We start from the raw sequence: 125038 nt of genomic DNA, 5'->3' as shown, positions 1-125038 counted from the left end.
CAACAACTGTATAGTTTCCAGAAAATCATACCACGTATCAATGTGAAACCAAAAGTATATCAACAGTAAACCATAAATATACCACAACACAGCATCTCATCAGCAATATCAATAATCATGTGATTAATAACTCATACTAGCACGCAAGTTGGAGTCACCTATAGTGACCTGTACGACTTATCCATATCTCATCACATATGCTAGCTCATAAGTCGGGAGTCACCTCTATTGACCTGTACGATTTATCCATATCTCATCACATATGCTAGCTCATTAGTCGGGAATCATCTCTAGTGACATGTATGACTTATCCATATCTCATCACATATGCTAGCTCATTAGTCGAGAGTCACCTCTAGTGACCTGTACGACTTATCCATATCTCATCACATATGACATGTACGACTTATCCATATCTCATCACATATGCTAACTCATAAGTCAGAAGTCACCTATAGTGACATGTACGACTTATCCATATCTCATAACATATGCTAGCTCATAAGTCGGGAGTCGCCTATAGTGACCTGTACGACTTATCCATATCTCATTAAGTATACCTGCACACGAGTCGAAACCACCTAAGGTGGTCTGTACAACAGGACTGGGTGTAAATAAATATGCTCAAGTGCTACGATCACGTGAAGACTGTGCGAATAATCGCGGGTCACCTATGAGTCGGAACCACCTATAATGGTCTATACAACAGGCATGTGCACCTACCTTAAATCCAAGGTGAGCATAAGGTGTTGGAGGTGAACATCACGTGAAGGACTATGCCTTGGCCACGGGCGGGAGCACTAACACCAGGGTGCAGGTTTATGAGCTCCACTCACGTCCATTCATCAATAATTATTGTTCAATCATATCGACATTATATACCCACCTTGACCTCCATATTGTGTGCAACACTATGCGGATTTGTACCGACTTACATACTAAAATATAAACTAATTATGGCATGGCATTTATAAAACGTAAAACCACAATTTCTCGTTTCTTCACACGTTGATTTATAATCAACATTTAATCACCAAGACGTAAGGTTAAATCTCACATTTTTCACCAGATTCCTTCATATTGCTCAATTTCTCAAACAAGGCTATTGTCTTAATTATTTAGTCTCATTTATGATATGGCTGCATCTAACGTTTCATTAGACTGCCTACGTACACTAATCAGTGATCAAGCCATTCGTAGTTCGCATTAGCACTTCAAAGCATTAACAGTAATTATATGCAATAATCAATTTCTGACCATTTGTGGAATTGTCAATCATATATATATATATATATATATAAAATATACGATAGAAAGGAAAAGACCCACTCATCTAAGGTCCATGCCACGACTCCCTAGCACCCATGTCGAGACATCACGAACCATCGTCGCCTATGACCAATTATTAAATCACATCTTAGAGTTCTGACCGATAACATACATAATTTACATAAAACGCATCCCTACGTAATTCAATTCGGAAGATTTGCATCACGGATTTCCGATCCGTTGCTTCCAAAGACTCACATTAAACTTCTAGAACAACATCCTAAGGTTTCATTATGATCCAACGGTCGGATCTTCGCCAATTGCCCAAAATCAAGTGGCAGTCAACATTTTATTTTATGAATTACAAATCCAATTTAGGAAGATCCATACGTCGGATTCCCAATCTGTAAGTTTCTATGGTTCTCAAATATTACTTGCTATAACATATTAAAGTTTGGTGACAATCCAATGGTCGGATCGTCGATTCATATAATGACCTATTAACGTAACGTAGAGAATTTAGATTCTAACAATCAACCTACGTCATACAATTACCAAAACTGAACTCAAAGCATCTAGTTATCCTAAGAATAACATCGACGGCCCCCTGGCCATGCGCTGCCGCACCAGCTACCGCGGGTGGCAGTCGGCCCCCTTAGCTCGCCGGAAAACTCAACTATTTCTAAAAATTGCCAAAAATTACAAGAATGAAGATCTCAATTAGTAGAGTAACTTTCATACCTGTGACCAAGGCCAATTTGGCCCGAAAAGACTCCAATTTGCCTCGAATCCATTGGGAACCCTAGAAATAGGTGTTCTTGATTTGTCCCCAATTCGACTCTGACACTCCAACCAATGATTGGGCATTGTTCTAGGCCTCAAGGGAAGTCTATTGGTGGTGACAATTGGAAGAGATTGCTTCAGAAATGGAAGAATCGACACAAGACCTGTCAGTGTCACCATCGCCAAATGTCACAGATTTGACCCAATTTCCATCGAATCTTGATAGAAGAATGAAAGGGAAGAGGTATGGTGATGATTGCAAGTGGAAATAGGATGAAATTCGCCTGAAAAACGGCTCGAAACTGTCGAAATTCCACCAGTTTCAAAACCGAGTTGGCTGCGTGTAACACCCCGCCCCTGAAAATATTTATTTTGTTTATGGGGAATAATGTTGATGATAGGCCCAAAATAAACTCCCGCTTTATTTAGCAAAGTTTAAATCACGATTCTCTATTTAAATTTCTTAATTCCTCCTCATTAACTGTAACATATCTTAATCACTATGGCATGTGCCTAGATTTTTTATGCGAAATATATAAGCACACAAATTAAACCCTATTTTTATCAATTGTAGCAAAGTATGTAAGTAGGGATCATTCTAGGCTGGGAATTAGGAGGGATTGCTAAATCACTTGAAAACTGACTCAAAACGTAAAAACAAAGTTTAAAACACTAAACTAGATTCAAAGAATGCAAAACTAAACTCTAAAACACTAAAACAAACCAAAAGACTCAAAACAGCCCAGAAACACTCAAAACTGCCTTAAAAACACTTTTTGGGCAGTTTTGAACACAAAACACAATTTGGACGAAAATAGGTTGTAACTTGACTCAAGACACTTAAAACCACAAACTAAATTGATTTCTAACTAATCTAATACTTCAAAATAAATGGGGATTTGGTTTTGACGAAAATTGAAAACAAAAACAAAACTTTGTAAATTGAATAGATTCTAAAACGAATTTGATAAAAGTGAATGGATGGAAAGCTAGCTAAGGGGTTCTTCTCCACACATGTCACACTTGCATACAAACTGATTTCCAATTGCTTCTCAATAAACCATGAATTCCCAACGCCCCAGATTAACCGTGAATTGCACTAATTAACCCTCAGATTTTCCTAAAGTTATCGAATTGGATGAATTACATACGACAACCCAAAGCATTCCTCACAAGTTCCCTGCATGAATTGCATAACAAAGATACAAGCAAAGATCATTAAATTCTATGAAAACCATAAGCATTGGTGAGACACTTGTTACTATGAATTGCATGAAACTTATGCCAAGAATTTACTTAACACGATTGTGATCAACAACCTTTACTACTTTCGAATATAAGTTCATAACGATTAGGTGAAATTCCCTTATATCCTAGCATCAAACTTATGCATGAAAATTAAGCGTGCACTCTCAACCAACACACACAAATCAGTTTTAATTCATATAGATAAGTAAATTGAATTCACAACTTATGAAACGCAATTAGAAGTAATCAAATCATATAGCAAGCATAAACATGGTTTCGAATCCCCCCTAGCCAAGGGGGGGTTTAGTTCCTCATACGCACAAAGTAAAGATAAATAAGTTTAAACATTGAAATCCAAAGAAAGAGAACACCTAAAACGCTCCAACTTCGCAGCAGGTGCATCCACGATTCCTCCTTCCTCCTTGCTGCGGCACAAAGATTTTGGACAGGTTTTGGGTGGTATTTGTATGGGGGAATGGATATGGAATGGTATGGTAGTGGTTAGGATTGATGGGTGGTGCGGCAAGAGGTGTTTAGGGGCAGGAATTATGGAGAATGGTGGTGGAAAGCTGCGGCAGAGAAGGGAATGAATTTCTGCCGTGAATTGTGAATTATGAGAGGTGGTGTGTGCGGCAAAGGGTCAAACAATTATATATATAGGCACCTAAAACCCTAGCAAATCAGATTAGGGCTTCTAGAAAGCCAAATCCATCAGGAAATAGGTTTAAACAATCAGAATTTTCAAGGGAAAAGGCCTAAAGGTGCGGCAGATAAGGGATAGGGAGGATAAGGCTTCTAGAATGCCTTGCAAGGCAAGGAACAAGGGGTTTCTAGAAGGCTAGGTACGGCATGGATTAAGGGGAAAAGGATAGGGCTTCTAGAAGCCCAAAACCAAGAGAAAATAGACCCTAACCCACGGCAAGGATAAGGAAATGCTCTCCAACCTTTCTTTGTGTCTTCCAACGCTTAGGAACCTTCTAATGTTGCTGAAACTTAAGGCCATTTAGGTTTAGGAAAGATCAACCCAAAATAGCAACTTCTAGGCTTAACTTTCCTACTTCAAGTAGGAAACCTTGTTTGGGTAGGAATCTTCATTCTTCTAGGAATCCATCTTCAACTAGGAATCCCTCGTGGATTAGGAATCCTTTTTCAATTATGACTCCTTCTTGGACTAGGAATCCTTCTTGGACTAGGAATCCTCAAATCTTCAAATCTTCAATTTCATCCAAACCTTTTGTTCCAAGCATGTGATATTCACTCCAAGCTCACTTTTGCTCCAAAAAGCTCCAATTTGCATCTTTTTGTATAATATGCCCTTAAAACCTGAAAACACATGAAAATAGCTTAAAAGACTACTTTAACTAAGAAAACATAACAAAAATGCATAAGAACTAGCTACCTAAGGCGCATAAATATGCTCCTATCAAATTCCACCACACTTAGCTTTTGCTAGTCCTCGAGCAAACAAAGAACAAAAGACAAACGAAACAAAACAAACAAACAAAACATAACCTAAACCTTCCAACGTTTGCCTTAGGGATTTCCAATGCACATGACATATTAAAAAGCATCATTCCCACAGATTTTAATCATCTTCACACTTAAGCACATACTTAATCATAGTCACTACATACTAGCTCACATTTAACCAATTAAAACGATGTTTTGAATGTAGTAACATGCCTTAGAGAATTTGCTCAATTCCTTACAAGATATGCACTCAATTTTCACTCAGATTTTCTAACTACACACCCTATACTAGTTATACGTGAGAAGATTGATGTAGACATAAAAACAAACACTCACATATATATATAACAAAGAAAGCATTTTCTGGAGTTAATAAGCATTTAGATATGATCTCATGAATGGAATGCTACTACTTAGATGCTAGAACCAGTGACACCATATGCTCATACCAATTCTAAACTCCACAAATTGAAACACACAACACTCAAGATTAAAGTCAAGGGTTGTAACGGGGCTTGGGGTATTGACTAACAAAGAACGGATAGGGATAACAAAGGTTCTTTAAGCAATAGCAAGCAAAGCAATGAAAGCGAAACTTAGAATTCACTTTAGAACGCAGAAATCAACTTCTAAACACAAGGGAAGATTCATGCAAAACTTAGGGTCGAATTCAATGTTTTGGACCCTTTCTTCAACAATCAACACTTAAGAGTTCATTTTCACATCTTTTTCAACTTTTTTTCATATTTTTCACAACTTTTCTTTGTTTCCTTCTTTTCTTCACGAATTTTCTTTTTCTTTTTCTTTTTTTTTCTACCCGTGCCTCATTAAAGACTTTGGCACTCACATACATCCCTTCCCCCACACTTGTTTTCTGCAAAACATTAATCAAAAGGAATTCATCTTGAGTCATGCTTTACTATGCTTCAAGAACAAGGGTATGGATGGTCCTAATCTAGGCTAGGTGAGGATAATGTGGGTTAACAAACAATATAGGCTAAACAAGGCTCAATGAGGTTAAAACCTACAAAACAAATGAACATGGGGGACACGGCAATTTGGCTTAAATGGTGGTCGCTACACAACTTCATCTTGAATATGTGTTATACAAATCAATAGCATGCTTTGAATGAAATGGGCATGAGTTCTAGTATTTGGAACTAAATGATGAAACGCCTTCTAAGTAGTAACCAAGCAAAGAATAATGAGGTCATGCAACGACTTTAGAAAACAACAATGCATAGATTATTAACTCTCCAAATAAACGTTTAGGCTCAAGTCTCACAAGGTTGTAGCGTTAGTTTGAGTTCCTTCCTTCAAGCATGTTACAAAAACTAATTTTTTCCTTTGTGATTACATGTGAATTCATAAGTTATAACCACAACCAAGCATAAACCAAAGAGTAAAAACAGCAAGGAAAAACATTGGAAATTATGGGTGATAAAACCCTACGAATTTGCATCAAAACACTTTGGTTACCCCCCCACACTTAAATCAAACATTGTCCTCAATGTTTCAAGCATAAACTAACACAAATAACAAACCAACAAACAAACAGCAACTAACATAATAAACATGGCAAAAACGAAATAAACAACAAAGAGAAAGGTTTAGGAACGCAAATCTGGAATTGGAGTGAGTCCTTGGTCTCTCTTTGTTGCATGCATGGGTTGCCTCCCAAGTAGCGCTTGCTTTAACGTCGTGCAGCTGGACGATACTCCTTTGAGGCTTCATTGGACCCCACGACATGGAAGGGTGCTTCCTCTCCAACCTGTCCTACAAACCACTTCATGCTTTAGATCTTTGAATGGAAGAGGATAATGATCCTTCCTGATTTTTGTGCTTTACTTCCCTAAATCAACATGAACTCTCCCACCACTTTGAATGCACCTAGGTACCTGCACCAAACAAGGTAACAACCTATTATTCGAAATGGGAATTGAAAGTGGAGAAGATGGCTCACCCATGTGCTGCAATGAAGTGGTAGCACATTGGGTGAATGCACAAGGGATACTCTCGGCCAGATTTGGTGATTTGGAGGTTGGGACGTGCTCCTTGTGCTTTAATCCAAGTCCCTCCTTGATTGTGGTGCGAGAAACATCTTTCATGATTAGCATTGAACATTCATGCCCTATATTTTCAATTACATCAATGGCACAACAAGAACGAACATCATTAGTCTTCTCAACAGATTCAGAAATCTTAAAGTTAATCATATCACCACCAAATGCCATGGTTACTGCTCCCTTGGCCACGTCAATCTTGGTTTGAGCCGTTTTCATGAAAGGTTGTCCAAGTAAGAGTGGTGATGGTGAAGAGTGGCCTGAATCCTCCATATCGAGCACATAGAAATCTGCAGGAAAAATCAAGTGGTCTACCTGCACCAAAACATCTTCCAACACTCCTTTTGGATATGCATTAGAGCGATCAGCTAATTGAATAATCACACCATCATTTTTAAGTTCTCCTAGATTCATAGATGCATAAACAGAATATGGCATGACATTAATTGATGCACCTAAATCTAGCATAGCATGCTCAAATCTAGTATTGCCAATAACACAAGGAATTGTAAAGCTACCGGGGTCTTTGCATTTAGGTGGCAGCTTCCTTTGCAACATTGCAGAGACATTTTCGCTTACATGTACCACTTCTTTCTCTTGAATACACTTCCTTGTTGTACAAAGCTTCTTCAAACACTTGGCATACTTCGGAATTTGCTTAATAGCATCAAGGAGTGGGATATTGACATGCACATTTCTAAACGTCTCCAGAACATCTTTTTCCTCCTCTTCGTTCTTGGCTTGCAAAAATTTACTAGGGAAGGGTACATTTGGAGGAATAACGTTATAAATAATTGGAATTGGAACTTTCTTACCTGATTTGGACGGATTGGATTGATTATGGGATGTAGGAGGCTGTGGCAAGGGTGCTTCCTTCCTTGTCGTGGCCTTGGCTTGGTTTTCCTCTTCGAATGTCAACTTCTCGTCCTCTTTTTGGGCTGATTTAGATGGTTGTGGATCAGTGCCAACTTCTTTTCCACTCCTTAGCATGATTGCCTTGGCAGATTCAAAGCCTCCTTTCGGATTTACAACGGTTGAACTAGGAAGTTTTCCTTGTTCTCGGAATTGGCCCACAAACTTCGCAATCTGCCCTACTTGCTTCTCCAACTTGTCTACCTTCTTGTCCTTAATTTGCATACTCTGCGCCATAGAAGTTAGTAATTGAAAAATCTGATCATTATCAATAGAAGAACCTGATTTGTTTTAGGCAAGTTGTGCTTGGGGTTGAGTTAGTGCAAACGGCCTTTGATAGAAACCCGAGGGTTGTTGCTTAAATGTACTTTGGCCTTGTTGGGGTTCTCGCCATTTGAAATTTGGATGATCCCTCTATCCCGGATTGTATGTATTAGAAAAGGGATCATTTCTGGGTTGATTTTGATCTTGAAAACCAATAGCGTTTGCACTTTCCCAACCTCCATTCTCAATTAGTTGAGGGCATTGCTCCGAGAGGTGTCCTTACATAGAGCACACGCCACAAACCTTTGGTCCTTGCATCTTGTTTCCTTCAACAACCTGTGACACAAGAAGAGTAAGATTAGCCAATTGAGATTGTATTTCGGAAATTGCACTTACCTCATGCATTTATTGTTGCCGTGGGGTGCTTCTTTGTCCAACACCTTCGTATTGTTGAGCGTTCAACGCTCGATTAGCTATCAAGGTCTTTGCTGCCGTGGGAGTCTTGTCCACCAAAGCTCCTCCCGCTGAGGCATCTAGCATTTGACATTCGATTGGTAGAAGCCCCTCGTAGAAGTATTGTAGAATAAGCTCCTCCTTCATTTGATGTTGTGGACAAAAAGCAACAAGAGATTTAAAACGTTCATAATACTTAGGAAAAGACTCACCTTCATCTTGTTGAATTCCACTTATCCTTTTTCGTAGGAGAATGACTCGAGAAGTTGGGAAAAACTTCTCCAAGAAAGCCCGTTTCATGCTCTCCCAAGATGTGACAGTTCCGGGAGCTAATTCATACAACCAATCTTTCGCCTTTTCCAAGAGAGAAAAGGGAAAGGCCTTCATCTTCAATATGCTCCCATCGACGTTGATTGAAGTCATGCTTGAACACACCACCTCGAATTCTTTCAAGTGCTTGTTAGGATCCTCCATGGACAACCCATGGTACTTCGGAATGTGGTGTAGCAAGCTTGACTTCAACTCGAATTCCTCGGTCTTTCCTTGGGCAGCCGCGGGATATTGAATACATAGGGGTGCGGCATTGTCCAATCCCGAAGCCGAAAGCTCCTTGATTGTACGATTGTCTTGTGCCATGACTTCCTCTACTTCACCCACTCTTGCCGTGGGTTCCTCTTCTTCAATCTCAACTTCGGCTTCTGAATTTGAACTTGATTCACTAGGTTCTGGATTCTTCCTTTTTCGTCTCAATTCTCGCTCGAAATCGTTGTCAAAGTCCAAGATGTGTTCACGAATCAGATGAGAACTCCGAGTCATAAACTAGAACCTAAAACGAGAAAAAACAAAGTCAGAATCTGGAATTAATTAAAACAAACTGAAATAAAACAATCCAAGGGATTAGTTGCTAATCCCTGGCAACGGCGCCAAAAATTTGATGCGAAATATATAAGCACACAAATTAAACCCTCATTTTATCAATTGTAGCAAAGGATGTAAGTAGGGATCGTTCTAGGCTGGGGATTAGGAGGGATTGCTAAATCACTTGAAAACTGACTCAAAACGTAAAAACAAAGTTTAAAACACTAAACTAGACTCAAAGAATGCAAAACTAAACTCTAAAACACTAAAACAAACCAAAAGACTCAAAACAGCCCAGAAACACTCAAAACTACCTTAAAAACACTTTTTGGGCAGTTTTGAACACAAAACACAATTTGGATGAAAATAGGTTGTAACTTCACTCAAGACACTTAAAAACACAAACTAAATTGATTTCTAACTAATCTAATACTTCAAAATAAATGGGGATTTGGTTTTGACGAAAATTGAAAACAAAAACAAAACTTTGTAAATTGAACAGATTCTAAAACGAATTTGATAAAAGTGAATGGATGGAAAGCTAGCTAAGGGGTTCTTCTCCACACATGTCACACTTGCATACAAACCGATTTCCAATTGCTTCTCAATAAACCATGAATTCCCAACGCCCCAGATTAACCGTGAATTGCACTAATTAACCCTCAGATTTTCCTAAAGTTATCGAATTGGATGAATTGCATACGACAACCTAAAGCATTCCTCACAAGTTCCCTGCATGAATTGCATAACAAAGATACAAGCAAAGATCATTAAGTTCTATGAAAACCATAAGCATTGGCGAGGCACTTGTTACTATGAATTGCATGAAACTTATGCCAAGAATTTACTTAACACGATTGTGATCAACAACCTTTACTACTTTCGAATATAAGTTCATAACGATTAGGTGAAATTCTCTTATATCCTAGCATCAAACTTATGCATGAAAATTAAGCGTGCACTCTCAACCAACACACACAAATCAGTTTTAATTCATATAGATAAGTAAATTGAATTCACAACTTATGAAACGCAATTAGAAGTAATCAAATCATATAGCAAGCATAAACATGATTTCGAATCCCCCCTAGCCAAGGGGGGGTTTAGTTCCTCATACGCACAAAGCAAAGATAAATAAGTTTAAACATTGAAATCCAAAGAAAGAGAACACCTAAAACGCTCCAACTTCGCAGCAGGTGCATCCATGATTCCTCCTTCCTCCTTGCTGCAACACAGAGATTTTGGACAGGTTTTGGGTGGTATTTGTATAGGGGAATGGATATGGAATGGTATGGTAGTGGTTAGGATTGATGGGTGGTGCGGCAAGAGGCGTTTAGGGGCCGGAATTATGGAGAATGGTGGTGGAAAGCTGCGGCAGAGAAGGGAATGAATTTCTGCCGTGAATTGTGAATTATGAGAGGTGGTGTGTGCGGCAAAGGGTCAAACAATTATATATATAGGCACCTAAAACCCTAGCAAATCAGATTAGGGCTTCTAGAAAGCCAAATCCATCAGGAAATAGGTTTAAACAATCAGAATTTTCAAGGGAAAAGGCCTAAAGGTACGGCAGATAAGGGATAGGGAGGATAAGGCTTCTAGAATGCCTTGCAAGGCAAGGAACAAGGGGTTTCTAGAAGGCTAGGTGCGGTATGGATTAAGGGGAAAAGGATAGGGCTTCTAAAAGCCCAAAACCAAGAGAAAATAGACCCTAACCCACGGCAAGGATAAGGAAATGCTCTCCAACCTTTCTTTGTGTCTTCCAATGCTTAGGAACCTTCTAATGTTGCTGAAACTTAAGGCCATTTAGGTTTAGGAAAGATCAACCCAAAATAGCAACTTCTAGGCTTAACTTTCCTACTTCAAGTAGGAAACCTTGTTTGAGTAGGAATCTTCATTCTTCTAGGAATCCATCTTCAACTAGGAATCCCTCGTTGATTAGGAATCCTTCTTCAATTAGGATTCCTTGGACTAGGAATCCTCAAATCTTCAAATCTTCAATTTCGTCCAAACCTTTAGTTCCAAGCATGTGCTATTCACTCCAAGCTCACTTTTTCTCCAAAAAGCTCCAATTTGCATCTTTTTGTATAATATGCCCTTAAAACCTGAAAACACATGAAAATACCTTAAAAGACTACTTTAACTAAGAAAACATAACAAAAATGCATAAGAATTAGCTAACTAAGGCGCATAAATATGCTCCTATCAATTTTCTATCAAATCTAATTTTCTTCTAATAACTCAACTTTTCAACATAAAATAATTCTTGATTGACAAATTATGAGTTACCCACAAAATCCATAACCCAACTCATTCATCAAGAGCATAAGATAAATGTAGTAAATTAATCTACCAATTTCTCTTCTTAGACAAATTCCAAAGTATGATTCATCTCGGTTATTTAAGGCTGCATCTAACATTGTTAGACTACCTACGTACCCGTTAGCGGGATCAAGTCTTTCGTAGTTCACAAATTCCAAAATTTAAACCAAATCTGAATATATTCATTTAATCCAACATATACCAAAATCATATTAATATTCAAACCACAGCAATTTGATCTCAAAACATAATTAGAATAACGAAGTTCGCATAAAACACAATTGTCGGCTCCCTGGCCGTGCACCACCACACCTGTCGCCGTGGGTGGTGGTCGGCTTGAAGGATTTATTTTGAAAAACATGTTCATTTGAGCAACATCATATGGCATGCAATTAACAATTAAAGGCGGAATCATGCTTGCATGTACTCAAAAACAAAACATTACCATGAAATTCAAAGCCTAGTAGATTGGTGAACCATTAATCAACTCAAAACAAAGTGAGTTGAAATTATTACCTTTGTAGATTCCTCTTTGCATAAGCAAAGGCTAATCACCCAAAGAGATAGGGCCTTCATTCCTTGCTTCTTAGATCCATGGATTTGGATGGAAAATTAGGTTTCTCCAAGTTCCCAAAATAGGGAACCTCTAAGTCTCTTCACCAAGGTTTGATTGTAGAAGAAAATGAGTGACCTTGGAGTAGTAGGATTGCTAGATGTACCCTCCAAGGTGTTGGCCTCTTTAGAGAGAAAATGGAGAGACAATTCTCACCAATTTTCCCCCAAAATAAACCCTTAATCACTTAATGAATATTTAGTTATAAAGTCATTTATATAGTCACTTCTTTAAGTGACCTAAATAACCAAAACCCTAATTCATCACACTATGGCCGGCCATTTAGGGGATTTTGGGCTTTTGGGCTTTAATGAATCTTCATTCATTAAATTGTCATACAACTTAAGTTAATGGGCTTGACGTTCGAAGCCCATTGGGCCTTAAGGTCCAAAACTATCCCGAAGTCTTTAACGAACTTATTCGTTTGATTAATTAACATATTAATTAATCCTTGCCATAAATAAATGATTAAACCATTTAATCATTCTTACTCATTTCCGTTTAATCTTCAATCTCCACCTTTTATGGTGTGCGATCCATTAGGTTCCTTTTAGCGAGGTAATGGGCGATTAAAACCATTTTACATCGATTGTGAATTGAAACTATTTTCAATTCTCCCTTTAGTGATTACACACGTTTAGGGCTTCCACAAACCATGAGTGACACCTAGCAGCATATCATGGTTACCCAAGCTAATCAGAAGAGGATAGAGAACCTATTCAGTTTGGGATTACAAATGCAATACGGTCCTTCTCTAATCTAATACTCTTGACCACATTGTTTGGTATGATAGTTTATTTATTCATGTCTACTATCCAATGTGATTCGTGTGCTTATATGATTTCCTTGAATGTGATTTGGAACGCATTCCCTAATCTCATTCATACTCTGGCCAGAGATTCCAAATCATATCATAGAGTATTCTCCCTCAACTGTTTGAAGGTTAGAAATCTCTTGTTGCGCATTCACTTGTCTCCATAGCTAAGTGGCTTAACCCCAACGATGCCGTGGACACCCCGAGGGGGTGACTTTGACATAATCAAAGATCAAGGACTTAACCACAAGACAACTGTGATGCCTCAGGTCAAAGGACTACTTTGCATTATCCCAACCATGAGTTCTCATGTGACATGGAATATAAGAACTCTTCGTTGATCACGTTCAGTGAACTCATTCTCTATTGAGCACCTACGTACTTGTCTTGATGTCACACACACCAATGACTCGAGACTAATCACTCTCCCTGAGAGAAGACATAGTACGTACTGATCTTAACGGACTGTCAACGCCCAATTGACAATCCTATGATCAGGAACGTTTAGGATGTGTCTACGAAAGAATGGTCTCATGAATCTAACTTCATTAGATTACATTCTCCCAATCACATATTCCTTGGACTTTATCGTTTAAGCATATAACATTTATATGAGACGGCTCAAACAATAATGTATGCCCTTTATATGTAAAACTAGATTAGTTTAACATGTGAAATGTCCGTAAAGTATCATCACATGATTGGCTTTAGGGCACATTTCCAACAATCTCCCACTTGCACTAGAGCCAATCAGCTTGATCATCAGTGATGATACCTCTTCTGTAGTCATTTCATAAATGGCTGAGTAGTAGGCCTAGACAATGGATATCTATATGTTATCCATAGAAGCAACCTTGAGAATAACGACGTCACCATTATACATGATTCTCAATCATGTGGTTCAGTCTCTCATTTGTGTTTGGACCTTGATGAGACCTTGATTCCCAGGCTTGAGCTATTGCCCCATTAGTGTCATACACTTTCTGGTTGGAATCGAATAAAGAGTTCATAAATGAACTTTCCCACCCAAACAACATTGTTGTAAACTTCTATATGGCAATATATCTTGCATTCATAATGGAACACACTAAAGTCATTACTTTAATGTTTCCATCCAAATATCTCTTTAGTCATAATAAAGAGATATCTGTTTATCTCTTCATTCACAATGAAGAAACATCTAATGATGGATTAGATTCATAATCTAATACATTTACGCTTCCATTACGTTACTTTGATTCTTCCTCGATCTTTGAGGAATTTATCCTTTAGTATTTCTTAAATACTTAAAGACTCACTTGACAGTTGCCATGGTTCTGATCCTGGGCTTGCACTGATATCATCTTGTACCGTTCTAGGTACAACTCATATCAATGTTTTTCATACAATATGAAATACATAAATCACCTTTCTGCGTATGCATAAAGGATTCTATTTACGCATTATTTCAATGGGAGTCAAAGGGTACATTCCCTTTGAGAAGGGCAACTTGCTAGTCTTACTAGAATCGTCCTTCTTATTGAAGTTTATCATCATATGAGAAACTTCCTAGCATCCATTGTCTATTATTAGGGATTGATATAATCCAATTATATCATGAAATATATCATTATAGATTTCCATCCCATGTATTTAGACTATATCTCCCATATACATTCTATCGTTTATAGAATGCTTAAAGTCATAACTTTAACGAAGAAGTATTCTTTTCATTTCCAAAATTAATATATCATATATATTTAAATTTTTAGGAACATGATTAACTCCCACTAATCTTTTGTAAAACTAGTAAACAAAAGATTCATTTACATCTTTATGAGAAATCAAACGATTTGATCCTTTTCTCATAAAATGCAAATAGCTCCCACTAACTTGCTAAGATCCATGATGGATGGATCTCTACAACTTACATGTCTTGTGATTTATAGTTTTGGACATATATTATCAAGACTATCTTAATAATGGTTTCGGAAACCCATATTATGTCAAAACATTGAATCACCATTTTAGTTGTAGCTAGCAATTTTCGAATTAATTGAAACCAAGCCTATCTCAAAGATGGTTTCTTCAAAGTCAACCATTCTCTTTGATTGTAGTTACCTTAAGCTACCAATTAGCTATGAAGGTTTCATTATTTCGAGTCAAATGGTACTTTACCATTTCCTTGAGTATATATCATATATGCACTCAATGTAGTCATAAGGATTTTCATTCTTATCGACTACCTTGGAGCTTGTGGTATAGGAACTAGGTTGTTATATTTGTTGATTACTATCTTGTCTCTCAAAGAACCCATTCTTTGAGTTCTATCTCTCGTTCATTTGCTTTTAGGCAAATCACATTGTAGAATTACAATGAACTACCCAACAAAACAACATTTGTTAGTTGGTTTATAGAAGCGATATCCAAAAGTTATTTTAAGGATATCCTACAAGATTGTTATCAAACAAATATTGCTTATTAGCACACAACCCCAATCTTTAACATGCTTAAGATTTGTCTTTCTTTTCCAACTACATCTTATGGAGTCATGAAAATATTGGAAGATCTTCTCATTGACAATCATATTGTTTTAGAAGTATATATCCTATATATGGGTAATAGATAACATTTAACGAACTAAATCTTATTCGAGTTCGTTCTTCTCCTAATGGAGAAATACATTATCTTATGATGCTATTTTCCTTGATATCTTTCAAGGAAACTCATCTAAAGTGTTACCTTTCCTTGGATCAAATCTAAGGAGGTAAATACTTTAGATATCTTACTCATCTATTTACATTTCTTGAATTCTTTGAAACCTTTTGCAAAGTATTCGGACTTGTGTTTATTCAAAATAAACTATAGTCCAACCGAGAGTGATCTTCGGTGAATGTCATATAACATGAGTAGTATTATGTTGTGGACAAGTGCCACTAACATCTAAGTGAATTAACCTCAACAACTTTGTGATTCTTTCTTCTTTCAAAAAGAATAAAGATTCGAACATTTCGCCTCTATACAATTTTAACAAGAAGGTATTGGATCCGGATCTAACGATCCAAAGCATCCTTGTTTCACCAACTTGTAACTTATGTTTTAGAGGTATCACAATTTAGTTGGGATTAGTCACTACCTTGCAACCTTTTGGGTTTTAAGCATCATTATATTCTAAACAGTTAACACTACCATATCATCTCTACTATAGAGACAATCAATTAGATTACTATAATCCAATTTCCTTGGTAGTTCATATGAGGAAGTAAGTACTATCTGCTTTCGCAGAGATCTATATCTTATTCACGTTCCGTATGTGAAGCACCTTTTCTTCTCTCATATATCTTCTACTTCTTATTAGTCACACTTTTACAACGATTTGTAAAACATAGTTACTAATACGGAATCATACATTCAAGTAGAAGAACCAACTGTTTTGAACTATTCAAGAACAATTTACAACACCTTCGAAAGGTGTGTTCTTGACACTTGCAAGACATTTCTTGCAAATACCCCTTCCAATGTCCATCCTTTCATAAAGAAAGTTTGTTCCCTTGGAGTTATTTATCTTCTTTATTTGACTTTCACCTTTGACTACATTAGTCATGGTCCCTAAACTCCCACTATCTCTCTTGAAACCTTTTTCAATTGTGTTATACACATCAAACAATTTGGAGAGTATGTGGTTATTGTTCACTACATAGTTTACCATAAACTTAGTGAACCATTAGGATAGGGAAATAAAGGTGAAGTCCTTGCCTAGTTTCCGTCTCGTTAAGTGGTTTAACACTTCAACACTCAATGATTCAAAATCATCATAAGTCCATGTTAATGGACTATTTTTGTCAACCAACCATTATGTTCTAAACATAATTACAAACTTTCAAGAGTTGTACAAGGCAACTCTCATTTCTTCATACAACAATTTGTAAGTGAAGAATCATGGCACATAAAGTGTCCATGCCCTTGTGCTTACTTCTCAAGTTCTTTGTTCAATTAACAAAGAAATAAGCACTAAGTGTTTGTATTGACTAAGGGTTGTTCAAAGCAACTCTTATTTCTTCATACAACAATTTGTAATTGAAGAATTATGACATTAAAAGTGTTGTCCTCTCTATGATAGACCTTTTCTAACATATTCTTCTAATGATACATTATCAATAGGAAGATTGTGAGGATGAGACTACTTTGGTACTTTTACAAGCCATTAAAGACAATCTATGGTTTTGTAGTACCAAGTCCGGAAACTAAAACATTCGGTTTTGTCAAGTGTTGGATAGCGTTTGCAAATATATTGGTAAACAAATACATAACGAATATAGATTGATTGATTTTAAGCCATTTGATTCGGGTCTTTAAATCAAAATAGCACCACCCACTATTTTTGGCAAATTCCATATCCCTCATTGGAATTCGAGAGTTTTGGATGAAACTCTTAGTAGGTTATGGGAGACTCACTATTACCAAGCCCACCTCAGAAGAACTCCATATTGGCTAGCAACGATAATAATGAGAGAGTACGCTTACTCATTTGCAACTAATGCAAGTACCCATCTTGTTTGGCCTCTAGAGAATGATGCCTCAGAAGAACTCCATATTGGCACCATTGCACTTAGTTAAGTCATTCCCACCATGCTAGTTCAAGTAGGGGTTCAAGAATGGCCTCAGAAGAACTCCATATTGACCACACTCGTTGCCTACCTTTCACTTCATCATATGTTTATAGGCTTCTCCTGAATGTAAGCACATACTTTGCAACCCCAGAACTGGACGAATACGGTGTATGAGTCACAAACGATTGAAGCCTACCACGGTGGAAGGCCACGAAAGAGTGTTCAAAGCACTCTCCGCTTATCAACTTAATAATGGTTTGGTTGAGGGTTTTAGGTCTCATCACATATCAATATACATTTTAATCTCTATTAAAACAATTTTGGTCCTATTACAACTATTGGTCCATATGATTGTTTTAGTTGTACATAATACTCCCACTATGCTTTTAAAACGGTTTTTAAAGCAAGAGTATATGTTACTACTAACATAAGGTTTGCATTCATTTGATGGACTATATAGTTGCCTTAGGGCCTTAGGATGACTATGAACCTTTGTTTAGATTCAACACGAGCCTTGTGTTGAATCTCGGTCTAGGGATGGAGATTGATTTTAGTTACGCGTTTAATCACATTAAGGCGTGTTGTCTTAGGGGCGTTGGACCCAATTACTTCATTTTCATGCATATCATATAAAGCAAGAAAGAAATACTTCAAAGTAAAGGATGAGCTTATGCTCATTACAACATTTGCATAAAACAAATTACCTTAAAGTAAAGAAGGACTTATGCCCTTTTACAACATTTGATCAAATCAAATTACAACCAAAATCTAATCTACACATTCCCATGGTTCAAACAAATTTGAAACGCCTTTCACATAGCTCAATTATATTAGGCTTAGTTTCATAATCTTCCTTTAATTAATTAACGCTTTAACTAATTAATTGAATGCAACATTTTCATTTGGTTTTTGTATCCATAAAATTGATTTAAGTGGAGCTAAACAAAATGAAAATCCAATTCTCATTTAAAGAGACAAAACAATTTTGTTCTCATCCTATTTGGGCCATCATGCAATAACCACAACTTTTTGGGCCATATTGCGAAAACATAAACTTTTGGGGTCACTTTGTAAAAACACAAAAGTCACTACTTCATGTAAATACAACTAGAACCCAAAATTTAAATAAATTCAAAACTTCATTAAAGGAGCAAAACAATTTGTCCTTTAGCGTTTTTACGCCTTAACGTCAAAACGTAAACTTTCGGGTCAAAGTACAAATACACAAAAGTATCAAAACTTTATGTAATTGCATAAAAGCCCCAAAAATACCCTATTTTATTAGGGTGGCCGGTTTTTAGGGATAAAAAGGAGTGGTGGGTGTTTTGATTTATTAGTTTTGTCAAAAAACAATCAAGTAGTGCTTTCACCTTTCATAAAAATAATATATGTTTTGATGATTGATATTTCTTTCATCATTTATACAAATATTTAACACTTTAAATGCTTTCATAAAAAATAATATATGTTTTGATGATTGATGTTTCCATCATCATTTATACAAATATTTAACACTTTAAATACATGATAAATCATTTGAAAAACATATATCATAAACTTTATGAAATAAATCAAAACTTTGAATCAAAACACAAACCTTTGTGTTCTTGGCAAGAACATCAAGAACATATGAAGAACATCCATGAAAACCCATAAGAGCTCCATGAATGTTTTCATGCAATAAAACTCAAATTTTTATCATTCAAAATGAGGCTAACATCCTAGGGTACTTAGGGGTTCCAAAAGTCACCTTAAAACATTTTTAACAAGACAAACATGAACCCAAAAAATCACCCTTTGGATTTGGCCGAAAATCCCTAAAATCATGGCACCAAATTTTAGCTCCAATATTCATCCTCATATGAACTACATCTACAACATTTGAGATGGCAAATTTTCAAACAAAATTTACATTCAAAGAAGCAAGAATAAAGCTTGTAACAATTACAACTTTTAAATCATAAACTTATGAACTACAAAACCCAAAAGGATTCACCAACTACTAGACCTAGGCTCTGATACCACTTGAAGGAATTATTTTGAGAAAACATGTTCATTTGAGCAACATCATATAGCATGCAATTAACAATTAAAGGCGGAATCATGCTTGTATGCACTCAAAAACAAAACATGACCATGAAATTCAAAGCCTAGTAGATTGGTGAACCAATAATCAACTCAAAACAAAGTGAGTTGAAATTATTACCTTTGTAGATTCCTCTTTGCATAAGCAAAGGCTAATCACCCAAAGAGATAGGGCCTTCATTCCTTGCTTCTTAGATCCATGGATTTGGATGGAAAATTAGGTTTCTCCAAGTTCCCAAAATAGGGAACCTCTAAGTCTCTTCACCAAGGTTTGATTGTAGAAGAAAATGAGTGACCTTGGAGTAGTAGGATTGCTAGATGTACCCTCCAAGGTGTTGGCCTCTTTAGAGAGAAAATGGAGAGACAATTCTCACCAATTTTCCCCCAAAATAAACCCTTAATCACTTAATGAATATTTAGTTATAAAGTCATTTATATAGTCACTTCTTTAAGTGACCTAAATAACCAAAACCCTAATTCATCACACTATGGCCGGCCATTTAGGGGATTTTGGGCTTTTGGGCTTTAATGAATCTTCATTCATTAAATTGTCATACAACTTAAGTTAATGGGCTTGACGTTCGAAGCCCATTGGGCCTTAAGGTCCAAAACTATCCCGAAGTCTTTAACGAACTTATTCGTTTGATTAATTAACATATTAATTAATCCTTGCCATAAATAAATGATTAAACCATTTAATCATTCTTACTCATTTCCGTTTAATCTTCAATCTCCACCTTTTATGGTGTGCGATCCATTAGGTTCCTTTTAGCGAGATAGTGGGCGATTAAAACCATTTTACATCGATTGTGAATTGAAACTATTTTCAATTCTCCCTTTAGTGATTACACACGTTTAGGGCTTCCACAAACCATGAGTGACACCTAGCAGCATATCATGGTTACCCAAGCTAATCAGAAGAGGATAGAGAACCTATTCAGTTTGGGATTACAAATGCAATACGGTCCTTCTCTAATCTAATACTCTTGACCACATTGTTTGGTATGATAGTTTATTTATTCATGTCTACTATCCAATGTGATTCGTGTGCTTATATGATTTCCTTGAATGTGATTTGGAACGCATTCCCTAATCTCATTCATACTCTGGCCAGAGATTCCAAATCATATCATAGAGTATTCTCCCTCAACTGTTTGAAGGTTAGAAATCTCTTGTTGCGCATTCACTTGTCTCCATAGCTAAGTGGCTTAACCCCAACGATGCCGTGGACACCCCGAGGGGGTGACTTTGACATAATCAAAGATCAAGGACTTAACCACAAGACAACTGTGATGCCTCAGGTCAAAGGACTACTTTGCATTATCCCAACCATGAGTTCTCATATGACATGGAATATAAGAACTCTTCGTTGATCACGTTCAGTGAACTCATTCTCTATTGAGCACCTACGTACTTGTCTTGATGTCACACACACCAATGACTCGAGACTAATCACTCTCCCTGAGAGAAGACATAGTACGTACTGATCTTAACGGACTGTCAACGCCCAATTGACAATCCTATGATCAGGAACGTTTAGGATGTGTCTACGAAAGAATGGTCTCATGAATCTAACTTCATTAGATTACATTCTCCCAATCACATATTCCTTGGACTTTATCGTTTAAGCATATAACATTTATATGAGACGGCTCAAACAATAATGTATGCCCTTTATATGTAAAACTAGATTAGTTTAACATGTGAAATGTCCGTAAAGTATCATCACATGATTGGCTTTAGGGCACATTTCCAACACGGCTGTCTCGACTCGCTGGAAAAATCAATTATTTCTAAAAATTCTCAAAAATTACAAAAATAAAGATCTCAAAGAGCAGAGCAAACTTTATGCATGTGGCCAAGTCCAATTTGGCCTAGAAAGGCTCCAATTTGCCTTGAACCCGTCGAAAACCCTATAAATGGGTGTCCTTGATTCGTCACCTCCGGTGCTCTGCCGTCCCTACCATTGTTTGGGCTTTGTTCTAGACCTCAAGGGGAGTCTAATGGTGGTGGAGATGGATGTAGTCTGTTTCAAATTTAGTGGATTCGAAAACCCACTAGCCGCACCCCACTGTGCGGTTTCTCCTGATTTAAAGTCCAAATCCCTATATTTTTTGGATGTAATAGGAAAGGGGAGGTCGTGGAGGGGTTTCCAAGTGATTGCTTGGTGTAATTCACCGGAAAAATGGGTGAAAACCCATCCGAAATTGCTAAGGATGCCGATCGGGTCGGGTCACTAAAGGCCAGGTCCCAATCCCCCATTTCTCTTTTTCCTCCTTTCTCTCCCTGATTCCCTCCTTTTTCCCCCCTGATTAGTCCGAGACTCTCCCTTATCTCTCCTTTCCTTTCCATCAGTGCCACACACGTGGCACTCCCCTTTTGTTTCAAGATTTTCTAGAATCTTCCCACTTAATGACAATATAATTATTTTACCCTCAACTTCTATCGTTCATAACTTTTTCATTATAACTCCGTTTCACGAACGGTTTGCACCTACGCGTTCATGAGATCGAGCTCTATTCAAAAATATAAATTGTGACCTCAAAAGGTCTATGAATGTTAAATAATTAATTTCCAAACTTTAAACCTCGTAATTAGTTTAATTTAAAAACTTATCTCAAATAAACTAATATAATTTCTTGAAAAATAACATAAAATCTCAATAATACAATTACGTAAATTATAATAATTTCTCAATTGTATCTTCATTACCGTAAATCTATTTATTTTCGATTTTCTCCACATATTCATAATTATGAATATATTTCATATATTTAAGTTTTCAGGATATTACAATGCAGGTTCAAGGGATTCGGCCAATCCTCTCCCTTTCTCCTCTCTCCTTTCCCATCCTTTCCTCTCTTCTCATTGGGAAAACTTTCCTCCCTCCTCTTCTAACTCGTTCCTCCTGTCCCTCTCCTTCCGATTGGGCATCCTTGCCCAATCCCTTTTTTTTTTCCTCTGTTATCCTTCCTCCCCATTTCCTTCTTCTTTTTCCCCAAATTCCTAACAACAAACTATTAAAATAATATAGTGGTATTTATGAGAAATAAATAAAATAATGAATAACAGTCCTTACCACGTACTTTCCGAATTTATAGTCCTGTAAACCTCTGTCGTAGTTTCGAATTCAATTTTTGCGGGGGTCTACGCGTTCACACCACCAAATACTTTTGGAATACAGTAAGGTAATAGTTCATACGCGTTATGAACTAGTGGTCAACGAAAATCAATACCCTCGCCTTTAGGGTATTTTCGTAAATTCACATTTTAAATTTTATAAACTCGTAAAATTTGGGACGGGTTGTCACAGTTCGAACTCACACCGTGGTGCAAGAGCAATACTCCTCTCCACTACTATGTCAAAGGGTCACTTGCTACAATATGACATTTTTAGAGTGCTAATAACATATCCAATTAGAAATATGTTAAGTATAATGATCAATGTGTGGACCATTGATGTCAAAATTTAAGCATTGCCCCATTTTTTAACTTAGAAAGACAAACATATAAAGAAATAACTTATTGATAAAATAAATAAATAAAAATGATTTACATCATAAATTGTGATTTGCATGTAAGAAAAAAAAAAACTCATTCCTAAGAAGAAATATGTATTTTTCTAGAAAGGGAACTGGATTTCTCCTAATTCACCAGGTCTGAAGATCCGGGCAATTGAAATTTGATCCAATATCTACAAATAGAGGCCCACTTTAAAAGTTATAATAAATTTAGCCGTTTTTCCCTTTTTTAGTTAGATACATCATTTTTCCCTTTCTTTTCCTGTCCAGGGCTACATAAGGACAGTGAAGAGGACCCAGGGTCCTTTTGCTGTCAGACTGAACTGTATCATATGTTGTGTTCAATATATGCGCCGAATCCTTTTCCTCAGGATCCCGAAGATGGTGTAATCATGTTTGTTTATCGTACATTGTGCAATCAGAAATCATTTAAAATTTAAAATTTAAAATTAAATATAATTAGTACCTAACGAAAATTGTACAATGTATGATGAACGGATATGATTACACGATCCACGGAGTCCCCAAGAAAAAGATCCGACGTTTATGCATCTTTCTTTTTATGAAAATAATCAAACTATAATCCTTTTAATCAAAATTACTTAAAAATCTTCATCACATATCTCTGCAACCAGCTTATCTTAATTAATACAAATTTATGTACTTAGGAATCTACATTAGTTTATTTGATTAAACCAAAGATATCACATTAAACAGGCTTTCACAATAATGTCTGTATATCTAAGCATTCATCCAAATAAAAAATGTGTGTATAAAGATCTATACATGCACCTGCCAGATTAGTAGTTCACACATTTGTGGCCCTAAAAGGATATTAAAATGTTTTTTTATTTTCTTAAGTTAATCAACTTGTCTGTCACTGTAATATTTATTTATTCAACGTCTGTCGTGCATGCATGAGATCTAAATTTAAGATTTTCTCTATTAAAAAATAAAGACGAAGTACCGCAAGAACAAATCCTCTTTTGCTTTAATTACTGTAAATTGGGGTTTGATCTAGTAAGTAATCTCCAAAGGCCTAGAGGGGTCGAAACACTTTCACAAGATTGGCTTCAACCTAGTTAATTTGCAATAAGTTGTAAAGAGAAAGTTTTGGTAGGTATCGGAAACTCTAAGTCACAGACTCTATTATTTATATGTTATAAATTATAATAAGATGAATACAAGGCTGATTCATTGAGGTACTATTTGGTACGTAAGATAGGACGGAACTCACTTGTTCCACGTTTGGTGCGCGAAAAGAGTAGAACGCATTGTCACGTAGAATAGATTTTAATTAAATTTTTGTTCTACCCTCACCCTCTGGAACGGACTCATTTCAACCCATGAAATACAAAATTATAAATTTTTTAACAACAATACCCCTTATCTTTTTCATTAATTCAATTGTCTTCCCTCTCTCTCTTCTCCTCCTCCTCCACTACAAATCCAGCAACCCAACCATGGCTTCTCCACCATCTTCCCCACAGGACGACTTCATCCTCCATCTCCAATCGGCCCCAACGCTAACCCAATCCCAGCAAACTCACCCGCCTAACCCCGTCTTCCTTCTGCCTCTTCTCTCTCCCTGCTGGTCCCACAACGAGACTGTCTCCCTGCTGGTCACACATTGGCAAGACGTGACCGACGTTGTCGCTCGACGATGCCTCGCTGCTTCTCAGGTGTCGTCACAAGATCAGAGCTTCTACCCTCTCTCTTTCTCCGGTAACCCCCTTCTCTTATACCTTTTCTCTCACGTAGCCTCCATCACTCCCAAATCCTCCACTGCCTCCCTTTCCTTAATCTCCAGATCCTCCGCCTCCTCGACTTCTTCTTCGCGGCTCAAGATGCTTCGACGTCGTCGCTGTTGTGAGCGGTGACGCTACTAAATTTGCATCCAGAGGTCCAGGGAAGGTCTAGTGGCATGCAAGGTACAGAGCTCCAGCAATGATGGTCCTGCCCGATGGTCCCCCATGTTGCCTAACCTTCCTTCCCATAGCCATGACGGCTGCAGAAAATCCAATTTCTACAGAAAGTCCATGGGGTTGAGTCGATGGAATCGACGGAGATCCATGGGTACGTTTGACATTTAATCATTCATTTCATTCCCCCTTGCACGTACCAAACGCGAAATAGAACAACTGTCTCATTTCGTCCTGTGCGTACCAAACGTAGAATGAAACCTCTGCTGTGTTCCATTCCATTATGTCCCATTATGTCATGTTTTGTCCCATTTCGTCCCGTCCACGTACCAAACTCTACCTGATTTCGAAGGCCCTGTATGGGCAAATAATTTGAGGCATTTTTCTGTAGGAAATAAAATTAACACCTAATTTTGAAGAACACGGCTGCCTTCCAATGCTCAAAGCAAGCACAGATAATTTTTTTGTTTTTTTAACCTAAACCACAAAGAAAGGAAAGATCTTTTTTATTAGGAAGTTTTAACAAAACACTCCCGGTACTGTTCACTTTTAACGAAAAACCACATTTATACATTTCCCTGGTACTATTCATTATACCTTTAAAAATGACTTTTCATTAAAATAGAAATTTTTTTAGACTTTTCTTTAGTTTTCCTTTTTTATTAAGGGTAGGGGCTGGAGCATGAAAAAAGAGAAATGTTTTCATTTCCAGGGTTTTTTTTTTATAGAGGCCCATTTTTTTACTAGTTATAGAGGCTTTTTTTACTCTCATTTATCTTTTTGTACAAAAAGTGTGGCCAATTTTTTTTCTATTTTTATTTTTTACAATATAGTGGAATTTTTCTTCACTAGTAAGTGAGAGGTCTTAGGTTCAATTCTAGCCAAAAATGAATTTGAACAACATTATGGCTAGCTCATTGTGAGGTTTAGCCACTCCCCACCCCCTTATTGTAAATAATATCGTTTATTCAAAAAAATAAAAATAAAAATAACTGACTTGCACAACCTCCCGCAGCCCCTGCAATTTTCCGCAACCAAAGCCCTTAGTTCGTTGGGTCCTGTGCGGTCGCACATTTCACATAACTTATAAGCCGGCCATGTGTGAATGACATGGTTAATATATGTTTCTCTTTTAGGTTTATATTACTAAAAAAATAAAATCACGTGTTATAATTTAAGTAAAATAATTACACCATGTTACAATTTACTTTGTTGAGAATGAATGTGACATTAATAGGAGTAGAGACATTGCATGGAGTTATAAATAAGTTGGACTATTCTTTATATTGTCAATTAATTTATAGTGAAACTTCCACTTTCTTCATGCTTAGTTATAACGTACAAGTTACAATACTATGAATTTTTTTTTTCTTTTTAATTATGTTTACACCAATATATATGTTGTTCTTGCCAAAAAAAAAAAAATATATATATATATATATATATATCAGGCCCTCTAAGGGAAGGGATCCCCATTTTAAAAAAAAAAATGGGGAGACCCTCTTGACCGTTAGATTTGGCTTTAATGAAATTCTGTAATTGAGATTAAATTACAAGCCACAGAATCTCAACCACAGAATTTCATTAAAGCTAAATCTAACGATCAAGTGGATGTTCTCATTTTTATTTGAAAAATAGGGATCCATTCCCTTAAAGGCTTCCTTCCTATATATATAAATCTAACGGTCAAGTGGATGTTCTCATTTTTTTTTTTTTGAAAAATAGGGATCACTTCCCTTAAAGGTTTCCTTCCTCTCTACACACACACACACAGAGGAAGCCTCCTTCCAAAAAATATCAATGGGAGTCTCCTTCCAAAAAATTAAAAAAAAAAAATCCAATGGGAGTGATTAGGGGGCAAGAAAACTTGAAAATGGAGCAAATTAAATAAGTAAACAAAAGGACAAATATTGTTGGGGCAGAGCAAGAGCAACTCCTGACCTGACCGGTGGTTGTTCACCTGGTCTGAGTATGATGGAGTCCAGTAGTCATCCTAAAGTCAGCCTAAGATTTTCTTTTATTTTGTCTACAAAAATGTAGTTTCCATTTTCATATTTCCGTCTTTTTCAATCACAACCAAGAAAAAGAAAAGTTTTCTTGAACGTGAATGAATGATGATGAATGATAATTTTTATTTTTGTAGCATGTATGGAGCGGATTTGTGACACTACAAAAAAAAATAGTATAAATTTTAAACAATTAGATTAGTCCACTTTTATTCTTAATTACACGAAATCTCTTTATTTCGTGGGTGTTAAATAGATTGCAAATGTATTTAAATGTACTTAAAAAGTTCAAAAGTGCTAAGAGCCATGAAGGTGCTTGTACTTCAAACTGCCGACTTCTCCTCATTAGAAAGGCTAATGAGGCTAAAAGGCTTGGCAAGTGAAGATAGAGAACCTATCGTTCACATATTCTTACATCAGAAGGTACATATGAAAGTGATTTATTGATAGTGTTAGAAGCAACCACAATGAAAGGAGATTGTTGAAGTAACATAGTTATCTTTATCAAATGATATGTATTTAAAAAGTATGAAAAAGTAATTTGCTTCTTGAAAGAGATAATAAAAATATAGTTAATTAGTTCAGCTTGACTACTTAAAAATTATCTCTTGTAATGAGTAAATTTTAGGCATTGAAAGGTTGGAGACATTCTTACAAATCCTTAAATGTGGAAGAATGTACCTCGAGTATTAGCAAATTACTTTGTAAGTCCTAGCATATGTTTTGGAGGACTTAACGTTGGAAACAAGCACTTTCGAATGGTTTTATCTCTATGCATGGATGTGAAATTTATGAGGGCCATATATTAGAGATATCAACCTAAGTGGTACCAATTTGTAAAGGTTTGACTAGAGAGCGAGTTGTATCATCGAGCGGAATGGGTTAATAGCCCATAACAAGAGTAGTCATAGTGGAAACCCAACCTAGTTGACTGGATATCCTAAGATCTAGGTTCAGAAGGGAATGCTAAATTATGACAACTTGAAGTAGCACTGTGGAGATATACTCTATACTACCTATGTCCCATGATGATAACAGTGCTACTTGCCATTGAGATTAGGTTAACCTTTGCTTTTAATGATTCCTTTAGCTTGGAATACTTAGAAGTTCAATTGGGGTATAGCAGAATACTTTTAGTGGGAAGTCACCTATCTTGAGTAAAGAATGAGGTCGTTCCTATGCGAATTTTTTGAAGGGTTTAATTCTCTAGAGTGCTTATGAGAAACTAGGAATTGTTCAAGGCCGAAACGAATACAACCAAGCAACCACGAGGTGTTTAGAAAGGTATTTTGTGATTAATATTATCTTGGTTTACAAAACTAGTTGAGCACTTCAAGATATTGTGTTCATTGATTAGCCAAGAAATTTGATAGTAATTCATTACAGAATGTTCAAAACCAAAAGGTACCTATCCAAAGGCAGTACTTTCCCTACTGAATCTCTCTCTAATGTTTGGGTTGTCGTGTGCATAGTGTTGAGTCAAATTCCATTCATGTGAGGATTGGTGAAAATTTAATATTATTATTATATTTATTAATTGAATGGAAATTATTAGTGGTGCCTTTTGGTAAAAAAATGTCTCTCCAAATATAAAATTCAAATGAAGAGTTGCAACTTTTAACTCTTCATGATTAGTTACGTACTTTTAAAGATACACCTCTACTTCTATGACTATGCAAGTTCTCTTGAAGTCATTTAATCACTTCTATATTCACATATTCATACACATGTTGCACTATTGTTAGAGGTTTTATAGTGTTTCATTGAGTCTAAATGAGAAAGAATTCAGCACAATCGTGATAATATATCAATTTAAACTCTATTTTTTCCAACATAGATAACATCACTCATATCACAGTTAGAGGTTTTATAGTGTTACATTGAGTCATAATGAGAGAATATTCAACACAATCGTAATAATATATCAATTTAAACTATTTTTTTCCAACATAGATAACACCACCCATATGTGATATATGTAATTAGAGGAGAAGAGTCATGGTGCGTGACATATCTAATATCTTTGCGCAACCAATAAGAAATTTGTGGGACACAGAGCACACGTGCAAATGATATAGAATGTCGTGGATGTCGTGGAGGCTAATAAGTAGGAGGGGGCATGCATTGGCAGCTCCCATGCTCCTCTGCTTCCTTGTGTCTCTCCTCTGTGATAGTACACTCTTATATAACTCATATAATAGTTTCGATTCTTGCTAAAAACGAATTTAAACTACACTATTATTAGCTCATTGTAAGGCTAAGCACACCTCCTTCTCTTAGTATAAATTATAACGTTTGTTAAAAAAAAATTCATATACCATGCCAATTTAATTTATCTGCAATTTTTCATTCCCACTTAATTTCTAAAACATATGAACGTACATACACATAGGAATTTAAGTTTAAAATGAATAGAAAACTTCATTTTAATCCTTGGTAAAGATGACTTTTAGATTAAAACCATGAGTAAGATCAAAATCTAATTTTAGTCCCTTGATGCATTAATAACCTCATTTATTAATTATATTTTGATTTTTTAATTATTTCTCTTTTTCTTCCTAATTTTTAATTTATTAATATTGTTTCATTATAATTTTCATTTTCATTTCATTTATCGTAATACATTTTGTTGTAAACATTTAGATAAATTAATTTTTGTTATACAATATATTTTGATGTACTTTGTCTTCTTCATTTAGGTACATTAAATTCATTATAATACATTTTGGTGCATACATTTAGGTACACACATTTCGGTACATACATTTTGACACACCCCGAGATGTCTACTAGGACTCTGAATCGAGTTGTGTTGGCCAACACCTGAAAGGTGACGAAGCCATAAAGTATGATGATGTGGAAAAAAAGTGAATAAATTTAAACCTAAGAGAGCCTAAAAACCAGAGTGAGTTGGTGAGCGGGAGTTAACCCACTTCACACGTAACGCTAGAGCATAAGTAAGTACAGTAGAGAGAATTAAGAATCATACCCTCGAAAGAAATCTCCAATACTAAGATTTGCCACAAATCCTTGACGATAAGAAAGCTCAGCTAATAAAACCTGGAGGGTGAAAACAAAACAAGGGTGAATGGCCCTAGAAATAAAATTTTAATAGAAACCTTCTAGAATGTTATAACCCCTTACTGCAATACCTGTATAGTTTCTAGAAAATCATACCATGTATCCATGTGAAATCAAAAGTATATCAACAATAATTCCATAAATATACCACGACACATCATCTCATCAGCAATATGAATAATCATGTAGTCAATAATCTATATTAGCACGCAAGTTGGAGTCACCTAATGTAACTTGTATGACTGCACCCATAACTCATCAATCAATACTAGCACATAAGTCGGAGTCACCTATAGTGACATGTAAGTACGACTTACCCATATCTCACCAATCAATGCTAGCACATAAGTCGGAGTCACCTATAATGACCTGTACGACTTACCTATATCTCATCAATCAATGCTAGCACATAAGTTGGAGTCACCTATAGTGACCTGTGCAACTTATCCATATCTCATCAATCAATATCCCGGTAATATGTCAACCGGATCCACCTCTTGTGGCCTGTACAGCTGAACTCATAGCTCATCATATATCCCTGCACACAAGTCGAAACCACCTCTTGTGGTCTGTACGATAGGCTAGGTGTAAATAATTACGCTTAAGTGCTACGATCACGTGAAGGCTGTGCGAAGTATCGCAAGTCACCTACGAGTCGGAACCACCTAATGTGGTATGTACGATAGGTTGGCACCTACCTTGAATCCAAGGTGAGTGTGTGGTGCGGGAGATGAACGATCACGTGAAGGCTATGCCCTGTCCTCGGGCGAGAACACTAACACCAGGGTGCAGGTTTATGAGCTTTAAATGCATTTAATATGGCATGTACGACTTATAGACAACCTGTAGGACAATGTCGGAGTTGCCTTTATTGCAACATGTACGACAATGTCATATTACTTAAAACATAAAGATAGTCATGCCATCACTCAACGTTCCAAATAAAATGTAATCATAACCATGCATCCCACATTTCACAACATATACTCACCTAAACTTATCTGTGCATCCTGCGTTCACCTTCGTACTTTAAAACATTCACAATAATTATACGCAATAATATGCTTATGGACATGCCCTGATGCAATCCAAAACTTAACCATATCATACTGCTTCCAAATATATATATATATATATATATATATATATATATATATATATATATTTATACCATATTTAAGGCCTCGTATTTAGATCTCGTATAAATACTCGAGGGACTTAAATGTAATTATGTGGTAAAGGAAAGGGCAAATATGTAATAAGTGGGGAGTCCTTATTCTATAAAAGGACCCTTCACCCTCACAATTAGGGGAGGCCAATTCCTAAGGCTCCTCACCCTCTCAACGCTCTCACTCTCGGAGCTCTCTCTCTCCCTCACTTCTCAGAGAAATACAATACAATCAGTGTGGACGTAGCCCAAACCTTGGGGTGAACCACGATACTGTAGGGAAAATTATGAGATTCTAGAATGGGATTTCATAATGACTATCATGCATATACAAATCAAATTTAATATACGAAAGCAGCGGAAGCATTTATAACATATTATCAAAGCTATAGTCATGCAAATCCCCTTCAAGTTTCATAGGTTTATATATAATGCATCAAAACAATTTTAGAATCAAGAACAAAGTGAAGGTTAGTCTTATACCTCTTGATCTAGACTTAAGACCAAGGATGGACCACCTCCAAGGCCTTTGCTCCTTGAAATCCTTGAGCCTAGCTTCCCTCCTTGCCTCCTCCACTTTGTTACAATGAGTGCTCCTAGGTTCTCTTCAAGTTCCCAAAGTAGGAAACCTCTAAAGATCCTCACCCACTAGTATAGTGAGAAGGATGAAGGAATAACCAAAAGGGTGTAAGAGAGGATAGTAAAAACCCCCTTTGGTGGCCGGCTTTTGTGGTTCAAGAGAGCTATTTTCTTTTGCCTCTTTTGTTGTTCAAAACTCACAAAAAACCCTAATGAACAATATCTTATAAAGTTCCTTATATAGACAAAAGAAACCTAGTCAACACTTGACTAAATATCTCTCCTTTCTTCACCTAAAGTGGCCGGCCCCTTTGTGTTGTTTTTGGGCTTTGGGCTTTTATTATTTCAAGTCATCCAATGCTTGAATAAAAGCCCAATGGGTTTAGGTCCAATGGGCCTAATTAAACCCGAACGTTTCTTTAAGCCCAAAACGATCTTTATCGCTTTTATGATTTCTTTAGACTTTTCTAAATTAATCACAACACATAATTAATCCAATTAATTGTTTCCATCATCCATTAATTACTCACTACAATAGTGTTGTGGTGAACAATCTTTTAGGTTCTAATTAGCAAGGCAGTGAGGTGATTGGCATTAATCCAATTGCTTATATTTAATTCAATCACTTAGTGAATTAAAACCTCATTTTAATTCACCTTTCTTCTTTGACGACTACATCTAATCATCTAGAAGAACTCACAAGCTATGAGTGACATCTAACCATATGTCATAGCTACCCAAGCTAATGTAGAAGTTTATTCAAAGAACCTAGTCAGTTGGAATTACAATGTAATTCAATCCTTCTCTAATACAATATCCTCAATCACATCATTAGGGTATGGATATATCATGTCAAACCCCTAATGTGATTATTCCTTCTTATATGATCCAATTGAGTCGTTTAGGAACGCTTTCCTTTATTACGCTCGATACTTCGGCCGAAGATTCCCGAATCATATCTTAGAGTATTCTTCCTCTCTTACCGAGGATTAGAGATTCCTTGTTGCGCATACACTTGCCTTCATGACTAAATGGCTTAACCCCAATTATGCCGTGGACACCCTCGAATGGGGAGACTTTGACATAATCAAAGATTAAGTACTTAACCACAAGACAACGACGATGCCTCAGGTCTAAGGATTACTTACATCTTTCCAACCATTAGAGTTACTTGCTTGACATGTGAGTAGACCTCCATGCAAGTACTCTCGTTCGATTGTGTTCAGTGAACTCATTCCCTTAATGAGCACCTACATACTTGTCTTAGTGTCACAACACGAATGGGATGAGACTTTCCATCCTTCCAATTGAAGCAGACATAGTATGTACCGGTCTACGCATTGTCAGTATCCCTCCGACAATCCAATGACCAGGAACCTTTTTGGACATCTGTTTATGTGAAGAAGGTCTCTGTAGTCTAACATCATTAGATTACTTCTTCAATCGATCCATTGTCCATGGATTCACTATTCAGGACATATTTCGTTTATTGAGATAGTCCTAATTAGTATCTTTGCCATTTGATGTATAAGAATCATCCATACATCGATTCATTTGTCCTGAAAGATTTCTTCCAAAGATTGACTTTCAGGGCATATTTCCAACAGATACATCTTGTGTTATTTACATTTCATGCAGATTCACGGTCGGATTTACGTTGTTCCAAGACCTCCGGTTTTGTGCATCAACATTTGGCGCCGTCTGTGGGAATCGACACAAAAAACTATGTCGGTTCTCTTTCATTTTTTTTACCTCCACCGTGAATCCGCAGAATCTGCAAAATTTGCAAAACCCAAAATGATGCAAACCTGAGAAAAAAGGTTTGGAAATCGAGGCAAAAAGAACAGGCCAGAGATGCAATTTTATCAAACACGAGGGCTTTTCAGAAAATTCAACTGTCGGAAAAGGCAACAAGTGTAACATCATCCAACAAATGAAGATCCAATTTTCTACTCAGACCCGCCATCGATACAAAGCTTGCTTCCGGTCTCTTCAGTTATGGAGAGGCACATCGAGATATTCCTGAATAGGCTCTCCTACGTCACCATCCTTATCGGCACCGTCACCTTTGTCTTCCTCCTCAAAACCCCCGACACCTGCGTCTCACCAAGTTCTTCCCCCAAGCCCCACCTCCGCTTCCCTAAATCCTCCTGCGACGTCTCGTCGCACCAGGTCCTCACGACGGCTCTGATCTCCATTTCTACGATTTCTGGAGCTCTCTTTGACTCTGACCCACCACCAAATCCATCCATTCTTCCCTCATCCACCTTACTTCGCCGCTACATCTCCTAAAAGCCACTAAATCCCCCGATTTCAAGACTACCTAGAAGCCGGGTTTCTCAGATTTTGCAACTCTAGTTCACGATCTGAGGTGGGTTTGGCTGCAACGTTCGGGTTTAAGAGTTTCGAAGGGCATACGATAACGCCTGGTGCCCACTCGTCCTTAATCACGACACAATCGGAATCGTTGTCCTCCAGTTCGGGTTTAATCTCGATGCAATCAGAGTATTCATCTTCGTTATAGAATTATTGGGGTTTGGGGGATGATCGGAAGTCAAAGGACTCGATTGGGCGCGGCGTCAGGGTGCGAGGCTTCTTGAGGACGCAAGAAGGCTTAAAGGCTGATGAGTGCTCCTCCCATTCCTCGTCGGAGATTTTGAAATCGTCAAACCCGCGCTTCATGTAAGCGGTGTAAAAAATGACGGAAATGAGGGACAATGGAAAACCCTAATTGCAAATTAGGAGGGAGTGAGGGAGCGAGTTATAGTGTTACTAATTAAGTAGCAGTACAAGAGAAGATCGAGCGGTTCAAAGACTCCGTGCAGAAGTCGCTCATGGCTTTGACGAATGGATTGAAGTAGAGATCAGAGAAGGTCGAGGCCAGAGAAGTCTTGGAGCTTCTGCTTGATACGTTTCATGTCGATTCAATCCGAATGCTTATGGGTTTTATGGTTGCTTTTACTAGGTGAAAATATGCTGCAAGGTCCCTTCCTACTTTTGTTGCTAATGGTACTTACACTGTCACCACCTTTACCCTTGTGCTTGAATTCAACAAGGGCAGGCTACAGAACTTGTGCTCGAGTCCCATGTCACCGGCTCCCCTGACTCCAAGCTCACCATCATTCTCATCTCTGACCTGGTTCCTTGCACTCACGGTCGGGAATAAACCCATGCCGACTTAGCTCCTTTTGGAGCTACCCACGCATACCAGATAGCATGTGAATCTCTTCACCCTTTTCTTTTGCAACCTTCTAGCAACCAAAGTTATATTGAAGAGACTGAAAGCAATTTGTTCTCCACCTTTAGGGAGCAATTATCATCTAGTGCAACAGCTGTTGAATCAAGAATGCATGTGGATAACAAGTTGTGGACTCATTGACCACGGAGCGTTAGGAAAAGAAAATGGAGGCTTTCCTCACATGCCATCCCACTACAAAGTCCCAGCAGCAACCAAACAGAGAGCAGAAAACGAAAGCAAAAGCAAAAGTAACGCACCAACAAGTTGCAACTGTCAAAGCTTTTGTGTTGAAACCTTTGTTTTTGTATGATGTAATTTATTTTTACTTTCGAAGACATCTGTATAAACCTCATCAGAGGGTAATATGTATAAACCCCATTAGAGGGTAATTAAAAAATAAAATTTATAAAAAAATGGAAATGCCCAAAATAAATGGGCTGGCATGTTGTGGAGGGCGAATACCCATAAGCCCAAAATAGCTCCAACCAGGTGATCAAAAGTACACCCAGTACTCCAAAATTATTCGGCAACCTGCCACTATTATCACCAACCAGGTGATCAATAGTACGCCCAGTACTCCACAATTATCCGGCAACCTGCCGCTATTACCACCAACCAGGTGACGAAAAGTACGCCCAGTACTCCACAATTATTTGGCAACCTGCCGCTATTACCACTAACCAGGTGATGAAATGTACAACCCGTACTCTAATATCATTTGGCAACTAGCCATTCATGCCACCAACCAGGTGATGAGTTGTAGGTGATGAGATGTACAACCCGTACTCTAATTTGGCAACTAGCCATTCATGCCACCAACCAGGTGATGAAATGTACAACCTGTACTCCCATTCATGCCACCAACCAGGTAATCAAAAGTACACCTAGTACTCCAAATTATACATGAACATTACTCATGTCATTTATACATAAGCATCCATGAGCATCACTCATGACAATCATACATACACATTCATGACCATCATTCATGTCAATATTCATGAACATCACTCATGTTAACATTCATGAGCATCACTCATGACAACATCCATGAGCATCACTCATGTCAATCAACATAAACATTCAAGAGCATCACTCATGTCAATCAGCTTCAAAAGCTTCATTTACAGAGCTCTAGCTTCAAAGCTTCACTTGCAAAGCTTCACCTACAAAGCTTCAGTGCAGGGTATACAAATACCGCCTCCGAACAACCGCCACTTTGGCCCCTAAATGGATTCAATTTGAAGTCTCCAGCCAACAGACTCTATTGACCGAAGACTTGGGGGACTACATTATGTACCATATATTGGGCCTCAACTAGGCCTCATGAAAAATACTTGGGGGACTTAGCCCATTACTTATGTATTGATGAGCGAGCCCTTATTCAATAAAAGGGACTCCCTCACTTTCATTATAGAGCACCCATTATTCAAGTACTGAGGAGCGAGCCCTTATTTTATAAAAGGGACTCCCTCACCATCATTAGAAAGCAACGCCGCCAGTTGAGCAACCGCCTCGCTGCGAACATCACTCCTAACCCATCACTTATGTATTGAGGAACGAGCCCTTATTCTATAAAAGGGACTCATTCACCACCATTAGAGAGCATCGCCGCCTACTGAGCAACTGCCTCGCCGCGAGCATCAACTCTAGCCCATCATTTATGTATTGAGGAACGAGCCCTTATTCTATAAAAGGGACTCCCTCACCATCATTAGAGAGCATCAACTCTAGCCCATCATTCATGTATTGAGAAGTGAGCCATTATTTTATAAAAATGACTCCCTCACCTTCAAACGCTGTAAGCCGAGCCAACCAAGGCAACATAAGCCACAAGCCGAGCAGCCTCGCAGCGTGTACTACTTCTAGTTGAGCGTCATTTCAGATTGAGCACTGCCTCATATCGAGCATCAGTTCAAAACATCATCTAGTTACTTCGGCCCACACATGGACTGAATTTCAAGTCTTCAGCCAAAAGACTCTCTTGACTGAAGACTTGGGGGACTACTGTTTATACCATATTTAGGGCCTCGTATTTAGATCTCGTATAAATACTTGAGGGACTTAAATGTAATTATGTGGTAAAGAAAAGGGCAAATATGTAATAAGTGAGGAGTCCTTATTCTATAAAATGACCCCTTACCCTCACAATTAGGGGAAGCCAATTCCTAAGGCTCCTCACCCTCTCAACGCTCTCACTCTCAGAGCTCTCTCTCTCCCTCACTTCTCAGATAAATACAATACAATCAGTGTGGACGTAGCCCAAACCTTGGAGTGAACCATGATACATCTTGTGTTATTTACATTTCATGCAGATTCACGGTCGGATTTACGTTGTTCGAAGACCTCCGGTTTTGTGCATCAACAATATATATCAATAGTGTGGCGTAAAATGCATAATCTATAACGCCCTACTCCCAAACTATAAATTTTCTGGAATAATTATCAATGACAATCTCAACTAAACACTAATTTAACTATCAATACTTACAATTCTTTACTTCCATTTCTCGATCCTTCACACAATGATTTATGACCAACATCCAATCACTAAATCATAAAGTTAAATCTCACATTTTCCACCAATGTCCCTCACATTGCACAATTTCCCAAACAAGGCTATTGTCTCAATTATTTAGTCTCATTTATGGTATGGTTGCATCTAACATCTCGTTAGACTGCCTACGTCTCCTAAATAGGGATCAAACCATTCATAGTTTGCATTAGTACTTCAAAGCATTCACAGTAATAGGGATCAAGCCAAATATATATAAAAGAAATGAAAAGACCGACTTACCTAAGGTCCGCGCTATGCCTCCAAAGCAAAAATATCGAGACGTCATGAACCATCGTCACCTAGAACAATTATCAAATCATGTCTCAAAGTCCTTACCGATAGAATACATAATTTATATAAAACACATCACTACGTAATTCAATCCGGAAGATCTGTATCACGGATTTCCGATCCGTTATTTCCAAAGATCCACATTATGTTCCTAGAACAACATCCAAATGTTTCATTACAATCCAACAGTCAGATCTCTGCCAATTGCCAAAATCAAGTGGCGGTCAACATTTTATTTTATGAACTTACAATTCCAATTCGGGAAGATCCGTAACTTGGAGTCCCGATCTGTAAGTTTCTATGGTTCTTAAATATTATGTACTATAATATATTAAAGTTTGGTGACGATCCAACGGTCGGATCGTTGATTCATGCAATGACCTATTAACGTATCGTAGGGAATTTAGGTTCCAACCACCAACCTATGTCATACAATTACCAAGACTGAACTCTAGGCATCTAATTTAGCCTAAAAATGAAGATCTCAATGAGTAGAGTAACTTTCTTTAGTGCGGCTAAGGCCAATTTAGCCTGGAAAAGCCTTAATTTCATGAAAATCCGCTGGAACCCTAGGTTTAGGGGGTGCTTTGATTTGTCCTCAAATCAACTCCGTTGCTCCAACCAATGATTGGGCATTGTTTTTAGGCTCAAGGGAAGTATATTGGTGGTGGCAATTGAGATAAATCATTGTAGAAATGGGGGATTGCCACCAAGAACACCATGGTGCTGCTGGTGCTCTTGCCACGAAACCAAGACAAAATCTTGTCCAATTTGTGCAAAAAATCGAAGAGGAATGATCGAGGAGAAGTTCCCAAGTAGTGGGCCGGTGCAATTTGCAGGAATTTGACCGGAGAAAGCACCGGATTTCATGCATTTCCGCTGGGTTGGGTACGGGTCATGGTGAACTCAGCGGTTCTTCTCCTCCTCTTCTTCTCTCCTTTCTCTCCTTTCTCTCTTCTTTGATTGGTCACCCTCACATCTCTCCTCTTCTAATTCGCCTCACCTCTCCCTCCTTTTGCTTTCTCCGGGTCCCTCTTGTGCACTTTTCCTCCTTTCTTTTCCGCTGCCATCAGACAGTCTCTCCTTCTCCTTTTTTTTTTTTTTCTTTTCTTTCATTACTCTCAAATAACCTTATATAATCATATATTTTGAATGCAAAGATATAAAAAAGTAATATACCCACCTTGGGTCGCTATAGAAATATTTCGTACGTCTCACCATACGTTGGTCACAAAAGCCAAAAACCTTCACCTCTAGGGCATTTCCGTAAATTCACACTTTTAAAATTAATAAAAATGTAAATTTTGGGATGGGTTGTCACACATTTCGATACTAACATTTAGGTTCATTAATTCAATATAATACATTTTGGTGCATACATTTCGGTACACACATTTAGGTACATTAATTTAATATAATACATTTTGATGCATATATTTTGGTACATACATTTCATTACTAACATTTAAATACATTAGTTCAATATAATACATTTTGGTACTAATATTAGATACATTAATTGAGTCTTTCAAGTTTGAAGAATGTTAAATAAAATTAATAAATTAAAAAACTCTTTTTTGGTCAAAAAATAAATAAAATTTGTATATTAATAAATTTAAATATTTAATGGGAGATTAAATAAAATGCACATTAATTATTTCGAATTAAGGACATATCAAGGAATTATAATCAATATGTAATATAACACCAGATTTATTTTAAATTTCAATCTTATTAAAGGATTAAAGTTAAAAAACCTTTAAATGAATTAGCATTTTGAAGGTAATAAATTATTACCACTACATAATTAAACTCGAAATCGGCGTCCTTTCAACATAAGTACAAGCCAGTGGAAAAAAAAAATGAACAAGCAAATGTATATATCTATTTGTGTGTGTATAAGGTATAGATACTTTTGGAGGTTTTTAGGTTTTAAGTATTGATTTTGAGTGGTGTAGGTTTGGCAAGAGATGATGTTGAATTTTTGTGATGTGGGTTTTCTAGATTATAAAACGGTTATTGTTCGTGTTAAATTTGCTCGTTGTAGCTTGTGTCTTTTGTTCATGTTTTATGGTGGCGTTTTGGTAAAATTTATAATGATGTCATCGGTAGCTTTGTTGGTGGTTTTAAGCATAGAGTCCTTATTGTAGCATTTACTATATGTTCTTTTGAGTGGTCGCTTACCGGTTTTGTTGGTAATTTTGTGCGCAAAGCCTCTCATGTGACGGATTATGAAGTGATTGAATTTCTAGTGTCAAGATGGAAGTTCGCTTTGGATTGCTATTCGTGTTCTTGTGTTTGCCACACTAAAAGATCCGCCGATATGGTGGCTATTAGATTGGCCAAATTGGCCTTTTTGGAAGTCATTTTGGTGGGATGATGCTACAGATTTAATTTAAGATACTCTCTTTAAAAATTGTACATTTTCTTAAGATGACTATAAAATCGCTATAGTTCCGCTTAAAGAAAATATTAATTTTGAGCTCAAAACCTAAATTTTAAGCGATTAATAATTCGAGATAGAAAACCTAGAGTCTAATTCCTAATAGTAATTCCCATTCTAGAGAAATAAAAAAAAATGACTGAATAAAACTGAAAATAAGTGCAAAGTTTTCTTCTTGGTGCTGTTAGAAATTGATTGATTTAATTTTCCTGAGGGGACATAACAATGGAAAACACCACCATATGCCATTTGGAACAAATCTGATCTTTCCAGCCAACTTGGCTTAAAAGCCAATACAGCGGATTAAGCAAAAGCAAAAGCAAATTGCACAGTTTGAAATAATAACAACTGTCTAATCCAGTCTGTTCCTTAAGCTATGATAAAAAAAGTATATTAAAATCACAGCAAGTTATTACATGAACAAAAGCTTCCATCACTCGTCACAATGCTTTTGCTAAATCAAGTGGTTAATTTGAATTGTAGGCCCTACTTTGTTTGCCTAATTCTCCTTCTTTTTTTCTTTGTTAATTAACCCATTATAAACTTAATTAAGTCATTATTTCCTTTTTGTTTGGTTAAACAAAGGAGCTAATAGCCCAACAAAAGAGAAACTACAAAATAATATCACAACGTCGAGAGATTCTAGAAATATCATGACACAATACTAACTACTTACAAGAAGATGAAGTTTGCTCAAAATGAATCATAACCAAAGGATGAAAAAGGCTCAGGTTGGCTAATTCATCATTAACAAAATTTATTTCACATTAGATATAGCGAATATTACATTTTCAGTCACACAGTAACATACCATCATTCGTAGAGCTAGCGGCAGATTCTTTAGCACTCGTGCTTTCATTATGAACGGTCATATATATTTTTGGTCGGTCTGATTTGTTATATATGTCGCTTGTTCTTGACACATGCTAACAAGAGAAAGGTACAGAGCTACGTATATTTATCCCACTTCTTTTTTCCCTTCTTACTTAACAATTGGAATATATAGCTATGTTTCTAGTGTTGTTTGATGGAATCGGAATTCCATCATAAAGAGAAAGATCCTTTGACCCAGGACTCAAACATACCTATTTCTTTTTTTATTTATTCAAATAGGTTATATATATATTTAACAAACAATAGTAAGGGGCAAAGAGGTTGGCTAAATCTCATACTGAGCAAACTATAATAATGTGATTCAACTTCATCTTTAGCGATAATCAAACACCTCTCACTTATAAATAAATAAAAATATTATTAGATTGTATATATATATATATATTTAACAAACAATAGTAAGGGGCAAAGAGGTGGGCTAAGTCTCGTACTGAGCAAACTATAATAATATGATTCAACTTCGCCTTTAGCGATAATCAAACACCTCTCACTTATAAATAAATAAAAATATTATTACATTGTACTACTAAGTGGAAAATTAGAAAATAGGTTTTGATGTAGCAAAAATGGTAGAGATCGCCATATCCATATGCATGCGCATGGCTTTATATTCAAGTGTGAGAACAGAGAAGAACATGTGAGAGAGAGAGAGAGAGAGAAAGTAGTTCAGTTACGATCGGATGGTGACCGAGAAAGATTGGTGTCGGTTGCATGCAGCTCTTTACGTACCCGACAACTTAGCTGAAATTGGTCGGTTTGTCACGAGGTCATCACCTCTCTCGCCCTTTCCTCATCTCCGTCTTGCTATATATTCGCCCATGAAAATTCAAGAAAAATTAGGTTTCAGACACCCGCGGATATACCTAAATTTAAGAAGAATCCGGGCTTAGACAACGGCGGATTTAGATACTAGATAGCTTTTGGGTTTTCTACCCTTAATCTTTGAAGAAGATTGAAATTTAAAATAAACTTGATTTTAGATTACATATTGATTATAATATCTTGATATGTCCTTAATTCAAAATAATTAATGAGTATTTTATTCAAAGTCTCCCATTAAATATTTAAATTATTAATATACACATTTTAATATATTTTTTGACCAAACAAAAGTTTTTTTAATTTATTAATTTTATTTAACATTCTTCAAACTTGAAAACTCAATTAATGTACTTAAATGTTAGTACCGAAATGTATGTACCAAAATATTAGTACCGAAATGTATTATATTGAATTAATGAATTTAAATGTTAGTACATAAATGTATGTACCCAAATGTATGCACCGAAATGTATTATATTAAACTACTGTACCTGAATGTGTATACCGAAATGTATTATATTGAATTAATGTACCTAAATGTTTGTATCGAAATGTATGTACTAAAATGTGTGTACCTAAATGTATGCACCAAAATGTATTATAATGAATTTAATGTACTTAAATGAAGAAGACAAAATATATCGAAATATATTGTAAAATAAAAATTAATTTATCTAAATGTTTACAACAAAATATATTATGATGAATGAAATGAAAATTATAATTATAATGAATAAAATTAATACATTAAATGTCACATCCCGTCCCGAATGAGGGTATGCTGGCCGTCACGTGAGAGTGACGTAACCATTTACACGGTTCGGAAGCTTTAAAGACATAAATACTAAGGTATCATACCCGAAAGTGAAACCTACGTTTGTGAAATTCTGTCAGAACACCGTTGAATTCCTCGTGGCCACCAAAGCTCTGCTCTATCTCGAACCTGGAGGGGCGAAAAACAAAGTTGAGTGGGTCAGTAAAACCAATCTTTTCAAGACAAAACATTTCTCAAAACGTTGTAACCCCTCTCCGTAAAACCTGTACTTTCCCAGAAAAATAGCATATGTACAAATATACTTTCATAAATCTCAAAACTCATTTCTTTAACACTTTTCGGAAAAATATGCCATGCCATGCCAAACTATAATATGAATGCATCAATATAAATCAGGTGAAAAATAAATCAACCGGAGACCCTACAATGGTCCTGTACGGCTGAAACTATAGCTCAAAATCTCATCTAGCCGGAGTCACCAACTGTGACCTGTACGGCCCTGCCAGAGTCACCAACTGTGACCTGTACGGCGCTACACTGCACATAAGTTGGAACTACCTAAAGTAGTCTGTACGACTAAGATGGTGAAATAATACGCTCTAGTGCTTCTCTCATCAATCATCTGTGCACATAATCTAAAGTCACCCACCAGTCGGAACCCCTCTAATGGTCTGTATGACTGGCATGTCGGAACCACCTTTAGTGGTCTGTACGACATCCACCTACTTGGATCCAAGGCGAGCGTGCGGTGTGGTGAATACTATAAGCGCTAATACCAAAGGTGCAGTTTATGAGCTCACAACGCAATCACATCATCATTCATTCATATAAACCATATAAACTCACTTGTGCGTCCACGGCACCAATTCACACATATATATGCATCAATTATCAATTCGTAACTCATAATATGCATGCATGGCATTTTAGAAATATAATTTCATTTAATTTCGATTTCTGGGAAAAATAGATAGCATATAGGTAAATACAGAAAAATACTGCCCACTCACAGATATGTCGAAGGGTCGTAGCCCCCGAGCCTCCCTTAACTTTGCTCATCGTCCGCATAAGCCTCGCCTATATGAGAAGTAACCGAAATAACGTTATTTAAGCACATAATCAAAACCTTGGAAATAACTTCTCATACGTTGCTCAATTTGGGTATATGAATATACCACAGTGATCTACTCAACCTCACAAACAACCCCATAATTTTAGAAAAATTTTCCGACCACCCACGCGCCGCCACGCACCGGCGAGTGCACGGCAAGACGCGCGGCCACGCGCAAGGAACCCTAACGGTAACAGTAACGGCAGTTAGGGAATATTCCGTTAAAAATCAGCATATACCGTTTAATATAACTGACGCTGTTAGCATATTCTGTCAGACTTGACGGAATATACTCCTCCTTCTTCCTTGGTTCGCCGGAGACCGTCGCCGGTGCCGCTGCAACTCGCCGGTTTCTGGAAATTTTTCCAGGCTTCGTATTTCAGTCAATTCTTAACCATTTTTCATGAAATCTTCACCAAAATGAAGCTTACAACATAAGAAACAAAACTTTACCAAGATTTGGACCTAAAACCTTCGAGAATTTGCCAGAGATCCTTCGATAATTCCGGCCAAACTGTGATGCTTCGATCTCGGTCTCCAGACGTCTAAATCACCTCATTCTTCCTCTCCGAGCTTCATGGAGAGGTCCTTAAGCTCCCTATGAGCTCCAAATACCTTGAAACCTTCAATTCCACAAGAACATGAACAGTACCAAATATTGGGTTCTCTGGTTCTACACAATCCCGACGTCCAAACTTCGTGAAAATGGTACTCCGAGCATCATGAGGGTGATCTAAAGCTTCCCATAAGCTCAGAATCAAATGAAACCCCCACGATCGCAAGAGTATAAACAGTGCCTTCTTCGGGGTGCCTGGGTTCTCGGGTTTTCCAAGGTTTCACGTCCAACAATTGGTATGGTTGAGTTCACGATGACGAGAGGAAGGAGATGGTACTAATCACAAGCTCGATCTGTGCATAAATGGGTTGGTTTGAGGTTCGTCCGTACGTTTGTACAGACGTTGCAGAAAATCGAAAGGGAGAGGAGAGAGAAAAGGTCAACGGGTGGGTGAATGTGTGGTCAGTGTGTGATCCAGTCAACCAAGGCAAAACAACAACAAAAATAATTCAAGTCTAAGTCCCTAATTGGTTCCAAAATATTAGGGACTTAACCTATTTGTCCACATTCACAACTTAAGCCATACAACGCCACAACAAAATTCATTAACCCAAGGGCAAAATCGTCTTTTCACACCATCAGAAAATAAAATATTCCAATATTTTGGGACGGGCTGTTACATTAAATTAGGAAGAAAAAGAGAAATAATTAAAACATCAAAAATATAATTAATAAATGAGGTGCTTAATGTATTTAGAGGATAAAATTAGATTTTGATCTTACTCATGATTTTAATTTAAAAGTCAACTTTGCCAATTATTAAAATGAAGTTTCCTAATAACTTTTTTGGCAACCGGGAGATAGGGTTGTCAAATCTATTATGGATTTGACTACTTCATAAATAAAAAAAACATATGAATTTGACTGTAATGTTTTTATATATTTGTTATAATTATTATCTCGACGGTCTTATCGTAATTGTATTAAATATATATATATATATTCATGAAAATTATATTTGACTTTTAAATAGTAACTGTATTAAATATGTGCTTTAACTTTGTATCATCCAATTTGAGGAGAAACAAGTTTTACATTTAAGGAATTTTAACGAAAAGCTCTCGATATTATTCATTTTAACAAAAAATCACATTTTTATACTAAAAAGTCAATTATGGTACTATTCACTTTACCCTTTATTTTGTTCTTATCATTAAAACTCAAAGTTTTCAAGTTATTTCCAATAGTTTTCCTTTATATTTATCGTAAAAATGTACTCTTTAACTTCGTATATAAATAGGATATGTTACTAATAAGGGTAAATTATATTTTACCCTAAGTATGAGTGCAATTGCAATTGCAATCTCATACAACATCTTTAAAATATTTCAAATTTATACAACTTTTATTATTTCATTTCAATTTCATAGAATTGTTAGAAAATCTGTTATGATAGCCGTTAAATGATGACGTGGACACATTAAGTTTCACATTTGTGCTAACGTGACTACCAACTTATGCCATATGGCCAATGACTAATAAAAATATTTAATTAATGATTTTTTTATATAATTAAAACCTTAAAAATTAGAAAAGAAAATGAAATCCCCAATCCCTCCCGATTCCAACATCATCTCATAATGGCATCGTCCCAGCCCAATTCCCACATTCTGCAACACACACAGACCAAGCCTGTCAACGAGGATCAGGCCTTCAATGTGCTCGACACGATAGGTCCGGCTTACGTGGTGTTCATCACCGATCTGGAAGGTTCGTTGATGGGCGCGGAAATCTGAATCGGACCCCAGTTCGTCGAGAACGGCGCGAGCGAGATGAGATTGGTCAGCGTCCTCTGGGAGGTTCTCGCCGGCGACAACCTCGGATTCAATTCACCCCCTTTGTGGTTGCTGCTCGGCCATTCACTCGTACTCTGGTGAAGAAACTCCTTCACACCCATCTGGTATCTCAATTCGAACCCAAAAATTCAAAATTTTTTGAAATCCCAGATCTGCCGAGCGGAAAGGACGAAATGGGAGGCTCGCTGCATGAAGACGATTTGCTTGGGCCTGGAGAGCTTGCCTCCACGGGTGAGGCCTAACGGAATTGGGTCGTCGGGAATGGGTCTAACCAGTTCTTTGAGGATCCTCGGCGTCGGCATTAATATCATAGAAACTGCCTCTTTCCCTTTCCAGAACCTCATGCAATTCTTTAAACCCATATGATTTTCATTTAAATTTATTTTTTAATCTATGTGGACAAATTTCACTGCCGCGTCAGCAAAAATATAGTTTATACATTTCTCACCTCATCATTTAACGGTTTGACTTAAGGGTGTATGAAATTACAACTAAATACAAGTTTGTGTATGAGATTGAAACATTTTAAAAGCGATGTATAAGATTGCAATTGCACTCAAACCTGAGAGGGTAAAATGAAATTTACTCAACTAATAATCTTCAACAGTACTGTGGAGTATAAACTCAACCTACTACATAGCGTAAGAACATTTTCATGAGAAGCTCTAATTTTATTAAATTAGCAACAACACTCTCAATTTAACTTTTTATCTCAACAACACTCTCAATTTCCACTTCAAACCCAACAAATTTTAAATATTTTATTATTAACAATTCAAACCCAGTTCAGGGCCAGTCTTAACCTAGTGTGAGCTGGACGAGCGTCTGGGTTTTCGTTAAATATATTCTTATGTGTTTTCATACAAGTTTATATTTATAAAATTTGGTTAAATTAGAATTAGTGGTTTATGTTATTTAAAATTAATGAGAAGGTCTTGAGTTCAAAACATTATGTGTGTTTTTACTTTCCAATTTTTATGAATTTTTTTCGTAAGAGTAAATATTTATAAAATTTGGTCAAATAATCAAAAAGGTTAATCGGAAGTGGTATTTCATCTTGGTTACCTTCTTTCCATAAAAATAAAATTCTTTTATTAAGTATAATTTTGTTGAAGTTTTACGTGTGAAAATAAATAATTTTTCTTATATGATGTTAGGGCATATTTTTTAGCGTCACCCTAGGCCTCAAAAGACCAGCCTTGACCTAGCTTAGATTATAGCCTTTTCTCTCTCCCTTTTCTCTTTGCTCAAGGGTCCACCCCTCGAGTTTTATTATTTATTTTAATAGCTAGCAAGTGAACAATTGCTCTCTAAATTCAAAAAATGATTGTTCGTTTGGTATAATAGAGACTCTTTTACAGTTTTTGTAACAACACGTTCCCAATTTTACGATTTTTTTTATAATTTTAATAAGTGAATTTACAAAAATGCCCTTCGAGGCAAATGCGTTGGCATTTGTTGACTGCTGTGTTGTGTCACGTAAGTGATAGGAGCATATTTATGCGACTTAGTTAGCTTGTTTCTTGCATTTTCATAATTAGTTTGTGCTTATTATAGTGATTTAAGTTATTTTCGTGCGTTTATAGGTTCAAATGACAAAGTTGGCAAGAAAGTGCAATTTGGAGCATTTTGAAGCAGTTTTGGGCATCAAATGGATAGCTTATGAGTGAAGCAAGATGGATGGATGAATTTGAAGTTCAAGAGGCTAGGAATGTGCTGAAAAGATGAAGAAAATAAATCCAAGATAAAGAAGATAAGGAATCAGCTCAAAAGAATGAGTCATTATCCAAAACCTTATCCAACCTTATCTTATCCAAACTAACCTTATCTTATCTTATTTTATCATTTCCGAATCTAGCATTATCCTATCTTATCTTATCCAAATCAGTTTGTGCCTTAATTACATTCATTTATAAGGGATAATTATGCATTTAAAATACATATTTCAGATTCTAGAAGCCTTATCTTCTCTCCTTACAAATCTGGCGCCTCCCCTTATTCTAGAAGCTCTAGAACCTACAATCCTTTTCCTTTTGGATGTATGCCAAACCCTAGTCCTTTTCCTCAAGGATTGTGCAATCCATTTCCTTTCATAAATTGTGCATAACCCCAGCTATAAATATACATCTTTGCCGCACAAATAAAACACCACCCTCTACCATATTTTTCTACACACATCCATATATATAGATTCAAATCAGAGATAAGGAGCCCTTGTTGTGCATTGTCATTCAACATAGGATTGCTAGAGCTTTCTTAGGTGTTTTCTATCTTTTATTTTCAATGTTTAATTTAAGGGTAAATTACATAGTTGCCCCTCAGGTTTGAGGTCTATTGCAATCTTATACAACATCTTTAAAACATTTCACTTTCATACCTCAAGTACTATTTTATTTCAATTTCATACAACCGTTACAGTTTCCATCCATAGATCTGTTAAATGCTGACGTGGCTGCCACATATATGTCATGTGGCTACCAAATGTCTGCCACGTGGCATATAAAATAATTTTTTAATTTTTTTAAAAAAAAAACCTGAAATTGGAAGAAGAAGAAGAAGAAGAAGAAGAAAAAGGGATTGAACCCCTACAACCCAGAAGAAGAATGAGGAAGAAGAAGAAGAGAAAAAGAAAGAGGAGGAGGAGGAAGAAGAAGAAGAAGAAGAAAAAAAAAAAAGGACCGAACCCCCTGCAACCCAGAAGAAGAAGGAAAGAATAAGGAGGAAGAAGAAGAAGAGAAGAAGAAAGAGGAGGAGGAAGAAGAAGAAGAAAAAAAAAAGGACCAAACCCAGAAGAAGAAGGAGGAAGAAGAAGAAGAAGAAGAAGAAGAAGAAAAGAAAAAAGAAAGGGACCGAACCCAGAAGAAGAAGAAGGAGGAAGAAGAAGAAGAGAAGAAGAAAGAGGAGGAAGAGAAGAAGAAAGAGGAGGAGGAGGAAGAAGAAGAAGAGAAGAAGAAAGAGGAGGAGGAGGAAGAAGAAGAAGAGAAGAAGAAAGAGGAGGAAGAGAAGAAGAAAGAGGAGGAGGAAGAAGAAGAAGAAGAAGAAGAAAAAAAAAAGGGACCAAACCAGAAGGAGGAAGAAGAAGAAGAAAAAAATAAGAATGATCGAACCCCTACAACCCAGAAGAAGAATGAGGAAGAAGAAGAAGAAGAAGAGGAAAAAAAAAAAAGGGACGGAACCCAGAAGAAAAAGAAGAAAGAGAAAAAAAAATATATGTGGCAGACATGTTTTTCAAAAAAAAATTAAAAAATTATTTTATTTGTCACGTGACAGACATTTGACAGCCACGTCAGCATTTAACAGATCCATGGATGGAAAATGTAACGGTTGTATGAAATTGAAATAAAATAGTACTTGAGGTATGAAAGTGAAATGTTTTAAAGATGTTGTATAAGATTGCAATAGACCTCAAACCTAAGGGGCTACTATGTAATTTACCCTTAATTTAATGTTGTCTTCAATTTTTAAAGACATGTGGAACTAATTTATTTATAGTTGGAGGTGAATTCGAAGCCATGATTATATGCATTATATGAATTGATTACATCCAGTTATTGTTTCTTGAGTCTTGAATGTGATTTGCTTATCTGAGCTATTAAAACTTGTCTATGTATGTTGATTGAGGATGCATACTTAGTTTGCATGCATAAACTTGATGCTAGAGTATAAGGGAGTTTCACCTAATCGTTATGAACTTATATTCACAAGTAGTGGAGGTTGCTTGTCACAATCGTGTTAAGTAAATCCTTGGCAGGAGTATCATGTTTTTCATAGTTACGAATACCTCGTCAATGCTTATGATTTTCAAAGAACTTAATGACCCTGATATGTTTTCTATCATGCTTTTCATAGTTAGGGGACTTGATAAGGATAATTTGGTTGTGATGCGTATCCCGTCCAATTCAATAAATTAAGGAAAATCTGATGGTTAATTTGTGCTATCACGGTTAACTTGGGGTGTTATCATTCATGGTTTAAAGGAATAATAACTGGAAATTGGTTTGTTTGCATATATCATGTGTGGAGAATGACCTTCTAACTAGCCTTTTACCCTTTAAATCACAAAATTCGTCCAAAGTATTTAGAGTCTTTAAATTTATTTAGTTAAGTCTTAAATTCGTCCAAAAACCAATCCCCCTTTATAATTCGTGTTTTCTAGGTTAGAATATGTCAAATTGGTGTCTTTTCATTGTTTTGAGTCTTGTTAGTTTAGAATTCGTCCGAAGTCATCCTTAGTGTTAGTTTGGAGTCAGTTTGCTTGTTTTGTGTTGTTTTAAGAGTTCGAGTCAGTTTTGAGTCTATCAAGTCTAGTTTAGTGTTTTTAAGTCTTGTTTTGTGTTTTTAAGTCATATTTGTGTAGATTAGCAGCCCTAGTTAATCCCCGGCCTAGAACGATCCCTACTTATCCATACTACAACTATCCTAATAGGGTTTAATTTGTGTGTTAGAATATTTCACATCAGTAAGACTTGTTTTCTTGGCGCATCCTCGTAGTACTCGTTGCTACGGACGCGTGGACGCAAGCAGAATCAAATTCGGAGTTATAACGAAGAAGTTATTAAAGATCGAAGTTGAGGGCAAAATATACATTTTCTCATTTATTTGGGAAGACTCCAAAAAATCTGGAGTGGCACACGTGTGGCTGAGATAAAAAGGGAGGTATGATGAGCGGTGGAGATGGATAGACAAAGAGAAAATAGGGAGTGTGTGTGTGTGTATGTGTGGCTAATTAGGAAAGGAAAGAGAAATGGCATGACTAATTAGAGAAGAGATAAAGGAGGGAAAGAAGGGAGGAGAGAATGAGGGAATCGGTCAGATTCCATTTGACCCATTTAGACCCGCGACCCAAACCGTTCCTTGGCGACAGTTTCGACGATTTTTCTACCATCTTTCCAACGATCCAAGACATACCATCACCAGCACACGACTCCACGACCCTTCCTCTTCATGTTCCACCCCAAACCTGATGGTTTTTATTCTTCTTTTCGTGGGAAAGGGCCGGCAGCACCGTGGAGGGATATCGGCATAAATCCTCCATTTCTGAAGGTAAACCCTTCGACCACTACCATCATTAATCTTCCCTGGAGCTCTAGAACAATGCCCAATCATTGGTTGGAGCGTCGGAGTTGAATTGAGGACGAATCAAGAAACACCCTATATAGGGTTTCGGATGGACTTTGGTAAAATTGGGGCCCTTCCCAACCAAATTGGCCTTAGTCACAAGTATGAAAGTTTCTCTATTCATTGACATCTTTATTTATGTGAAATTTGGTAATTTTTGGAAATAGTTGAATTTTTCGGCGAGTCGGGGAGACTGACCGCCACCCACGGTGGCGCGTGCGGTGGTGCATGGCTAGAGAGCTGTTAGTGCTATTTTTAGGATAAATTAGATGCCTGGAGTTCAGTCCTGATGATCGTATGATGTAGATTGGTTGTTGAAACCTAAATTCTCTACGATACGTTAATAGGTCATTACATGAATCGATGATCCACCCGTTGGATCGTCACCAAATTTTAACACATTATAGTACGTAATATTTGAGGACCTTACAAACTTACAGATCGAGAATCTGACGTACGGATCTTCCGGAATTAGATTTGTAAGTTTGTAAAATAAAATGTTAACCGTCACTTGGTTTTGGCAATTGATGGAAATCTAACTGTTGGATCGTAATGAAACTTTAGGATGTTGTTCTAGAAGCATAATGTTGATCTTTGGAAGTAAGGGATCGGAAATCCATGATGCGGATCTTCCGGATCGAATTATCTAGGGATGTGTTTTATGTAAGTTACATATTTTATCGATAAGATTTTTGAGACATGGTTTGATAATTGTTCTAGGCGCCGATCGTTAGTGACGCCTCGACGTTTGTGCTAGGGAGTTGTAGCGCATACTCCAGGTGAGTGGGCTTTTATTTTATATATATATATATACACACATGTATATATGCTTTACGTTTTTCCTAGAAGAATTGATTTAAATGATTTTGTGTTTTATATGCCATATCAAATGCTTTACATTTTGGTATATGCTTTTAGTAGTTGTGTATGTTATTGCTTGACGCTACGGACGCTAAGGTAAGTTCCAGGTGAGTATATGTATTGATGATTGTGAGTTTCATTATGATGGTTATGCATAAAGGCATTTAGAGCTCATAAACCTGCACCTCGGTGTTAGTGCTCCCGCACATAGCCAAGGCACAGTCCTTCACGTGATGTTCACCTCTCACACCGCACACTCACCTTGGATCCAAGTTTGGTTCACGGTCCTGTCGTACAAACCACTATAGGTGGTTCCAACTCGTAGGTGACCTGCAATTATTCGCAAAGTCTTCAAGTGATTATAACACTTGAGCGTACTTACTACACCTAGTCTTGTTGTACAGACCACATTAGGTGGTTCTGACTCGTATGCAGACATACTTGATGAGCTATAGGTTCAGCCATACAAGCCACAAATGGTGGATCCGGCTGACATATCACTTTTCATTGATTTACTTCACCTGGTTTACTTATCCTTTGTGTTGAGATATTTGACATGGCATACATATGGATTTTAGTATTTCGTGTATGGTTTCGATATACCTATGTATTACTAATTTCTGAGAAAATTATATGGGTTTTATGGCAAGGAGTTATTACTTTTAGAAAGAAAAATGGTTTTAAAAAGCTTTGTTTTTGCCCACTCACGTTTTCTGTTTTGCGCCCCTCCAGGTTCTAGTAACAAAGTTTATGTGTCGACAAGGATTCTTGGCATATCCCAGTACGGGTGGCTTCCTATGATGGTATAATCCTTGTTTTACCTTATTGTACTTTACTTATATTCTGTAATCACGGGTGAAATAGGTCACCGCGCACTCATGTACTTAGGCACTTTTAGACTTAAATTTATTCACATTTTACACATCATCACACTTTATGGTTTCATCACCTTCCAGGTGTCAGCCAGCACAGCTCGATTCAAAGTCCTAGTAGACATTCCGGGTCGGGGTGTGTCAGTTTTACAGCATATCTTAAAGATGATTGTTTTAATTTGACTTTTTAAAATAGAGTTTTAGTTGTTTATTACATCTCTTAGAAACACTCTAAGCTTACCAATTTTGGATTTAAGTTTAGATCTATTTTAAAAATCATTTATTGAGTTTGAACCACATTATTGCTAGCCGATTGTGAGGCTAAGCCCACCTCATTTCTCTTAGTGTAGATAATATCATTTGTTCCAAAACAAATCTCATTTATTTTTAACACGTAAAGTTTGTGACAACTCATCCCTACTTTTATGATTTTATTAAAATTTTAAGAGTGATTTGACAAAAATGCCCCTAGAGGCGAGGGCGTTGACCTTTGTTGACTAGCGTATAGTAAGACGTACAAAATATTCTTTTAGCGTAATTGTGTAGTACATGATGATACAAACGTGTAGGCGCAAGCGGACGCAAATTCGAAATTACGATTAAAATTTTACGGAACTACAAATCCGAAAAATACATTTGTAAGGATTACTATTTATTATTTTATATATTTCTCATAATTATTACATTATTATTTTAACAATATTTTGTTATTATATTATTATTATAATATTAGTTGAGAAAATAGAGAGACAAATGAGAGAAGGAAGAAGAAAAGAGATGGGGGTAGACGGTTTGCCCAATCAAGAAAAAATAAGAAGGGAAATGGGCGGCCAATGGGGCGGAGAGAGGGAATGAGGAGAAAATTAGAGAAGAGAACATGAGGGAAATGAGAGAAGAAGAATAGGAGAGAACCCAAACCAGGTTGACTCGTTCCTTCCTCATCGGACATGCGTGACCCGACGACTTTCCCATCGCTTTTCATGCGATCCAAGGTTCGCCACCACCTGGAAATCAATCACCATCATCCCCCTTCCACTTACACCCAAGATTGTTGGGGTTTTGGCCCCATATCGCAAAGAACGGAACCGTCGGTTCCGGGGGTGCCACAATGGAAATCCGTTGATCGTGAAAGCTACGTTGACCACCACCACCACCAAAACACTATTCTTGAGGCCTGGAACAAATCCCAAAATATTTTAGGAGCGGCAGGGCACCAGAGGTGACGGATCAAAGCCACCTATTTCTAGGGTTTCTGGCGGATCGAGGCAAAATTCAGGTGTTTCCCACTCGAATTGGACCTCGGCCCAGGTATGAAAAATTTTCCCCTTGATTTGTTCTACATGACTGTAAAATTTGGTAATTTTTAGAAATAGTTGAATTTTCCGACGAGTCAGGGCGGACGGCCGCCTTGTGCTGCGGCACGTGGGCCGAAGCACCCCCTAAACTTCCTAGGCTAAATTTGATACCCCAATTCCATGGGTGAAGTCCGATTGATGAAATCTCATCGTTTGAACATAGTTTTGATAGAGACTGCCACTTGATCCTTATATGAATTGATGATCCGACATTGGTGTCACCAAACCTTAATATGTTATAGTATGTAATATTTGAGAACCATAGGAACTGACGGATCGGGAATCTGAAGTACGGATCTTCCCGAATTGGATTTCTAAGTTTGTAAATCTAAACGTCGGTCGTCACTTTAATTTTAGCAATTGACGGAAATCTGACCGTTGGATCATTCCAAAGCTTTAGGATGTTGTTCTAGAAGCTTATTGAAACCCTTGGGAAGTTACGGATTGGAAATCTAAGGTGCAGTTCTTTCGGATCGAATTATGCAGGGTTGTGGACTCTACAGTTGACCTTCGACTGACTGTTGACTTTTGGTCAATGAGTTTCAAGTCATTCTAGAATGTCCTTGGGGATGTGTTTTATGTAAGTTACGTGTTCTATTGATATGAATTCTGAGATGTGATTTGATATTTGTTCTAGGCGACTATCGCTCGTGACGGCTCGATATTCGTGCTAGGGAGTTGTAGCGTGGACTTCAGGTGAGTAGGTCTTTTCTTTTTTATAGTGTATATATATATATATATATATATATATATATATATATATATATATGTGATTGATAGTTTCCATTTATGCATTTGAAAAAGAATTTCTTACATACGCCTGGATTAGACTAAAGTTGAAAAGAATTAGCGAAATGACGGAATTTATGAAATATGCTACATCTTACGGGATGCACATGTATGCTTATAATTAGACCTGACATTTTCAACCCGACCTGTTAAAATTAGTATTTGGTTGAGTGCTAAACGGGTCGGGTCATTAACGGGTCATTTTGGGCCAACCTGCGAAACCCGTTAACACCCGTTATTGAGGACTTTTGTGTAATTTCAAATTTTCACTTTTTCATTCGTTTGCAGTTTGATAGAGTGTCTAGTATTGCTGCAAAATACATTGGGAGGCCAATTTCCCAGCTCCCACTTGTTCAGCCTAGTCATATTTCGTCTTTGGACTTATCAATGGCAAGTTTTGTGGGTCATGGGATGGCCGGACCTTCGCTTGATCTTGATATTTTATCTGGGAGTGCTTCATCTTCCATGCCCAATTTACCTTACCAGCCTAATGGGTTTTCAGACATGGATAAGTCTCTCATGACTAACATTGCTGCAAATGCCATAGAATAGTTGCTTAGTCTTTTGCAGACCAATGAACCCTTGTGGATGAAGTCTTCTACTGATGGGAGGGATGTTCTCAATTTCGAAACCTATGAGAGGATTTTCCGAGGGCTAATAGTCATTTGATTATTTTGGCTGCCTATCTTATTAGGGCTGCTGCTTCTCCAAACCTTGGTCCTAGAGATGTTGATGATTGGCAAAACAGTTCTTTGCCTGAAAACGCCAACCCCTCAGATTATGAACGGGTATAATTGATAGGAAGTTGAATTCTACTATACAAAATGGGGCTGTATTTGATTTGGATGAAAAAAAAATTGTTAACGAGTGTTAACGATGGAAATGGGTGAAACAGGTAACTTATTAGATTAACGGGGTTGGATTTGGGTGACCCGTTAGCTTAACGGCTTGGGTTTGGGTGACCTGTTGGTGACCCGTTAAATTAACGGGTCAGGTCAAACTCGACCCAAACCCGGTAAACCCGACCCATTTACAGGTTTACTTATAATCTTTTATGCCATAATTATATCTACGGCTATGAATGTTAGTATGTTGGTTACAACTATCAAATCACCCCAGTGTTAATGCTCGCTCAAGGCTAGGGCCAGTCTTTCACATGTATGTTCACCTCCGCACCGCACGCTTGCCTTGGATCCAAGTAGGTGCTAGTCCTGTCGTACATGTTGCATTAGGCAACTCCGACTCGTAGGTGACCGCGAATAGCACCAGTCTTCGTGTGATTGTAGCACTAAAGCGTATATTATGATTACACCCAATCCAATCGTACATGATGCATTAGTCAACTTCGACTCGTGTGCTAGCATAGATTGATGAGCATCAGTTTAGTCGTATAGGTCGCATTAGGCTTTGTGTGCTAGTATAAATTGATTGAACACCTGATTTTTTGAGATTTTGTGATTTTGGATGTCTTGCCTTTAGTTACGAGATATTGTGTCGTAATGAATTCTTGAGATTTTGCAGGCTACGGTAAGCATTTTTATACTATATGTAGTAAGTATATTTTGGAAACTATGCTTGTTTTACGATGAGGGGTTGCAATGTTTTCAGAATGGTTTTTATAAAACTTTATTTTCAGGCCCACTCACCCTTATTTTTCGCCTCTCCAGGTTTTAATAGTTGAGCTTTCTTATCGACGAGGATTCATGGGAAATCTTGGTATTGGAGATTACCTTTGATGGTATGATTCTCAATTCATTCTACTGTACTTTACTTATGCTCTAACATTACGTGTGAAATGGGTTTATTCCCGCTCACAGTGCACTCTTATATTTAGGCACTTTCAGGTTTAAATTTATTCACCTTTTCCACTACACTACATTTTATGGCTTTGTCACCTTTCAGGTGTTCGCCATCACAGCTCGATTCGGAGTCCAAGTGGGCATTCTGGATCGGGGTGTGTCAAAGTTGGCAAATTTGATGACTCCAATACTATTGTTTGTATGGTTGTATTGCCAAATTAAAATAAGAGATGCGTTATAAAATAAATCGTTTAACTATTTCCCCCCTCAGATATCCTACCTAGAAAACGGATAGTATCGTTTGTTAAAAAAAGAAAAAGGGAAAGTAAGACAAAGATGCAAATAAATAATAACAGTGTATTTTGTTCCATATGGTGAAAATATTGATTTCCAAATAGAAACCCTCAATTTGCAAACAATTGAATCAAAAAAGAAGGAAATTAACCCTAACAGAAAGCTAATTTAAATAATTGAAAGAGAAAAAAAAGTGAGAGTTACAGATTTGACATTTCCACCAGAGAAAGCAAAGTAAAAAATTATTGACCAAAATCAAAGTAAGAAATCAGAATTAATGCATTACTGCCTTCAAATTTCTAACTTATTGTATTTTATTTACCAAAAAAAAAAACATGACTTGTATTTGAACAAATTAATTAACTATATTAAAAAAAACAAAATCACCTCAAATATAATTTTTTAATTACTAACGATATTACTTAAGCTAATGTAACATTCCAATTTTGTGAAAATTAAATTAAATTAATTAATCATAATCTAATTACTCCAAATTTCAAGCGTTTGCAATCAATAAAAACATCTAATAGTAATGAACTTGTAGTTCAGTTGGTTACGAAAATTTGTGGTCTCAGTTTTCATATTCCTCTCCCTAAATTACCACTTGTAAATATATCTATATCTATATAAACTAAAGTAAGAAAGAATTCCAAAGGTACCACAATCCTATAGATATGCGTAAGTTGTCTTAAACCTCAAATGATGATAAAAAAAAAATGATAATACTAGAATAGGCAATAGGGCAATGTATGAGTCGTAGGATTTCAAATCATGTGTCGGTTAGAAAACATAATTTGCCATCAAAATACAATATCCACATTTTATCGATATTGACAATTCGTCTTTGAAAAACAACAAACATCTCGTTTCTAAAAGAAATGTCCAACCAGTTAAGTGCATTCATTTTTGCACTTTAGATTCATCGTGTATGGGTTACGGAACATAGATTGCTTATTAACATTGTCGATACGATATTCGCACCTTATCGATAACGACAATTTATTCTGTAATAAACAACAAAAATCTTGTCTTCAGAAGAAATATCCAAGTGGTTAAGTGCGTTGCTCTTTGCATCCGATATCTTATATTCGAATCCTCCTTCCCATTATGTCGCTCAAATAAAACTAGAATGAAGATATCATTCCACATTCTAGAAGTAAAACTGAAATAAGTAACAGTAAAAAAGTTGGTGTGGAGGGTTTGTTACTTTGTTAGCGGGCAGTTAATACTTGCCCGAAAACCGTAAAACCGTATATCTTGAAAGTACGGTGACAGTATATACAGTGTATTTGGTTGGCGTAGAGAGAGAGAGAGAGAGAGAGAGAGAGAGAGAGAGAGAGAGAGAGAGAGAAACCTGACCTGGATTTGGTGTTTTTAAATCCGAAATCGTATAAGCAAAAACGCCTCTTCCTCCGAGTCGTAACTGAGTCGGCCCCGCGTCTCCACTCACTCACTCCGACTCGCTTTCATTATTTACTCACATTTCATACGCTTCATTCTTCACTCACTCACTCCTTCAAATTTCAAATCCACAAAATTTATTATTTATATCGTTTATTATTATTTCCGATTTCATTTTCTTTAAACCCCCCAAAAATGAAAAGGAATTATCAAAACTCCGACTTTTGAATCCGAAAAAGATCTTCCCTTTTGGGTCCGGATCCTCCGATCCGCTTCCGCCGTCGTCGCTGCCGTACTCTCTTCACTCTCCGGCGCTCAGATCCTTGAAGCCGTCTCTGCGGTTGGGCCGGAGCTAATGGAGTTTTAGTTGTTGTTGTGCGCTTGTCGAGGTGAGTGGATACTCTTTAAGCTTGTTTTACAGTGGTAGTCCGTTTGGCTGCCGAGAAAATGTGATGAAATGGCAGGAAAATGTTGAATCTTGTGGTTTTTGTATTGATTTCGGCTTGAAGACTGAGTTCTGAGCTCTAGGGATAGCCAAATGTTGAATCTTGTGCCTTTTGCATTGATCGTTGATTTCCTTACTGGTTATTTGTTGCATGTTTGTGTTAGATCAGTGTAAAATTTAAAGATTTTTGTTCTGGAAATGTGGCTTGTGTTTTGTGCTTGATGTGGATTTTATTATATAATTTATTTATTTATTTTTCAGTTTTAAATCTTGGTGTATTTTTTATTAAATGAAGATTTTGATTTAACTAATTTCGGAATTTACTCCGAGGCAAGTATATCTGCACTCTGTTTGTTTGCTGAGAAACTGGAGGAAAATTAATTTAATTACAGTTCTTATTGGGCAATACCTTAAATTCGAGCCCGTATTCTATAGATAATAGTTTTGATGGGAATAATAATAAGATTGTTCTTAATTTTGTAGTTAGTGTGTCATGGATTCAGATAATTTGGCAGCCACCTACGGGCTTGAGGTGGCTCATCAAAACGGTGTTCATGGGCAGGCTGGTGTTGTTTCAGACGACATGAATGGGACCTTCAGCGAGAATGCTATGACGGAGACTGCAGCATCAAGTGGGAAAATTGGAAATGCTGATAAGGTGGATGACGGTGGGACTAATAGCTCGTCTGTTTGGGAAGCTATAGAGGCCAATGTCAACCCTGAAAGTAATGGTTTGACTGTTGCTTTGACTATTGCTAAGGTAGGAAGTGCTAGATTTCGGCTGGCTGGTTTGAGTTAATTATACGCGTCGACCTGATTTACATTTCCATCTGCATGTCTGTGTTGCAGGAAGATGAAGTGAAAGGTTCTACTCGTTCAAAGCCCGCCAAAGTGCATAAAGGTCCAGGTAAGAGCAAGAATGAGAAGGCCCCTGGTCCCAAGAGCGTCTCCCCAACTTTGATGAAGAAAAGCAAAGATGGAAATGGCACTGAGGCAAAAGCTTCTGTTTCAAATGGTTCAGCTGCTCCAAATTCATGCCCAAAACAGCCTAACAAGAATAGATTATTTAATGGGAGACAGGTTCAGTCATCCAATGTAAACGTCAATTTCACCTTCGGTTTCCTTTTTTGCAGCTTTTCCAATCTTTGGATACAACGTTTGTGTTGTTTTATTTTGATATCTTTGTTCTTGTTGATTATTCTGTCTAATCTTTATTTGATTCCAGCAGCAACCTGAAAAACTTGATGCAGAATTGTCTGAAGGCAGCGTGTGAGTAATGCTTGTGTTTATGTTCTATTTCCTTGTCTCTTCTTTATGCCTTAGGGGTTTATGTCTCATATTGCTTACGTTTAATTTTTTCTCCCTAATTCTTGGAGACCATCTTGAGTTGAGATGTTTAATTTGGAAACTATCTTTATTGAATTGTTCGCTTGGCTATTTGTTAATTGTGATTTTTCTTTTACAGGGAGAAGGCAAAGCTGAAGCCTTTGAAAAAAGGCTCCCAGAATCAGGCTGAAGGAGAATCACAATCCTCTTTGTATCCTTAACCTTTTGAACATTTGTTGCCTACTAAATCTGCTGGTCTTCTTACATTATTTGTCTATTGCCTTTTATTCGTTTTTCATTTATCCTTAACTGCATCTTAGAAGTCCAACAGAAGGAGATAAACAGCCTAGGGTTGGGACACTTCCGAAATATGGTTTCAGTTTTAGGTGCGATGAACGAGCTGAGAAAAGGAGGGAGGTTAGTTTTCTGCATTGCATCTTTCTGATGTTTTTTTCATATGCTGAGTCTTCCAACACTATCTCTGTTATCGAAGTAACGTTGACCATTACCTTGGGCAGTTCTATACTAAACTGGAGGAAAAGATACATGCAAAGGAGATGGAGAAGAATAATTTGCAAGCCAAGTCCGAGGTGGTATTCAATCAATGGTGGTCAACCGAAACCTGTGTGCGAATCCTGTTCTTATTATGAATGTTGTCTGTTCTTATACAGGAAACTCTGGAAGCTGAGATTAGGATGCTCAGGAAAAAACTGACTTTTAAAGCAACTCCAATGCCAAGCTTCTATCAGGAGCCTCCACCTCCTAAAGTGGAGCTGAAGAAGGTATATCTTTTTCTTTCAAAATCACAAATGGCATGATGCATATTCTTTTGTTCATGCGTAATTTCCAGTTTTCTGGTGAATCTGATTTTGTGCTCGAGTTTGGAAAACTCTTTATTTTTTTGTCATATATAGTAAAGTGGTGGGGTGTGCAAGTACATTATTGACGGACTTCTAAATGGTGATTAGTTTATAACTTTGGCCATGACCCTGTTGGACGCATTCTGGTTGCATTTCCAGTTTTCTTATATTACAGTTGTCGTATAGGATGCCTTTGGTAGATCTTCCTATATAGTTCTGCTTATATCTCTTAGTTTAGTAGCATGTGCAACTGTTAACAACTGTTTATTTGGTAAAGTACTGGTCCTAAATTATTTGGTGCAAGGAATTGCTCAGACGGAGAAGTTATTTATAGGAGGAGATTTAAATGGACACGTGGGCAGGGAGACAGGCAACTATGGAGGTTTTCATGGTGGACATGGTTTTGGGGAGAGAAACGAGGATGGGGAAGCTATCTTGGATTTTGCAATGGCATATGATCTCTTCTTAGCCAACACCTTCTTTAAGAAGAGAGAAGAACATGTGATCACCTACAAGAGTGGGTCGTCAAAAACACAAATAGATTTTCTTCTAATGAGGAAAGGGGATCGTATAACTTGTAAGGATTGCAAAGTTATACCAGGAGAGAGCGTGACTAATCAACATCGCTTGTTGGTGATGGATGTACATATCAAAAGAGTGAGAAAAAAGAACAAGACTTGGAAGTGCCCAAGGACTAGATGGTGGAATCTAAAAGAAGAAAAACAAGCCATTTTCAAAGAGAAAGTAATCACCCAGTGTGTGTGGGATAGAGAGGGGGAAGCTAACCAAATGTGGGATTCCATGGCTAGTTGTATCCGAAAAGTAGCAAAAGAGGTATTAGGAGAGTCCAAGGGCTTTGCCCCACACCAAAAGGAATCTTGGTGGTGGAATGAGGAGGTACAAGCAAAGGTGAAGGCTAAGAAGGAATGTTGTAAAGCCTTATATAAGGATAGGACCGATGAAAATGGTGAAAGGTATAGAAAAGCGAAGCAAGAGGCGAAGAAAGCTGTGAGAGAAGCTAAGTTAGCGGCTTATGACGATATGTATAAGCGACTAGATACCAAAGAAGGATAGTTGGATATCTATAAACTAGCTAGAGCAAGGGAAAAGAAGACAAAGGACCTAAACCAAGTGAGGTGCATCAAGGATGAGGATGGAAAGGTTCTTGCTACAGAGAACGCGGTTAAAGACAGATGGAAATGTTATTTTCATAATCTTTTCAATGAAGGACATGAAATGAGTGCTTCTTTAGGGGAGTTGAGTAACTCAGAAGAGTGTAGAAACTACTCTTTTTATCGTAGAATCCGGAAGGAAGAAGTGGGTGTAGCTTTGAAGAAGATGAAGCATAGAAAAGCAGTAGGCCCAGACGATATACCAATCGAAGTGTGGAAAGTTTTGGGAGAGACAGGTATAACATGGCTCACTGACCTTTTCAATAGGATTTTGAAAACGAAGAAGATGCCGAATGAGTGGCGAATGAGCACTTTGGTGCCTATCTACAAGAATAAGGGCGATGTACAAAATTGCATGAACTATAGGTGAATTAAGCTAATGAGTCATACAATGAAGCTCTGGGAGAGAGTCATTGAGCATAGATTGAGGCAAGAGACACGGGTTTCGGACAACCAATTCGGGTTCATGCCAGGGCGCTCAACCATGGAGGCAATCTATCTCTTACGAAGATTGATGGAAAGATATAGAGATGGGAAAAAGGATTTACACATGGTCTTTATAGATTTGGAAAAAGCGTATGATAGGGTCCCAAGAGACATTCTTTGGAGGATTTTAGAGAAGAAAGGAGTACGAGTAGCATATATCCAAGCTATACAGGATATGTATGAAGGAGCAAAGACTGCCGTAAGAACTCATGAAGGACAAACCGAAAGCTTTCCCATAACTGTAGGATTACATCAAGGCTCATCCTTAAGTCCTTACCTTTTTGCGTTGGTAATGGATGAGTTAACAGGACATATTCAAGGTGATATTCCTTGGTGTATGCTTTTCGCAGACGATATAGTGTTGATAGATGAAACTCAGGAAGGGGTAAATGCAAAGCTTAACCTTTGGAGAGAAGTGTTGGAATCTAAAGGTCTTCGCCTAAGCCGATCAAAGACAGAATATATGGAGTGCAAGTTCAGTGCAAATGGAGGCCAAAACGAGTTAGGGGTGAGGATCGGAGATCAAGAAATACCAAAGAGCGACCGTTTTCGTTACCTAGGATCTATCTTGCAAAAGAACGGAGAATTAGATGGAGATCTCAACCATAGAATACAAGCTGGATGGATGAAGTGGAAGAGTGCATCCGGCGTGTTGTGTGACCGCCGTATGCCACTGAAGCTCAAGGGAAAATTTTATAGGACGGCAATAAGGCCGGCGATGCTGTATGGCACAGAATGTTGGGCGGTGAAGCATCAACACGTACACAAAATGGGTGTAGCGGAGATGAGGATGCTTCGTTGGATGTGTGGGCACACGAGAAAGGATAAGATTAGGAATGAGGATATTCGGGGTAAAGTAGGAGTAGCCGAAATTGAAGGAAAGATGAGAGAAAATCGGTTACGGTGGTTTGGACATGTGCAAAGAAGGCCTACTGACGCTCCGATTAGAAGATGCGACTATGGGACAGAGGTTCAGGGCCGAAGGGGCAGAGGAAGACCTAGGAAAACTTTGGAAGAGACCCTAAGAAAAGACTTAGAGTACTTGGATCTAACGGAGGACATGACACAGGACAGAACACAATGGCGTTCTAAGATTCATATAGCCGATCCCACTCAGTGACTTGGATTTTCCAAGTCTCCAACCGAGAAGTTTTCCTCACTCGGGAAATTAAGGGAACACTACCTCAACCTATATGCTCCACTCACAAAGCTTCAACATACAAGCTTCAACAAAAGAAAATTCAAAGAACTTAGCGAAGAAAGCTTTGGTGTATTTAACACAATACGTTGAAATGAAGGAAAGCTTATTTATTGATATCCCCGATAAGTTACAAATATGTACATATACTTGAGTCAAAATAAACAAACAAGAGGGAGCTTTCACAAAAGTTGCTTAGGAGAAGTCTCAGCAGTCGGTAGAGCCCCAGAAAGAGAAGGCACCGGAGGGGGATCATTCGGAGCCTCAGTACTGGACAAAACCCTAGAAGGAGGAGGCATCAGAGATTGATCATTTGGAGCTTCATTACGCGGTACAGCCCCAGAAGACGAAGGCAATAAATGCCTTTGGAACAAACCCACAAATCTCTGATGATCAAGTAAAACCTGACCATCAGATTCCTTCATCTGGTCAAGCTTCCTCTTCATGTTTGTAGCATAGTCATGTGCGAGCCGGTGCAACTGTTTATTCTCATGCTTGAGCCCTCTAATCTCCTGTTTGAGACTCATCACTTCAGCCGCTAATGATTCAACTTGGCGGGTTCGAGCAAATAGGCGTTGGGCCATATTAGACACAGAACCTGCACACTGAACACTGAGAGCCAGAGAATCCTTAACAGACAACTCATCAGACCGTTTGGAAAGTAGTCTGTTATCTTTGGGAGTGAGAAGGTTCCTGGCCACTACCGCAGCGGTCATATCATTCTTCATCACGGAATCCCCAACGGTAAGAGGACCAGTAGGGAGACGAAGGATGGGCGCCATATGTTGTCTGGAGAAGGCGGGGCTGCCTCTTCAACAAGGTTCAAGTCAAAACGACGGTCGGAGGGGCCAGACATTTTCAAAGGTGTTGAAGAGAGAAGAGGTCGGACAAATCAAGATCTTAGAAGTGCAAGAATGGAGCTTCTACTGGTGGATATTCAAGTGTGCTTTGGAACTTAATGTCAGCCCCTATAAAAATCTGCACTCGACGAAGCTTCAGAAATCGAAGAGGCGCCTGCTCAGAAATCGAAGAGGCGTTTGCTTTCTCAAAAGCTGGGCTGCTCAGAGACCACGAGGGTCGATCTCAGAAATCGAAGAGGTGTTTGCTTTCTCAAAAGCTGGGCTGCTCAAAGACCACAAAGGCCGATCTCAGAAATCGAAGAGGCTTGCTTTCTCAAAAGCTGGGCTGCTCAGAGACCACGAGGGCCGATTTCAGAAATCGAAGAGGCACCTACTTTTCCAGCCTTGTCAGCACCTGTCACACGCACACTCAGCTTTGCGGAAATTATGTGCATTCTGTCGAAGATTTCTGGCGAAGTAGAAAGCACATGAATCGTACTGTTCAATCACCCACTTCCCACACGCAACAGTAGCTCATGGGTACCACAGATAACTTTGCCAAAGTTCTCTGACAAAGTTGAGACACGTGAAGCTTGCAGCTCCCACTACATCGCTCTGACCAAGAAGGGTAAAAGAATTGCAAAGAAACAACACTAACAAAGTTTAGACACATAAATTTTGAAGGTCTAGCTACCATATTATTACCCACAAGGGTAAAGGAACAGTACCACTGCTGGATAATTGGAAAGTCCCGGTGTGTCAACCTCTGTGCTTCGTGGCAAGGTAGACTAGCAAACATGCCCAACCTTTACTCACATTCGAGAAAACACTCCTAACAAGATTGCTTGCTCCAAAATCGAAGAGGCACCGCCCTCTGAATCTCGAGAGCCAGACTCGCAACATGATTACTTTCTAAAAAATCGAAGAGAGGGTAAAGGAACAGTACCACTGCTGGATAATTGGAAAGTCCCTGTGTGTCAACCTTTGTGCTTCGTGGCAAGGTAGACTAGCAAACATGCCCAACCTTTACTCACATTCGAGAAAACACTCCCAACAAGATTGCTTGCTCCAAAATCGAAGAGGCACCGCCCTCCGAATCTCAAGAGCCAGACTCCCAACATGATTACTTTCTCAAAATCGAAGAGAGGGTAAAGGAACAGTACCACTGCTGGATAATTGGAAAGTCCCTGTGTGTCAACCTCTGTGCTTCGTGGCAAGGTAGACTAGCAAACATGCCCAACCTTTACTCACATTCGAGAAAACACTCCCAACAAGATTGCTTGCTCCAAAATCGAAGAGGCACGGCCCTCCGAATCTCGAGAGCCAGACTCCCAACATGATTACTTTCTCAAAAATCGAAGAGACACCGCTCTCCGAATCTCGAGAGCCAGACCCCCAGCAGGATTGCTTTCTCAAAAATCGAAGAGGCATCGTTCTCCGAATCTCGAGAGCCAGACCCCCGACAGGTCTGTAATCTTCACACGCAACATCAGCTTTCCAGATACCACAAACCACTTTTTCAAAGTGCTCTGACAGAGTTAAAACATGTGAAGCTGGCAGCTCCCACTACCGTGCTATAACCAAGCAGGGTAAAGGAATAGCATTATTACTTGATGTTAGGGAGACTCCTATATATGTCGACTTCCATCCCTAACGGACAGGCAGACCTGCAAAAATGCTCAACCCTTTCTCTTATCTGAGAGGGCACTCCCAACAAAGCCTTTCGAAATATTCAGCTTTCTTTCCCCCCGATAATACCTCTGTAAACAAGCTATACTAGAGCAAGATTATCTCATATCATCAGGGTTAAAAGCAAGAGTATCCCATATCATGCTTTTTCCCTGTCTTTTCCTTTGGCCTTGTTCTTACCTGCAAGACAAGGAGAAAGAGAGCAATCAGTCAGCACTTGGAATCAAGCTTCCAGCCAAGAATTGACTGCCTGGAACCCCTTACCTGATTACTTACCTGGCATTGCTCTCGAGTACTCATCTTCAACATCTTATGCTTCCAGGGAAGATACCGCATCTGCCTGAGGAACAGATAGGGCAAGTGAGAAGGATACAAGGAAGCATGTGGAGACAAGCGTAACAGCACACGTGCCGATACATCCACTACTCTATCAAAAGCAAAAGTATCCCATATCAGCAGGGTCGAACGTACTCTAGATTTGATGGGCTTGTTTTGACCCTCAAATTCTTCAGTCGGCCTTATACTCTGGAGGAAACCAGATAACCCTCCAGCCCAGTTCAAGAATAAGCCTGTGGAAAGTTACTTCTTCAAAAGCAAAAGTATCCCATATCATCTCTCCTCATTTTTCTTCTCTTTATCCTTCATGCTGCCTGCAAGATAGGAAGAATGTGAACAATCAGCCGGAGCTCTGATTGCTTACCTTGTCTGTCACCTCTTTCAGCAGATCCCCCAGCTCGGCGACTTGGGGGACTCCTAGTACATGGTTTGTATCTCGCTTGACCAAGCATGAAACTACAAGTAAGCTTCAAGTGAAATTGATACATTACCTTGTGCATCTCCACCAGTTACAGATACCACCCCTGGATGGAGGAAGAGTACCTCCAGAGAAGATGCCACATCTACCTATGAGACAGATAAGGCAAGTCAAGACGATACCACACTCCGGTACTTAGAAGTTTCGTGGCTACGAGATCATTCTCCCACAATATTTCCTAATGTCATTTGTACTAAATCATTCACTTGTACCCACTAAAGGAGAGCTTGAACCTATGTACTTGTGTAAACCCTTCACAATTAATGAGAACTCCTCTATTCCGTGGACGTAGCCAATCTGGGTGAACCACGTACATCTTGTGTTTGCTTTCCTATCTCTATCCATATATATACTTATCCACACTAATGACCGGAGCAATCTAGCGAAGATCACAAAAAGTGACCGTTTTCGCTACCTAGGATCTATCTTGCAAGAGAACGGAGAATTAGATGGAGATCTCAACCATAGAATACAAGCTGGATGGATGAAGTGTAAGAGTGCATCCGGCGTGTTGTGTGACCGTCATAGGCCACTGAAGCTCAAGGGAAAATTTTATAGGACGGCAATAAGGCCAGCGATGTTGTATGGCACAGAATGTTGGGCGGTGAAGCATCAACGTACACAAAATGGGTGTAGCGGAGATGAGGATGCTTCGTGGGATGTATGGGCACACGAGAAAGGATAAGATTGGGAATTAGGATATCCGAGGTAAAGTAGGAGTAGCCAAAATTGAAGGAAATATAAGAGAAAATCGGTTCCGGTGGTTTGGACATGTGCAAAGAAGGCCTACTGACGCTCCGGTTCGAAAATGTGACTACGGGACAGGTTCGGGGCCGAAGGAGTAGAGGAAGACCTAGGAAAACTTTGGAAGAGACCCTAAGAAAACTTTGGACATGACACAAATGAGCGCAATGGCGTTCTAGGATTCATATAGCCGACCCCACTTAGTGGGAAAAGGCTTTGTTGTTGTTGTTGTTGTTGAACATGTTAATCATGCCAATCCTTAAAGTTATCAATCACTTAATAAGACTCTCACGATCTGACCCCATTCAGTCAGTTGGAACAGTGGTAGTATCTGAGTTATTATTGACAAGTCTAGTACAGCTACCATACTTCGTTTGATTGGAAAGGAGGCACCACAGACGTAATATTTTGATGCTGCCAACAACTGTTTTACCCAAAATTGCACTGAGCATTACAGTTCATACTTTGTTAGTCTACCGAAAGCTTATAAAAATCGGTTTCAAGTTTCTTGACTAATACGTAGTCTGAACATGTATTCCTACTATGATTAGTTAAGTTGGAACTGCATAGTGATAATCGTGCTTCACTGTACTTAGCTGTTATTTGACAGCAGTGCACTGCTATATTTTGGCCTTGACGTCTAGTGCAATTTATGCAGATACCAACTACAAGAGCCAAGTCTCCCAAGCTCGGACGTAGGAAGAGCTTACCTCCTGCAGTTTCTGAAGCACACGGTAATACCAATGGTCGATCTAGCAGGCTTAGTCTGGATGAGAAAGTACCTCAGAACACTGCTAAAGGGCCCTCTCCTGTGCATCCAAAGAAGCCACAACGGAAGTCTCTTCCTAGACTCCCGTCTGAGAAGACCACTTTACCAAATGTGGTGAATGAGCCAAAAATGACTTCTAAGGCAGTAAATGAGGAAAAGACCAACTTAATTGCTGCAACGATTGAGGAGAATGCCACCGTGCCCACTGCAGAAAGTGAAGCTGGATCTCACACCCAAGAGGAGGCAGCAGTTCCCAAGGCCGAGGTAAGCAAAGAGCAGTCCCATACAGATGATGAGACAGCGGATGAAGACCAACACCAACCCGTCTATGTTCAAGAACCTATAACCTCGGAGCATTGAGCAGAAAGCATAGACAAAACTGAACGTGCAGAGAGAGCTCCATCAAAAGACACCGTTTATGAAAATAAGAAAGGTAATAGACCTGAATCAATTTGACGACGAAGGCATGAAGAATTTTGCATTATGGTTTGTGATGTCTGTCCTGTCCGTAGTCAGCAGCATGGTTGTTCTGTGTGCTTGCTTTCAAGGTTGCTGGTCATTGTCATCGGAATTCTGAATTCCAGTTTTCCGCACCGTATGTAACCATTTGCAAGGTTGTTTTTCTAATTTATATGTTTAAGCATATGCATTAGTTGCCGGATAATTGGGAAGACTTGGGGAAAATTTTGGAAAAACTTTTGTTAGATATAGTTGGTGCTTGGAAAATATATATGTTAAGCTGGTTCTGTTGAACAATTGGGAATTGTGAATCAATCAAGGCTGATTTTGTGTTGTAGATTTTCCCGGTCACTTCGATGTCTTGAACTTTACTGCTTTCTGTATTTTACTTCAACTCCACAGGGTAAAACCAATGTGTCTTGCTGGTTCAACATTTTTGGTGGTTGAGATGTGTATCGAAAGGTGGAGAGGAGGTTCTGGGAAAACTACTTTTAACTCCTTAACGACGTAGTTTTGGGCGAGATAAACCCAGGCCGCTTGGTTCTGCATCTTCAGCCACAAATGATTATATTGTAGGGACAAAAAGTAAAAACTACTTTCTGTTTTCAAAATTTGGCCTTAATTTTTTTTTTTTTGATTTTCAGTTTTCAGTTTTTCATTTTTGGGTTTTCAATTTTTTTTCAAAATTGAAAGTAGTTACCAAACAAGATTGTAGTTCTTGAAAAAGTGAAAACAAAACTAAAAACTAAAAAAGAATGATTATCAAACGACCTTAATTATACAAAACCTACATAAAACTTAATTTTGTAATTACCAATGGATGCGTTAACTCCGCCTGTGTAAGTTTATCTTACATTGCCGGTCCCAAGCCCGGATAAAGGAGGAGGGGGAGGGCGTCAGGTAGTCGACAGCCGGCACTCCATGATTACGTCGAATCCTTATGAAAATGAATCCAGAACGAAATTGCGCTAAAGCTAGGGCGTCACCCGTAAGTGGCGCGCTGTATGGCCCGAGCACAGTGATAAGTGAGCAAGGGTCGCTGTATCTCCATCGGCACCCGGATGCAGTGTTAAATGAGCAAGGGGGCCATAGAAACTTCTTTTCGAACGACTCCACTCAAAGTTGTTTGGGAGCATATGCTCCTATCAACTTTACACGGGACACACAAAAGAAGTACTTTGATCCTATTAGACGGGGGAGGGTGAAGAAGTTAGGACAGAAGGGTAGAGTTCAAGAGAGCAAAATGCGTTTAGGAACGTGGAATATAGGAACCTTAACGGGAAAATCTATGGAAGTAGTGGAAGTTATGGTGAGGAGAAGGATAAATATTATGTGCCTACAAGAAACTAAGTGGGTTGGTTGTAAGGCAAAGGATCTAGAAAACTCAGGGTTTAAACTTTAGTATTCGGGCACAAATAGAACGAGAAACGGTGTTGGCATCATCGTGGACAAGACCTTGACACAAGATGTTGTAGATGTCAAGAGGGTAGGAGATAGAATCATAACAATCAAGATTGTAATAGGACAAGAACTTATCAATGTGATTAGTGCGTACGCACCTCAAGTAAGGTTGGATATGAGTTCGAAGGAGAAATTTTGGGAAGACCTTGGAGACTTGGTGCAAGGAATTGCTCAGACGGAGAAGTTATTTATAGGAGGAGATTTAAATGGACACGTGGGCAGGGAGACAGGCAACTATGGAGGTTTTCATGGTGGCCATGGTTTTGGGGAGAGAAACGAGGATGGGGAAGCTATCTTGGATTTTGCAATGGCATATGATCTCTTCTTAGCCAACACCTTCTTTAAGAAGAGAGAAGAACATGTGATCACCTACAAGAGTGGGTCGTCAAAAACACAAATAGATTTTCTTCTAATGAGGAAAGGGGATCGTATAACTTGTAAGGATTGCAAAGTTATACCAGGAGAGAGCGTGGCTAATCAACATCGCTTGTTGGTGATGGATGTACATATCAAAAGAGTGAGAAAAAAGAACAAGACTTGGAAGTGCCCAAGGACTAGATGGTGGAATCTAAAAGAAGAAAAACAAGTCATTTTCAAAGAGAAAGTAATCACCCAGTGTGTGGGATAGAGAGGGGGAAGCTAGCCAAATGTGGGATTCCATGGCTAGTTGTATCCGAAAAGTAGCAAAAGAGGTATTAGGAGAGTCCAAGGGCTTTGCCCCACACCAAAAGGAATCTTGGTGGTGGAATGAGGAGGTACAAACAAAGGTGAAGGCTAAGAAGGAATGTTGTAAAGCCTTATACAAGGATATGACCGATGAAAATGGTGAAAGGTATAGAAAAGCGAAGCAAGAGGCGAAGAAAGCTGTGAGAGAAGCTAAGTTAGCGGCTTATGACGATATGTATAAGCGACAAGATACCAAAGAAGGAGAGTTGTATATCTATAAACTAGCTAGAGCAAGGGAAAAGAAGACAAGGGACCTAAACCAAGTGAGGTGCATCAAGGATGAGGATGGAAAGGTTCTTGCTACAGAGAACGCGGTTAAAGACAGATGGAAAGGTTATTTTCATAATCTTTTCAATGAAATACATGAAAAGAGTGCTTCTTTAGGGGAGTTGAGTAACTCAGAAGAGTGTAGAAACTACTCTTTTTATCGTCGAATCCGGAAGGAAGAAGTGGTTGTAGCTTTGAAGAAGATGAAGCATAGAAAAGCAGTAGGCCCAGACGATATACCAATCGAAGTGTGGAAAGTTTTGGGAGAGACAGGTATAACATGGCTCATTGACCTTTTCAATAGGATTTTGAAAACGAAGAAGATGCCAAATGAGTGGCGAACGAGCACTTTGGTGCCTATCTACAAGAATAAGGGCGACGTACAAAATTGCATGAACTATAGGGGTATTAAGTTAATGAGTCATACAATGAAGCTCTGGGAGAGAGTCATTGAGCATAGATTGAGGCAAGAGACACGGGTTTCGGACAACCAATTTGGGTTCATGCCAGGGCGCTCAACCATGAAGGCAATCTATCTCTTACGAAGATTGATAGAAAGATATAGAGATGGGAAAAAAGATTTACACATGGTCTTTATAGATTTGGAAAAAGCGTATGATAGGGTCCCAAGAGACATTCTTTGGAGGATTTTAGAGAAGAAAGGAGTACGAGTAGCATATATCCAAGCTATAAAGGATATGTATGAAGGAGCAAAGACTGCCGTAAGAACTCATGAAGGACAAACCGAAAGCTTTCCCATAACTGTAGGACTACATCAAGGCTCATCCTTAAGTCCTTACCTTTTTGCGTTGGTAATGGATGAGTTAACAGGACATATTCAAGATGATATTCCTTGGTGTATGCTTTTCGCAGACGATATAGTGTTGATAGATGAAACTCAGGAAGGGGTAAATGCAAAGCTTAACCTTTGGAGAGAAGTGTTGGAATCTAAAGGTCTTCGCCTAAGCCGATCAAAGACATAATATATGGAGTGCAAGTTCAGTGCAAATGGAGGCCAAAACGAGTTAGGGGTGAGGATCGGAGATAAAGAAATACCAAAGAGCGACCGTTTTCGTTACCTAGGATCTATCTTGCAAAAGAACGGAGAATTAGATGGAGATCTCAACCATAGAATACAAGCTGGATGGATGAAGTGGAAGAGTGCATCCGGCGTGTTGTGTGACCGCCGTATGCCACTGAAGCTCAAGGGAAAATTTTATACGACGGCAATAAGGCCGGCGATGCTGTATGGCACTGAATGTTGGGCGGTGAAGCATCAACACGTACACAAAATGGGTGTAGCGGAGATGACGATGCTTCGTTGGATGTGTGGGCACACAAGAAAGGATAAGATTAGGAATGAGGATATCCGGGGTAAAGTAGGAGTAGCCGAAATTGAAGGAAAGATGAGAGAAAATCGGTTACGGTGGTTTAGACATGTGCAAAGAAGGCCTATTGACGCTCCGATTAGAAGATGCGACTATGGGATAGAGGTTCAGGGCCGAAGGGGTAGAGGAAGACCTAGGAAAAATTTGGAAGAGACTCTAAGAAAAGACTTAGAGTACTTGGATCTAACGGAGGACATGACATAGGACCGAGCACAATGGCGTTCAAAGATTCATATAGCCGATCCCACTCAGTGACTTGGATTTTCCAAGTCTCAAACTGAGAAGTTTTCCTCACTCGGGAAATTAAGGGAATACTACCTCAACCTACATGCTCCACTCACAAAGCTTCAACATACAAGCTTCAACAAAAGAAAATTCAAAGAACTTAGCGAAGAAGGCTTTGGTGTATTTAACACAATACGTTGAAATGAAGGAAAGCTATTTATTGATATCCCCGATAAGTTACAAATATGTACATATACATGAGTCAAAATAAACAAACAAGAGGGAGCCTTCACAAAGGTTGCTTAGGAGAAGTCTCAGCAGTCGGTAGAGCCCCAGAAAGAGCAAGCACTGGAGGGGGATCATTTGGAGCCTCAGTATTGGACAGAACCCTAGAAGGAGGAGGCAGCAGAGGTTGATCATTTGGAGCTTCATTACGCGGTACAGCCCCAGAAGACGAAGGCAATAAATGCCTTTGGAATAAACCCACAAATCTCTGATGATCAAATAAAACCTGACCATCAGATTCCTTTATCTGGTCAAGCTTCCTCTTCATGTTTGTAGCATAGTCATGTGCTAGCCGGTGCAACTGTTTATTCTCATGCTTGAGCCCTCTAATCTCCTGTTTGAGACTCATCACTTTAGCCGCCAATGATTCAACTTGGCGGGTTCGAGCAAATAGGCGTTGGGCCATGTTAGACACAGAACCTGCACACTGAACACTGAGAGCCAGAGAATCCTTAACAGCCAACTCATCAGACCGTTCGGAAAGTAGTCTGTTATCTTTGGAAGTGAGAAGGTTCCTGGCCACTACCGCAGCGGTTATATCATTCTTCATCACAGAATCCCCAACGGTAAGAGGACCAGTAGGGGAGACGAAGGATGGGCGCCATATGTTGTCTGGAGAAGGCGTGGCTGCCTCTTCAACAAGGTTCAAGTCAAAACGACGGTCGGAGGGGCCAGACATTTTCAAAGGTGTTGAAGAGAGAAGAGGTCGGACAAATCAAGATCTTAGAAGTGCAAGAATGAAGCTTCTACTGGTGGAGATTCAAGTGTGCTTTGGAACTTAATGCCAACCTCTATAAAAATCTGCACTCGACGGAGTTTCAGAAATCGAAGAGGCGTTTGCTTTCTCAAAAGCTGGGTTGCTCAGAGACCACGAGACGTTTGCTTTCTCAAAAGTTGGGCTGCTCAAAGACCACGAAGGCCGATCTCAGAAATCGAAGAGGCGCTTGCTTTCTCAAAAGCTGGGCTGCTCAGAGACCGCTAGGGCCGATCTCAGAAATCGAAGAGGCACCTACTTTTCCAGCCTTGTCAGCACCTGTCACACGCACACTCAGCTTTGCGGAAATTATGGGCATTATGTCGAAGATTTTTGGTGAAGTAAAAAGCACATGAATCTTACTGTTCAATCACCCACTTCCTACACGCAACATTAGCTCATGGGTACCACAGACAACTTTGCCAAAGTTCTCTGACAAAGTTGAGACACGTGAAGCTTGCAGCTCCCACTACATCGCTCTGACCAAGAAGGGTAAAAGAATAGCAAAGAAACAGCACTAACAAAGTTTAGACACATAAATTTTGAAGGTCTAGCTACCATATTATTACCCACAAGGGTAAAGGAACAGTACCACTGCTGGATAATTGGAAAGTCCCTGTGTGTCAACCTCTGTGCTTCGTGGCAAGGTAGACTAGCAAACATGCCCAATCTTTTCTCACATTCGAGAAAACACTCCCAACAAGATTGCTTGCTCCAAAATCGAAGAGGCACCGCCCTCCGAATCTCGAGAGCCAGACTCCCAACATGATTACTTTCTCAAAAATCGAAGAGACACCGCTCTCCGAATCTCGAGAGCCAGACCCCTAGCAGGATTGCTTTCTCAAAAATTGAAAAGGCATCGTTCTCCGAATCTCGAGAGCCATATCTCCGACATGATTGCTTGTTCGAAAACCGAAGAGGCACCACTTTCCCAACTTCAAGAGCCGGATCTCCTTGGATAAAGCTTGTCTGTAATCTTCACATGCAACATCAGCTTCCAGATACCACAGACCAGTTTTTCAAAGTGCTCTGACAGAGTTAAAACATGTGAAGCTGGCAGCTTCCACTACCGTGCTATGACCAAGCAGGGTAAAGGAATAGCATTACTACTTGTTGTTAGGGAGACTCCTATATATGTCGACCTCCATCCCCAACGGACAGGCAGACCTGCAAAAATGCTCAACCCTTCCTCATATTTGAAAGGGCACTCCCAAAGAAGCCTTTCGAAATATTCAGCTTTCTTTCCCCCCGATAATACCTCTGCAAACAAGCTATACTAGAGCAAGAATATCTCATATCATCAAGGTTAAAAGCAAGAGTATCCCATATCATGCTTTTTCCTGTCTTTTCCTTTGGCCTTGTTCTTACCTGCAAGACAAGCAGAAAGAGAGCAATCAGTCAGCACTTGGAATCAAGCTTCCAGTCAGGAACTGACTGCCTGGAACCCCTTACTTGATTACTTGGCATTGCTCTCGAGTACTCATCTTCAACATCTTATGCTTCCAGGGAAGATACCGCATCTGCCTGAGGAACAGATAGGACAAGTGACAAGGATACAAGGAAGCATGTGGAGACAAGCGTAACAGCACACGTGTCGATACATCCACTACTCTGTCAAAAGCAAAAGTGTCCCATATCAGCAGGGTCGAATGTACTATAGATTTGATGGACTTGTTTTAACCCTCAAATTCTTCAGTCGGCCTTATACTCTGGAGGAAACCAGAAAACCCTCCAGCCCAGTTCAAGAATAAGCCTGTGGAAAGTTACTTCTTCAAAAGCAAAAGTATCCCATATCATCTCTTCTCATTTTTCTTCTCTTTATCCTTCATGCTGCCTGCAAGATAGGGAGAATGTGAACAATCAGCTGGAACTCGAAATCAAAGTTCTGATCTGGGACTGATTGCTTGGAGCTCTGATTGCTTACCTTGTCTGTCACCTCTTTCAGCAGATCCCCTAGCTCGGCGACTTGGGGGACTCCTACTACATGGTTTGTATCACGCTTGACCAAGCCTGAAACTACAAGTAAGCTTCAAGTGAAATTGATACATTACCTTGTGCATCTCCACCAATTAAAGATACCACCCTTGGATGGAGGAAGAGTACTTCTAGAGAAGATGCCACATCTACCTACGAGACAGATAAGGCAAGTCAAGACGATACCACACTTCGGTACTTAGAAGTTTCGTGATTATGAGATCATTCTCCCACAATATTTCCTAATGTCATTTGTACTAAATCATTCACTTGTACTCACTAAAGGAGAGCTTGAACCTATGTACTTGTGTAAACCCTTCACAATTAATGAGAACTCATCTATTCCGTGGACGTAGCCAATATGGGTGAACCTCGTACATCTGGTGTTTACTTTTCTATCTCTATCCATTTATATACTTATCCACACTAATGACCGGAGCAATCTAGCGAAAATCACAAAAAGCGACCGTTTTAGCTACCTAGGATCTATCTTGCAAGAGAACGGAGAATTAGATGGAGATCTCAACCATAGAATACAAGCTGGATGGATGAAGTGTAAGAGTGCATCCGGCGTGTTGTGTGACCGTCGTAGGCCACTGAAGCTCAAGGGAAAATTTTATAGGACGGCAATAAGGCCAGCGATGTTGTATGACACTGAATGTTGGGCGGTGAAGCATCAACACGTACACAAAATGGGTGTAGCGGAGATAAGGATGCTTCGTGGGATGTGTGGGTACACGAGAAAGGATAAGATTGGGAATGAGGATATCCGAGGTAAAGTAGGAGTAGCCGAAGTTGAAGGAAATATGAGAGAAAATCAGTTACGGTGGTTTGGACATGTGCAAAGAAGGCCTACTGACGCTCCGGTTCGAAGATGTGACTACGGGACAGAGGTTCGGGGTCGAAGGGGTAGAGGAAGACCTAGGAAAACTTTGGAAGAGACCCTAAGAAAAGACTTAGAGTACTTGGATCTAACGGAGGACATGACACAAAACCGAGTGCAATGGCGTTCTAGGATTCATATAGCCGACCCCACTTAGTGGGAAAAGGCTTTGTTGTTGTTGTTATTGTTGTTGTTACCAATGGATGCGTTATTATTCCAATTTAGTGAAAGCCTGTGTTTGGTACCCTGATAAGGATTGTGGACTAGACTCGTTGTTTGATGTTTGAGTGCAGTCCCACATAACCAAGCCGTTTGAATGTCATTTTGACCCATCATGCATTCCAAATCTTGTTTTCATGTCTCACTTTACCGTATGTCGTTGTTGACCCTAAAAACTACTAAGCCTATGTAGCGCATAGGCCGAGTAACTAATAAGCTAACTACATCATTCGGTTATGTGCGGGGCATGCCAACTTGACGGCCGAGCTCGACTGGGGAGTAAAATATGCTGATATCATGTTGAGCGCGCTGCTGACTTCTCGATCTTGCGACTACGGCTGAGGAAGGAACACGTCTCGACCCTTGGGTTATAAAGTTTGAAGGCAAGGCTGCTAGTCTTGTAAAGTTCACGGATCTCGGCGTTGGGTTCGGTCACGGTGATTATATTTGTAAGTGTATAAGCACACTGAACTGACACTAAACTATACAGACATAAATACTCAAATGAGATAAATGTCTTGATGGTAAACGTGGTTCGGCCGTCAGAATGCCGAACTCTAAAACGTACTTGTGAATACCCAATCATAAAACAAACTCGGTATTCAATGTGCCGAGCCTAGTAACTTGTAACACCTCACTTTGCCGATAAGGCTGATGAGATGACCTCTACCAACAAGGACTCGAGAATCCTTGTCGACTGAGACTTGGATAATAACCAGTCGGCCTCGAAGCAGTGCTCTCTATCCAAATTGAAGGTGCTCATTGATCGGCTGATTCTACTGCTCTAGTGCTATTTATCCAAACTGAAGATGTCACCAATTGCCCTGGCGGGAAGAAAGGGGAAGAAGATAAAATCTCAAGGTTGTTGAGAACCTTTGTGCAGGGCAATTTGTGTGTTGAATTGGAGGAGCTTTCAATGATGCACTCCTTTCTCTATTTATAGCAACGAATTACCTCATGGCCTAACTAGAAATGGGCTAGGATTAGAACTCCTCAACCCAATCTGATCCAGTTTCGGCCAATCCTAATTCCCATAGGACTTTTAACTAAGCTTTTTAACAAGCCAGATTCATCCTCTAATTCTCAGCATCCTTAGCCTTAAGACTCCTTATTGCACTAGCATTCGACTAACTCACCATTATCTAAACCAAACCTCTTCGTAATATGATTCGGCCGACCTTGACTAAACGACCCATAACAAGATTCTAGATGAATGCTATTGGGCTGAGAATGACTCTAAGCTTGGCCCAAAATAATATTTTGGACCCAAACATTGCCCCCTCGCTTCTGAGGTTTTCGACCTACAAGTCTTGGCTGAGCCTCGACCTTGAAGAAGCGAAATAAACCCTTAGCATATTCCTTCTACTAAACCGGAGGACATTGAAAAGCCTCAAATACTCCAACCACCCAGGCGTATTTGTTAGACACGATTGCACGATCTCTTAAACTTATTAGATTCCCTGCCACATGGTAGTTCCTCAGCCCACCTATCATTCTTCAATAATGACGTTCAAAGCATGCAGGCACTGAAACGTCCATTCACCATAAACCTCGCCGTCACACTCAATCGTGCATCCTCAATTTGCAAGCTTTTCGACCTCTTCACCTGGATTTTCAAATCTCTGCTATGATTACAAAACTCTTTGGTCGAATTTACCCCTAATTCTTTTAAAATTAAACTATTGATCTTCTTCCCAAATGTCTATAAACACTCATCTTCATTTGGATTTTCACGCTTTCAAACCTCCAGAAATTCTTACCATTTGCTCCCAGCCTAGAAAAAAACCAAACTTTGAAACCCAGAAAATCTTCAACCTTCATCAATGGCTGCCAACACCTTCATCACTAAACTCGTTGAAGAATGCAACAAGTGCTGAGACTTCATTGATTGGAACGCCATCAAAACCCTCTGATCTGAGGGTGATTCGAGCGCCTCCCACCAAACTCTGGGACCACTTTTCAAGGACGACGTCCTAGAGTCAATCACCAAGATGTTGAAGGCCCACTACTTTGAACCCCTATTTCAAGGGTACGATTGGTCGAAGTAGGAGTTGGCCAGACCCCAAGGAGCTTGGCCCTCGACCACTGCAGCGTAGGCTGCCTGGGTTACCAGCATGGAGTCACACTTCAGCGACGAGTGGAAGACTCTTCGCATGTTTGAAGCCATTAAGCTTTCGATCCATGAGATCAACATGGACCAAGAGCTTTTAATGGCCGCCCTAAGCTTTTTGTGCTCAGCCACTAATACAATGATTCTTCCCCTTGGCCCCATCAGGCCAATCGTGCTGGATATCATGGCCATACTTGGCACTTCCCCTTCTGGTTTCCCAGTCGACGCCATTCTATCGCGGTACAAATTGGACCTGGACCTGAAGGCAATCTTCGACGAGGGTGTCGTCGAAGTCTTGACAAAGAAAAATCAAGGGTCGTTGAAAAAAGATGTGCAAAAACTGCACAAAAATTTCTTCAACTACAACACTTTGATCAACCACTTCACTGGTTCGGAAGAGGAGGGCCTCATTTCACCAAAAATTCTATAAGTTGAAAGGTGTTATTTATATTTACTGGCTACCTCAGGGGCCATCAAGCGCAGATAACCTTCATCGGTCGCATGAATTAAAAAGCTACCTTAAACATTGGGCTCATCCATTAAGCTCTCTAGCTTTGAGCAAAGAACCAGCAGACATGGCCGAAGTCTCATCTCGGCAGATCTAACACAACTTCCTTTTGTGCCATTACTTTGAATTCTCATTTTCCTAACAAGCACTTTTGTGTAGGCTTCATAGGAGATCGAGCTCGACGCTCTTATTTCCAGTACTTCGGGGACGGCTGGGCCTTCTGCTTCCACAACCGAGCCCTCTGTAATTACAGCCAAGTCTAACGCATTCGCCAAGCTGCAAAAGCTTATATCTTTCTCGGTCTTACAAATCCTTCAATGTAAAGGCCTCGATTTTGTTGGATCTAAATGACCTTGCAACCGATGACCTTCTGAGCTATGAAAATGTCGTTCACTTGTCTACTGTCTTAGAACAAACCTGATAATATTTCACTATCTTCGAAAGGGCTCTTTAGGCAGACCATGACCTCAAAGCTGCAATGGTCGCTCATGAGGCTATCCAACCAGAGCTTGAGGCCATAAAGGCAAAGAAGGAGTGACTAGCTGATCTTGACTGTCAAATTGCTGAACTTCAACGTCAAAGGTCGACCGTTGCTTCCAAGCTTGAAAAGGATTTTGAGTCGAATAAACCTCGATTGGCAGAGTACGTGGCAGGTGAGAAGCAAATACAGTAACTACAACTCGACAAAAGAACAAGACAGGCCGAGGTTACAATGGGCGAAGTATGGTGGCTAGAACTGAAAGCCTCTCTTGAAGCTTTTCTTCCTTCGACTCCTTAGGATTTTGTCTTTAGTTGTAGGCCGATTGACTATTTGTAACTTTACTTGTATGCTCGTTTCAAATCAATAAAAATTTTATTCTTGCATTTGCCAAGTGATCGGATAATATTTCTTTAAGAATTTCCCATTGATTGGCAATTTATGAATTAAACCAGTTCGATCCTTGAGGTGGTATGCCCTTGCTGAGGACTTTGTGGATGACGAATGGTTCTTCCTAATTCGAAGATCATTTCCCAAATCTAGGGTCTTTAATCCTTATTGGCAACACAGTTTTCCATACTAATTCACCTTCGCCGAACGTCTTTTTCCTAACTTGTCAATTATAAGCTCGTTTAACAATTTTTTTATGAGTCACCAGTAAGTTATAGGCATCGAGACAAGCTTCCTCCAAGTCCTCTAACTGTTGCCTCTTGGCTTGACTATACTCAGCACTGAACAAACTACTTTGTTCGATAACTCGTAACGAGTTTATGCTTAGTTCGACCGGTAGCATCGTGTCGTGTCCATAAGTCAACGCATATGGGGTCGTTCTGTTGCTGATCAGAGTGAAGTTCGATATGCCCACAATGCCTCGTTTAACTTCAAATGCCACATACCAGGCTTTTCTTTTATCATTTTCTCAAGGATACCGATTAAAACTTTATTACTTGCTTTGTCCTATCTGTTTATTTATGGATAATATGGCGTGGACTAATCGAGCTGAATTTTCAGACTTGCCGCGTACTCTTTAAACCTATTGGCTGTAAAAATTATGCCGTTATAATTGTTTCTAGTATGTCGAATCTTGTCACGATGTTTTCTTCTACAAAATTATAGACCTTTTTAGAAGTTAACTCGGTGTATGACTTCACTTCGCCCCACTTCGTGAAGTAGTTCGTCGCAACGAGTATATCCATGCATGCTTTGATGATTTGGAAGACAGCGTAATTTTGCCGATTACGTCTATGGCCCATCCTCTGAACGACCATGGTTTAGTGACTGAGTGAAGTAATTCTACCGAGACTCTCTATATAGGTCCATGAATTTGACATTGTACACAACCTCGCGCGTATTCAATGCAATCTTTCAATATACTTGGCCAGAAATAGCCGTGCCGGCGAAGCAACCATCGTGTTTTACATCCAGATTGATGAGCTTCGCATATCCCTTCGTGTACCTTTGTAATAGCTTGGGCGGCCTCCTCTGGGCCGAGGCATAATAGCAACAGACTGTCTTCACTTTTTTGGTACAGCTTATTCTGGTACATTACGTAATTTGTGGCATGTAACCTTGTCATGCAGTCATGGTTACCACTGGGATTACCAAGATACTGCATAATTAACTTTCTCCAGTTGTTTGGTAATGTATCGACCGCACAAATATCTATAGGCTCCTCTAGTTCCAACAACGAAGGTAGGGACATAACTCTTGTATGGATCACGTGGTCATTTTGGAGAACTTGTTAATTAACCAAGGCTGGGTGTGGATGTTGTACTACTGGTATGACCCGGCTTAACTCGCTCCCCAAGAGTTGTGCTCTAGAGGCTATTTGAACCAATTCGTTTACGTTAGTATTTTGAACTCGTGAGATGTGCTTGAATGTAATGCCTTCAAACGATTCGGCTAAATATCTAGCAACCGTGTGATAGGGCACCATAGTACAACTCATGCAACAAAAAGTTCCATTGAATTGGTTAATCACAAGTTCTGAATCGCCAAGGACGAGCACGCAGGTAGCCCTCAAGTCATGAATGACGTTAAGGCCGTTCGGCCTGATTATTTGTACAGTCGAAATCCAGCTTGAGAGAAAAATACCATCAGTAGTGATCAGGGGACTGGATGACAATTCCAACGCCAGCCGAGGTCGAGGTACTAGAGCCATCAAAATACATCGTCCAATAATTATCACATGTTTCTACCATGCCAATTTCGACGTTGTTGCCCCTAAAACTGTTTGGAGAAAGATGTTGAGCTAAGAAATTGGCCAGCACTTGTTCTTTTACAGCTTTTTGGGGCACGCATTGCAAACTAAATTCGAACAACTGATAAGAGCATATTTATGCGACTTAGTTGGCTTGTTCTTGTGCATTTATGTCGGGTTTCCTTAGTTATTTTAATGTTTAAAGTCATTTTCGTGTGTTTTCAGATTTTATGGACAAAGTAGGCAAGAAGATGCATTTTGGAGCATTTTGGAGCAAAATGGAGCTTGGAATGCATGTCACATATTTGGGCCAAAGTGGATGGACGAATGTGAGGACTAAAGAGGCCAAGAATGTGAAGAATTATGGTCCAAAAGATGAAGAACTCAGCCCAAAAATTTGTCACCCCAACTTGCCTTCATTGCCATGCAAAACAACATAGAATTCCCTTTGGATTCCCATGCCATGCTTGATCACTCTTGTCACCTACATAATTTCTGATTTCATGCTTCAATTCATTTAATTATTACACTTAATTGCTTGATACCTCTTGTTCCCTTCACCCACAAAATTTTATACAACTTTCACAACCCTAACATGCACCAATTGATGCTCCATCATTCACATTTGGAATCCCATGCCTTGTGTACCACATGTTGCTGCACCTTTGACCCATTTATTGACACATTTTCACCTCCCTTTCCATCTCTATGCAATGTACACAATCATTCATGCCCCCTAGCTACAAGACCACTCCATTTTACCCTCCACACTTTGCATCATCACTTCATTTTCACCCTTGGACCATTGCACACCACATACACTCTTTGCCGTGCATTCTCCCTAGCCTAACCTGATTCTCTAAAGTTTTTGGGGCCTATATATACATGTTTACACCCCTTGGCAAAGGGTTCACACTCTCATATTCATCATTCATCACAGAAAATTCGTCCATACAACCTCTAGGTAGCAAAACACCCAAAAAACACCATTCTAGTGCCTAGAAAACATAACAGCCACTCCACCTTCTTCCACCCTCTTTGCCTAGTTCTCCACCACCCTCCAACCCTCAAACACTCCTCCACACTTACCCTAAACCTTTCCATACCATTCCCCATCCATTCTACATCATAAAACTACCCAAAAATCCGTCCACAAAGCAATCTGCCGCAAGCAAGCAAAGGAGAATTCTTGGATGCACTTGCTACCCAAGTTGGAGCATTTTAGGTGTTTTCTTTCCTTTGATTTTAATGTCTAATTTTATGTATCTTTGCTTTGTGAGTATGAGGAACTAAATCCCTCTTAGTTAGGGGGTGATTCGAAACCATGTTCATACTTGCAATATGATTTGATTACATCCAGTTGTGATTCATAAGTTGTGAATTCAATTTACTTATCTGATCGTATAAGAAATGATTTGTGTATGTTGGTTGAGAGTGCACGCTTAATTTTCATGCATGAATTTAACGCTAGAATATAAGGGAGTTTCACCTAATCGTTATGAACTTATATTCACAAGTAGTGAAGGTTGCTAGTCACAATCACGTTAAGTAAATTCTTGGCATAAGTTTCATGCAAATCATAGTAACGAGTGCCTCGTCAATGCTTATGTTTTTCATAGAAATTAATGATTCTTGCTTGTATCTCTATTATGCAATTCATGTAGGGAACTTGTAGGGAATGTTTTGGGTTGTCGTATGCAATCATCCAACCCAATAACTTGTGGAAAAACTGAGGGTTAATTAGTTCAATTCACGGTTAATTTGGGGCGTTGAGTATTCATAGCTTATCGAAAAGCAACTGGAAATCGTTTTGTATGCAAGTGTGACATGTGTGGAGAAGAACCTCCTAGCTAGCCTTCCATCCATAAGTTTCATTCAAATTCATTTTACAATCTGTTTTGATTCACTTAAATTTGTCTAAGAATTTGTTTACTTTGTTCTTGTCTTAATTTAATTATTTTCGTCCAAAATCAACCCCATCTTATTTCTTTGAGTCATATTAATTAGAACTTGTCTTAGATTATGTTTTTAAGTGTTTTAGTTCATTAGAAAACCAAAATTCGTCCAAGTTTGTGTTAGAGTCCCAAAACTGCCCAGATTGTGTGTTTAAGGTAGTTTTGAGTGTTTAGGGGCTGTTTTGAGTCTTTTGGTTTGTTTTAGTGTTTTAAAGTATAGTTTTGCATTCTTTGAGTCTAGTTAGTGTTTTAAACTTTGTTTTTACGTTTTCAAGTCAGTTTCCAAGTGATTTAGCAATCCCTCCTAATCCCCGGCAACGGCGCCAAAAATTTGATGCGAAATATATAAGCACACAAATTAAACCCTCTTTTTATCAATTGTAGTAAAGTATGTAAGTAGGGATCGTTGGCGTATGTTCTATCCAAGGACATGCATCCGAAAAGTGTCCTCAACTCATTGAGAATGGTGGATGGGAGAGCGCTAATGCCATTGGGTTTCAAAGCCAAAATCAGCCAAGACATGATCCATATTCCAACACGTATAATCCGGGGTGGAGAGACCATCCAAACTTCAAATGGAGAGAGCCACAACAAGCCCAACCACAAGGAGGCTTTAGGCAACAACCCCCGGGCTTCTACAACAAACCATACGCACCCCCTCAAGTCCAACCACAATCTGCCCCAAATAATTCAGGTAATGCTTTGGATAATGATACACTTGTTAAGTTACTAACCACTTTGACTAATGGGCAGGAAAATCAAAACAAGAGAGTGGACCAACTAGAGAAACAAATGGGGCAGATTGCCGACGTTGTTGGGCAGATTAGAGACCAAGGAAGGATTCCTAGTTCTACCATTCCAAATCCGAAGGGAGGCTTTGAAAGTGCAAAGGCCATACTCTTGAGAAGTGGAAAAGAGATTGGGGCAGGTTCTTCATCAAAAACAGGTCCCAAAGAGGATGAAATGTTGCAAATGGAAGAGGAGGAATCAAGCCCACCCACGGAAAGGATGGACACACCTATGCCGCAAGTGTCCATGGCCCCTAAACCTTCAAATCTGTCCAATAAGGGTAAGAATGTGTTAAATTCAATTCCGACTAATGTTTTTCCTTTGAATGTCCCCTTTCCTAGCAGATTTTTGCAATCAAAGAATGAAGAGGAGGAAAAAGATGTTCTAGAGACATTTAGAAAGGTGCATGTCAACATTCCCCTCCTTGATGCCATAAAGCAAATCCCGAAGTATGCCAAGTGTTTAAAGAAGCTTTGTACAACAAAGAAACGTGTCCGGGAGAAAGAGGTGGTACATGTAAGTGAGAATGTCTCCGCCATCTTGCAACATAAACTACCCCCCAAATGCAAAGATCCGGGGAGTTTTACAATTCCGTGTGTCATTGGTAATACCCGTTTCAAATCTGCCATGCTTGATTTAGGTGCTTCTATAAATGTTATGCCATATTCCATTTATGCATCTATGAACTTAGGAGCATTGAAAAATGATGGTGTAATCATACAATTGGCCGATAGATCTAACGCTTATCCAAAGGGAGTTTTGGAAGACGTTTTAGTGCAGGTTGATCATTTAATCTTCCCGGCAGATTTCTATGTCCTCGAAATGGATGAATCGGACCATGCCCCTTCATTGCCCATCCTCCTTGGAAGGCCATTCATGAAAACGGCTCAAACGAAGATTGATGTGGCCAAAGGATTAGTCACTATGGCATTTGGTGGTGACATGATTAGTTTTAAAATTTCTGAATCCATTGAGACTCCTAATGTTGTTCATTCTTGTTGTGCCATTGATAAAATTGAAAAGATAGGACTGGACCGTTTAGCACCAAGCACAAAGGATGCATCAACAACCATGCAAGACGAGGGAATTGGAGTGGAGTACAAGGACCATACGGCCACTGCCCTCACAATGCTCAAATTGGCCGAAAGCACCATGGGGAAGAATGTTCACATTGCTGCCACTTTATCACATCACATAGGTAAGCCACCTAATCCAAATTCAATTCCCATTAAAGTTGATAGGTGGTTCCCTTCTTTGGTGCAGATACCCAAGCAGATCCCCGACGGTGGGCACAGGAACGTGAACCTTAGGCAACACAACGCACCCATCAACAAACATCACTATCCATTTCCGTTCAAGGATGCAATGTACGAGAGCTTTGTAGAACAAGATGTGGAGGAGACAACCCACTATGCCGTGGGTTCCCATGAAGGTTGATCAAGGTGTTCATCGTCCGGCTGGAAGACGTTAAAGCAAGCGCTTTAAGGGAGGCAACCCATTTATTCTGCTTGATTGTCAATTTTATTACTTGTTTAATTATTTTTGGTTATGACTTTCTATTATGAAACATTAACAAATATGCAAAGGATTTTAACATTAAACTTCATGGAAATGAACAGGAAAATGGGAAATAAAGAAACATAGCATAATACAAGAGGGAGCCTTCACAAAGGCTGCTTGGGAAAGGTCGCAGTAGTCGGCGGAGTTGCAGTAGTCGGCGGAGTCTCAGCAGTTGGTGGGGCCACGGAAGGAGGAGGTATCGGAGGTTGATCAGTTGGAGCTTCACTACGCGGTGCCGCCCCAGAAGACGAAGGCAGATGTTGTTGGAACAAACCCACAAACCTCCGGTGATCAAGTAAAATCTGACCATCAGTTTCCTGCAGCTGGTCAATTTTCCTCTTCATGTTTGTGGCATAATTGTGTGTAAGCTTGTGCATTTGTTTATTTTCATGCTTGAGTCCTCTAATCTCCTCTTTGAGACTCTGTATTTCAGCCGCCAACGATTCAACGTGACGGGTTCGAGCAAATAGGCGTTGGGCCATGTTGGACACAGAACCCGCACACTGCACGCTAAGAGCCAGAGACTCCTTAACCGCCAATTCATCAGACCGTCTAGCGAGCAGTCTGTTATCTTTGGGGGTGACAAGGTTCCGGGCCACCACCGCAGCGGTCATGTCATTTTTCATCACCGAATCCCCAACGGTAAGAGGACTAGTAGGGGATATGAGGGACGGGCGCCATATGTTGTCTGGAGAAGGAGGGGCTGCGCCTTCACCAAGGTTCAAGTCAAAACGACGGTCGGAAGGGCCAGACATTTTTCAGAGGTGTTAAAGAAAGAGGAGATCGGACAAGTCAAGATCGTAGAAGTGCAAAACGGGAGTTTTTACAGGCAGAAATTCAAGAGTGCTTTGAACATCCTGCATACCTCTATAAAAATCAGCACGCGATGGGATTTCAGAGATCAAAGAGGTGAGCTCAGAAATAGAAGAAGTCATTCGGAGATCGAAGAGGCGTCAGCTTTCTCAAAAGTTGGGCTTGCTCACAAACCATCAATTCCAGATACCGAAGAGTGTCAACTGTCTCAGCCTCGTCAGCACCCATCACACGCAACTCAGCTTTGCGAAAATTACAGGCAGTCTGTCGAAGCACCGATTCCAACCATCTGTCTCTCTCAGCCTCGTCAGCACTTGTCACATGCAATCTCTGCCCTTAACGAAGCTCAGAACTCGAAGCGTAAATTCCGGATATTAAAGAGGCCTCTGCTTTATCGAGACGTGTCAGCATCTGTCAATTTGCACATCTGCGTTGCGTAAATCACGCGCAATCTGTCAAAATTTTTTGGAGAAGCGGAATGCACGTGAAAACTACTGTTAAATTATCCCAGGCTTGCCGACACGAGTAATGGAACAATGCCTTCCCAGCCATTAAGAAAATTCTATAAATGCTGAACTTCATCAAAGTGAAGCAGTCTCACCCAACTTTCAGCCTCACTTAACCCTTCATCCTCTCTGAAATGGCTTTCCAACAAACCCTCTCGAGTCACTCTGTATTTTTCATCCCCTGGGATACCCCTGCAAACAACCCATCCAGAGCACAAGTATTTCATATCATAAAGGTTGAGAGCACGAGTATCTCATATCATGCTTTCTCCCTGTCCTTTCTCCAGCCAGCACCTGCTCTCAAGTACTCATCATCTTGTGCTTCCGCTTCGTCTCTCACGTATAAGGGAAGTGAAGATGATACCTCGAAGCATGTGGAGATAACGTGCTGATTCATCCTCAACTAGGGACAAGGAGAAAGAAAGCAAGAGGTGGGCACTTGGAAAGATTGAAGAAAGAAACAGACCAACACCTTTACCTCGTGTTCGCCCGTCGTGCAGAAGAAACAAGCAGAGAAGAATGCAGCTTGCACAATCAATCCAACACAAGGAGTCTGAGATGAAGAACTAAAGAAGCTGCCACATCTGCTTGGAGAACAAATAAGGAACTGCAACATCACCAAGGAGCAAAGCTTCGCTGTACAATTCCAATCCAGTTTAAGATCAAAGCTGTGGAAAGTCAACAAGATCAACTATCTCCAAAACCAGATTTGCGTTCTTAAACTCTACTCTGTCTGGTTTTTACTTTGCCATATTTGTCATGTTTATTTGTTGTTTTTTATTTGCTTGTTTTTGGTGTGAGTATATGCTTGAAACATTGAGGACAATGTTTGATTTAAGTGTGGGGGGGTAACCATTGTTTTGCATGAAATTCGTAGAAATTTATCACCCATTACTTCTAGTGTTGTTCCTTGTTGTTTTAAGTATTTTTAAGCTGTTTTGGAGTGTTTCAGTGTGTTTTGACATAAAAATCCGAAAATTCATAAAAATTTGAAAAATTGTTTTTGAAAATCCCAAAAAAAGTTGTTTTTGTGTGCTTATTTGTGTCTTAGGGTACCTTCCAACACAATGATGAGGATTCGGTTTGTAATTGCATGACTGTTAAAGAGAGTTATAAACATGGATGAAAGTTTGATTTACTCTTTATTTATGCGTGGTTGTGGTTATAACTTATGAAATCACATGTAATCATAAAAGAAAAAATTAGTTTTTGTAACATGCTTGAAGGAAAGAACTCAAACTAACGCTACAACCTTGTGAGACTTGAGCCTAAACGTTATTTGGAGAGTTGATAATATGTGCATTATTTTTTTCTAAAGTCGTTGCATGATCTCATTTTTCTTTGCTTGGTTACTACTTAGAAGGCGTTTCATCATTTAGTTCCAAATACTAGAACTCATGCCCATTTCATTCAAAGCATGATATTGATTTGCATAACACATATTCAAGATGAAGTTGTGTAGTTACCACCACCAAAGCCAAACTGCCATGTATCCCATATATTATATGTTTAAGTTAACCCCATTGAGCCTTGATAGCCTACATTCTTTGTTAAACCACATTATCCTTACCTGGCCTAGTTTAGGACCATCCATACCCTTATTCTTGAAGCATAGTAAAGCATGATTCAAATTGAATTTCTTTTGATTAATGTATGGCAGAAAACAAGTGTGGGGGAAGTGTGAGTTATTATGCTTGTTGAAAAAAAAAAAAAAAAAAAAAGGAGTTGAAAAATATGTGAAAAAGAGTTTTAAAGTGCTGCTTGTTGAAGAAAGGGTCCAAAACATAGAATTCGGCCCTAAATATTGCTTGAATTTTCCCTTCGTGTCTAAAAGCTGATTTCTGCAATCTAAGTGAATTCTAAGTTTCAATTTCATTACTTTACTTGCTATTGCTTTAAGAACGATTGTTATCCTTATCCTTCATTTGTTAGCCATCACCCCAAGCCCCGTTACAACCCTTAACTTCATCTTGAGTGTCATGCGTTTCAATATGTGGAGTTTGAAATTGATATGAGCATATGGTGTCACTGGTTCTCGCATCTAAGTAGTAGCATTCCATTCATGAGATCATATCTAAACATGCTTATTAACTCCAGAAATTGCTTTCTTTGTGATACATATATGTGAGCGTTCGTTTTCATATCTACATCAATCTTCTCACATATAACTAGTATAGGGTGTGTAGTTAGAAAATCTGAGTGAAAATTGAGTGCATATCTTGTAAGGAATTGAGTGATTTCTCTAAGGCATGTTACTACATCAAAAACATTATTTTAATCGATTAATTGTGAACAAGTAAGTGGTGACTATGATTAAGTACGTGCTTAAGTGTGAAGATGACTCAAATCTGTGGGGATAATAATTTTTAACATGTCATGTGCATTGGAAATCCCTGAGGCAAATGTTGGAAGGTTTAGGTTGTGTTTTTTTTTTTTTTACTTTGTTTCGTTTTATCTCTTTGTTTTGCTCGAGGACTAGCAAAAGCTAAGTGTGGGGGAATTTGATAGGAGCATATTTATGCGACTTAGTTGGCTTGTTCTTGTGCATTTATGTCGTGTTTCCTTAGTTATTTTAATGTTTAAAGTCATTTTCGTGTGTTTTCAGATTTTATGGACAAAGTAGGCAAGAAGATGCATTTTGGAGCATTTTGGAGCAAAATGGAGCTTGGAATGCATGTCACATATTTGGGCCAAAGTGGATGGACGAATGTGAGAACTAAAGAGGCCAAGAATGTGAAGAATTATGGTCCAAAAGATGAAGAACTCAGCCCAAAAATTTGTCACCCCAGCTTGCCTTCATTGCCATGCAAAACAACATAGAATTCCCTTTGGATTCCCATGCCATGCTTGATCACTCTTGTCCCCTACATAATTTCTGATTTCATGCTTCAATTCATTTAATTATTACACTTAATTGCTTGATACCTCTTGTTCCCTTCACCCACAAAATTTTATACAACTTTCACAACCCTAACATGCACCAATTGATGCTCCATCATTCACATTTGGAATCCCATGCCTTGTGTACCACATGTTGCTGCACCTTTGACTCATTTATTGACACATTTTCACCTCCCTTTCCATCTCTATGCAATGTACACAATCATTCATGCCCCCTAGCTACAAGACCACTCCATTTTACCCTTCACACTTTGCATCATCACTTCATTTTCACCCTTGGACCATTGCACACCACATACACTCTTTGCCGTGCATTCTCCCTAGCCTAACCTGATTCTCTAAGGTTTTTGGGGCCTATGTATACATGTTTACACCCCTTGGCAAAGGGTTCACACTCTCATATTCATCATTCATCACAGAAAATTCGTCCATACAACCTCTAGGTAGCAAAACACCCAAAAAACACCATTCTAGTGCCTAGAAAACATAACAGCCACTCCACCTTCTTCCACCCTCTTTGCCTAGTTCTCCACCACCCTCCAACCCTCAAACACTCCTCCACACTTACCCTAAACCTTTCCATACCATTCCCCATCCATTCTACATCATAAAACTACCCAAAATCCGTCCACAAAGCAATCTGCCGCAAGCAAGCAAAGGAGAATTCTTGGATGCACTTGCTACCCAAGTTGGAGCATTTTAGGTGTTTTCTTTCCTTTGATTTTAATGTCTAATTTTATGTATCTTTGCTTTGTGAGTATGAGGAGCTAAATCCCTCTTAGTTAGGGGGTGATTCGAAACCATGTTCATACTTGCAATATGATTTGATTACATCCAGTTGTGATTCATAAGTTGTGAATTCAATTTACTTATCCGATCGTATAAGAAATGATTTATGTATGTTGGTTGAGAGTGCACGCTTAATTTTCATGCATGAATTTAACGCTAGAATATAAGGGAGTTTCACCTAATCGTTATGAACTTATATTCACAAGTAGTGAAGGTTGCTAGTCACAATCACGTTAAGTAAATTCTTGGCATAAGTTTCATGCAAATCATAGTAACGAGTGCCTCGTCAATGCTTATGTTTTTCATAGAAATTAATGATTCTTGCTTGTATCTCTATTATGCAATTCATGTAGGGAACTTGTAGGGAATGTTTTGGGTTGTCGTATGCAATCATCCAACCCAATAACTTGTGGAAAAACTGAGGGTTAATTAGTTCAATTCACGGTTAATTTGGGGCGTTGAGTATTCATAGCTTATCGAAAAGCAACTGGAAATCGTTTTGTATGCAAGTGTGACATGTGTGGAGAAGAACCTCCTAGCTAGCCTTTCATCCATAAGTTTCATTCAAATTCATTTTACAATCTGTTTTGATTCACTTAAATTTGTCTAAGAATTTGTTTACTTTGTTCTTGTCTTAATTTAATTATTTTCGTCCAAAATCAACCCCATCTTATTTCTTTGAGTCATATTAATTAGAACTTGTCTTAGATTATGTTTTTAAGTGTTTTAGTTCATTAGAAAACCAAAATTCGTCCAAGTTTGTGTTAGAGTCCCAAAACTGCCCAGATTGTGTGTTTAAGGTAGTTTTGAGTGTTTAGGGGCTGTTTTGAGTCTTTTGGTTTGTTTTAGTGTTTTAAAGTATAGTTTTGCATTCTTTGAGTCTAGTTAGTGTTTTAAACTTTGTTTTTACGTTTTCAAGTCAGTTTCCAAGTGATTTAGCAATCCCTCCTAATCCCCGGCCTAGAACGATCCCTACTTACATACTTTACTACAATTGATAAAAAGAGGGTTTAATTTGTGTGCTTATATATTTCGCATCAACAACGCCATTGTCCACTTCCCAATTCGGCCTTTCACTATTGGTCGAGTGAGCATATAGCGAATAACATTTGTGTAGGCGATAACCTGCGTAACAAAAGGGAGCATGTAATTCCTGAGCTTAGACATAGCGAAGAACAAAGCCAAACAGAGTTTCTCGACAGGTGAATAATTTATCTCAGTTAGGTTAAGATTCTGGTTAAGGTAAAAAATGGCCTGCTCTCGCCCTGTGTCGTTGTTTTATGCAAGAAAACAGCCAATGGACTCATTGGTCGCCGAGATATAAAGTTTGAGGGGTTTGCTTTGCTAAGGTGGCACGAAGACAAGCAGTGTAGTATGGGAGACCTTGATTTGCGTGAAAGCATCCTCATGCTCCTCACGCCGTTCGAATTTGTCAGAATCCTTGAGTTTCAAGAGCGTGGAGAAAGCTTTTATCTTCCCTGCCAAATTAGAAATGAAACGGCGGAGGAAATTGATTTTACCGAGTAACGATTGTAATTGCTTCTTGGTTGTCGGGGGTGGAGCATCAATGATCGCTCAAGCTTTATTCACATCCACCTCGATGCCATGATGATGTACAAGGAAACCTAAGAAGTTGCTTGCCGATACACTAAAGGCGCACTTGGCAGGGTTCATTTTAAGGTTATGTTGGTGCATACAAAGGAAAGCATGCTGAAGATCATCTAAACAGAAGCAGATCCAGGATTTTAAATTTGGGGTCCCATTAATAAAGGTAAAAAAATTTATAGACAAAATTAACATTGAAAAGTTAAATATAATACATTTCATTCAAAAATCATACGCAAAACAACATTACAAGCTATAAAATCCTAATTTGAGCGTCCACGATGGGGTTTCATAGTCTGAAAATGTTCTATGATAGCTTCATTACCAATACATGAAAAAACATCACTCAACCATCTTTCTCAATGAGCAAAATAGATGGGGCTATCGGCTTTGACTTGAAAAATCTCTCCATATTTTTTTATTTCTAAACTACACATTTAACAAAAACAAAAAAAAAAAAACACAAAACATATACCAATGTAGGTCTAGGTGGAATTAAGTAAATTTATTATATACTTAGTATTTTGGTGAATTTAAGGTCTAAGATAAAAGTTCAAATAATTACAAGTTCATAGTAATTTACATAATATTTTTAAAGATCATATTGATTTATATTGAATTTTAAGACAAATAAGTGTGTTAAATATGTGGGTGTAGAAAGCAAAATGAGGCGCTGGAAGTGTAAAGAAGGGAGCCACACCAATTAGCAAAAATATACACCTAGGGACTGACATCCCATTTTCCTTTTTTGGAAAGATCAAGTTGATGCTAGCTGTCGGAACGTGATTGGACCAATTAAAAAATAATTAAAATGGGAAAGTTTGAGGGTGGTCACGTGGGAATGAAAGAATGAGAGAGAAACTCATTTAATCATCTTCTTCCTCTCGCAAGAACAGAACCTACCAACCTAGAAATTACATAACACATTGCACAGACCTTGTGTTCGAGTACGAGGGGTCCCTGAAAAATTTCTAGCAACGATTTAGGGTTGTCAAAGGGTCCTGGGACCTCCCAGGTCCCTTTGTAGATCTGCCATTGCATCTAAATGTGTTCGGGGGTGCTTTGATTTGACCACAACATCATCGATATATACCTCGACGATAGTGCCAATTAGGTTATGAAAAATAATATTCATAGCACGTTGGTATGTGGCATCGGCGTTTTTAGGCCGAACGGCATGACGACCCATTCGTAAGTCCCGAGTGCCCTCGGGCAACAAAAAATAGTTTTGTGGACATTGGCCTTAGCAATGAAAATCTGGTTATAACCAGCATGACCATCTATGAAGGATAACATCTCATGGTTTGCTACTGCGTTGATTAACAAGTTTGAAATTGGCATTGTATATTCATCTTTAGGGGTTGCCAAATTCAAATTTCAAAAATCAATGCAAATACGTAGAGTACCAATTTTCTTTAAAATTGGGACGATGTTCGCCAACCATTCGACATATCGAGCTGTCCGAATAAACCCAGCTTTTAAAAGTTAAATGAGTTCATCCTTTATGCCTAGTTGAACTTCGGTCGAGAATCATCAAGAGGGGTTGGTGGAAAGGTTTACAGCCAGCCTTGATGCGTAATTTGTGCTCGACAAGTGTTTGATCTAAACCAGGCATCTATGGTAACTCCAAGCAAAACAATCTTTAAATTCTTCGAGTAATTTGCAAAGCTCGGTTTTCATTGGTTGGGGTAATGAAGCACTAATAAAGGCCAAGGGTCTTCGGTCGTTCTAACATTTATTTCTTCTAATGGATCTTTGACTTGGGGCCGATTGTCTTCGAGCTCAGCTGGGGTAGCTTTGATTTTGTCAAGTGACAGGATTGGACCATTGTCTCATTTGGCGAGGAACTCTACTAAGTTTACGCTAGAATTCGGTTGCTTGGAAATAGCATACAAATTGGCCAGTAGTCGTTCCATGGTAGATGAGACTGCAGCCCAGCGTCTATCTGTCTAGTATCAGACTTCAGGATTGGTAGTTAGATCAGCCATCCCGAGTCTCATCGAATCCTGGTGGACAGTCTTGGCGCCAACCTCAATGACTTTCTGAACCAAAATCTGAGTCAGTCGTCCCTTGTCATTGAAACCTTGCAGGGTGATGTAGCCGACATGATCATCGTAAAATGAGCTTGAATCGTATTTGCTTTGAATGGTTGATTGTCGATCGGATGAACCATGACCGACTTGCCATCCCAGAAGATGAAAACTTGGTACAATGATGAAGGGATACAACCCATTTGGTGGATCCGATCCCGACCAAGCAATGCCTTGTACTTGGTTTTTGAATCCACTATAAAGAACGCAGACATGTGATTTCGACATGCGATCGTTACCTCTAAGGGAAGCATTCCCTTGGTATGAGATTTGTTGCTGACAAAGCTGCTCATGGTTACCCCTGATGGAATGAGTTCGTTGTTGGAGCAACGTAATGCTTTCATGATAAACATGGGCATGATGTTGATCGTTGCTCCTCAGTCGAGAAATTTTTGGGAAACCGAGTATCCTTCAATATGAGCTGTAATGGACCATGCTGATCTCCATGTTGTCGAGGACCGAATGGCCCATCGGGTCGTGATCTTCATCTTCTGGATTTCCAAGCGAGGTATCTTGCTCATGTGCATTATCTGCTTGATCTTCTTTGGTTGCTGCTAGAATACATTCCTACAGTATGTCCACCGAACCTGTTTCATTCTGAATGTTGACCTCGGGTTTGCTCGACATTGGGACTTGGTTTTGCTCTTGTGAAGCCTTACGAGTCCACTCTTGGTATGCGATGTGGGCGTCCCTTGTGCCTAGGTAAGAATCCAGTCACACTATGCATTCTTTTTCATCAGCCATAAGACCGAAGGGGCAATGGCTGAGAAAACTTCAAAATGATCCTGTAAATATTAGAGGTCCTCAAGAGAGAAAAGAAGGTCAGCGACATCGATGTCAGTATATAGGTCTACTTCGAAGCTGAGAACTCAAGCCTCGCATATATGCTGGAACCTAGCCTTCATTCCCATATTTGTGGCCTTTTAAATGATCTATTCGACATCGGTGCTTAGCGTCAAATCGAGAGCCTCTTGGCATGCTTTTGGCAGGCCATACAAATCATTCGCCGAATGCTTCTTGTGAAATTCCCACATGTATTCCAAAGCTTCACCAAGAAACGGTTGGTGGAGATTCCGTCTGACTTTAATCAACGTTTCTTGTAGAGGTAGCGGGGGAAGTTTTCTTTTAGCTTCCTTTTGAAAGTGCTCAAGGCTAGCTTTTATTTTCATAGGTCAAAGAAAGAGTTTGATTTGCTTCTCGAATTCTTCGATTACGGTTTCAAAATCGTGATCTTGAAGCAGTTCTGTCATGATTGCCAGAGGTTATCGGTCATTTTTGTTACTGATTGTTTCTTTCGGCTGTCATTTGGTAACTGGGGTAGCTTGAGCTACTTATCGGTGGACCATATAGTTTATTCTTTGGCACCGACGTTTCTATAACTTGGACAACGTAGTATATACACCGGTAGGGAAGTTGTAAGTATACCAACGCTGGTCGCGTGGCTCAGGTGGTTTGAACGTCCGCTGGTTTGTTGGTAAACCTGAGCTGCCAAAGTTGCGCGTATAATACTCTTCATTGTAAAACGGCGCATCGAAATCAAGGTGCCGTCTGGCCAAAGACGGCTTGTTATCTTGTACTTGAGGGCCAATCTTATTAAAAACCTTCTAGCATTGGCCTGCACAGAGCACCTTTTAGGATGTTGCCGCAACAGTGGGCGCATGTTGCGATATTTCAGCCCGCAGTGGCTTTTCCTTCGACCTAGTCAAGATGACGTTTGATTTGCACCGACTACATAAAACCATCGGCATGTCAGTTTCTTTTGTGCTAGAGTCCAACATTGACTCGACATAAGCTGGGTTTGAAAAATATATGAGTGGCTTATTTGAAGATAAATCAATCTTCAATCATGGCCGAGAGTTCCTTTATCCCTGGGTAGATGAGCATTTACCATGCTTACTATCGCCGTAGGGAAAGGATTGGCGTTAACGACCATTTGTTTCTTAGGAAACTTGAGCTTACCATTGTTGATCTAGCACTAAATGGCATCACGAAATACGACACAATTATTTGTCGTCATGATCAAGTTGTGGTATTTGAAATATGTCTTACCTTTTAAATATTCAGCCTTGGGAATATTATGCCCTGACCGAAGCTTGACAATTTTCATGAGCAATAACTGGTCGAAGATGGCATCGTCCTTGGTGACGTCAAAAGTATATACTTTTGTCGTTTTGATGGCAGCTTCCTCAGAGCCTAAGAGAGTTTTGGCATCCTTGAAGTTAGCATGAGCCAATGCTTTGCATATATATGGTTTGTCAATTATTATCTCGGCTAAGTCTATACTGGCATATTGGGACTATTCACATTCGGCCGATGCATAACTGACCGTAGGGTTCTTGTAGGTAGTTCCTTAGGATGGGGACTTCGAGATCTTCTCTACTCGGAGAAAATAATCAAATTGCTCAACATGTTGAGCCAATTCATACATATCTTGGAAGTTTGCCCTCAAGAATTTCTTTTTGTACTCCACGTCTAGGCCATTTAGGGCTATTCTAACGAACTCGACTTTAGGGAGAGGTTATCGGCACCAGTTTCTGGCCGACTTAAACCTTGTAAGGTATTCCATTGGTGACTTGTCGGATGATTGAGTCATCCTAGCCAAAGAAGATACTGACATTTCCATCCCTGGCTGATAGAATTGCTCGTGAAATTTCTCGACTAATTCTTCCCAACTTTGGATGAAGTTGGGTGAGAGATTACTATACCATGTGAACGCTCAACCGGTCAACGAAAAATTGAAAAGTCGTAATTTATGAAAGTCATTGTTGACATCTCCACATTCAGCGGTGAACCGAGTCATATGTTCCAATGAGGATAAGGATGATTCCCAAGTGAAAAGGCTAAAGTCTGGAATTTTGAATCCCTTGGGATACTCAAACCTTTCTACAAAGGCTGGATATGGGTGAATGAACTTTGAAAACTTCGGCCCCTTTTTTTAAAGCCGAATCAATCATCCTCTAGACTTCGACCATGTTAACAGATGTCGTTTCTGCTCCTTGGTCAAATTTGTCTGATCTACTGCTCGATCCATCACTTTTCTCTAAGTCAATCATTTTGAGTCGAGTAGATCCTGTCTCAACCTGTATCATTGGCAGTGGGTTATTCTTAAGTGAAGGCTGCTTAGAAGGATCAGCGAGTCCACCTTTGTGATCCTTATTAACCAGTACTTCTAGAAACTTGTTGTGTATAGCGCTATTATCACTCATCTCTTTGAGTATGCTTTTTACCTCTCGGCTGAACATTTGCTCAAATTGTTGGGACTGTTCTTCAAATCGTCAGAGGAGAAAAGATCTAGATGGTGGATTTGAGGCTTCATCACCGTCTTCATCACAATCCTCCATTACTCCCTCGACAAAAATGCCTTTTGTCATTGTGGTAGGGATTTCTGCATCATGAGTTTGATCGCTGAGATTAACTTCATTTTCTTGGCGTGTTGCACTTGTGGCTTCAGATGTCATGGCAACAGAAGGATTATGTGATTGTGGCATGCCATATTGTCATGGGCTTTGGACTGTAGGTGGAAGATTAGTCGTTGACTTACCCATGATTGTTTTCTTTTTTACTGACCGTGTTTCAATGGTCATGAACTTAGTAGTTTTAGCACTGGGTCCCACCGGGTGTGCCAAAATGTTGACCCTAAAAACTACTAAGCCTACGTGGCGCATAGGCCGAGTAACTAATAAGCTAACTACGTCTTTTGTTTATGTGCGGGGCGTGCCAACTCAATGATCGAGCTCTGCCGGGGAGTAAAATATGTTGATGATAATAACCAGTCGGTCTCGAAGCAGTGTTGTTTATCCAAACTAAAGATGCTTCTTGATCGGCTGATTCTACGACTCTAGTGTTGTTTATCCAAACTGAAGATGTCACCGGTTGCCTTCACAGTGCTATTTATCCAAATTGAAAATGTGTTGGCTGGAAGAAAGAGGAAGAAGATAAAATCTCAAGGTTGTTGAGAAGCTTTGCGCAGGTCAATTTGTGTGTTGAATTGGAGGGGCTTTCAATGATGAACTCCTTTCTCTATTTATAGCGGCGAATCCCCTCATTGCTGAACTAGAAATGGACTAGGATTAGAACTCCTCAACCCAATCATATTAGGTTTCGGCCAATCCTAATTCCCATAAGACTTTGAACTAAGCTCTTTAACAAACCAGATTCATCCCCTAATTGTCAACATCCTTAGTCTTAAGACTCCTTGTTGCACTAGGATTCGACTAACTCACCCTTATCTAAACCAAACCTCTTTGTAATAGGATTCGGCCGACCTTGGCTAGACGGCCCATAACAAGATTCTAGACGAATGCTACTGGGCTGAGAATGAGTCTAAGCTTAGCCCAAAATAATATTTTGGGCCCAAACAGTTGTCAAGTCCATTAAGTTTTTTCGTTTAAAATACTAATGTGGCATGCTAATGATCCAATGTGTTGCATATAATTTAGGGCATAAGTTAGGTCAAAATAACTCTATGGGGCAAAGTGGGTCTCCAAAACACTTTGAGGAGTAACACAGTAACTAGGCCTAAATATTTACTACATTTATCCAAGGGTAAAAAAATAAACCTCGGTCCATTTCCGTTGTCTTTAGTTGGATAAAAGTTGATACATAGCAACAACTCCAGCTGAGCATTGACAAAGTCTAATTCAACCAAATGCAGAAATTCTTCAACTTGATTAACCTTTTTGCATTTTCTCTGTTTTTCCTTGATATGTAGTGATTTCCGCACATTTCTTGGGTCGTATAGAATAAAGGAGAATCAAAAGCTATAAACAGGAGTGTCAGTGTGTACAACGAGAATAGGTGTGCGTTAATCGTTTCTCTATGAATTTCCTAAACTTCCACTAATTCAAACTTATAAACGTTTCCAACCATGTAAAGGAAAATACTCGGCTTACGAGGAGTTATTTCTCTTTGCAGGCAAATCACGATTTCATGATTATATTTCACGATTTCAGAGGCACAAACAATCTTGTAGTGGGTAATCTGTTTGTCACCACCATTATAAGGAAGGCTCCACTTTTCTTGAATAAGTTTGATGTTAGTGTGAACAAGACAAAACATCCATCATCGAGACGAGTAATTGGGGCAACCCACCACAATAGAGGCAAATGTGGAACTACCATATATGTTATTAGGTCAAGCCCACCATCATCCAGACATACAAATCTTATTCAAATATCTTATTCTATCTTAAATTTCAAGCCAACCCTAACAAGGCCCTACCATTAACTGTGGGACTATTTGATAACTATTTAGTTCTTAATTTTTAGCTTTTAGTTTTCACGTTTTTAAAAATTGAAAACTAAAATTTTGTTTAGTAACTATTTTCATTTTTTCCACTTAATACTACGGTCTGGTGATATTTCTCTTTACTTGTAAGTGAAAAATTTTAGATTTGATTCTCGCTAAAAGCGAATATGAGCCATATTATAACGGCTAACTCATTGAGGCTTATCACACTCTTCCACCTTTTTAGTAAATAGATAATATTGTTTGGTCCAAAAAAAAAAATTTACTTTCAGTTTTTAAGAAAATGAAAACGGGAAACTATAATAAGAAAACTCAAGACAAAATTTTGAAAACTCACAGATGTAGTTTTTAGTTTTCGTTTTTTATTTTTTGTTAAACTAAGAGGTGTGCTATCCACACATTCTTTTTTACTTCTCACACATCCCTTGTTAATTTCTGTTCGTTGATCTTCTTCAATTCATTCAATCCGATAGCTGAAAATAAAAAAGGTGTGGGAGAAGTAAAAAGAGGTGTTTTGATATTACACCCTAAAACTAAATGTAATTACCAAATAAGATTTTAATTTTTAATTTTAAAAAAATTGAAAATAAAATAATTATCAAACGGCCGCTGTTTCGCACCCCATTTATATTCTCCACTATTACCTTCGACTTTCTAATGTTTTGGAATAAATAACTCGTCAAAGGAGAACTAAAGGGAGAGTGCCGAAGAAGAAAATGGGAGTGGGAGTACAAACAAACGCTTAATTGAAAGGACTTTCTGCCGTAAATAGGCCTTGTTGAAATATCTGATGAACATGCCAAGAAGGTCACATAGATGTTCACATAAATATCTGCCGTAAATAAGCCTTGGGAAACAGCTTCCGCATTAACAACAATTGCTTACATCCATGACTTCACATGGATGTTCTTGATCAGTGTTTTAATCTCAACCTTTGATATCAAATCCGACAAACTACTAAATGATTTAATCTCAACATTTGATATCAAATCTGACAGACTATTAAATGTTTTAATCTCAACTTTTGACATCATATCAGTAAACGGTACTCTGTATTCACATGGAAATTTCCTAAGCATATGCGCAATCGAAAACACATTTAAAACACAACTGAATTTTATTTCATATCATAAGAAACATACATCGCAAAGGGCAGAGAGATGCAGAGTTCACTAACAATATTAAGAAGTTGCAGAGCACATTCCATGAACAAATGGCGTGCCTCAAAAACAGGGGCTTGGAGAAAAAACAAACCTTTTCCCCGAAAGGAAAAGGATTGTCGAGGCAGACGCATAACAATGCCGCCACGGCCGAAGCCCCCAAACACAAGGACACCACACATTCGGAACTGCCAAAAGCAACCGGATTACATGACTTTTGACAAATCGATGACCTCGGAACTCTGATCCCACCCTCTGAGGAAAACATATGACCCAACCATCACGTACGGCATACAAGTAAAAAACGTGAGCGACTCGGTAAAACCAACACTGGACTGACTTAGAACTAGAACTAGGTGTAGGAATCCTAAAAGAGCTTGGCCTAAGCATTGGACATAGCCAAGCAAAAAGGCGAGGCTTCCTGCACCTAGCAATACAAACCAACTACTGGAAACTGGAAGGGCAACCTAGATCAAGCACCCCAAAGCAGTTTGCTCAGGGATATATACGGCACAAGTACCTGGAACAGATCTCCAATGATAGGAAACCTGCAAAAAAATGGTAAATGGCCATTTTTCCCTGGTAAAAAGGTGAACTGGGGCACTTGACGACTAAAGACCCATAGCTGATGGACCCAAAAACTAAATGAACTGTGGCTACTCACAAAAGCTGACTATGATTTGTAGACTTCCTGACTATTTCAATCCCGATCACTGTGGTTGACGATTCTGACTCTGAAACGAACAATTACCAGTTTCTTCCCAGCCTAGGAAAGGATATCACAACGCCACAGCTGCTCCACGAGCCGGTCAACAGTGCTGCTGCTGATGGCGTTGCAATGCTGAAGATTCAAACCAAGAAGGGTCTGACCCATTTTCACCAAGGCAGGCAAACTCTTGTCAGATACCAAAGGGCACCCAGATATGGAGAGCATCTGCAGATTTAGCTGGTCTGCATGGGCTAGGGATGCAATTCCAAAATTGGTGATTGCACACCTTGAGACGTCAAGATCACTAAGCAATGTGCAGTTCCCTGCAATAGCTGCCAAGCCTGCATCGCTGACCAGTCTACAGCCTTCAAGGTTTAGGACTTCCATAGTCCAACCATGTAGGTCAGCCATGGATGAAACCACTTTGTCTGTTAGATTCACACAACCGCTGAGATTAACCTTTACCAGGCCAGCCTCACAGTTCTCAACCAGTGGGAGAAACCCAACATCTGTTATACTCTCAAGACCACTGAAGTCTACATGCTGCAGTTGAGGGCAAAGTTTACCCAAAAGAGCCAGGCCAACGTTCCCAAATCCAGGGCAGCTACGAATCGACAATGATCGAAGAGATTGGCACGGAGACACCCCAGGTGATCCAAAGTTTAGATCCTTCAATCCCAGGCAGGAAACAAAAGCCAGAGACTTCAATTTTGAACCACCAGTTGAAAGAACACCAAAAAGCCCAAATTGGGTGATCCTGTGGCACTCCTCTAAATGAAGGCTCTCAAGAGATCCTGCTGCTTTGCAGAACGATACCAACCCACTGTCAGATACGAATAGACATTTGCGAAGGCAAAACTGTTTCAAGTTCGGGCAACCTTTTCCTACTGCTTCAAGACCTGTATCTGTAACACCTTGACAGGATGTAACAGTGAAGGACTTCAACTTCTGCAGTCCCTGACCATTGCCCATGACCCAGAAACCCCTCTCAGTCACGTTAGAGAGGCTGGTAAGGACAAGATCCGTTACAGCATTGCCATAGTGTCCAATAACGGCAAGAGACACATCAGAGATGGTCAAAGCCTGAAGCTTCACCTTTGTCAGGACATAAGAGATTGAAGATAGCAAACTAACAATTCCCTGATCCCCAACAAGATGGCAATTCTTGATTGAAATGGATTTGAGATTGGGGCAGCACTGGCCAATTGCTTGAAGACCTTCATTTCCAATGTTGGAACAAGACTCAAGTGATACATCTGTCAAATTAGGACACTTCTTGGCAATTGCAATCAAACCCTTATCAGATATTGCAGGACACCGGGAGAGGTCAAGCTTCTCTAACAGACGACAGCGGTTAGCAATCTCGCACAGGCCCTCATCTCCAATAGAGGACATGTTCCACAAAGAAAGAACCCTCAGAGAAGGACAGCCATGGGATATTGCCTTAAGGCCAAGGTTTGTCACCCCACGAACAGAATTGTTTCCACGGATCATAAGCTTTCCCAATCCACCACGACTAGCAGTTCCAACAGCAATTGCAGCAAGTCTAACATCTGTTGCCTTCTTTCCTTCCAAGCTCCTGGAAAGATATCCACAACCCTCAACTTCCTGATCTTCAGCTTTATTTCCAGAGACCTCATCCTGAGACTTGAAAGATTGGTTGGTTGTGTTGCTGCTGAATTCATCCCTATTGATATTACTTAAAACATTAAGCCACCGCTTGGAAACGCATGCACAAGCACTCCTTTCCTCGCCTCCAGGAATCCGTTTAAAGATTTCAAAGAGGCACTCATCTGGTAGAACATTTATAGACACCTCCTTCTCAAAATATCCTCCGCTAAAAATGAAGGGGGCGCTGATGCGAGACCTCTTGCGAGGAGGAAATAGGACATCAGCATGATGTCCAAGAGACAACAAGAGGCCAGCTTCTTTAGGGTTTGTGTATATTCCCCCAGGGCAAAAATCATCTTTACCTGTTAACCAATAACACAATATTAAAATCCACAACATGTTACAAATCCCTCTCTAAGGCAACATAATAAATTAATGAAGATCTAATCAAATAAACATGTTCAGCTGAAATAAAACGTTCATCCAGAAACATTAGAAGAAGAAAAAATTCCAAATTGAATTCAAAATTAGACTTTCAATCGAGATCTAAGATAAATCTGGATCAGACAGGTCCCTAACTATTTGAAGACAGATCATAATCTACCCATATTATTAAAATTCACAACAGATCCATGATCGGTTAATCAATCCTCATCTAATTTCAGAAAGCAATTAATTCACCCAAAAAAGGAAGAAAAAAAATACAATAACCCCAAAATTGAATACATGAACCAAAAAGCCGATAAGATCTTAGGGTTTCAAATCCAAAACTATTTCATCTAAGCCTCCTAAATTATTATTCTAAATCCAAAATATTATTAAAAATGAAACTAAAATCATCAAAATTCACAAAAACAAGAAAACGCAACAGATCAACAAGCTAGCTAATCAAAATTCCAAATATCCCATTTCTGTTGTACAAATTTAACAGCTAAACATCATTCAAATCACAAATTCCAAACAAGCGGACAATTATTTAAGCCCAAAAACAATAAATTCAACAAAAAATAAAATAAAAAATCTCCAGACTTACCGGAGAAGCCAAGTAGCTTTGACATGGGTGCAACTCAAAAACCTCCGGGAGGCCGAAAGTGCAAAGCTTTCCGCCAAAAAACCCTCGAAAGAGAGCAAAAAAGAGAGACCCAGAAACGATTAAGGCTGCAACAACAATCAGTAAAGGTTGAAGGCACTGATGCATGAGAGGTTGGAGCTATACGGACATGGAAACCCTATCAGGTAGGGCAAAAAAAGGAGAGATGGAGGAGAGGGAAAGAGAGGAGAGAGAGGAAGCTGAGAGAAATGAAGAATGGAACTTGTACGATAGGAGATTTATTGTGAGTGATGGGGTTCGGTACGTGACAATACACGCAAGATTGACTCACATGCAATGTATTTGGGCTATGAAAGTGGGTTTCTTTGTAATATTCTCCCACCCACCCAATCAATACCACACAAACCGCAACCTGCCTTTTCCCCCCTGGTTTTTGCTTGGCAGGGTTTGCGTGGTAGGGGGTGTTTGGGATTTGGATCCCATCCGGATCTAAATTGTGGGATCTTAAGAATTCTTACATCTTACTTATTTATCATGTATCGTACGGTCATAGATCATTTAAAATTACACAAATAGTATCTAACGAAAAATGACTGCACCATATACAATAAACGGCTATGATGTGAGGATTCTTAGAATTCTTATAAATGGATCTGGAGAGGATCCTCTTCCGGGGTGTATGGACACAAGGTTAGGTTTAGGGATGATGCTATCTATACATTCATTTTTACTTTACACACACATTTTGTTTGTTCATATCATTTGATCTGACGTTCAAAGATTAAGAAAAGGTGTGTGAGAGAACACTCCTTATTGGAATAAGATTAATGTGAACACTCTTTGGATTGCTTCTTGGAGAGTAAGAAGGTTGCCAAGAATGCTATTGCAATGTGTGGAGGAAAATGGAGAATGAGATAGTATTTTATATAAAGATAAAGTGGGTTTACCAATTTACTTGATTGCCTATTATGTTAGATTTAGTCCACGATAGGAGATTTCTTATTTATTATTTATTTTGTGAAGCAATGTATGCGGTTCGATTTTATACGGGTACACAAAAATTGGATTCGTTTCGGGTTTCGGATCTTAGTATCCGGAGTTTAGGGATCAATTCATCTGGACCGCACAAATTGAATCCAAAGGTCTCCATTAACTTATTTTCCTAGCCCAGCGCACAAAACCAACAACTCTGTTTTCTTTTTCACACCAATCTAGACCCAGATAATTTGAACCTTAGGCTCCGAACACTAAGGTCAGGAGAGGATTCAATTCCTATACATCCTCTTATATTATATTTACTCCTTTTTTACTTATTGGGATAGAGGTTTATTTTTTATTTATGTTAGATTTTCAACTTTTTACTTATTTTTGTAGAGGCCGTCGTTAGGGTTCGTTTATGTATAGTTTGATTTCCTATTAAGTAAAATTTATCTAATTACTGTGGATTTTTTACTTGTTTTTAAGTAGAGGTTGGTGTGATCCTGTTTCGTAGAGCTTAGGACTAAAACTGTACATTAAGTAGGGTAACTTTGTGGTTTGTTTTTGTTTATACCTTAAACCCGTAGCACAATTGAACTACACCAATTCCCTAATAAACAAAAAGTGTGGGAGGTCCCGAATTTGATGCTCCGAGTTGGTGAATCTACTTGACTGTAACCACATGTAGTGTGAAATTCCCCATAGCTTATCCGGACCCAAAAAAAATGGATAACCGTGGCGTGCCACCAGTTGTTCCCCTTTTTTCAAAAAAAAAAAAAAAAAAACTACTTCAATTTATCTAGTAAATGGTTTTGTTGAGGTGATGCTGCCTGATTCAGTACATTTTGATTTCTTATTTTGTTGGATTTAATCACAAATTAATGCATATTTGTTTTTACTTGTTTTAGGTAAAGTGAGCAATTGAGTAGCAAAGTTAGATTTGCTATGCCACACAGAAAAAACACATCTCCAACCAGTAGCAACCAATTAGCAAATTGACAAGTAGCAACTAACCTTGTAAAATACAAATATACAAGGTCATCTGCTACTTCTTTGAGTTAGCAAATTGGGTTCTGCAACTTATTTTATTCAAAAATATTGTTTAGTAAAGAGTTTAAAAATAAAAGTTGGGCTCCATAAAATATGATACATTTAAGATATTAATATTCTAAGAGTAAATTGTAGCAATGTTTCCTCAACTTTAATTGTCACATCCTGACCAGGGCCCACCACATCCCGAGCCCGTTCCACCACCGTAGCACGATATTGTCCGCTTTGGGCTTACCATTCCCTCATGATTTTGTTTTTGGGAACTCACGAGTAACTTCCCAGTGGGTCACCCATCCTGGGAGTGCTTTGGCCTCCTTCTCGCTTAACTTCGGAGTTCCTACGGAACCCGAAGCCAATGAGCTCCCAAAAAGCCTCGTGCTAGGTAGGGATGAGAATATACATATAAGGATCACTCTCCCCTAGGCGATGTGGGATCTTACATTAATCAAATAGGAGCAATGGTTCTTCAACTAAAAATCCATTACCATTGGTCCCTCAACTCATTAAAATGTGTAGCTATGGTCTTTTTCGTCAACTTCATCAAAAATTTGTCAAAATAAGTTATGTTGGAAAGACCATTGCTACAATTGGGGTCCCACAACTAATCAAAACTTTTAGCTATGGTCTTTTTCGTCAACTTTGTCAAAATTTTGTCAAAATGATTTATGTTGGAAAGACCATTGGTACAATTGGGTTAAAGTTTGAGGGTCTATTGCTCCAATTGAATTAAAGTTGAAGGACCATTTCTTCAGTTGGATTAAAGTTAAGGGACCATTGCTCTAATTGAGTTAAAGTTAAGGGACAATTGCTACAATTTACTCATATTCTAAAGTAAAAAATAAAAGGGCAAATCTCAGTTTACTACCCTCAAGTTTCGTGTTTTTCAACATTTTAGTACATGAAGTTTTTTTTTGTCCCAGAGTCATACCTAAAGTGTTAATTTTAGGACAGTCTCATACATTTGTTAGTCTGGTTATTAAGTCTCCTGTTAACTGATGACGTGGCGCCTATGTGGACAATGATTTGGTGCCATGTGTCATTAAGGGGCCCATGTGGAAACTAAAAATTTCTTGCCCAAATTTAAATTATTAAAATAATTAATTAAATAAAAGTATTAAAAAAAAACCCCAAAACCCTCTTCATCTTCCCCACCTGACACCCCTCCACCCCCTCCATGGCTCCACGGCTCCACCACTCACCCGCTGACACCCTTCCACTTCCCTGATACCTACCCCTACCACCAAACCTTTTCTTCTTCCCAAAAAACCCATCCCCTTCCCTTCCCTCAAAACCCAAAAATTCCATCTCTCCTTTCTCTGCTTTGCATCAAACAACAAAAAAACCCTAAATGTTCGCAAGGCCCTTTCGAGAAGCCCGAGACGATGCTGCAACACCTCCACCACTTCGCCGGATCAAAAGAGTCTGAAATCGAGGAGGTCTCCAAGGTCCACTACCAAGACTTCATCCTCATCGTCGACGAACTTCTATCTCTTCTCTCCGATGTCAATTCTCTTAAGTCTTCCCTCTTCGATTTCAACGCCAAGCTCCAGTCTGTCGGCCTCCTTCTTTTATCTTCCCTCGATGCCTTCATTGAAGCCTGAAACATATCTTGCAACGTCAACTTCGCGCTCGAATAAGTTCAAAAGTGTATTTGTTTATTGGTAGGCGTAGAGAAGAGAAGGGAGGGACGAAATTTTAGGGTTTTGGGGGAAGGGAAAGGGATGGGTTTTTGGGGAAAGAGAAAAGGCCTGGTGGTAGGGGTGGTTATCAAGGAAGGGGAATGGTGTCGGTGGGTGATGGGTGGAAATGATGGAGGGGTGAAGCCGTGGAGGGGATGGAAGGGTGTCGGGTAGGGAAGACGAAGGGGATTCTGGGTTTTTTTTTTATTAATTATTTTAATATTTTAAATTTGGGAGAGAAATTTTTTTTTGAATTCTTAATTTCGACGTGGACCCCTTAATGACACGTGGCGCCCAGTCATTGTCCACATAGGCACCACGTCATCAGTTAACATGAGACTTAACAGCTAGACAAATGGATGTATGAGACTGTCCCAAAATTAACACTTTAGGTATAACTCTGGGACGAAAAAAAACTTCATGTACTAAATGTTGAAAACTACGAAACTTGAGGGTAGTAAACTAAGATTTACCTAAAATAAAATTTGAAGAGTTGGTTGAATAGTGGGCTGTAGTGACAAATTTTTAAAGTAGCATAAAAATGCCAAATAAACTAACAAATTGTTGTAGGCCTATTTGATTGAACGATTTAGGGTTTAGAGAGAGAGAGGGGTTCGGCAATATTGAGAGAGAAGGGATATTGATTTAATTGTGAGGTGTGTTTGATTCACCCCATTGTGCCTTTATTTATAGTAGTATGAAGGGTAAAACCTTTTCCTTTAGGATTACAATATTTAATAGGTAATCTAATTCTAATAGGAATATAAGATACTTTCCCAAATTCCCTAGGATTTACACAATCACATTCCTATTCTAAATATGACTGCAACACTCCCATTTGAATGTGTAAATACTCAACAAGCCATCGTATCAGATCTTCAGCAGATAAGGTAGAATAGTTGGTGAAGTCATCGGCACAACGGGTGATCGCGAGTCTCAAATTTAAGTGAAGTATGCATTTGTAGTAAAACTCACAAAACCTCCCTATGGTAAAACCTAAGGCATGGGGAAAACCCATAGACTAAGGAGAAAAGTGAGAGTATGCATAATGTCTAAAACGAACGTCAAACTAGACGAAGGTAGTAAACTCAATGGAGTATGATCATCCCAGGATGGGTGCCTCATTAAAACCTTGTTAGGTAGCAAAAACCCAGTGGGAAAAAATGCTCCTAATCGTAGGAAAAAGAGTACATTAAGATCATGTGAGTATGCTTTTAGATACTTCCCCTGAGTTAGACATAACTTCTAAATAAGAGAACTATAAGCGATTCAACTCAGATAATTTACACATACTGATTCCTTGGACGAGCTTCTGAAATGTAGACTTGGGTAATGACTTGGTAAAGAGATCAGCCAGGTTATCCTGGGAACAGATTTACTTGACTTCAATGTTCTGATGCTGCTGGTGGTGGTGTGAGTAAAAGAACTTCGGTGCTATATGCTTGGTGTTGTCTCCCTTGATGTATCCCTTATTCAACTGCTCGATACATGTTGCATTGTCTTTAAAGATCGTTGTAGGAAGGTCAACGACTGATATAAGACCATTAGTGCTTCAAATATGTTCCTTAACTTCTCTCAGCCAAAAGCACTCACGCGATGCTTCATGTTGGGTAAGAATCTCAGCATGGTTAGACGAAGTCGTAACTAGCATTTTCTTGGTAGACCTCCAAGATATAATGGTGTCTCTAATGGTAAAGACATAACTTGTTTGAGAACGTGCTCTATGTGGATTAGACAGATATCCAGCATTTGCGTAACCAATAAGGCGAGAATCAATCTGAGGGCCATAGGGGGCGACAACACTTGGAGATTTACGGGTATAGAACAAACCCAAATCCGTAGTACCTTTGAGGTAGCAGAAAATGTCTTTAACACAATTCCAGTGCCTCCGTGTGGGCGCATTGCTGTATCTAGTCAATAGATTCACAGAGAAGGAGATGTCGGGTCTAGTGCCCCAATTGCACTTAGGTAAGGAACTTCGGGTTCCCAAATCTCTTCCTCATCCTCCTTTGGATGAAAGGGATCTTATTTAGCATCTAGAGTTCGAACAACATCTCATTCCTATTCCAAACCTCATCCAATAATGTGTAGTGGACTGAAATCTCGCGATTCTTGGGAGGCCGGCATGTTTCATCTGAAGCATCACTGTAATCTAGAATAACCTTATATGTTGGAACAGATGAATGAGCGAAAATCGGATTCAAACTAGGTCACTAGTTGGTGCCATTTTCCTCTTCCGAGGTTGTGAATCCTTTGAACCAAGGGGTTTGCCACGCTTCAAGATTGGAGCAGATGATTGGCTAGCTGCCAATGTACCTTGTCGTATGGAAGGTGCGTCTTCCCCATCTTCGGGGATGGTCCAGCCTTCCTAGGCAGGTTGTTGACGTACATGGGGTACATCTATCCTTGCAGCTGTGTTTGTAACAGGTATGTGTGATCTTGTCACATTTGCTAGATTATTAAAAGCATTTGGTATGCTTTGAGCAATGCTCTGAAGATCTATAATTCGACGCACTTCAGTTTCAGACTGGGCAGTGCAGGGATCTAAATGAGACATAGTGGGAGCATACCATGACAATTTGCAACGTTCTATGGCAACGTTAGCATGTTTATATCCCCCTAACGACGGGAAAACTGTCTCATCAAAGTGACAATCTGCAAAACATGCGGTAAAGAGATCTCCTGTCAAGGGTTCTAAGTAGCGAACAATTGATGGCGAATCATAACCGATATAGATTCCCATTTTTCTCTGATGACCCATTTTGGTACGTAACGGCAACACTATTGGCACATAAATGGCGCACCCAAACACCCGTAAATGAGAGACGTCAGGCTCGTATCCAATGACCAACTGTAACGGTGAATGTGATTGGGTAGCGGTGGGCCTCAAGCGGACCAACATAGCTGCGTGTACTATTGCATAGCCCTAGGCAGATACCGACAATTTGATTCTCATAACCAAGGTCCGAGCTATCAATTGAAGGTGCTTTATGAAAGCTTTTGCAAGGCCATTTTGGGTGTGAACATGGGGCACAAGATGTTCCACATTAATTCCTACTGACATGCAATAATCGTCAAAAGTCTGTGACGTAAACTCTCCAGCATTATCCAGTCGAATCGACTTGATCCGATAATCAGGGTGGTGAGCCCTTAGTTTAATGATTTGAGCTAGGAGTTTAGCAAACGCGACGTTGCGTGTGGACAACAAGAAAACATGTAACCATCTTGTCGATGCATCAAACAACACCATAAAATATTTAAATGGTCCTCAGGTTGGTTGGATTAGTCCACAAATGTCCCCTTGAATCCTCTAAAGAAATTTAGGGGGGTCATGAATAATCTTTGTATATGAGGGTGGAGTATTCAACTTCCCTAAGGAACACGTTTTGCATGGTGGGAGTCCAACATAGGGATGTAACTTATGCCCGTGTAAAGATTTTAGGATACGATGCATCATGTTACGTCCAGGATGTCCCAAACGATCATGCCAAAGCAACAAAGTGTCTAGGAACTCAGGTATAGCGCTAGCCATACTATGGGCTTCTATGCCGCGGATGGTTGTGATGTACAACTCATTCGACAAGCGTTCCAACTTCTCGTGAATATGCTTTTGGCCATATTCATACGAAGTGATACAAGGAAATTCAAAACCATGATCTTCAGTGGTTTCAAGATGATATTTATTATCTCGAATATCTCTAAAACTCAGCAACGTTCTTTCGGAACATGGAGAATAAAGTGCCTCCTTAATGGTCATAATTGTACCATTAGACAACATGATACGTGCCTTTCCGTATCCTTCAATCAGGTTGGATAGGCCTGAAAGAGTTGTCAAATGAGCTTTCTTGGGTATTAAGTTAGTAAAATAGTTCACGTAAGATGATATGAGTGGTTGCACTATCTGCTAGACAACTAACTTCCCCACCAAACATATCTAGAAATAAATTGATTGAATTTGTCACATGTATAAATATAAGTCCATTCATTCAATTAAGAAATTCGAGAAAATAATATCCATTCAAATAACAGTCCATAATTCAAAACAAACCAAAACCAAACAAATTATTCCAAATACATAGAAAAATTGTTCAAAATTAAACCATAAACCTAGAAAAATAGGGGGTAGGGCCGGCCACTCCTAGTGGGTTTGGCCACTAGGGGTAAACACCCTAAAAAATGTCTAATTTATTCATCTATAGGTGCTGACGCCTCCTGGAAATCTGATATCTCCATTGATGTAGTTGTATCTTCTGGATGATCCACATGTGCAAAGTTAGACTCACGATGAGAATGATATTTGGCAATAGCCTCAGGGGAAGCATGGTATACGCGTGACCAATGATCCCTTGATCCACATCGATAACATATGTCCAGTTCAGTAAAAGCAGCCTGAATATGAGCTTTGCTCTTGTTCTTGAAGTTTGGGACCTTTGGGGCGAGTGGTGGATACTGCTGGGTCACATTTCTTCCCTTAGGTGTGGTACTCTGTTGACTTTGGGCCCGTGGTTGGGCTTACAGCCCATTGTTACGGCCACGACTATTCTTTCGTCGTTTATGGCTGCTAGAATAGGTCGCATGCGCTTCAGGTGCGGCATTCAAGCCAGTGGGTCGAGCTTAATGATTCTTCATCAAAAGTTGGTTCTTCTTTTCAGCGAGAAGTAAAACAGAGATCAAATCTGAAAACTTGGTGAATTTATGTGCCCTATATTGTTGCTGCAGGACAATATTAGTGGCATGGAAGGTCGAATAGGTCTTCTCCAAGAGATTTGATTCGGTTAGTTCCACTTTGCAGAATTTCAACAGAGAACGGATTCTACAAACTTTAGAGTTGTATTCAGTCACAGACTTGAAGTCCTGAAAGTGAAGATGCTGCTAGTCGTGTCTTGCTTCAGGCAATTATATGTCTTTCTGGTGATCGAATCGGTTGGCCAAAGAAAGCCAGAGGGTGCGTGGGTCCTCCTCAGCAAGATACACAGTCTGCAGTGCATCATGAATGTGTCTTCGGATGAAGATCATTGCAGTAGCCTTCTGAGCTTCGTCAACAGGTTTGTCGACGATAGGTGCCTCGATGGTGGCTCTAATACCTTTGAAGTTAGATGGAGCTTCATGTTTTGAACCCATTTCAGATAGTTTCTTCCAGAGACTTCTAGAGCGGAGAAATCGAGCTTGTTTAAGTTCGACATGTCCCTAAAACGGAGGGAGAAAAAGTGATTAGTCATATGGTAAGCCATAGACATATATCGTAGAACATACAGGTTCTATAGACATGTAGTGGTTTAATTTATGCATGAAAACTATGGGTTTCATGTGGTATGTTTTGAATGAAAACTTTGGGTTTCAAATGCACTAAATTTGAAACTATAGGTTCAATTTAGTTTTATGAACAATTAGTTCATAATGAGAGGTTCCTACAAGAAACATAGAATGCAATATACTAACTAAGTGTAGTGGATTTGAGGTTCTTCAGAGAGCTTCGTTACTACGAAAGTATGTGACGGTTCAAAGTATAAAAATAAATTATTGAATCGTTATTGTCCAAAAGTGATCTTCAGGTCAATAATTTTGGATTCATTATCAGATTAATGAACTGCAGGTCACTTTTAATTAATTCAATAAATTGGGCCATACAATGTCGATTGTAGAAGCTAAATAATATTAACATAATATTATTGGATTGAAAATATAGCCCCAAAAATATTTGGGCTTGGTGATGTGGGTTAGGGGGTACGAGTTGGGTGCCTTAAGCATAAGGCAAGGCCCAAAGGTCCTTGGATGGTGGTAGCATGCTTCAGACCCATCAAATTGGGCTCGAGAAGCGGGCTGAGGGTGCACGCAAAGCCCAGCGCAAAAAGCTGGGTTTGGTTGGGCACGAGTGGACAAAGCCCAGCCCCATGAGCTGGCATGTGGGTTTGAATGGGAGCCCAGCCGCATAGGATGTCTTCTTGTGTTGCCAGCCGCAAGGAAACAAGGCCCAATCGAGTGGGCTAGCACTAAAGGTAGCAGGTCTATGGGCCTGGGTGTGTGTGGGACAAGAACCCAGCAAGCAAAGCTTGTCGTGGGTTTGGTCAAGGTCCAGGAAGGCTGTAAGCCTCCACAGATAGGGAGCTGGGGCTGCAGGCCTATTCCACTTAAGCAGGCCAAAGGCCTGGAAGTCCATGTAAGTGCAGCAAAGCCCAGAGGGCTGCTACCAATGTTGTGCCGCAGAGGTGGTGCCAAATTATGTCCAATTTCCCTTTTTTTTTCCCCCCAAAATCCCATAAGGTTTAGGAAAACCCTAAATATGCTTCTAATTTAATTTTGTACTTTAACTCACAAATTCCGCATAACAATTTAATTGTGCGATGCAGGAAACAAATATATATATTGACAAATATATGAACATATACAATATATATCGAAAGGAAAATATAAACATAGAGGGATTCATGCATCATGGGGAATGTTTTCATGTTTCGTGGACGTTTCAAATATCTTCTTTTATTTTAAGCGTACCTGATTAGCAGAAAATCAATAAGCCTTTGAATTTGGTGGATGATAGCCTCCTCCAACGATGCTTCAATTCCTCAGCTTCTGGTAAGAGCGTGCTGATAACGTGTTGTAGGCCTATTTGATTGAACGATCTAGGGTTTAGAGAGAGAGGGGTTCGACAATATTGAGAGAGAAGAGCGATTGATTTAATTGTGAGGTGTGTTTGATTCACCCAATTGTGCCTTTGTTTATAGTAGTAGGAAGAGTAAAACCTTTCTCTTTAGGATTACAATATTTAATAGGTAATCTAATACTAATAGGAATATAAGATACTTTCCCAGATTGCTTAGGATTTACACAATTACATTCCTATTCTAAATATGACTGCAACACAAATTACACTTTTAAATTTTTTTTTGCTAATTCCATTAGAGATGCTTTAACATTTTTGCTTTATTATTTTGGTTTAGGTCTCAAACCAATGACTAGTTTGATTTGGTTAATTCTATTCGTAAAAGAATCAACACAAATTGTTTCATGACTCCTTTGATTGCTCAGTATTTATTAGCGATCTTTTCACGTTTATTAATGCCACGCAAAACTAAAAATTTAATTACATTTTGTTTGACAAAGGAAAATTTAATTATACTACAAATGAAAAAAAATAGTGGAAGTTTAATATAATTAAAATTTTAGTTGAGTACTAGTGGAACACACATGACATAAGGAAAAGTAAGAAGGTAAGTGAAAAAATTGCTAGCATTTCGTTTTTAGCTTTGCCTAACAGAGATAATGGAAGGTTTTAGCCAATAAGAGTGGATGAGAGTGGTGGGTGCCATGGGTGGGGTGGGGTGCGCGACTGTCAAGTTCTGTATTCTGTTTTTGATTTTGTTAAGGTTTAGCTTTGCTGTGTTCGGGTGAAGGATTAAGTAATTGGACACATGTCGATAAACTACAAAAGCGATGGTAGAATTTGGACTCTTGCGTGAGGGTTTAGTTATGTTGAGGTGTGTTGATAAATTTTAATTCCTTAATGATAATTGTGTAGTAGGGTAAGGAAGATAATCCGTATTAGAATTTTAAGTTGGGTATAAAAATGTAAAATATAGGTTCAAATAAAATTTTCCTCTCTTTAGGAAATTTTCTTCTACTTGCTTTAGGGTTTTTGTCCATCATCGTCAAATAAGCCCTTGTTCGTTATTATCCACAGTTTAATGATCTAGATGTCGGCACTTGTGAATCCGATCAAACTGAGACACAAAGAATTGGAGAAAAAAACATGTTGACTAAAAAAGTTAATTTCAGATTGAAAAAAAAAATTAGTTAATTTCAGCTCAAAATTTTGAAGAAAACTGAGTTAAAATGCAAGGACAATTCTCTGCCTTGTATAAATTAACCATAACCATGTTAATAAAAGGCACTTAAGAGTCAACCCAGTCAGCGATCATAACAAGGGAACAAAGAATTTGAATTTGGCGTGTGTATAGAAAATTGAACTGAAAATGACATCTAGTATTTTTTGTTTTGTCAACCATATTAAAGACCACGTTACTTACTTGGACCTTTTATGTTTTTTTCTTCGAACAAACGATATTATCTATACTAAGAGGAAAATGTAGGCTAAACCTCACAATGAGCTTGTAATAATATGGTTTAAGTTCACATTTATCGAGAATCAAACATAAAACCTCTTACTTACAAGTGAAGAGGAATATCATTAGACTAAATTACTAAGTGGCAACTTTCATGTTACTTTTATCTTTTTAGTTATTCTCACATTACAATATTCTTTTAAGAGAAATGCTAGCAACTTTCTCATTTAAACCAAGTTTCACTTTCTCATTACTTGATTCAAACTGTCTATTTTTTGAGCCAGCCCTTAAAAATTAATTTTGAAGAATCCATCTAATAAAAACTCATTTGCCACTTAGTATTATGGTCTAGTGGTATTCTTTTTCACTTGTAAGTGAGAGATCTTAGGTTCATCTCGCTAAAGGTGAATTTGAACCGCATTATTGCTAGCCCATTATGAGGCTAAGCCCACCCTCTCCCATTTAATGTGGATAATATCGTTTGTTAAAAAACAATTAAAATAAAAACTCATTTAATCGTTTAATTGTTTAAAATAATTTTAGTGCTGAGCTAAAAATATTTTTTTCTTTAGTAAAATGAAAATTAGATGACTGAACAATTTCTTATTTAGTGCTATCAGATGATTACAGTATTGATGAAGATTTGAAATCCCTTAAAACCCCCAAATCTACTAGACTAATAAATGTTTATACTTCTTTGAACCATCGAAGTAGAATCCCAGCATACTTTATTTGGAAAAAAAAAAAAAATTGTTTATGTCGTACTTTAACAATAATTAACTGTAAAATAAAATAGTTGAGCATTTGATAATTTTTTTAAGTGATGTGAGTATAAATAGCAATGTAAAAGTGTTTGATAAATTTTAATGTAACAGTGATATAATTATATATATAATAAAAATATGGACATAGTAGTGGGGGTGGTGGCAATGACAGCAATGGCAAAGGTAGTGGTAGTGGTCTTGAAGGAGGCGGTAGTGGTCATGGAAGCGACAAAAGTGGGGATATGGTGGCGAATGACCATAGGAGTACTCGAATGATTTGATTTATCCTCGTTAAAATGACGCAACACCTTCTATGTGTAATTAGACTAATCTATCCTAATACCATTCGAACAATGCTCGATCTCTAGGTGAAGACAATATCGAGTTTTTCAAAGATCTTTTTATCTCAAATTCCAACTTTAATTGCACGACAGTTTTCTCAAGCTTTTCAAGAGTCCTAAAGAGATTCATGTCATGGACATAAACTGCATCATCACAAATTCGGAATGTGACTTCTTAATAAACACACATTGGCATGGTTCGTTGTTCACATATCCCTGGATACTTACATACAAACTCAGACGGTTATACACCATTCATCTTGATTGTTTCAATCTGTATAGTGGTCTTCTCAATATAATATATCGATAGGGTGTTTTGTGGTCTAGAACTATTTTATCCAGTCAATGTAAGTCATCCAGGAAATTTTATGTAGATTTCCGTATCAAGATCCTCATAAAGATGCGCGGTTACCACGTTCATGAGCCACATATTTAGTTCTTTAGAAACTACCCAACTGATAAGGTAGCGGAATGTTATGATGTCCATAACGAGAGATGGCCTAAATCCAAAGCATTTTGAATGAGAATAGATATGTTCGAATAAAATTCTTGTTCTCATTTTCAATAATTCTAGTTGTTGTAGCCCAAAAATGTCATTTATAAGCCTAATCATGCCTTGAAGCCCAATCGTTGTGGAAGTGTTACAAGCTAAGTTTAAACCTATGTATAAAGTACGAAATGAAGAGTATGCAAATTTACGATCATGCCAAGCCGTATTATAATATTAATACATTAATATTATGATTTGGGTCACGCCATGCTTAAATGAGCCCAAGGTACTTAACAGGGCTTGCCGAGTGGTATGTGGTGTGGATGGTTATGGAAGTTCACTGGGCCTACGTGGAATCAAGGTTATGGAAGACTTTAGGCTGCTTAGGAGCCCAAGCCCATACCCTTTGCACTTCACGCAAGCAAGCATTGAGAGAAAATTAGCCTAGTTTACCTATTTCCCTAGCAAGCCAACCATTTTAGTTAGGACTAAACTAGATTCTAGCATTAAATGCACTCTAAGGCTAGCAAGCCAGGCATTTAATGTTGACTTTCCCTTCCTAGCTTACACAGACAGCCAACACGCGAAAGCCATGAGGCACGCTACCTGAAGTAGCGTCTACAGAAGGTTGGCGTGGGAAAGCTATGCCTCGGGAAGTAGCAGAATGCAGGTTTTAACAGTGCAACTACTTTACACCAAAAGGAAAATAGTATAAGAGCTAGAGAGAAAGGAAGGGGAAGACCAATCCACAAAAGAAAATCCCTTTGAAGCCTAGAAAAGAAACCAAGAGATTCTCCAACTGGAGCCTAGAAGGGTTTCCGCTTCTATAAATACAAATCATCAGTACGTTGTAAAGAGAGACACAACCACGCAGGAGAAGAAGAACGACAAGGACAAGAGTGCACCACACAGAGGCATAGCAAGCTTCTTTTTAAGTGCAGAAAACTCTAGTTCTTTAGAGATAAGTTTTTCCTTCATCTGGGTCTTCCAATAATCTTCCTTAACACTTGCAAAACCACCAAAGCCATCAGAAACCCTAGATTAGCTATTTCGATACCGTATGGCCAATAACAACCTCTCTTATGCCAAATTAGTGGGCTTTTAGCTTCTGCACCATGCATCATTTATGTAGGTCATAATTTTTAGCGATTACCTAGTCATTCTCAATATTTGTTAGTTTAACAAATACTCCTTAAAGCCCCTAGGGTCAACGCACGAAGTGCTCGTCAGTGCCTAGGGAAACACTTTATCAACGCCTAGGGAAGCACTTTGTCAACGCCTAGGGAAACACCTCGTCAGTGCTCATGGAAACACCTCGTCAGCGCCCAAGGAAGCACTTCATCAACGCCCAGGAAAACACCTCATCAGTGCCCAGGGAAGCACTTCATCATCGCCCAGAGAACTCTGTTAGCACATAAGGAAGCATTCTATCAACACATATGGAAGCACTTCGTCAGTACCCAAGAAAACACCTCATTAGCGCCGAGGGAAACACTCCATCAGCAATGAGGGAAACACTCCATCAGCACTGAAGGAAGCATTTGATCAGTGTTGGAAACACTTTAGCGCTAGAAGCACTCAACATAACACCAGACTAAGCATCCATGAGCTACTGGAAGAAAAACAAAGCATTCCGTAGGACTTACTTTTCCTTTGGGACATTTTGGGCCTAGTCTTCACTAAATCAGAAATGGGGGACATCAAGGTTTTGATTCGTCTCTTTGCAATACAAGCCCATCGAAGCCTTTGACACAAAAGCCCCTCAAAACTAGCGTTACCTTGCTTTAGAGAATTTTCTTCTACCTGCTTAGGAATTTTGTCCATAGCCGTCAAATAAGGTCCCTTATTTGTTATTATCCACATTTTAATGATCTATATGTCTGCACTTAGATTGGTGTGTTTGAATTTGGTGTGTTTAAAGGAAAGCAGAAGAAAAAAAGGCACTCAAGGGTTAACCCACTCTATACCCTTAACAAGGGAACAATAACCCTTAACAGAGGAACAATAAATTGGAAGCACTTCATCATCACCCAGGGACCACTTCATCATCGCCTAGAGAATCACTCTGTTAGCACCTAAGGAAGCATTCTATCAACACATAGGGAAGCACTTCGTCAGTACCCAAGAAAACACCTCATTAACACCGAGGGAAACACTCCATCAGCACTGAAGGAAACATTTGATTAGTGTTGGAAGCACTTTAGCGCTGGAAGCACTCAACATAACACCAGACCAAGCATCTAGGAGCTACTGGAAGAAAAACAAAGCATTCCCTAGGACTTACTTTTCCTTCAGGACACTTTGGGCCTAGTCTTCACTAACTCAGAAATGGGGGACATCAAGGTTTTGATTCGTCTCTTTGCAATACAAGCCCATTGAAGCCTTTGACACAAAAGCCCCTCAACACTAGTGTTACCCTGCTTTAGAGAATTTTCTTCTACCTGCTTAGGAATTTTGTCCATAGCCGTCAAATAAGGTCCCTTATTTGTTATTATCCACATTTTAATGATCTATATATCTGCACTTAGATTGGTGTGTTTGAATTTGGTGTGTTTAAAGGAAAGCAGAAGAAAAAAAAGGCACTCAAGGGTCAACCCACTCTATACCCTTAACAAGGGAACAATAACCCTTAACAAGGGAACAATAAATTTGAATTTGGTGTGTTTAAAGCAACTCTAGTGTGTGTGGATCCCTTAGGGGATCAACTGTTTAATCCTCTTTCTCTCTCAAACACTGATGTAACAACTAGTCCCTAATCTTACGATTTTATTAATTTTAAAAGAGTGAATTGACAAAAATGCCCCTAGAGGGGAGATTGTTGGCTTTTGTTGACCGTTGTTTCATGACACGTATGAACTATTATTTTATCGTATTCTCGAAGTCCTCTATGGTACGAATGCGTAGGCATAAGTGGAATTGAAATCAGAGTTACGATGGAGGGTTTATAGAATTACAAATCTGAAAAAATACTTTTGTAAAAAATTACTATTTTATATTTTCATAATTATTATATTATTATTTTAATATTTTCTGATTGGATATTTTAAATATTTAATAATAATATTTTATATTTTCATAATTATTATTTTAATATTTTTTGATTGAATATTTTAAATATTTTAATAATTTTCTGGCCTGGGGGGCCTACACAGACACAAACTTTCCACTATCTTCTTGCCATGTTTCCTTCTCCCAACACTTTCGGATCTCTCTCTCGTCACTCACCCTCTCTCTTGTTACCACCTCACTTCTCCTTCTACTCATCTCTCTCAGCTTTCTTTTTTCGCAAACACTAGCGCCGAGACCCGACACACCTTCACTGCTCCAATGAGCTCCACTGCTGTAACAGAAAATTTTAAAATATATGATTATGTGAAATTTTTTTTTTTTGGGAAGTAAAATGAAGAAATTGTCCCTCATTGATTAAACGTAATTTTTTGAGGACGTATTTTATCCTCATATACTTTGTCATGTTTCTTGACATATTTAGATAAAGTTCGATCCTATGTAGGTGCAAACCATTCGTAAAACGAAGTTATAACGAAAGAGTTACTAACGTTTAAAGTTAGGGACAATGTTTTTTGTAATTTTGGCTTTATCTTGATGGCTCCAGATCTCTGAAGCCATTATCTGTGATGATGTGGACGGCTGCGATGAGAAGGAGAGAAGAGAAATGAGAGAAAGGAGGAATGGCACCGGCCATTAAGGGAAAAAGGAGAGGAGGGAAAGGAGGGAGGGAAAAGGAGAGAACCGGCCAACCCGGTTTCTCCACCCGACCTACCAACTTGACCCGCTCATATCTCCTCCATATGAACTCCATTTTCAGTGATCTTGGTGTCCATGGAAAGCCCTTGACGAGCCCTACATCTTTGTAGTGTTAGATTTCATAATTTCTTTCCCATTTTTCCAATTTGAAGCCACAAATCCCACGACTTTTCCGGCGGCTTTAATCTTTTTCCAGTGGCTTCAACGAGCTTCACTGTCGATGACCACCACCAAAAGACTCTTCTCAACCCCAAGAGCAAGGCCCAAGCCTTTGATGAGGCGACGAAGTTCGTTTTTGTGACGAATCGACAACTACCCAAATGAAGGATTTCTGGCCAAATTGGACTTGGCTACAGGTATAAAGTTTGCTTTACTATTTGAGATCTTCATTTCTATAAAATTTGAAATTTTTTGGAAATAATTGAAATTTTCCGATGAGTCAAGGCGGCCGACCGCCACCCACGGCAGCGCGTGGCCAGAGGGTCGTCGATGCTATTTTTAGGCTAAATTAGATGCCCTGATTTCAATTTTGATATTCGTATGACGTAGGTTGATCGTTTGAACCTAAATTCACTACGATACCTTGCTTGATTAATTTGTGAATCGATGATTCGACAGTTGGATCATCACCAAACTTTGAGACCTTATTGTACGTAACATTTGAGGACCTTAGGAACTTACAGATTAGGAATCCGACATACGGATCTTTCCGAATTGAATTTTCAAGTTTGTAAAATAAAACGTTGACCACCACATGATTTCGTGATTAGTGGAGATCTGACCGTTGGATCGGAATGAAACTTTAGCATGTTAATCTAGAAGCATAATGTGAACTACGAATGGCTTGATCCCTTTGTAGGGTACGTAGGCAGTCTAATGAGACAGTTAGATGTAGCCATAAAACAACCCAAATTTAATATTGTACTTGATTTCTTTAAGGAAAGAGATTTATTATGGTTAACAGCATAAAGATTAACCATGATTTTAATTTTGGCCTATCACTGGATATTAGCTTCCAAATAAGAATTTTTTTGGTCGTTACAACCGCCACCAACGACCACCACCTTATCATGCACCTTCCCCTTTCCTCCTCGTCTCAAACTTAGACACACTATCTCTTTCTCAGTCTGCTCACTGCAAAAGAACGTTGACAAGAATTCGACGATCTCCTTCACTTCTCGACCTAGATTTTACACATAAGTCAACTCGGGGAAAACACTCCTTAGTTTCCGGTAAAGGATCCACGAGTCACAGGCTTTTTTTGGTCATTTTCCGACCACATCTAGGCTTTGTGTTGGTGGGTTACTATCGGAGACTCCACTTTCCTAGTTCGAACGATAACGACTTCGCAAGTATCTGTGAACGGGTCTTTTCTTTTATATAGTATATATATTATTTGACTTTCTATACATATATTAATAATGCATTTTCTAAGTGATGCCATAATTAAATTAACATTATAAGAATTGTCGCAATGATGAAAATTATGAGATCATTATGAATCCTACGGGATGTATATGTATGCATATAATTACGGGATGCCTTAATTATATTTGTGACAATGAATAGTAAAGTCGACGTGAATTGTTAATTTACCGATGTATGAGTTTATTTACGTTATCTGCTTATCCTGTGCTACACTGGTGTTAGTACTCGCCCGGGTTAGGGCCAGGCTTCATGTGTATGTTCACATCACATCGCACGCTCACTTTGGATCCATTGTAGGTGCCAATCTTGTCCTAGATTGATATAGGCAATTAGAACTCGTATGTGATGTACATAGCGCCAGTCTTCACG

At 38.9% G+C, this 125038-nt stretch overlaps 3 protein-coding genes and 1 long non-coding RNA gene across 8 annotated transcripts; 1 reads left to right on the top strand and 3 right to left on the bottom strand.

Annotated features, from left to right (window-relative positions):
* Nucleotides 1-43020: 43020 nt before the first annotated feature.
* On the bottom strand, nt 43021-45008 carry LOC126632969 (uncharacterized). The gene is made up of 4 exons (XR_007626919.1): nt 44602-45008; nt 44388-44501; nt 44048-44114; nt 43021-43205 (listed from the first exon to the last, which is right to left on the bottom strand). It is a non-coding gene; the product is annotated as an uncharacterized LOC126632969 (long non-coding RNA).
* Nucleotides 45009-59033: 14025 nt separating this feature from the next.
* Nucleotides 59034-70187, top strand: LOC126633580 (protein WVD2-like 5). Of its 4 annotated transcripts, none has more exons than XM_050304248.1 (9): nt 59034-59438; nt 59998-60254; nt 60344-60589; nt 60720-60763; nt 60960-61031; nt 61141-61237; nt 61339-61410; nt 61492-61602; nt 69281-70187. In XM_050304248.1, the coding sequence occupies exons 2-9, from the start codon at nt 60078-60080 to the stop codon at nt 69749-69751; spliced, it is 1290 nt and encodes a 429-aa protein (XP_050160205.1). In that variant the 5' UTR covers nt 59034-59438; nt 59998-60077; the 3' UTR covers nt 69752-70187. The 4 variants fall into 4 exon arrangements, with proteins under 4 accessions (XP_050160205.1, XP_050160204.1, XP_050160203.1 ...); XM_050304247.1 differs by having other exon boundaries at nt 59978-60254; nt 60344-60574; nt 60723-60763; XM_050304246.1 differs by having other exon boundaries at nt 59035-59438; nt 59978-60254; nt 60723-60763.
* On the bottom strand, nt 64719-74881 carry LOC126633582 (uncharacterized). 2 transcript variants are annotated; one of them, XM_050304250.1, is made up of 2 exons: nt 74429-74881; nt 64719-64940 (listed from the first exon to the last, which is right to left on the bottom strand). In XM_050304250.1, the coding sequence occupies exons 1-2, from the start codon at nt 74879-74881 to the stop codon at nt 64719-64721; spliced, it is 675 nt and encodes a 224-aa protein (XP_050160207.1). The 2 variants fall into 2 exon arrangements, with proteins under 2 accessions (XP_050160207.1, XP_050160208.1); XM_050304251.1 differs by having other exon boundaries at nt 64719-65134; nt 74623-74881.
* A 27800-nt stretch (nt 74882-102681) lies between these two features.
* LOC126633579 (EIN3-binding F-box protein 1-like) lies at nt 102682-106383 on the bottom strand. Its single transcript, XM_050304244.1, has 2 exons — nt 106097-106383; nt 102682-105425 (listed from the first exon to the last, which is right to left on the bottom strand). Exons 1-2 carry the CDS (start codon nt 106119-106121, stop codon nt 103510-103512), a joined length of 1941 nt encoding a protein of 646 aa, XP_050160201.1. The 5' UTR covers nt 106122-106383; the 3' UTR covers nt 102682-103509.
* Between the last annotated feature and the right edge of the window lie 18655 nt (nt 106384-125038).

Source organism: Malus sylvestris, chromosome 8, assembly GCF_916048215.2.
Source record: "Malus sylvestris chromosome 8, drMalSylv7.2, whole genome shotgun sequence".
Lineage (NCBI taxonomy): Eukaryota > Viridiplantae > Streptophyta > Magnoliopsida > Rosales > Rosaceae > Malus > Malus sylvestris.
The sequence above is the reverse complement of the archived record's forward strand: the minus strand, read 5'-3'. Positions and strand labels throughout refer to the sequence as shown.

What these genes read in the sequence shown, in the direction of transcription:
- LOC126633579 (XM_050304244.1), bottom strand. Translation starts at nt 106,121, where the DNA reads ATGTCAAAGCTACTTGGCTTCTCCG. An exon ending in AAAGCTACTTGGCTTCTCCG is followed by an intron (nt 105,426 to 106,096) that starts GTAAGTCTGGAG and finishes ATTGGTTAACAG; the next exon opens with GTAAAGATGATTTTTGCCCT.
- LOC126633580 (XM_050304245.1), top strand. Translation starts at nt 59,988, where the DNA reads ATGGATTCAGATAATTTGGCAGCCACCTACGGGCTTGAGGTGGCTCAT. An exon ending in GAATTGTCTGAAGGCAGCGT is followed by an intron (nt 60,764 to 60,959) that starts GTGAGTAATGCT and finishes TTTCTTTTACAG; the next exon opens with GGAGAAGGCAAAGCTGAAGC. An exon ending in CTAAAGTGGAGCTGAAGAAG is followed by an intron (nt 61,603 to 69,280) that starts GTATATCTTTTT and finishes CAATTTATGCAG; the next exon opens with ATACCAACTACAAGAGCCAA.
- LOC126633582 (XM_050304250.1), bottom strand. Translation starts at nt 74,881, where the DNA reads ATGTCTGGCCCCTCCGACCGTCGTTTTGACTTGAACCTTGTTGAAGAG. An exon ending in TAAAGGAATCTGATGGTCAG is followed by an intron (nt 64,941 to 74,428) that starts GTTTTATTTGAT and finishes TCTGATGGTCAG; the next exon opens with GTTTTACTTGATCATCAGAG.